Source organism: Chlamydotis macqueenii, chromosome 26 (assembly GCF_036417535.1).
Source record: "Chlamydotis macqueenii isolate bChlMac1 chromosome 26, bChlMac1.mat, whole genome shotgun sequence".
NCBI lineage: Eukaryota > Metazoa > Chordata > Aves > Otidiformes > Otididae > Chlamydotis > Chlamydotis macqueenii.
The window spans coordinates 1574952-1680853 of record NC_141581.1 but is presented as its reverse complement, the minus strand read 5'-3'; the positions used below and the strand labels follow the sequence as shown (position 1 = coordinate 1680853).

The 105902-nt window shown below is 52.9% G+C and overlaps 4 protein-coding genes and 1 long non-coding RNA gene across 10 annotated transcripts; all 5 read left to right on the top strand.

Annotated features, from left to right (window-relative positions):
- The first annotated feature begins 651 nt into the window (after nt 1-651).
- AP3D1 (adaptor related protein complex 3 subunit delta 1) lies at nt 652-42888 on the top strand. 2 transcript variants are annotated; one of them, XM_086767058.1, is made up of 32 exons: nt 652-979; nt 14752-14847; nt 15569-15649; nt 16286-16366; nt 18037-18144; nt 18503-18632; nt 19852-19991; nt 20266-20339; nt 22180-22229; nt 23841-23890; nt 24305-24353; nt 25148-25293; nt 26405-26553; nt 26646-26876; nt 28244-28475; nt 28846-28991; nt 29119-29260; nt 29695-29766; nt 30721-30796; nt 31030-31229; nt 31910-31983; nt 34089-34293; nt 35034-35096; nt 35572-35670; nt 36160-36309; nt 36442-36489; nt 36857-37046; nt 37716-37804; nt 38845-38930; nt 39375-39496; nt 40283-40362; nt 40737-42888. In XM_086767058.1, the coding sequence occupies exons 1-32, from the start codon at nt 884-886 to the stop codon at nt 40830-40832; spliced, it is 3651 nt and encodes a 1216-aa protein (XP_086623184.1). In that variant the 5' UTR covers nt 652-883; the 3' UTR covers nt 40833-42888. The 2 variants fall into 2 exon arrangements, 1 of the variants encoding a protein (XP_086623184.1); XR_015261129.1 differs by lacking the exons at nt 39375-39496; nt 40283-40362; nt 40737-42888 and adding an exon at nt 38025-38257 and having other exon boundaries at nt 796-979.
- Nucleotides 42889-44840: 1952 nt separating this feature from the next.
- Nucleotides 44841-58561, top strand: MOB3A (MOB kinase activator 3A). 4 transcript variants are annotated; one of them, XM_086767292.1, is made up of 4 exons: nt 44841-44960; nt 54654-55199; nt 56875-57077; nt 57414-58561. In XM_086767292.1, exons 2-4 carry the CDS (start codon nt 54782-54784, stop codon nt 57441-57443), a joined length of 651 nt encoding a protein of 216 aa, XP_086623418.1. In that variant the 5' UTR covers nt 44841-44960; nt 54654-54781; the 3' UTR covers nt 57444-58561. The 4 variants fall into 4 exon arrangements, with proteins under 4 accessions (XP_086623418.1, XP_086623420.1, XP_086623419.1 ...); XM_086767294.1 differs by lacking the exon at nt 44841-44960 and adding an exon at nt 45730-45809; XM_086767293.1 differs by lacking the exon at nt 44841-44960 and adding an exon at nt 49899-50243.
- A 6283-nt stretch (nt 58562-64844) lies between these two features.
- On the top strand, nt 64845-72744 carry MKNK2 (MAPK interacting serine/threonine kinase 2). 2 transcript variants are annotated; one of them, XM_086767476.1, is made up of 14 exons: nt 64845-64896; nt 64993-65190; nt 67091-67172; nt 67306-67407; nt 67527-67624; nt 68530-68609; nt 69096-69169; nt 69252-69356; nt 69672-69727; nt 69875-69970; nt 71345-71539; nt 71655-71819; nt 71925-71968; nt 72239-72744. In XM_086767476.1, exons 2-14 carry the CDS (start codon nt 65143-65145, stop codon nt 72504-72506), a joined length of 1413 nt encoding a protein of 470 aa, XP_086623602.1. In that variant the 5' UTR covers nt 64845-64896; nt 64993-65142; the 3' UTR covers nt 72507-72744. The 2 variants fall into 2 exon arrangements, with proteins under 2 accessions (XP_086623602.1, XP_086623603.1); XM_086767477.1 differs by having other exon boundaries at nt 64879-64896; nt 65108-65190.
- A 595-nt stretch (nt 72745-73339) lies between these two features.
- On the top strand, nt 73340-79732 carry LOC147597505 (uncharacterized). Its single transcript, XR_015261163.1, has 2 exons — nt 73340-77717; nt 77917-79732. It is a non-coding gene; the product is annotated as an uncharacterized LOC147597505 (long non-coding RNA).
- A 1481-nt stretch (nt 79733-81213) lies between these two features.
- Nucleotides 81214-104701, top strand: BTBD2 (BTB domain containing 2). The gene is made up of 9 exons (XM_086767060.1): nt 81214-81736; nt 87230-87349; nt 91530-91686; nt 95406-95511; nt 96302-96499; nt 98517-98709; nt 99965-100052; nt 101187-101333; nt 101906-104701. The coding sequence occupies exons 1-9, from the start codon at nt 81303-81305 to the stop codon at nt 102065-102067; spliced, it is 1605 nt and encodes a 534-aa protein (XP_086623186.1). The 5' UTR covers nt 81214-81302; the 3' UTR covers nt 102068-104701.
- The last annotated feature ends 1201 nt before the right edge of the window (nt 104702-105902 follow it).

The following is a 105902-nucleotide window of genomic DNA, read 5'->3' as shown; positions in this document are numbered from 1 at the left end:
GGTGGAGGGCGCCGTGTCCCTGCGCGTGGGGCCACCCGCGGGGTTCCGTGTCCGCCACACCCGGAGCAGCGCTCCCACGCTGGGCGCTTGTCACCCGTGGAAAATGGGCGACTGTATTTCTGCAGCTGCCCGAGTCCCCACGAGTGTTAGGGCCGCGGAGCTCGGCGCTCGCTCCCCGTGGGGTGGCTGTGGAGCTGCGTCCCCACGCGGGTCACTGCCAAAATTTGGTTTTACCGGTTGTGCGGCCGTTAACGACACCCACGGGCAGCGGGGGAGAGGCTGGAACTCCGCGAGCCTCCTGCGCGGAGGTCAGCCCCACGGAGGGACCCCCCCTCCCCGCCCCACGCGTGTCCGTGCCGCCCGGGCCCCGCTCCCCCCCCCGCCACGTGGGAGCTGCGGGAGGGGCGGGGCCAGGCGGTGGGCGGGGCGTCGGGGGCGGGGTTACCGGTAGCAGTGACGCGGCTGTCGCTGGCGGGCGCGGGGCGGGCGGGGGGGTGGGCGTGGCCTTGCCCGGGATGGGCGGGGCTGGGGAGCGGAGAGGCGGGCGGGAGTGGCTGGGGTGGGTGCGGGGGGCGTGGCGAGGCGGGAGGGGGCGGGGCCGAGCTCTCAGCTGACCGGCCGCCATTTTGTCAGGCGCTGGGAGGCCGCCGGGGCCGCCCCTGCCTCCCGCCCGCCCTGTGCCGCGCCGGGGGCGAGCACCGTCCGCGTCCCCGCCGCCTCCCCGCCGCCTCCCCGCCCGGCATGTGAGCGACCCCAGTCCGCTGCTCTCACCCCGCTCGAGCGGCAGCAGGAGCCGCGGCGGCTCCCCCCCGGCTGGGCCCGGCCCCTCAGCCCCGAGCGCAGGCCCCGCGGCCCGGCCCAGCCCGGCCCCTCCGCCGCCGCCATGGCGCTGAAGATGGTGAAGGGCAGCATCGACCGCATGTTTGACAAGAACCTGCAGGACCTGGTGCGCGGGATCCGCAACCACAAGGAGGACGAGGTGAGCGGGCCCGGCCCCCGCCGGCTGCCCCCCGGCGGGTCCCCTTCGCTCCGGCCTCGCCTCGCCCCTCCGCGCTGCCGGGCACCCGCTCCGCGGTCAGGGCCGGCTCCTCCGGGAGGGTCGGGGCGGGTGGGAGCCCGCCCGCTCCCCGCAGGAAGGGCCGCGCCAGGCCCAGAAGCGGGCGGCTGTCCTGGGCAGCCGGGAAAGGGGATGTTGTGTGGGGGAAGGTGGAAGCGGGAATCGGAACGAGGAAGAGGATGCCGGGGTGGAGGCCGGAGGGGAAAGGCTGAGGGGAGCAATGAGCGGAGAAGGAGGATAAGGGAGGATGGTGCTCGGCGCTCGATTTCCCGTTCAGCGTGGTGCTGGGATCCCCAGTACATCCAGCAGGAATCCCTGCCTGTTGCCTACAGCTGCTGTAGTCAGCTCTGCGCTGCTCGTCGCGGAGCCGAGGTGCAGGAAAGCTCGTTCAGTCGTAATTCAGCTTTCACATTATTCGCGGCGTATACCTTCCGGCTGAAATGTTCCTTGTTTCAAAACTTCAGCAGGCAGAAAGCAGTTACGTGTGTTGACCTGTTATTCACCCGTGTATTAGAGTCCTGTGATTAGGAAATTAGTATGGGTGAAATAATTAGTCATCAAGAACATGCTGTGTGAGACTTTCCACTTTGAAGTGTCAGGTATTAATTGGGAAGTAACGGACACAGAGGATATCAGTTATGTGTCTTCGAGCAAGCGTCATGGCCTTGGAAGATTTCTGATGAATGATCAAATAGTTATGCTTTGCTGGGCTATCAATGAGCTGCTGTGGAGTTAGTGACAGATCTAAATATTTGTAGTCCACAGTGTCTCTTTGTAGGAGTACAATATCCAAATGGTATTAATGATAAGAAATATCTGGAAAAGTTGTGACTAAATCCAGTACTGAATTTTAAAAACTGTGGTCTTCGTTACTGGTGCTGTTGGGCTGGAACTCAAAATACAGCTTCCAGAATCGTTTGAGTGTTCAGACAGCTTTAAAGCCTGTTGTGCACAGGACAAGGTGGTATTTGTGAGTGATGATACCTGGGAAATTTGTATTTTTATTTTCACGCACATTGAATTTGTGGATACTGGTTTGGAGACAGAGGAAGACGGTGCTACCGTGAAGTGCACAGTGCCCTGCGAAATACGGGAAACTGCACGGAGAGGTGGGAGCAGCGTGTTTGTGTGGATACTTACTGTGTTACACTCGGAGCTGGAGCAGGTGAAGGGTGTTTCTGTGGAGCACTTCCCCATAGCGTGCTCAGGCCCTGTTTGTATGTTATGCTGCTTTTAGTAAATCTGCTTCCTTCTTTTGCGCATAGGACAGAAAACGTTTCCTCAGCTGTCACACCTCTGAGCATCCTTCCACTGCTGAAGGTCCAGGCCTTTGTGGCACCAGTCCTCTTCGAGGAGGATTGAACGTACTATTCTCATTTCTAAAATAACTTTGTGACGAGCAGCTCCTTGTCCAGGACTTCATAGAGAGCACAAGTGCTGTTCCACCATCAGGCTTAACAAGTTCCTGTGCATCATAAGCCACACCAAGTTTGTTCTTAGTCTGTGACAAGAAATAGTTAAAATGCATTTGCTTTGATCTCCTTTAGAGTTAGGAAAAGTACCCCTTAGACAATTTTGTGGGGCTCTGCGTATTTGAAGGGAGTTGTTACCCAGGTATGGATTCAGCGAGGTCAAAGCAAATGTGTTATCTCTCACTGTAAGAAAGAGACTGGTGCCAATAGTTGGACGGTAGCATGATAGTATTTTAAGTTATGGTAGCTCCTTAATTTGAAATGCAAGCTGTGAGATTTTAAAATAGGTAACTGTAAGGATAGTTTTGTTTTATATTCTCATCTGCAGGGCAAAAAATTAAAACCCAAACTTCAGGTTGTGTTCCTCTGTTTGAGACATTGCACTGATGAAATGGTTGCCTTCTGTAGCATAGCCTGTTTTGGAATCCTTCAAAGATTTTGCTTAATTACATGGAGTGGCTGCAAGCAGCACAGGACTGTTCCTTTTTCTAGCTCAGCTGGCTGAAGAGAGCTGTAAACCCTCTGCTGTTGAGATGCTGGGTGTTGATTCAGTGCTTCCCAGGCAGCGCTCGTGGACGTTTGCTAATTATCAGGTGATGTTACAAAATCCAAATAGAATTTTAGAGGAAGTAGCTGCAAAAATCCTTCCTCCTTTTCCTACAGTGCTTCTGTTGTTTACTGTGTCTATTCAGTGTTGCTCCAACACTGGATGTAGTTGTTCAACCCAAATTCGTGTGTCTCGAGGTAAGTGTCTAAGCTTAAGACACGTGCTCTGTCCTGTTCAGAAGAGCAAAGTTGTTTCAAACAAACAGCGGCGTGCTTTCATGGCAAGGATCTTAGCTGTTGATCTTAGCCCAACGAGAATTACTCTATGAAGAAGATGGCTGTGGAAAGGAGGTGCTGTGGTTGTTAAATAAAATGATGTGGAAAGAATTGAAGGCGTGTTTATTGCTTTGACTTCTGACTTAGTTGCGCTTTTTGCACGAGGTTAACGTCTGGTGTGTGTGTTGGTCCCTGTCTTTGGGAAGTTGATCGTATGGAAATGGTGCCGTCGCTTTTCCCCTCATCTTTCTGGGCGATCTCTCCCAGTAGATAGGAGACAGTGAGATTTGCTCCTTTCCAGTTCTTCCCCAAGTGCTGTCCCAAGCAAGAGCATCTGGTGTTTCACGGAGGCATCAGGAGGTGTTTGTAGCGCAGGACGTGCCAGTAATTGGAGCCCCAGGAACTCTTTACTGATGCATTGTAATCGTCCTCAGCTCACTAGAGGGACCGGGAGGGTACTGGAGGCTGCCTGGTGCTTTAGCTTGCATCCTTGCAGCAGAGCGCTTTATTACCTGTCAGAGGCCATTTTCATTTTAGTTTCTGGTCTGTATCCAAAGCTGACCCATTTACTTTCACTTTAAAACACTGAAACTGAAGTGATAACCTTTTGTAAGGATGAGAGGTAAGGGAGAGGAGTTGGTTACACAGTCACTTTTCTGTGCAGGCATACTCTAAGCATTTTTCTGATCTTCCGGGGAAAACTGGAATCTATCATCCATCTGCGTAAACGCTGGTGTGGAAGGAGTGAGGCAGCATAACAGCGTTAGATCTTTCCTCGTTTGACATGGTGTGTTTCCTTTCCAGCAGTCTGTACAGAAACTTTAATCCCTGCAGTGTTTCCCAGTGCCAGTTCAAAGTGTGAGGGAAAGCCAAACCTGCAAGAAAGACTTCATCCTACCTATTCCGTTCTCCGCTGACCTTCACTCCTAGTATCCCATATCCCGTTCTCTCTCTTTCATTTGGAAGATGTGGTGGTTTTGTACCCTGTGGAATAACTTCTGGCGCTTCGTGCCTACTCTTTATGGACGTGCATGCTCCAGAGGGGAACAGCTTGTACAGGTGGCTGTTGAAAGTATAATGGGTTTTTCTCCAAGATATTCCAAACGGAGAAATTATTTCCATTTACGGATGTTCTCCTGAATGTGGAATAAAGGAAGGGATAATCCTGTGATGCTGTTTGGCACAGGGTTTTTGCATGTGCAGTTAAGAAATTTGTTCCCAACAAGGAAGCTGCTGTCAGATGCCGTGAAGTTCTTCCGTGAAGTTGAAATGATAAAGTATCAGAAACAGAGACGTTAACCGAGTTGTGCTTTGTCCTGTTCAGACCAGAGCCCTCTGTGTTTCAGGTGTCTTTGATTTACTGGAGGACACTTAGAGGGAGAAGGGGTTAAAAAAAGTCCCACACAAAATGTCTGTGCACTTCTCTCATAACTTGAGAAAATTGCCTCCCTCTTATTTCAGTTTGTGTGCCAGGATTAGCACTTCACGGTTTTGGAAATCGATGCTTTCAGGGAAAAGCGCATTAAAAAACTCACATTTCCGTGTGTGCAGTGTTTGATGATCAGTATCTCGGTGCTGGTTTATATTTAAGAAGTTGTTTTGTACAGAAGCAAGCTGGAGGAACGAAAGGAGCAATCAGTGTTCCTGATTGGGAAAAAAAAAAATTTCAGTATCAGTTGATAATATAATGCTAAACAAGAGGCGTGTTGAGTGTCTGTGCTGTGAAATACCTATTTCACGGCTCAGAAAGACCGGGCTTACCAAACTGGCTGCGTGTTCTCACTCCTTAGTGACTGTTACCTAAGGACAGTGGACTTCTTATTGTTAAAAAACCTTTTCCCCTAAATACAGGGCTGCTGCGCTCGACTGCACGCTTCCAGCTACTTCTCTGACATGTTTTCAGACGAAATGATGGTGTGAGGAGTTTTGAGGAATCTTTTAACGTCAGGAAAGTCTTTTGGGCGTAGCCTGTCATCAGTGAGGCTGAAGACCTCACGGTGTGGTCTTCTGACAGCTTGGCCTCTAGCTGCTGCTGTAGTATTCATTTCTGATGGTGAAGGATATGGGATGGAACGTAACAGGGGAGTTTTGAGGAGTGCTAAAAAGCTTGGTGGTGCCCAGGAGTGAAAAAACCAGCCCAGCTGCTAGGCAGCGTGCGGTTCATTGATGACAGACAGCTCTCTCGGTTCCTGATGCTGGCGAAGTCACTGCTTGTCACATGTGTGTTAGTGTCTTTGAAGGGAGCTCATTATTCCACCCACTTTCAAGTGGATCTGGAGTTGCTATTGTTAATTCTCTGAGCGTGTGAATCGCTGGAAAAGACAAAGTCGGGAATAGAAACAATACACAAAGGAGGGCTGGGGAAGGACCTCACACCAGTGGGGTGAAGAAGCAGGCTGGTAGTGGCCTCCAAGGCCCCATGTAACAGTGTCCCTGCCCTACCTGCTCCGTGACGGAAAATCAAGGGCCTGGAGCTGTGGAACGCCGGCCAAAACACGGGCTTTTTCTTGTGTGATTACAGGCAGAGAGCAGCTGAGGCTTTGCATTAGTGCTGCCTTTCATTAGCTTCTTGCTTTCTCCGGTGTTAAATATTTCTTAATTGACTGTGGCATAAGTGGGGCTAATAGCTTTGTTCCCAGTCCAGAGCCTTTTGTAGCCATCTCTTCTGAGGGCTTGAAATGCTCCAGACAGATCGCTTTCTCCTGCGCGCAAGTGAAAATTCTGCCTGGGCAGCTCCAGGGGAGGGGAAGAGCTTGCTGGTACCTCATCCGAAGAGATGGAGTGGCCCGTACGCTGCACCTCTTGCAAGGCCGGTGGAAGAATGGCCAGAAAAATCAGAGTAGACTGAAGATGCTGACCACATTTCTGTACTGTGGGCATCTTCAGAGAGTGGTTGATTGATGCGTTTTGATGCAGCTCTCTTTGTCCCAGTGCTGAGTGTGGAAAATGGGGCCTTTTGTGATTTCCTCTAGTGTCGTCACTGTCCACGAGAGTGACTGAGAACCCTCTTCCTCTGTGATGTGGATTGGTGAACTTACGTGGTGTACAAAGAGTACTTTTAGGTTTTCACTTAAGCATTTTCTGGTAGCGCGTCCCATTTCTGCTGTGACATGAAGAGCAGCAAGGGAAGCATTAAACAACAGGCGTGAGCAGGAGTGAGTCATGGGACCGGTTACAAAGGAGCAGTTGTGTTCCTTAGGTTATGAGGAAAACCTGATCGTTCGTGCTGAAAACCAGGAATGCTCTGTGATCTGAAGGGGAGTCTGCTTAAACCCAGGTGGCAGGAAGCAGAGGGATATTTGAGTAAGGTAGAAGGTGCGGAAAGTAACGTGGGTAGTAGTAGCATTAGAAGCTCGTCAGGGAGTTGGGTGCTTTTTAAAATAATGCATTCGAAAACATAACAGTACTAACGAGTCCTGTTGAGTACTGCCGTGTAACTGGGCATGAAGCAATGTTTGGTTCCTACTGGCTTACCTCCTCAGTCGCTGATCCAACGGCTTGTAGACCACGTAGTTGGGTGCTGGGTTTTGTATTAGCCGCTTCTTTTTGTTATTTATTTTATGACCTAAATGTTCAAACCTGATAGCTTTCGCTGAGAGGTTCATGTGTGGAAAGGTGTATAAAGGGAAGTAGGCGTTGACCCAGGTATGTTGAAACTCTCTTCCAGTGGGCTCAATCTTCATGGCAAATGTGGACCGCAAAATACGTCTCACTTGTAGCTATGGTGGTGTGACTAAGCTTCAGCCTTGAGAAATGTAAGTTTATTTAGAGTGAGTGGTATGATTGTACAGCACAGAGTAGGTGAACAAATTTACCTTAATTACACAAATATTTGTACTGAACTTAAGAAGTCAGTGGTGGCCACAAACCATCTTCATTGTCTTATTTACCCTTCCATAACTGAGAAGTACTCATAGCTACTATTACATCTTTGTAATATTTTCAGTGTTACATTTTTATATAGTATTAATACATCATTAAGCACCTTTTTTTGTGATGTTTCCCTCCGAATTAATTCCGGTTAGCTGAGCCTTGGAAACTATAGATACTTCAGTGCCTTGGAAGGAAGTGTCTGTTTCCTATACGTACAGTCAAACGTGTGCTTGTAACGCAGCCTGAACCTCTGCACAGAAACATCTGCAGCTAGGAAACTGAGAAGTCTGTTATACAAGTACTTGCATAGCTTTTTGCATAGTAATGTGAAAATAAAAGTTTGAGTGCATCTTGTGTTTGCAGGGGTAAGTGCTTTCATCTGACTCATCTCTCTGGTCTGAAAAGTCGTCAGCTCAGGTATGATGTAGACAGCACAGCCCCCTGAGGATTGTTTAATTGCTGTGCAATTAAATTAACAAATACTGTGATCAGACTGGAAACATATTTATTTCAAGGGGCTCATCAGACTGGAGATAATATTAAGGGACATCTCTAGAGCCTTGCTTACCGATTTGTGACAGACTGGTTTGGCTTTTGCTATCCAGTTCTTTGAACAAGCAGCTCCTGTACATCCGTTTCTTTTCTGAAGTGTATTCCTCCTGTGTTACGTACCTGGTCACGTACGATGCAGGTGGTGTGTGTTTCTGCAGTGCCGTATGGTGCTGGGGTGCTGAGCTTGGTTTGGTGTTGTTTAGTATCTGCTGTGGAACTGGAAGGTGTACACTACGATCTCAGCATCCCTCTGAATTTTTCAAAATAAGGTTCAAAGCTTTTTGTGGGTTTATCAATCCGTTTAGGATAGATGGATGCATCACGCCGAATTTCAGCCAGTGTGTATAACTTCACTAAACATTAAGAGCATAAAAAATGGGGAAAAAAAATGGACTTTTTGTGTTCCCCCCTCAGCGTTGTTTGGCCAAGGAGTCTTGCTGTGGTGGCAGTGACAAGGGGGTGGTTGGTAATGCCTCATGGTTCTAATAAATAACAGAGGAGGAGAATGCTGGAAATGAAACGGCAGAGGCTCACCTTCATGGCTGTGGTGCTTATTGCTGGTGAGAACAGTACGTTGGTCTGGGATCTTGGGGCTGCCTACGAGATGAGTGAAGGAATCCCTGGAAAGCTGGGCAGCAAAGGCAAACGAAGACGTGTTAAAACACATCTAGTGATGCTGCTTATCAACAGCCCGGTGAAAGATAAGCTTGGCTTTTTCAAAATGCCTTCCAAGTTGTAATACGTTTTCTGAGCTCGTAGTTGCATGACTACCCTCTGCACCATTGTATTTTGGCTGCTGCAGACTTGCTTAAATGAACAATTTCCCAGTTAGTGCTTATATTCTGTTACACACTTATGGAATTTGCTTTGCTTGTGGTTTTTAGTGACGTTCGGTATGAGGTAGCACCTTGGAATTATCTTCCCATCCAGCCGTGGAGCAGTCTTCACGAAGGATCCTGACACTCATCTCAAATAGCTTTTTCCACAGTATTTAAATAATATGATGTTTTAAGTTACATATGACAGAAGTTAACATCTAACACGCTTATCTCTAGCGCTGTGTCCAAGTGAGTGGAAAGCAGTTTTGTGGTTTTATGCTCTTATCTGTTACCTCAGTTGATTTATTCTGTGCTGCCATGGCACGATGCTCGTGTTTCAGGTGCTGTAGTCAATTATAGGCATATAAATTCTGTTTGACTAGTTCAGTGGTGGTTGTTGACGTGAAGTACTGCTTTGGGGGTTTCTGATAGAAGCCTGGCAAGTGATCCATATTTTTTTTCCAGCCTTCTTCCGAAGTTAGGTGGCAGCTGATCTGCGCGGTGCTTGTAACAGGATCTTGTGCTTCAAACACAAACAAATTCAGAAGTTGCTTCGCCTCCGCAAGGTGTCTGTGGTTTAACTGCCTTTTGTGTTAGGCATCATGAGCTTGTCACATGGCTTGCATCCCACAGGTTGTATTTCTTAAGATTATTTAAAAAAAAAAAGGGAGGGGAGAGGGCAGTTGTTGCTGATTTTCTGAAAGCTGGAGCAGTGGACATGTTATTCTCATGTGAGATCATCATGTGCTTGTGCTCAACGTGATTTCATGGAGCTGATGACAAGCATACATCTCAAAGTGCTACACAAAAGATAAATCCTCCAGTGCTTAAAACAAAAGAAATGTTGTATTTTGTGCTTATTTCAGTTATTTATGTTCTGCTTATTCCAACCTTTTTCTGTTTGAGAATGGTGTAGTTACACATTTATATCGGATCAGATCTCGCTCCTGTTAACATCCTTTCCTGTAAGCGCTGTATTTAACCCTGAAAGGGCAAGAGGAATAGGGCCGAATGTTCACTGGCGTTTTGCTCTTCCATCTGGGTGGAAAGCTCCTCGCTGTTGCCGTAAGTGACAGCTTTGACTCAGATCTGCTGCAGCAGATCCAGTGGATTGAGGCTGGATCCGGACAAGGACTTTGGAAGATTCTGCTGCATTGGGTTTGCTGGACCATAACCTGAAGTGGTAACAATGAGTTTTCCTTCTCTTGGTTTCAGAAGATGCTGTATGGCTGAGATGAGAGTACAGCTTCTTTAAGACTGTTGGAAATGAATAGCTTTCATGATTAAATCTAATGTAAAGGTTCTGCAGTGATATCCGTTCTAATCGTTAGCATCTTCTCATCAACCAATGAAAGCACAGCGTAGAGAGTCACATTTCCTAGGAAGGTAATTGTTGTTCAGCTAGATTAGTGTCTTTCCAACTTTGTGCACTTATTGCTTGAGAAAAAGATTAGTGTCTTGTGAACCTCTCCGAAATTGCCAGTAAACCCCGAGTTCTGTCTTGGCCAAAGCTTGGAATAAAGTTTTAGTGTTTTTCAAATTTAATCAAAAAAAACATGGCTTGGGAAATGAAAAATCCTATAAACTGACATTTTGGCCTCTTACCATGACCCACTTTTCCCTTCCTCCCTCTGTTTCAAAGGGATTGTGGCTTTGGTTCTTTATACCTTCATTCTTATTTTAGCCGCTCGCGCTCATTTAAATGCGCATATTTTCTAGGTGAGATCTTGGAATTCTTGAGGATTTTCGGCTTATTTCAAAAATTAGCCTGCATGTTAATGGATGTAGAATGCTTACTGCATCTGTTTGGCGGAATACATTAAGAAATGGCAGTTACGACTTTGTGCTGTGTTCACAGCTTTGTTGGGTAATTACTGCTGACATCTGCGTGCTGCGCCTGCGTTTGAGCTGCGCCGCTCTGCGTGCGTCTCTGTAATCTTCCTCCTACTCAGGGATACACCAGGGAGAACAATCACCCAAGTGGTTGCTATAGCATTTCGTTAAGGAGCCTTTTCCACTGAGTTGGGAAGGCTCCTTTCCCACTTGGCAGCCTGGCCCGAATAAAAGAGCCCCTCTCAGCTCTTTTCCGCGCGGCATCGTCTGCCCTTTGGCTTTTGACTGTGGCCTTGCGGCTTTGCCTGGGTTGCCGTTGTTCTGAGGGTGTTCTTTTGCTTCATGGCGCTGCTTGTTCTCCGCTACGCCGGCAGTGAAAGGCTTCCTTGGAATCGCTTCGCTCGCTCAGAGCGGGCCGGCTGGGCCTGTCCAAAGGTCTGTAAATATTGTGCCTTAGAAGCGCTCCTCAGTCGGCTGGCCAAAATGGGTGAGCCCTTGGGTGGCATCCTGGGAAGACTTCAAATCAGACTGGCACAGAATTAATAAAGAATTAATAATTAAGGAATATATTGATATTATTATCAATGCTGTGAGCATAAATGAAGTATTTTCCCTTTACATTCCTTTCTTTCAGAAGCGTTTTAGGAAGAACAGAGCCAGTTATATTGCGGGAAGTACTTATTTTTAATTAACACACTAGGAAATTGCTGTAGTGGAAGGATTTATGCGAAAACTATCACTGGATCAATGCTGGGAAAAGTATCCAGATTTTAGCCTGTTGTAGAATGTATATGAGGTTTTTTCCTGCAAACACGTAGGCCTTGCTGAGCGACCGGCCGCTTTCTCTTCCGCTCTCTAGTTTGAATTGAACAGCTTGCAGGCTGCAGAGTGGGGCCCGAGGGTACCGGTCAGCACGAACGTGCTTTGGTGCGGCCTCCTGTCCCGCACTTTGCCGAGGTCACCAATCCCACCAGCCGGAGACCGGGGAAGAGCTTCCATGAAGATCCGCGCTCGCAGCCTTGTTTCCTTCGTGGCTGTGGAGATGTTAAATGTGGGAGGGAATCTGGCTAGGGCGTGGTGGTTGGGTTTCAGATTTAAGGGGGAGACTAAAGAGATCAGTTTTCTTCATATTGCTCGTTCATGACAGCGCTACTCCGCAGAGATTAACGAAAAGTTAATACCTGCTGAGCCTTTAAAGCTTTCTATATATAGGGTTTCGTTCCTTGCAGTCTTTTAGGATTTGAAGTACAGCTAGTTTGGAAGGACTTCTTTCCACTCTTTAAAATCCCTTATTTTAGTTTCAGATCTGATTCCCAGTTCTGTAACATACTTTTCCACCCTCTTTGAACGAAGTTGCTCGTTATTTTAGGTGAACTGGTAGAGAGGGAGTTGCCTGCAGGCTGCTGGGGCCATCGAGTGTGGCTGAGGCCTCGGGGGTCTGTATTTGGCTGTGCCAGGCTCTGCGTTATTGAACTTTTCCATATTCGATTTTTTTTTTCCCCCTCTTGGTCGCGCAGTGGTTTGTGTTCAACTCCCAAGAGGCTTTCAGGAAACTTAAGTTAATGTTTGAATAGCTTTGGGGTAGATGCTGTGGGAAATGACAATAACGCTTTCTGGTGACGGACGTGAAGATGGGGAACCTGTACGTTAGTGTTCTGCATTGAGAACCAGAGCGGACCTTCCTGGCCAAGACGTGGCAATGAGATAGACGCGTGAAGGATTCTGTGACGCTGCTCCAGCGTGCTCTTACGTGTGTGTGAAGTATTCAAGGCTAGGTACAATATATTTGTAGATCGGTTGCATGTTGTGTAAGTAATCCTTTAAGTGTCTCTGATTAAATGTGTGTTTTCTACTGTCAAAAGTTTGTTTTTTGTTTTTTTTTTTAAGTTTAAACTTCCCATGGGAATTGTCTGGACCTGAATTACTCTCAGGCGATGAGTTTACAATGCCAAATCTGCTCCCTGGGAGAAGGCACGTGGAGTTAAGCATTTGGGGGCAATGCCATCTCCAGTTTTGGCAGCTGCAATCCGCTCACCTATATCCAGGAGGACAGATGGGTGTCTCTGTAGAGGAAAGGCTTGTTTGGTGCTTAGCATGCATGAAAATTCTCATGGCAAACATAGTGTTTCTACCCCAAATACAGACATTTAGGAATACCAGTTGGAGAGGGTCCAGAGGAGGCCACGCAGATGCTGAGAGGGCTGGAGCAGCTCTGCTGTGAGGCCAGGCTGAGAGAGCTGGGGCTGTTCAGCCTGGAGAAGAGGAGGCTCCGGGGAGACCCGAGAGCGGCTCCCAGTGCCCAAAGGGGGCTGCAGGGAAGGTGGGGAGAGACTCTTCAGCAGGGCCTGGTGTGACAGGACGAGGGGTGATGGTTTCAAAATAGAGGGAGGCAGATTCAGACTGGATAGAAGGAAAGTATTTTCTACACTGAGGGTGGTGGCACACTGTCCCAGGTTGCCCAGAGAGGCGGTGGATGCCCCATCCCTGGAAACGTTCCAGGCCAGGTTGGCCCAGGCTCTGAGCAACCTGATCTGGTTGGAGATGTCCCTGCTCCTGGCAGGGGGGTTGGGCTTTGAAGGTCCCTTCCAACCCAAACCATTGTATGATTCTATGATCTTTAATTTCTTCAAGTAAATTCATTTGCCAGCTTTCTTTTGTCAGACCTTCTGAGCTAACGTGACGCTGGAGAGCGGGGCTGCTGTTTGAGGGACCTCAGTAGGCTGCAGGAGTGGGCCAGGCTGCGGATCTGTGAAGGTCAACAAAGACTTTTACTAAAAGTCTCAAAATCACAAACATGGTTCCGCCTGAGCTTACCTGTGCCATGAAGGAGCTGGCTTTTATCCTTCTAAGTGCAAGGTTTGAGAGAAAAGCCAAATAATTAGTCTGCTTATAAAGAAGCTGTTAAACCAGTGGAGCCGCTCCTCTTCGGAATTATGCGTATTTTAAGTGCGTCCTGATGGTGGATTCTGATTCTGGTATTGCTGGACTCTGAATGATGGCAGTGTAAATTGTTGTTATATAACTGCTGCCTGGAGTAGGAAGTCTGTGCTTTAAAATTCAGTTGCTACCTTTCCTCACCTGGATCATTGCGGAGTCTCTGCACTACAGGCCTTGTGCAATTTCTTTTTCTTGTCACTCGCCATTTCTTAAAAATAACATTCTCTGCTTCTTGCAGCAAACTTCTGTGACTTGAAGCATGAGTATCGCTCTAGGAAATTTTAAAAGACCAATGAATGGTTGGGTTAATACACAAAATGTAGTGGAAAGGGGAGAAATGTTAATTAAAGGCAGGCCAATAGACTTATATGTTGAAAATATTTTTTGGTGGGAAGTGATGGTATTCAGGCAGGATTTTACTTTGGAACTAGGTAACCTGTTTCTGACCTGGTTCCTCTGGCAGTTGGTTTATTTATATTGAACGTGAAAGGCCCTGATGCATGTGTGGCTTTCTACAGAGAGATTATTTCTCTGCTTTTAAGTTTTCATGATTTCTGTAGCAGATACCTTCAGTACTTAAATCATAATTAATTGTGAACTGAGAGAATCTCCGAGTGAGCTAGGCCTACTTTGAAAGTAAAATCTGTGTAGGTATTTTTAAATCATGCATTTGCCACATCCCTCCCACAAGCACAGATGTGATTGTTTGGAGAGAAATGAAGGACCAATATTTAAATGTAAACATTGTGACACTTGGCTCTCAATTAGTGAGAAATTCTTACAAGTAACCGTTGTCTATCAAAATGTGCCAATGGCAAAGTCGCTCACTTAAGCAGTGAGCCGGGGATGGGGTGGCCTTGCCATGGCTGGGGTGGATGGCAAGGGTTACAGCCAGAGGTACCCACAAGTAGAGGAACTCATGGGGTTTTCATCAGTTACCTTAAATTTGTGGGCTGTTAGTAGTGTTTGACATAGTTTTTTCTAGACACGTAATGAATGGGTGCTCTCTGCCTCCCGCTGAGGGAAGTGACTAGCGTGCGTTTGAGGAATGGTGGAACTCGGGTTTGGTTCGGACCCCGTGGTGCACCATCTCCATTGAACAATTTTTTTTTCCCAAATCTTTGAAATGAGAGCTGTGGGCTGAGCAGTGTAATTGCAGAGGGAGAGAGGGAGAAGGGGAACCGCTGAAGAGACATCTCTGTACTTTTGGTTTTGTGAGAGAGTTGTGATGTTCTTGTTACTGAGGGGTTTCATCAGAACTAAGCGCTTACCCAAAAATGTGCATGTGAGATTTGGTGCTTGCAGAGGATAAGTTCTGCTGCTTCGCTAACGTGCTGGAAATCTGCATACTGGTAAATGAACACTAATTTGTGTTTGTTTTCCTCAGGCAAAATACATCTCCCAGTGCATCGATGAGATCAAGCAGGAGCTGAAGCAGGATAACATTGCAGTGAAAGCAAATGCAGTCTGCAAACTTACATATGTAAGTGCCTTGCTGGGATTTGATGTCATCACATCTTTTTTTTTTTTTTTTCCCGTCCTTTCTTGCTGACTAGGAGCTAGTGTTCAGTCTGAATGCCTGCTTTTCTTAGGCTGCAGTTTCTTAAACCGTTGTTACGTGCAGGCTGCAGATGAAAATGCTCTCACGTGTGTCTGATGTCAGAGGCTGCGTATTCCCATTCTGTTCATTGTGCTGGCGCTGGTACTGTTTTGTTTTATTCAGATAGGTCAGGAAGCTAATCTGATTTAAAACTAATCCAATTTTAAAAGTTGTTTTCAGCTGGATTGTTTCTTGCCACACTGGTTGCTTGTGCACTTGAAACTGGTGTTTGTTTCTTTTTGCGCAGTCCTTTGTCAAGAAAGAGAGGAGGGAAATGCTGTTAAAGTGTTATTTCTGTGGTTCTGTTCTGGCTTTTATTTAAAAGAAAATCCAGGAAAAAAAAAAAACCCTTCAGAATGATGCTTGTATAATTGCATGTGTAGTACCTGGAATTACTGCAAACTGTTTAAAACTTGCTTCTGGCGGAACTTGGAGACCTCTGACTTACTGCGAGTGGCATAGAATGTAACGTTACTCATAAACTAAAGAGTCCAAAAGTAATGCTGTAAGACATCTACGTTACATCTTCAGTTTTGTGAGGTATCTTGACCTATTTTCTGAAGTCTCTTATTTCGGAAGTTTATCTTGGCTCCTCTGCTCACAGTTACAGATGCTGGGCTACGACATCAGTTGGGCTGCTTTCAATATTATTGAAGTCATGAGTGCGTCGAAGTTTACATTCAAAGTGAGTTCTCTGTGTAACTACAGCTGCGCTAGCCAAGCTGCTTCATTATTGTGTTTAATGAATGCGTTGGTTCCTCAGCTTCTGGTTTGCTTTCTTCAATATGGAAAGGAGGCAGACTCTATTTGTTCCTAGTAAATGGATAATACTTGGCCTACTCGTGTAGGCTTTTTCTACCTGATGTTTGGCAACAGCTGTCAGATATCTTTTTGTGAAAAACCAGGGTGTTTTTATGTGAAGACCACCTAATATTCCTAGTAGCACACATATTTTATTTTGTAAGAGCTTGATAATTTTTCTTGAAAGGTTTTCTTCATGCTCTGTGTTGCAGACCTTTTTCACAAACGGGATGGAATGTTACTTTGTAAGGAATAGTTTCCAAATTGGGCTTTAGTACCTGAAAGTCAGGAGTGAACACAGACAGAATAAATGTGTTATCGCTAGAGATGTTACTTGTCTGAGATTATTCTTTCCAGATACAAACCCCCTTTTCCAGAGAGTCCTGTCATGGCTCTTCTTTTATGCAAACCTTCTGCCTAATTGTTCGTCTTTTTAATATTGCTTATGAAGCTACCAGTTGTTGTTCAACTAAACCTTGTCTAAGCTTTATTTTTTTTTTTCCTCCTTGTCTTTTTCCAGAGAATCGGTTACCTAGCTGCCTCTCAGTGCTTTCACGAAGGGACTGATGTAATCATGTTGACTACTAATCAGATCCGAAAGGTAAGCTTTTTACTTCAGTTCTTAATTTTTTTCTTTCACTGTCTCCCTACTTGTATTTTCAAATCTGTACGAAGTATTTATCTTTTAGGAATATAAAGATGTTTAAGTAGAATTCTATTTACTTGGCTTACAGTCTGCTCTCATTCCACAAGCTGAGGGATTAATGAAATACGTAAGAGCTGTCCGTAGGCTTCCCTCATGCTGTCTCACACCAGTTCTCCGTGTTTATTGATCACGGTGCCAACAACCGCCTCTGTTAATATTACTTGTCTCTTAGGCGGCCATGATAAGAATGTAATGAGTAAGAAAAATGTCTCTGTTCTTGAAGTAAAATTAGCAGTCACCTGGCTCCAAAAAATTTCTCTTCATGATGGCTTGTTTCCTTCTGGTAATAACGGATCAGGCTTTTGACTTGTGTGGTATAATTGTTTGTAAAAAAGGTGAAGAGCGTATGTGAAGTTGTGTTCTGTATTAATGTACCAAAGTGTGTTGTATTCATTTGCGTAGAGTTTTATCCCTGGAATTTTCTCAGAGTTACTGGGTTGCAGGATTATTTTCCTGTTCTTCAGGTTACAGATATATTTTTAAAGCTCTTAAGTTTAATTTCTGAAAGTGTCACTGCTTTAAAACTTGACTGACACAGTACAGGGTGTGCCTACATTTTCACCATCTAAGTGGCTAAAATGTCTTTTACCTGCTTAAAAAAGACCAGTGGGATGTTATCCAGTATGTTTCCTGAAGAAGTAGTGCTTTTCCCCTTATCTTTCAAACTATCTGCTCTGACAAGTGCATATTTTTAATAATATTTATCCATTTTCTTTATTACGGATATTTTATTATACTGAATTTCAGTCACTTACTAGGCTATTCCTTCCTTTTTGTGCCTGAGTTTTTACTTGAAGGCATAAAGATGCTTTTTCATGTTTCATTGATCTGGCAACTTTGTATTTGAAGGGGGTTATCAGTTCTCAAAATACTTCAAAGCCAGAATGAATTGCAAAGTTTTGTTGCTCCTTAAGAAGTCGATTTCATCATTCTTCAAGCAGAACCTAATTTCCTGCCACCTGCCAAAGGTTTTCAAATGAGATGCAAGTGGCACAGAACCCCGAAGGCCTGACTCTGTTTAGCTCTCCTAAAGCAGCCTCCGTTTACGCGTGAATCCGGGCAGTTCGTTCCGGTGGTTCGTGTGGGAATGGTCTGTGCGGTTCACTTCGTACTCTTGTTTGGTAGTAACCGCAGTTCAGGATTGCGCCTGTGATGCTCTGTATTCAGGGAGGTCCCAGTGAAGCCGATGACAGGCTTTGACTGAGCAGGGTTAGTATTTAATACCAGCTTTTGAGGATTTTAAACATGTTTGTGATCGTGCAATGAGTTTTTAAAAATTATTTGCCATTCTTAGAATACCACCCAGGTATGATATCTCTAATTGCTTTTATGTTGCAGTCACCCATCTGTTGCTTAATTACGATTTTTCATGCCTGTTATTAAACCGCAAACTAGCTGTATTTTAGCGGGTGCTGGGGGACATTGCTGTTAATAGTTGATACAAGTATTCCCATGGAGTAGAAGCGCTGCTTCATGTCTGTTGAGTAAATAAAATTGGTCTGAGAAAATTGTTTCTCAACATCCTGTGTGATCTTAAATTTTTGAGCCTGTTTTTCCTTTTTTAGGATCTGAGTAGCCCTAACCAGTATGATACTGGAGTTGCACTGACTGGCTTGTCCTGTTTTGTTACTCCAGATCTTGCCAGGGACTTGGCAAATGACATCATGACACTGGTGAGTTGATAAGATTGAAATAACTTTTTCCTGTGATTAAATAATGTTTATACGTGCAAATCTGGTAAAACTCTGTTAATTTTAGAACTGTTAGGTGTGAAAACCAGCGCTTTGTTCCTGTGGGGTTTTGGCAGAGCCTTTACAGACCTTAGTTAGCTCAGGATTATTACCTTGAATATTTCTGTTAGTTTTGATAATAAATAACTTTGATCTCTGCTGAAATCTGGGTTTTCTAAAAGTATTTGAGTCTTCCAGGAAGAAATCTTTAGGTAGCGCTGTGTCCATGTGGACCTTGAGAAGAACTCTGGAAACTCAAATTTACTGTGAGCCTGACTGATTGCAATTGTTTCATTAACAGATGTCTCATACAAAGCCTTATATCAGGAAGAAGGCAGTGTTAATCATGTACAAAGTTTTTTTGAAGTACCCAGAGTCCCTCCGTCCTGCATTTCCTCGCCTTAAGGAGAAACTTGAAGATCCAGATCCTGGTGAGTGGATTTTAGCAAATTACTTCTGTTCCAGAACATCTAGGTATATGTGCTTTTAGAACTTGTGGAGAGAAGAATACCTGAAAAGTGCTGTCGTCGTCTTTTGGGTCTTGATACACCTGTGTAACTGGGTTGATGAGCATCTGAGAGTTCTGACGGATAATATTAAAAATGCATTATTTAAAATGTCCAGTTCTTACATCAAGCCCAAGTAATTGAAACTGTATCCCTGGAAACGTTCCAGGCCAGGTTGGCCGGGGCTCTGAGCAACCTGATCTGGTTGGAGATGTCCCTGCTCCTGGCAGGGGGGTTGGGCTGGGTGGGCTTTGAAGATCCCTTCCAACCCAAACCCTTCTGTGATTCTGTGATTCTACTCAGCCTTCCCAGATGGTGCTGGTCTTCCCTCACTGCACCAAAACGCCACACACTTGTTTCAGTAATTCTGTGTGCGGTGCTGCTCTGTGATCTCGAGTTGATTTGTGCGGCTGTTCAGAGGGTGAAATCCAGTTGCATGTGCTAGCCTAATCTGGTGTGCGCATCTAAGATGCATCTTCCAGGAACAATGATTCTAAAGAAAACAAAACATGCACCCCTCTCTCCTGCAAACAGAGGAAGAAAATCCATATTATGCTTTAATGAAAAAAAAGGAGTGATCTCTACTAAAAAACCCAGGCTAAAAGGTTCCAAATTGAGAAAAATCAATTTAGAGGCTGAGCAATTAGAAAGGAATGAACTTGCCTGATCCAATTGGTTATGGATTAATTATTTTTTTAAGTACATCTGAACAATAAGTTTTAAAGGAACAGGAGTGTTTCAAAACTTTATGGTGGGTGAGATTATTGGTGATTGTGTTGTCTGTGTCCCCCAAACAAGCTGTCCACAGGGAAGGGGGAAGGAGCCTGGCGGTGTCCTGTTCTTTCTAATACTGGACCCTAAGCAGATACTCAGCTTGCTGTTATATTAGAAAATAGAAAAAATTAAAGAAAATCTTTTCTCAGTTGGTTTTGGGGTTTTTAGTTTGGTTGGGGTTTTTTTTGTTGTTTTTTTTTTTTTTTTTTGCATTGTTGTGTTTACCTCATGGTGGGTAATGCAGCTGAACCATTCCTCTTGGACACACAGGTCTGACTCTCCAGCTGCGTTGTTATTGGGGTTCTGCACCAGAAACTGCAATTACAATGAAGGCGTTGATTAGATTTCTGCTTTTCCCGCTTTTTCCCAGGTGTGCAGTCTGCGGCAGTAAATGTTATTTGTGAGCTGGCTCGACGCAATCCCAAAAACTACCTTTCCCTTGCTCCGCTCTTCTTCAAGTTGATGACGTCATCAACAAATAATTGGGTTCTCATTAAAATTATAAAACTGGCAAGTATTCTGGATCTGTGTTTAAAGGATTGGGGTTCTCATGAAATTACCTTGGGTGTGAAAATGGATTTCTTGCTTGGAGGTGTAGTTACCATTAAATCCAAATAAAAAGAAACCAGGAATATCTTCTAATGTTTCTGAACATAACCAAAGAGAGAAAAATATTTTAATATAGCTTGGCTTAAATATAATGAGCTGGAATTTAAATCATGTTCTTGTACTGTTTAGAAGCAGCTATTAAATCGCTTTCTTGTCTGCACTTCTTCTTTAATAGTTTGGTGCTCTTACTCCATTAGAACCTAGGCTGGGAAAGAAACTGATAGAGCCTCTGACCAACCTCATCCATAGGTATGTACGGCAAGCGTTATTTGTTTGTTCAGGACGGGTGAAGTGCCTTGTAGGTAGGGTGGTGTTAGCTCTGTGGATGTGTTTTTTAACTTTTTCTTGAGTGTCAATACATGGGCCTCAAATATCAGAAGATAATCACATCAGGACTATTTCTGAAAAAGCTGAGTGAGATGAAATAGCTTAAAGGAAAGTCTTTGGGTTTCTGACTGTCAGCATGAATTTCTCCAAAGCGTGCATTGGAACAACTTGCTTTCCTTTCATTCATTTTAAGCAAGAGATGACTATGGACTATATAAAAGCTCTTGCTTAAAAAAGGCTGTTGTATATTTATCTCTTCTATTCACCTGCACACATTTGGTTCTTGACTTTTTTGGAGGCGCCTTACCCACCAAAGCAGTGTGACAGGGAGTATCATAAAGTTTTCTTATGCCTTTCTCAGCCCAGGTGTGTTTTGAAGAGGTGCCTTTAATATATATCCTAAATATAGATCAGGTAAATATGAAGATATTCCCTTGTCTCTTGTTAAAGCTGGCTTGTAGTGTTGTTTTGCATCTAATTCTGAGCTGAAATCACAAAGTAGATGTCTTGGAGGGAATACGTGTATTTTCCCAGTGGGGAAAAGGAAATGTGATGGTACGCATGAGTTGTTAGATTAAAAGGTTTGTTTCTCTTCATGTGGCAGAGAAGAAGATAGATGGGAATGAGTGAATTTTAAACAGGTATCTGTGTAGCCGTGGAAGCAGCTCTAGCCAGACAATGTCTGTCCATCCTCCTAGAATAGCTTTAAGGCTGGTTCAGAGCAGACCATCCAGCAGCCTTGTGTCCACGTACCTGACTGCAGCAGTGACAAGCACATACCAATGCACCAGAAACAGTGCTTTGCCAGAAAAAGCAGGAAGATGTACAGTGTGTCTTCAGTCGTGCATCTGCCTCCTCTCTCCAGCTCCCATGTTAGTCATTCGTTTTATTATTTGTGAGAACGGAATCCTGTTTGGTATGGCCTGCATTCATCGTTTTGGATCTTGTACCGCTTACACAGAAGGCAAACCACCCTGCCATCCACCACGAGCTGCATAGGGAGCAAAAATTACTGTCTTGGTTCTGAGTGCGCTGGAGTCATGTATCCAGTGTGCTGAGTGACCTTCACGATGTCACTTCTGACTGCTGCCGGAAGTTTGTCCAGAGTTGTTTGCTCACTAGCTTGGCAGGCATTGCTTCTGGAGTCTGCTCTGTTGTTCCTTCTGAGGTTCACTGTGTTTCCCTCTTGTGTAGATCAGGATTTGTAGGTACCTTTGAAATCCTCAGAATTGCCCTGGATGTGTGTTCAGCTGGCAGAAGTTGTCTTGAATTTAAGTTTTGGGGAAAAATCAGACAGTGGAGATGAGTTGCTCCCTTACAGGGATGAGCAAGTGTGTACCTGCACGCCAGAAGAGTCTGCTGTTTGTGCATGACGCGTTGGAGAGAGCCTTGAGGTTCTCCGCCTGCCTGCCTTATCATGCGTTTTTGACCTTGGGCAGAGGATTTGATTTGATCCTTGGACAAGATTACTGCAGTGCTCTGTAACTGGCACCGAGGTTTTGAGTAAGCACTTCCTTCCTCATTCCTTGTGTCACAGTGCTGTTACTTGCTGCTTCTCTAAGACTTTTTTTTTTTTTTTTAACATTCAGTAGCCCTTCCTCCCACCCAACAGTTCTTAAGTGAGAATCAGTTCATCTAGTTTGAAGGTGTATGGAACAGAGTACTGGCAATTTCTTGTGTAATTAAAGGTGTTAACTAACTCTAAGATACTGCAGATGTGCCGGTTTTATTCCTTGTCTGAAATACTTGATTTCTATTTCAGCACCTCAGCCATGTCTCTCTTGTATGAATGTGTGAACACAGTAATAGCAGGTGAGAACTGAAATTTGTAACCTAGAAAAAACCATGATGTACTTTGTCATCAATTAACACTATCTGTAAACCTTTTTTTTTTTTTTTTTTTTTAATTTAATGTGTTTTATAACTGGAATAAGGCGCTGGCAAACTTTGATTTGTGTTACTGCATAACTGTAACTGAAATCCTTTGTTGTCAGTCTGTAAGGCTGAGTTACTCAGCTAAAGGCTGAAACAAAATATGAACAACAATTATTTGTATGCAGGCTCCTAAGTGTTTCTAGAACTACTAAATATACCAGCAGGAATAGAATTTTAAAAAGACTGATGCTGCAGGGAAACTTTGACAAAGTTGTCTCATGTGATGAAGGAGCAGACTCATTTTTTAATTCTTCAATTTCACGGCTTAAAAGCTTGATGTAATTCCTTAAAGGACGTAATAGGAATCATTATTTGACAGTTTCAATTTCTAGGGAAGGGATGTGAACTCCATAATAGGAACGGAGAGAGAACCAAAGCCAAAAAGGGATCACACAGTATTCCAGTGCAGGCTTGGCACTTTTCCTATCGTAGTGCGGAAGCAGAGGGCTATTGACATCCGCGGTTTGGCCATAAGCCTTCTCTCGGAGGGGGTTTGGATAATGATGCGGGAACTTGCTGTTCTGAGTCAGTTCAAGGAGGAAAGGGAGATCTGTCACTCGCTTTGTTCATTCCTTCAGGGAAATGTGAGATGATGTTATGATGGGGGGAAAAAATAGCACCGAGGTTAATTCTGTTGTGGATGAGAGTGCTTCCCTGAGATACACTAGGGTAATTCTGTGGGTCAGTGGGAAATCCACACCCTCAGGACGCCTCAGGGACCATAATGTAAAACTCAAATTCAGAAAATGGGATGTGAGGCTGCGTTAGAGCAGCACCTTGCATTTGCCATGACCTGAAGTGATAGCATCCAACACGCCTTCTCTGAAATGTAGCTCTGTGGCATTATGGAGAGGAAAACGCCACCGTGCTCTACTAGTCGCTGAGGCCGGCATGTGTAACGTGCTCGGTAAGAGTTGGTGTTGGCGTTGACGTGCTATATGGCAGCAGCAGCTAACAAGACAATGCCACCTTTTCTGCCGTGGGGTTGTGTGCTGCCACAGCTTTATGAATGTCCAGCCTAATCCACAGTGGGGCCTGATCTGTGCCTCAGGCCTCTTGCTGGCTCGATTAAAGCTCTGATCTAATTACATTAAACTCTAGGATCCGTTGCTGCATCTCATGACGTTAGGGAAGTGCACACTGAAATTTAGCTGATGACGTATTTACAGTCTTGACTGCCACGCGATATCGGTAAAGGGAACCTTAATGAGAGCAAAGCATAATGAAAAGCAGCTTTGATTTGGCTGGGTACACTTTTTTTTCCCCTGCCCTGCTATTATTACTCTTAAGGTGTGTGAAATTTATAGTTTGTGTCACAACAGTCTCTCCTCCCCCCAGAGCCCTCAAAAGTCCAAGCAAACAGACAAACAACAGAGTAAACTGCCATCTTCCCCTGGGAGCTGAGCTGGCTGTTCACCTTGAGGTGATTTGTGTGGTTGCGTTCGTTCAGAACACAGAAATACTGAACCTTGTGCTTGTGTGTTTCAGTTTTGATCTCTCTGTCCTCCGGGATGCCTAATCACAGCGCTAGCATCCAGGTACAACGCTGGGTTTTGGGGGGGTTATTTGTTCTGCTCTACTGTGTAATGCCACGTGCCGTGGAGAAAATGGATTGTGTTCCTCTGCCAAAAGTTAAAGCTCCCTGAAGTGCTCTCACTCAGGTGGAATCCTACAGACTGAAGCATTTCCTATTTGAATTATCTTATTTCTTTCGCTTTAAAATGCAGTTCTTTAATTTAGAGTTTCCCTAACTCTATTATACAGCTGCTACCATCAATACAATCATACAGAGGTTCCTTTTGTTTTGAAACCTCTTAACACAGCAAGACCCTCTTACCTAGAGGCTCCAGCTCAGAATGCTTCCTTGTGTGTTGAGTAAACTTCATGAAGAGTAATTTTAATTAAGACTTCTACAGCTTGTAATAAGCATGACGTGGTCTTTTTTTTTCCAGCTTTGTGTTCAGAAGTTAAGGATATTGATAGAAGATTCTGACCAGAACTGTAAGTATGTTGGTTGCCTTCATGGAAGCTTTTAGGGGAGAAATGGCAGCAGTCCTGGAGCGACGAGCTGTTTTCTCCACACAGCTTGTTCACTATTGCGGTGCCTGGTATGTTGTAAACAATTGCTGGGATTTTTAATGTGGAAATAATTTTTGATAGTGAATTCTTCTTCATAATGAGCTTTTGAAAACAAACGAGATGAATTATTACTGCTCTTTGTGGACTTGTAAATGTAAAACAATTCTTTCCATGCTCTGAGTTTTCCCTTTTTATAAACTTGCTGCTTGGAAAGTAGCAAGCGGTATTCGTCAGTGTAAGCGTAACAGTAAAATGCAAGAATGCTTACTAATTTTAGTGACTACAGAGAACACTGGGAAATGCTTTTTTGTGCAAATCTTTTTCCTGCCATCTGAATTTTTTCCATTGAGAACAGGGCTCCTATTTGATACACCAGTCTGGAGTGCTTTTTAAAGCTGTGTTCAGCCTAGGATGCCTGTTGTCAAACCCCATAGTTTCTGTATATTAATAGGTATTTTAAAATCAATGATAAAACTTGAAGTGCAAGAAGGCTGTAATGAAGATTATATATATAATTACGTGCCTGTATATGGGATTATGAATTAAAGACTGTAATCTGTGATGCACTGTTACTAAAAAATGCTTTTCCTCGTCGTAGATTTTTATTCAGGTGTATTCAAGTTGGTTTCAGTAGAAGCACTCGGTATTAAGATTTCATGCTCAACACAAAGCAGTGTTTCTATATTTGGAAAGAAGTTTTATTTTGTCTTTCACAGTGAAATACCTGGGACTGTTAGCTATGTCCAAAATCCTGAAGACGCATCCTAAGTCAGTTCAGTCGCACAAGGATCTCATTCTCCAATGTCTGGATGACAAAGATGAGTCTATCCGACTCAGAGCTTTAGATCTCCTGTATGGCATGGTATGTTTCTACCTGTGTTTCCTTTCCTCTCCAGCCCCTGGGACCCTTTAGGAGGCTGATGGTTAAGAAAAACATGCAACTTTCTCTTCCCCTCTCCCAAGTAGCCTTGTGATAATAACTCCTGTATCTTTCCTGGTGTTGACAAGTGAAAATCTGGCACAGCATGAAAGCAATATTTGATGTCCAAAAGGGCTGTGGTTATGATTTATATAGTGAAGTGCCTTTCGCTCGAGAGTCTGTGCCCACCAGCATATGCACAAAGGGATTGTGATAGGTCTCATAGCTTCCTGTTTTAAAAGAGAAATGGAAAATAAGGAAGACACCTTTTCTGTGGCGGTACTTGTGAGATGAGAATAACTTCGTTAACGTTTGACTAGACAGTGGTTTTGATGTTGCAAACAGGACTGGAGTTCGTTCCTGGAGGTTGAATTCTACTTGTTATATCTTTAATCAAAAGATAACCTGAGAGAGTCTACCGTTTTGCTCAACTCTACCTCTTAGAAGAGTGCTGTGTAATGAGTGATTGTAGAAATACTATTACACATTATTTTTTGTTAGTGAGGCCTTTTAACACGTGCATATGGAGAGATCCTAGCTGGAAGCAGTGAGCCACAACAAGTGGTGATATTTACTGAGTACTTTGGTCACTTTAATTAGAGAAGTTTCCAGAGCAGGTTAATGTTTTGAAATGCTAGGTTTCTGTTGGATGTTAATGACTCTTAAATTTATTTTGTGTAGAAGCAAAAATTTGTTTTGTATAGAAGCAAAAATATTTTAAACTATTAAATTTGTTACTGTGGCGGAAGTACAAGATTCATTTTCTCCTGGGCTTCTGTATTGCTGCTAGTAGTTCTGATTCTCAGCTCTCTCCCACAGCATGCTCTCGTATGCTTGTGCTGACTCCGCTTTAGTAACAACTTTCAAAAGAAAAGAATGGATTCATTTTTCAATCGTGACTGAAGCTGGGGCCTAGAGAGGTGGTTCTGACTTGTTGTTAACATATGACACAGGTCCATCAAAGAGCTAGCAGCTGCTTTAGTGGAATTAAGAGGACTTGACAGTATGGGAAGTGGCTTCGTTTTGGTTCAACCCTTCAATAACTCTTTAACAGGTATCGAAGAAGAACTTGATGGAGATAGTGAAGAAACTGATGATTCACGTGGATAAAGCAGAAGGGACGACATACCGGGATGAGCTGCTGACCAAAATCATAGACATTTGTAGTCAGTCCAATTATCAATATATCACAAACTTTGAATGGTCAGTGTTTTTATGAGTCAGCTTTGAGATGATCAACAATGGTAACGCATGATTGTCTGTTGATAAAATCGCATCCCTTTCACTTTTTGTAGGTACATAAGCATCTTGGTGGAGCTGACCCGGTTGGAAGGCACACGACACGGGCATCTGATAGCGGCTCAGATGTTAGATGTAGCTATCAGAGTTAAAGCAATTCGTAAATTTGCAGTGTCTCAAATGGCCATGCTTCTGGACAACGCTCACCTCATAGCCAGCAACACCCAGAGAAACGGGATCTGTGAGGTGCTTTATGCTGCCGCTTGGATATGCGGGGAGTTCTCCGAGTAAGTGCAAACAGAAAGGCTGACACGGTTTGAGCGGCTTCTTTCGGACAAAGATTCAGGTCACTGAAAAGTATTTTTGAGAAAAGGAATATGCACCCTAAAGCTAACAAAATGATTGCTTCTTTCCCGCTCCCTCACCCCATAAGACTCCTCAGCTGTCTCTAGCCAAGATGGATACTTCATTTTGAACATCTGGTCTTTTTTTCTTACCTCTGTAATGCTGCCCACTCACGCAGGAAGGTATAACTGTCAGTGGAAGCAATAAAATCTTAAGCCATCGAAGGAACTCCTTAACCATTAAGTTCTAACCCACTTACAGCTGAGGGGAAAATGTCCCGTCACCATGTTTGAACTAGTTTTCACTCTGCTCCCTGTTTTGCCCTTGTTGAAAGGCTTTTGGAGAACCTGATCTTTCTGAGGATTAGAAGTCATCTTTTTTTGATCAAAACTTATCTGTGCCCACAGAAGCACAATTTTCCGTGTCCTCATGCCTGCGTTCTTTTAGCCGAAATAGATGGGTTTGTTTCTTGGTTGCATGTATGTGTGCTTACTTACATGCCTCTGTTTTGGTAAGCTGGACAGACCGTGATACTGTAGTCTCCTTTTGTCATCTGGTTTGGTGTCTCTTCTTGTAATTGCCACTCTGAACACTAGTTCCAGTTTAAACTCACGCAGTCAGTGTGGTATTTTTCAGGAACACTGACACAAGTCAGATCTTCATCTAATTAAAAAAGTTCTGCAAAGAAAACTGTAGATTAAGAAGCAAGAGAACATACTCTCCTTTTTCATTTTGATCACATTTTTGAAAGAACTTCAGCTTTCCGTTCGTAATGGACCAGTAACTTTTTTTTGTGCATCTTTCATTTACTCCTGAGCAGACAATTTTAAATAAGAGCATGAGATTTATTAAAACAATTGCTGTGATCTGCATTATTTGCTGTTTATTAAGTGTTGCCTACTAGATTTTATTTTTGTTCAGTAAATGACTGGAAATACAACCTCGTTGGTGCCAGTGGTGGAGTACAGAATGGCAGGAAGGTCGCTGGGCTCCTTGATCCAGACTACGATGGAATTGCACTTAAAAGTGCGAGGCTTAGTTAGTGGAGAGGATACTAAACTTGTAAAGGGGGAAATAGAGGTGTCCCTCCCCTTCTGTAAAAGGAGAAAGCCATAAATTCTTCTGTGTCGTATTACTTCTGTAATTTGGAAGGGGAAAACAGGCAGAGAGCAAATGATTATGTATTTGTAGTCTGTCCTGTCTTTCTGCAGTGCACCATACTGCAGCTGAGCTTTTTGAAAAATTGTCCGTGAAAACTGATGAAATGTTGAGATTTCTCAGTTGTTGTCTTTCACTCTGTCTTTTACAGACACCTTGAGGAAGCAAACCAAACTTTAGAAGCAATGTTGAGGCCTAAAGTTACAACTCTACCGGGCCACATCCAGGCGGTTTATGTCCAGAACATGGTGAAGCTCTACGCATCCATCCTCCAGCAGAAAGAGCAATCTGGGGAGAAGGAAGCAGCTCAGGAAATTACACAGCTGATGATTGAGCGTTTGCCTCAGTTTGTACAGAGTGCAGATCTAGAAGTTCAGGAGAGGGTAAGAGAACAAAATTACTTTGGAATTTATCATACAGAGTCTCTCATTTGTCTTGGAGTATATAGGTAATTTTCTGTGGACGTGCACGTTTTATCTAAGCTGTTGTTACGTGTTTGTTCTGTACTTTGTGTAACTCGGTGAAAGAGAAGCTCTAGAACTGGAGTGGGAAGAGTGACGTTTCATCTCAGAGCCCAGATCTTATTCCAGTTTGATACCATCTCTAAAGACTGCTTGCAAGAATTTCACTTGAAGCTATTTGATTTTTAAATTTATGCAGGCACGTAGGGACACAAGAAACTTTCATTGCAGTTGATATTTTGGTTCAGTTTGTTAATATTAATTCTGAAATTACTCCTGTGTTTGTCTTTAGGCTTCTTGCATCTTGCAACTAATAAAATATATTCAGAAGCTACAAATAAAAGAAGTACCTGTAGCTGAGGAAGTAATAGCCCTGTTTGCTGGTGAGCTGAACCCTGTGGCTCCTAAAGCACAGAAGAAAGTCCCGGTTCCAGAGGGGTAAGGTTCCTTCTCTCTCTCAGCGTCTTATTTAAACTCTTAAATAGTAAAGCTAAGTGTATCGTGAGAAATACTGAAATACCCAGGGATACTGAGTCGAACTGTTTGCCTACTGCAATTCTTACAGGTTGGACCTTGATGCCTGGATCAATGAACCTCCATCAGACAGTGAATCTGAAGATGAAAAGCCCAAAACAATTTTTCATGACGAGGAACAAAGGCATTCCAGACATAGACAGCCAGAAATAGATGAAGAGGAGCTGGCCAGAGTGAGTGAATGTTAAGATGCTTTTCCCTACGTAATTCAGTAGTAATGTTGTAAGTGCTGCTAGGGCAGTTGGAGCTGCTGTGGGGTCTCTGTGTAGCTGGGGAGCCGTTCTGCTCTCTGCAGCTCAGGAAACCTGATGATTTGCTGTGAACAAAAGAGATGTATTTGAATACAGGTATTTTTTAGGCGTTGTGGAGTACGTCCAATATAAAGTTCTCTTGGAAGTCTAGCTTGCCTATCTTCTCCAAAAGGGAACAAGATGTTATAAAAACATGGCTCTGGTTTATCATATGCAAGCTACTGTGCTGTGTCTTTTTGCAAGTAGTTGATGTATTGTTCCAAAAATTCTGGTAAAAGGCATCAGCACTTTGGTGCCTTTTATCTCTCTTTGCCTATAAACCAACTTTCTAACTACCAATACTCTTTTGCTTTTAGCGTCGAGAAGCCCGGAAACAGGAACAGGCAAACAACCCATTTTATATTAAAAGCTCTCCCTCCCCACAGAAGGTGAGTGAGTCTGAATTAAAATCTCTTGCTGGCCTCTCACATAGTTGTGTGAAGGCTTGCTGGATGTCAGAGCTGCCGCTTCCCTCTGGGACATTCGGATTATTTTCGCTGCAGTTCTGATCTCTTAACAGTGTGCCAATTCAAGTGGCTACCTACAATTATTTTTATAGGTCTTGTTTGTGTTGCAAAAAATCATAAATTACCTTGTATCACAAGAGCAGCCAGCTTATTGTGGCTCTTTGGACCTCCAGTTTAGAAATAAGGGAGTTGTGACAGCTACCACTCCCATTACAGAGCAATTTGGAATCATCTGGATTAACTTGTTGTGGAAAGCACAGTCCTTTCAGCAAGGACTCTCTGAAAGCTGTAGAGAAGCATGCGTCTCTGCCTCTGTGTCACAAATTCCTGTGCAGGTGGTTTGTTCCTGTTCTGTGTGAGGGAAGGGTTCAGGTTGACAGGCACTTTCATTAACAGCAGTGAAGAGGGAGTGAACCTGGAACATGCTTCTCTTGAACGTACAGTGTGGTTTATGGACCAAAATGTCGTTGTGGTCTCATCTTAACACCTTTTTCAGGGAAAGAACTGCTTTATTCCCTGTATATCCTAAGGACTGCCCCATTTTCCTCAACCTAAATCTCAAAATTTACCTTTTGAAGTGCCAAGTCACTGGCAATAAAACACCAACCGAAAATTCTTCAGAGAGTTGCAACAAGCATTTTTCAGGGCAGCAGCAGGGTTAAAAAAACTGTAGCTAGAGGTAGTCTTGCATAACAGTTATCAGCTGGCTTTAAAATACACCCTGCTGCCACATCGCATTTAGTACTGAGCTATTCCATTCCTATCCTTTAAAATGTTAACTTAAAGGATCAAATTGCTTGATATTTTGAAATGCATCTATTTATATAGATGTGTATCTGGCAGTTCTCAGAATATAACAAATTTTCATTCTCCCAGCGATACCAGGACACTCCAGGTGTGGAACATATACCTGTGGTCCAGATTGACCTTTCTGTCCCTCTGAAAGTTCCAGGTAAGCGCAGCTCATCTTCAGAAATCAGAAATCATTACAGAAATTGAGTTGAGGAAAAGTAATAATTCCTTCTTTGGAATTCCTCCTTAGGTTTTCAAAGGGCAAGGAGCATTCTTTCATTAGACTCTAAAATATATTTCCTTAACTTTTGTTTGAAAATAGTACTTTGCAGTGTAAGTGCAGTTCCTCTCTGTGTGGACTGTAGCCTGAAAGCAGTTTGGCTTTCTCCGCAGGAATGCCCATGTCTGATCAGTATGTGAAGTTGGAAGAAGAGCGAAGACATAAACAGAAACTGGAGAAAGACAAGAAAAAGAAAAAACAGAAAAAGGAGAAGAAAGGTAAACATCATCGCCATAACTCTCTGCACACGGAGAGTGAGGAGGATATTGCTCCAGCTCACCATGTCGATATCATAACGGAAGAGATGCCAGAGGTCAGTTGCTTTGTTTGGTGGTCTGAGTTTGGTGGTCTGAGCATGGGTTTATCTCCGTGCTCTTCTGGAAAGATTTTTCTCCAAGATTTGCCAGCCAGTCTGTATTGTTGCAGTTCAAGAGCTCTGATTTCTTGCAAAGCTATTTAAGAGATGACTGACTGAGATGGTCTTGGGCTGTTCTTTGCAGGGGAGAAATTATTGTCTGTGCACAAAAAGACAAAAATTGCCACTGAAGCTATTAAAAAAACCCCAACAAAACAATCAATGTACATCTCTGCTATAAAAGTAACGCTGTCCAAATAGTCGCTTCATTTATTATGCTCTGCTGCTTCCCTTTGACATTAACTTGCTGTCTAGTCAGCAGGTTTGCAGCTGATTATAATTAATTGCGCATGCTGATGATGTAATCTGTATTTGTTCCTAAAACTTCCTTTAATCAAAACCGAACAGCAGCAATTCAGATCCTGCCGTTTATGAAGAATGGCTTTCTGTTCTGAATCAGTCTTGTAACTGGATACTGCGTTAAAGTGCATTGTTCGTGGAGCTGACTGTGCCTGACTGCGAGCTGGCCTGCTCCGGGGTTAAGCATCTTCAAAACCGGGTTTGGTAGATGCAGAGCTTCAGTTTTGAACTTGCCTGTGACTCCCTTCTTCAGTGGCTGGTCTTTATCTCTCCTGCAGAATGCTTTGCCCAGCGATGAAGATGACAAAGATCCCAACGATCCATATAAGGCACTTGATATAGATCTAGATAAGTAAGTGACGGTTTCGTATGTGAATTTACCTAATTGCTAACCAGAATGCACAAGGGCAGGTCTGGGGCTGAACAGACAAAGGCACTATCTACAGTCTATTAAGATGAAAGACTGTCTTTTGCTATGTCTTGGATGTAACCTTAGATGACCATCCAAGGTTGGGTTCCCATGGCAGCACAGATGATCAGAGCTAAGCTGCTGAAGTAGCAGGGGGTTTTGGGAGGGGCAGGGGAATCATTTTGTGTGACAGAATGAAGCCTGAAAGCACAGGCAGCGTAGCTGTGATCAGATGTGAGTGAGTTAGTCTGAGCTTTGGGGTGTACCGGTATCTCTGATCTAACCTGTGTTGGCACCGAGCGTGACCTGCGTTCACCTGTGTCCATCTCAGAACCGCTGTACCCATGGCAAGGCTGTATGTTCTACATTGTGATCGTTTGACCAGTAGCAAACAGTTTGTAGCATCCCCATTGCCCTGTGGACACTCAGTGTGGTTCCATTGTAGACAAATATTATTCTAATGTGTTTGAGTGAGCTGCATATCATAACTTTGACCAGGCTCTGGTTCCCGTTCAGCCACTGGAGTCCTTTACAGCACTGGCACCCCAGACTGCAGCGCAGCAGACCCTGGACCCCTGCATGCTGTGTGATAACGAGCAGTGGGCTGTTAAATATTGCACATGGAGATGGTTTTTTTAGTTGCTGTTTTACAAAATCACCACGCTAAAGATAATTGCTGATTTGTGGTCTGTGGATGCCTCCTGTAAAGTTTTGAAGAATGAAGGGCACATGTGTGCATGTGTAGTATCTCTCTCTCTGATACTTAACTGTAAAGTCCGTGCTGTTCTCTGCGATTCTCAAACCTGTAGGGGCTTGGCCCCTTGGTAACTTGCAAAAAAAAAAGTGAAAGAACCTTTTTTTTTTTTTAAAGTGAAAGAGGAGTTCCTAAAAACTTCATTTTTTCATGAGCTGATCACATTGCCCTGAGTCTGCAGGGGACAAATGTATAAAAGGAAATTAATTTCTGGCTGTAAACCTTGTATTTGATGACAAGCCTCAACAGCATGGAAAACACTCAGCAGAGCAGGTTCTGAATGCTGTGCTCCAGGAGGCATCTTTGGACTGTTGTGTTGTTTCCATCCATTCTCTTCCTTTCATATGAGTCAGTGTGCTCTCCTGTCACGTTTTCTCATGTCTCTGTCCTCTCTCTTTCTCTCTGTGCTTGCACTGCTATGTCTGTGTCACGCTCACATGCAGTCTGGTTTCAGGGAAGCCTTCCAGGTAAGAATATATTGCTCAGTGCTTGACCTTCTTTGTCAGGTTGGTTGATTTCAGTGGACAGCGTAAATACTTGAAGGGTGGTGAAACTATTGAAATCATTGACCCTCAGATTTGTATGAGTCCATTTCATCCTTGACTGCCAGCACCAATCCCTGTTCCTGTACGGGTGCATGTGAAATAGCTTAAAGATGAGATCAGTTCACTGTTCAAACGGATAGGGGGTCCATCTTGCCCTTGCAGCATCTGCTTCAAAGTAAAAAATTAGTTGGATCTGGTTCTTCATGCAATATGAGCAAAAAAATCAAGGCGGCTGAGACCATTAGAAGTCTTCCTGAACTGGTGTTTACTGCTCAGACCTGAAAATTAGTGTTAAGTAAAAGCTGTAGGAACAGAAAAAGAGGGAATCTGTGAACCTCTCACTGATTTCTGGGCAGTGTTTGACGAGAATGGAGAAATTTCTGTGGTCTTTTCCCCAGGTGATGGATTTGGGATACAGTGTAGATCTGAAGTACTCATACTTTTCAAAACAGATCTCTGAAATTAAACACAACTTCTAAAATGTAATGGTGGCGTAGAGATTCATAGCGTACACTTTCAAAATGATACAATTTATTGCTTAAAATCATTTTCAATTTGAGTAATCTATTCATGAATAACAACAAAAACCAGGCCCTTCAAGGGCTGTTTGAGCCATGCCATCATTGCTCTGCTTGAATTTCCGCACTGTTGCAGATGCTTCCTACTGTTTCACATCTTTGGATGTGCGGTAGATACTGTGGGTGAAGGGAGGCTGTTTGCAGAAGGGTGATGGTCTCTTTGTTTTTAAGACCCTTAGCAGACAGTGAGAAGTTGCCTGTGCAGAGACACAGAAATGTTGAGACCCTGAAGTCACCAGACCCAGAAGCTCCCGTAGAAGAGAAGAAGAGCAAGAAACCCAAAAAGAAGGAAAAGAAACACAAAGAAAAAGAGAGGGAGAAAGGAAAGAAGAAAGAGAAAGACAAAAAGGTAGTAGAGGAGGAAGAAGAAAAAAAGGTAATTCTCCAGGACGTGCATTGCTTTAGAAACTGCTGTTATGGGCCATCTTGCTGTGTTTTGTTTGTTGCTTAGGAGCAATATGACAATTTAAACAGCTGAATGTTTTCAACTTTTATTTTCTTAATTTTTATGACCGTAAAAGCAGGTATTTAAAGATTTCTGTTAATAAAAATAACATATGTTTAGCCTTGTAAGTTAGCAGAATTCAGCTTATTGCAGCGTACACAGCAGATCTTCCATATCTCCACAGAGACCTGAGAGCGGCCTTCCAGTGCCTAAAGGGGACCTACAGGAAAGATGGGGAGTGACTCTTCAGCAGGGCCTGGTGTGACAGGATGAGGGGTGATGGTTTCAAAATAGAGGGAGGCAGATTTAGATCAGATATTAGGAAAAATTTTTTACGCTGCGGGTGGTGGAGCACTGCCCCAGGTTGCCCAGAGAGGCGGTGGATGCCCCATCCCTGGAAACGTTCCAGGCCAGGTTGGCCGGGGCTCTGAGCAACCTGATCTGGTTGGAGATGTCCCTGCTCCTGGCAGGGGGGTTGGGCTGGGTGGCCTTTGAAGGTCCCTTCCCTCCCAAACCGCTCTGTGATTCTATGCTGTCCCCCGTATACTTCAGAACCGTTCCGTTATAAAACCTGCCGTTAGTTGTCAGTTCCTCTGAAGACTTGAAGTATCCTTGTTAACCACTCTGCAGAGACGCAGACCATAATGGTTTTATTTTCTCTTGAAATTCAGGGAGAAGACTTGGATTTCTGGCTCTCCACTGCTCCACCGCCTGCTTCCACTGCCCAGCCACAGGTAGACATCTTACCACACCGCAGGAAACTTTTCCTTACGATTGTATCTTAGCTGTGATCCAAGTGCTTTGTCATGCTGCAGGAGGGAAGGAAAAGACAGGCTTCATCTCCTCAGCTCGTTGCTGTGAAGCTATGACATTTTATCTCCCCGGTTTACAGACACTAACGGGAGACAGTCTGAAAGAAAACAGTTTCATGAATTTTAATGGGAGATTTTAGAGGAAAAGACAGGAATGCAAGGGGATGGATTCCTTGGCAGAAATCTTTTGTATCTTGTCCTAAAGTGATCATATTTGCTGGGTTTCAGAGGCATAAAATGAAAGGTTTGATACCATGTTAGTCTGATGTAATTTTTGAAATAACGGTTGATGAGGGGAGGGCAGGGGAGTGTCACTGTTTAGATTTCTTTTGGTGTGGGATTCAGTTGTTTCAACTGTGTTCTGTTGGTGTCCTAATCCTTCTACTAATCTCCTCAGAGAGAACCTGAAGTGGGTGCTGCCATTGTGGCTGAACCTCAAGAAGTAAAAAAGGAAGAAAGGGAAGAGCAAGATGAGGAGGAGGACGATGAAGGAAAGGTAAGTGGTTCAGGTTGCTAACACCCTGAGCCATATTCTGCTATCATCTTGTATTTTTTAAAAAGAAGCACCTGGAAATTAAACAGCATGGTATTCGGTGTAGTGACCACCTGCAATAGGCAGCCATGGGTTGTTACGCCCTTGAGGAGCTCTGAACATTTCAGAGTAAGAGATTTGGCTGTTCCTTGAGCCGAGAGTCAGGTAGCAGTTTTAAAACTGGAGCTTCCAGACAGCTGAAGAGATTTGGCCTTCTGCTGATCCCAGTCCTTGTCATCTGAGTGAGGAGCAAGGGTCTACTGGGACTCGGCACAGAATGACTGTTGGGGTTTGAGGAGTGGGAGCCCTGTTTCGGGTTTTTGCTGTAGTAGGAAACTGTTCAGGCACCCAGAAGGCTGCGCAGAGTGACATTTGTAGGACTGGTAGAGGGGTCATGGTGTAAATACAGGGTTTCTGTAAAGATTTGTTGTAGCTTCTTGTTGTTCTTGGTAGAAATCCTCCAAGCATAAGAAGAAAAAGCACAAGAAAGAGAAAGAGGAGAAATCAAAGGATAAAAAGAAATCCAAAAAGAAGAGCCATCACAGCGAGGAGGAGACGGCAGAGTCAGTGCAGAACGGAACACTAGATGATGAACCACTACCAGTGAGTAGCTGTGCGCTGGCAGCGCTTGCCTTGGGGCAGAGGCAGGAGCTAAACGGGTTTGGAAGGAAGGATGACAGCTCTTTGCAGGTCAATTAGTTTTATTGTGATGGTGATTTCTCTCTTGTTTTTCAGCCTATGTCCAGTTACCGCCTTCTTGCTGAAAATCCATACATTAAAATGGTGAGTTTTCTGGCATTCAGATGTTTTCTCTTTCTGTGTTTTTCAAGGGAAGAGGGGATACCCTGAGGATAGTACAGCGACTTTGTGTAGACAACGTTTAACTGAAGAACTGTGTAGAAACATAACAAAGCTCCATTTCCGTTCCTTTGGATGTCTCACTTAACAAGTTTTTAAGTTTATCATTTTCCCACTGCTTAGCAGTACTGTGGAGCTGATCACTTGTGTGCTTTTCCTTATCCCATAGCTATACCAAATTACCTTCTGTTTGAAGCTTACTTTATCCTGATGCTGTGTTCTGCTCTGGTGCTCTGCTGTTTGAAGTTTCTGAGTCTTTCCTGTGATTTTTTTTTTTTCCCTTCATTTGCAGACCTACGATATTCAAGGAAACCTCCAGAATGATAGTCAAGTTACTGTCTCTGTTATCTTTGAAAACAAAAGCACTAGCTTCCTTAAGAGCATGGAACTAAATGTCCTGGACTCTCTCAACACTAAAATGCTCCGACCAGAAGGATCATCAGTACACGACGGGATACCTGTGCCCTTCCAGCTACCCCCTGGTACGGCAGCTTTGCGCAGGGCTCTTGGAGTGTGTCTGGTCCTGCACTGCCCTCCTGTGGAAGGAATTGTTTGAACGTCTTGCTACTTGCTGTTTTCCAGACAGACATGTCCCTCTGCCTGAGTGTTCACTGGGCTTTCACACAATTCCCTGGAGAGGATAAGTCTTTTGACAGTATGGCTATAAATGCAGGTAGTTCTGTACAGCCTGTTATGTAGGGCTGGAGTCCAAACATCTGGGCTCCTTTTTCAGGTGGCTGCAGGCTGACGCACCTTTGAACGTGCCAGCATCACCAACTACAGGAATCCCAAATTCATGAGGAGTTTGCTATGAGCTTTAAAATGAAACAAAGCTGTATGTCTTGAACCCTTAGAATCCACTCTGGATTTATTCCTGAGCTGTTGCCCCACCGTTTTAATGGCAGAGGCTGTGTGCAGTGGAAGTTTGGGATACCAAATGCCAGCTATCACTGCTGCTTCTCCGCGACCCAAGAACTAAGTTCTGTAACACTGTTAATTCACAGCAGGAATTGTGCATACAACTCTCTTCCAGCTACACAGAAAATTTTGGTCTTGGTTCAGAAATAGCCAGTACATAAAGCTTAGCTGCTACTGACGATTACAGAAACCATTTTCTGACCTGACTTGTCCTTCTCCTCTCTTCGTGCTAGGAATCTCTAACGAAGCCCAGTTTGTGTTTACACTTCAGAGTATTGTTATGGCCCAGAAGTTAAAAGGAACCCTGTCCTTTATAGTCAAAGTAAGTGCAGCTTGAAACTCTGTGCTTCTGCTTCCTTTGGAACTGCGTAAGGGAGCTTGATTTGGGTGGGAAGCACTGCTTTAGAGCTTTTCTTAGGCATCATTTCATCTCTGCTGCACCCACCCCATTCTGTGATGTGAGAAGTATTTTTACATGACATCTTGTGCAAAGAGTGTCCCCAATACTGCGTAAGCATGTCCTAAATTGTCCTTCCTGGCAGTGTGTGAGCAATGCAGCCTGAAACATATGCCACGTTGTCGGCTAGAAAAATCACTGCAGTGGTGCATCTGCTGGGGAGAGGAGGTTGACCTGCTAGCGAGAGATGCAACCCCCAAGTCTGTTTCTTCTGATCTCAGTTATCCAGAGATCGGTTGGACGCTGCTACCTGGTACAAGGCTGGAAAAACAGTAATAAGAATTAGATACAGGATGGAAACCCAGAACAAAGAGTGAGGTTAGCTGAAGGCATTCTTTGATGAGTATCGATCTGTATAAGACCGTGTGGGTTTCTGATCTTACTTCAGTAAAATTATTGATCAAGGAGCTGCACGAGCAGCTCGAAGGAAGTGAATGGAGACAGTTGTGGCTACTTCTGAGTCAGCCGTTATCTCTATTTTAAGGGTTTCTTAAAAATAGTATACTAGTCCTATTTTTCAGTACCTAAGAATCTAGGAAATACTAATTTATTATTTTCCTTGGGAAATAGTGAACTGCGGAACCACATCTCTGAGCATTAGTTTAAATTCAGTCTGCTCAATATGTTCCAGCAGAGGGCAATAAAACACGCAGCCAGATCCCTCCGGTTGTGTCCCTTACCTGCTCTAGGTGTATGTATCAACCTAGCTGCTCAGATCCTTTCTGAGTGGCCTGATCCTGTAGTGTGATGGTCGTTCTCGGACTGATCCTTCAGGCCCAGCCAGGGTGTATCAAAGGGAACTGAGCCCTAAAGTCTTCCTTGGTGCCTGTTTGGTAGGTGGGGGTGGTGCCTCCTCTTGCTGCCTCGGGGCTCCCATTCATCTCCTTTCCTTTGACCTGTTGCAGAATGATGAAGGTTCAACCCATGAAAAACTAGATTTCAAATTGCACTTCAGTTGCGCTTCATACTTGATCACGACGCCTTGCTATAGGTAAGTGCCATTTAGGGAGCACAACATCGGTGCTTTTGCCGCCCATATGAAGCTGAGCTTTGGCTGCAGGCCACGTCTGCAAGATACGCAGCATGTGTTTGACTTTGGCTGCTTGTGATTGCTTTGGTTACAGTTCAGTTATCTTTGTGTAATGTTTGACTGTTAAAATATGTCCGGCGACTTACTTCCAAGTGATTCTGAAGAAGGAGCCATACGCCCTGTAGGCTGTCAGAGGTTGTGTAGAAGTAGCTCTGGTTGAGGTCACAAGGTGCTCTAGTGGAGTCTGGAGTGCAGTTCCCATATTTGCTGTGAACTCGTTTTCCTAGAGCTCAGTAGTACTTAGATTTCTGCATCCTGAGATGTCTCAAGGTCTGCATGGGGCTAACGTGGCAGATTTCACTTGAATTTCTAGTACAAGTGTTTACTTTCCTTCCTGTTTTGCAGCGATGCTTTTGCCAAGCTCCTAGAGTCTGGAGATCTGCACATGAGTTCTATTAAAGTAGATGGAATTAGCATTTCTTTCCAACATCTACTGGCAAAGATCTGTTTTCATCATCATTTTTCAGGTAAGTCTTCCGTGATGCAGAGCCTTCTGCAAAATTCCATGTTCTAAAATTTCTGCTGTGCTTGGCAAGTGCAATACTCCGTGGCCTCAGCAATGACAGAAGCAGGTGATGCCAGATTAAATAAATTTGGGAGAGGAGTTTTGTAACACATTGGTAACACATTTGTCCAGTTTTGTAATACACTGGTATCCTCAGAGCAGGTAAAGTTCTTCCAAATGAACTCTCCCTCTGTCCCTGGGGCTCCCCCCTAGTCCAGCAAGGCACGTGGCAGGTATCACAGGAGCAGCTTGCGTGTGGTTAGGGCTGTGACTGTTCTCTGGAGGCTGTATTTGATCTCCAGCGCTTCAGCCTTCCCCTTTCCCCAGTGCTTACTCTCAGTAAGGCCTGGCACAAGCTGTTAAAGTTTGGACTTACTAATTACAACACGAATACTGGATGAAGCAAAACAAAGGGCTGTTTCATCATGCTCTGGTGTATGCATTAGGTGTTGCCTCACTGAAAGTATTTTTGGGGAAGAGCTCTTCCATTCTGATCAGCGTTTTGTGCCACAAAACATTTGCAGCTTACTTAAAAGACAAATGACGAACCTCGTTATTGCGAAATATCCCAGATAGGAGCTGGGAGGAGCCAGGCACGTACACCATCCTAACCCGGACTTCTTCCTCACCTCGCTCAGTAGAAGCTTCTGTTTCTTGAGGCCAGGCAAAGCAGTAGTTTCTCCTCTCAGGAAGCAAACCTTGTATTAAAAGTTGTCCCACTAAATGAAAACTCCTGCTTGCTTTACAGTTGTGGAACGCGTTGATTCGTGTGCGTCAATGTACAGTCGTTCTATCCAAGGCCATCACGTCTGCCTACTGGTAAAAAAGGTGAGAGCACTGGAACGCTCTGAAACAGACCCGAGAGAAGCTAGATCTGCAGCCTCTCCTGCCTTTACTGAAAGAGGGGAATATTCCTGTTTGAATCCTCCAGGGACACCATGGGTGGTTTAATTAATCTGGCCCATCTAGCAGTTTTCACTCTGCTACTGCCAAACTCGTACCTCGCCGTGGGCCTTCTGCTGCCCGGCGCGTACCTGGTGGGTAGCAGCACTGGTGGCTTCCCCAGACTTCTCCCAGCTAAGCCTGCTTCGTTCCAGGCGGGCTCCACCAGCTGTTTCCATCCCTGGGTTTGGCTGGGAATACAATTGTCCTCACTAAGAAGAGGAGCTAACAGATTTCTTTTTTCTTTTTTTCTTTCCAAGGGAGAGAACTCTGTATCCATAGATGGGAAATGTAGTGATTCCACCCTGCTTAGCAACTTGTTGGATGAGATGAAAGAGACATTGTCCAAGTGCTGAATATTCCTTATAAAATACTCCAACTACGAGAAACACACCTAATGTGTAAAGATGAGCAGACCCAAGTGTTAAGTTTCTCCCTCGTACGCATGTACTATCCTGGGGCACGTGCTTTTCAGTTAACTCCACCATTGTTTGCAGTTTAGACATTTTAAGGCTGTATGTTACCTTTTTATTTCAAAACTTTTTACAAACTGTGGTGTTAACCCTTTCTAGCCCAAAGAGATCCTGGTGACGCGACTGGAGGAGGGAGGGAGGGGCGCCATTTATTCAGCAGCTCACGGTGATCCCATAAACCTTGCCGTCTGCGTGGGATGGTGGACGAAGCGGAATTTTATCAACAGTAGCACAGAGTCTGTCGCTTGTGCTTATTGCCGGGGAAAGCTGACTTGGTCCTTAGCCGTGGAATGTGTCTTCAGGGCTGCTGTAGTTGATGTATATTTCTAGCAGAGGCTGGTGCTGAACCTGAAGGCCTCTTTTTTCTTTTTTTTTTTAATATGATTTATTATTATAATTATTATTTCAAGATCTATTGTGATCGCATCTGAACATCCTCCGTCTCCTTGAGCTAATCCGAAGGAGCCCTGTGAGAACGAGGATGTTTGCGTTTCTGTTTATAGTAGTTGCCTTGAGCCTTAACCTTCTCCTTTTAGTGACAGCTGAAACAGTAGAGCGTGAACGCGTGAAACAGGCTGGAAGTGTTACTGTTTGGTTCTCTGCTGCTGTTGGCCGCCCCCGCAGATGGAGTCTCTCATGCCTCTCCCCTTCGAGCCGTCTCTGCTGGTGTGTTTTACGAGTCCACTTCAATTTCACATTCCTGAAAAGTCAAGAGTGTAGCAAGAAACTGGAAATCCAAAGGGGTCTGTTCCTGCTTTTTTATCATTTTGCTCACCAGCTGAGGTTGACCACTACCAGGTTAGAGAAACGCCCACACGTGTAATCCCTTGTGCTCTGGAAAGTTTGCAGGTACAGCCCTGTTGCATCCCTCTCTTGTGAAATCGGAGATGGTGTGCTGTCTCGGTTGTCGTCCCGCAGTGGGACACATTGAGCGGCACACGCGGAACTGGGTCCCCGCAGCGGAACTCTCCCTGCCAGGCGGCAGGAGGGAGGGCTTGGGGAGGAGCTGCAGGTTAGAGGGAAGAAGGGGAGGATCCACACAGTGAAGCCCGCTCTGCACTATCGAAATGTTGTGGAATCACTGACTGGAAGAGGATGTCACTGCGTCCTTTACAGAGATGCTTATTTGATGTCCTCCAAAATCTCTTGCTTTTGATTTTTTTTTTTCTTTCTTTTTTCCCTACCCCCTCAGGTTTTTTTACTTGCTGTTCCATACCCAGCAAGCTGAGAACACACCGGAACGGTTTTAATTTGAGGCACGGGTCCGGAGCTGTTGGTTGCTCTTACGAAAAGGGTCCCCAAGGGGAGGGGTTGGGTTGGTCTGCACTTCCCCAGCACCGCCACCACTCCACGAGGTGTCAGCCCGGCAGAGCTGAACTAAGACCCTATGCAGGGAACAGGATCAAGCGTTGATCTCCTCCTTTGGGTGAACGTCCTGTATTTTAAGTGTGTCTTGTGCTCTTCACACTCTTCCCGTGTTAGGGTATTTTTGTGAAGGCTCTGCTGTGGTTTCATTGCTAGGACCACCTCTGTCCTCTGACCGCACTTGTGCGCCGCAGGAGTGCGTTTGCAGCAGGCTTCTCTGCTGGTGCAGTGGTAGTTTTTGGTATTGGTCAGCCTCCCTTGGTTAGCCAGTTTGTGTATTAGAACCTGAACATATTAAAATTGTCTTAAAGGATAATGTTCCTCGATTAGTGTTTTTTTTTAATTCATGGATGAAAACTGTCACTTTAGCATGTAGAGTCTTCTCTTACGGAATCCTGTGCAGTGATTCTAGAATTTTGAAACTGTATGATGTGTTACATTCACAAATTTATTTGCTATCAACATTCCCTTACAAAAAAAAAAAAAAAAAAGAAAAAAGAAAACCAACATACCACAAGCTGCTGTAATGATTTTGTGTCAAGATGATCCAATAAACTTTCAAAACAAAGTTAAATTTTTGGCTTTGTAGATAGTCTTTTTATAAGACCCTTCCGGTTTGTATGGACCCAAAAACGCGTTGGCAGGGGTTTACCCCAGCTCTGAACGCTCCCGTCGCTGAGGGAGGGGAGAGGAATCTCACTGCAGAAGCTCTGGCGGAGGTAAGAAGTCATTTCTGCCGCCGCTGGGCGGGGCGGTGGGGTTTTGCCGGCTGGGGGCTGGCGTGCCTCAGCCAGTCCTGTACCCCCGCCGTGCCTGTCGGGGGCTGACGCGCTCCCGCTCCCTCAGCGGCAGCAGCTCGAGGGCGCGCGGTACGTGAGCAGGAAAGGAGTCTGGAGTGATGCTGTTCTTTGTCTCTTGGACTTAAACTGACCTGATTACGGGCACCGAAGCTGTGTTCCTACACGCTTTGAATAACGAACTACAACCGTGGCATTGCCAGGAACGGAGGCGTTGGTTTTGCTCACGCTCAGTGGTTGCCGTTAAACCGGAACCTGTGAAAACCGGCTCTCAGGACAGGCAATACCTGGAGCTGCGTGGTCAGGAGCTGCCAGCTCTGCTGAGGAAAAACCCGCGAGCTCCTTGGCCCCGTTATGGGTAAATACGCTCCTGCAGCGGAAGGAGGGACCAGGTCCTTTGTTTTCTGCCCGGTGCTGGCCTGCAGGGAGCCGCCTGCTTGCTCTGCCGCGTTGTGGGCCTGCACGAACGGGATGGAACGGGGAGAAAACACCACCACACGCCGATCTTGTTACAATCGATGGGAAAAAAAAAAACCCAGCGCAGGAAGCGCTTGGGGCGAATGTTGCGTATTTAATGAGCCGCCGGACAGCAGGAACAGCGGGAAGCGCCATCCAGGAGCCGACGCTTTCACCCTTGGGTGCTGCCGCGCGTCAGGCCGCGAGCACCGCGGGAGGAGAGGAGATGAGCTGGGGCTGCCGAAATCCCTACCACCGCCATGCCCCGGTGATGTAGTGAAGTGGCGGGGATGAAGGAAAAGCGCTTGGAGCGCAGGACCCGAGGGAGACGGGTGTGGGAAAGGGCCGTGCTGTCGTCACGCCTTGGTTTTGGGCCTGGCAGGGACTTGCCGCCCGCGTTTGACTTCCCTCCTGCCGTTGGTGAAAATTTCCCTCTGCACCAGCAGCTGCCTTTCCTGCCACTTCTCCTTTTTATGACTGCACGCTTCGAGCAGTCGCAGATCCCTTCGGCCGCCCCCGTCCCGCCAACCGCCCCCCGGTCAAACCAAGGCACCGCCACCCCTCCGGACGGGGTCAGAGCCCGAGCCGCCCGCGCGGCCCCGGCTTCTCCCGGGGCAGGACCGCAGCTGCATCTGGCTCCCCGTGGTGCCCGGACCACCCTCCGCAAATTAATAAATTAATAGATTAATAAATTAATTGTGCTAGGCTGCCCCGCAGCCCCCTGAGCAGCCCCGGGCTGCGGTACCGCCACGGCGCCGTGGGCTGCCCCTTCTCCCCAGCTCCAGAAAAATAAAAATAATAAATAAAGTAGGATAGAAGAAGATAAAGAAAAGGAGATAAAGAAAATGAATAAAATAGAATTAAAAGGAAAATAAAATTAACAAAAGAAAATTTGGAAGATGAATAAAAGAAATAAAATAGGATAAAAATAGAATAAAGTAAAATAAGAATAAAAGAGTAAAATAAAATAATAATAGAAGAAAAGAATAAAAGAAAATTAGAAGAAAAGAGTAAAACAAAGTAGAATTAAGTAAAACGAGTAAAAAGAGTAGAAGAAAATAGAGTAAAAGATAATAAAATAGAGAAAATGAAAATAATAGAAAAAATTAAGATAAAATAGGATCGAATAGACTAGAAACCAAACGCGCGCAGCCCGACCCCCGCTCCCCGCCCCCGTTCTCGTTCCCGCCCACGGGAGGGCCGGCGGCGGCGAGGCGCGGGCTGGCGCGCGGCCCCTTTAAGAGGAAGTAGGGCCGGCAGCCGGCGGCCGCGCGCCGAGAGGGGCCGGGCGGGCTCCCGGCGAGTTCCGCTGGGGCGGGCGGGGGGCGGGGTGCTGCGGCCGCACGAGGGGAGCCGCTTCCGCGCCGCCACGGATCAGCCGCCAGCGGGCCAGGTGCGGGGGGCGCGGGGGTGATCGGGGGGGTCTGGAGGGGAGCGGGAGGGGCCTGGGGGCGAGCGGGGCCCTGTGGAAGGGGGGGACGTGGGGCCCGGCGGGAGGGCCGGGGTGTCCCTGGGGCGGGGCGGGTTCCCAGCCCGGCCCGGGGGTCCCCGTGCCCCCCAGCCCCCCCCGTGCTGCACAGGCGGGGCCGGGCCTCGGGGTGGGGGGGTCACAGAGCCGTAACGAGTCCCTGTGGGACTGGGGCTCCTAAACCCGCTCTCTTTTGTAAACCACCCGTGTTTTTCCCTCGGGTGGAAGGTAACAGCGAGCCATTCTCGTGGCTTTGGGGCCGGCGGAGCCGCGGCCCGCACCCAAACCGGGGGAGGGGGCCCCTGACGCCCCCCCCCGGGGCCACACCGTCCGGCCCGGGGGTGTTCGGAGCCGGCGGTGCGAGGGGGGGCGGGTTCTGCCGGCCTTGGCCTGCCCGGTGGGAGAAGCGGCTTCAAGGGGATGTTGCAGCGCAGCGGGGGCTTCCCTGAGCGGAGACCTGGCTGGGGGGGTCACCTCCCCTTGGACGGGGGTCCCGTCACGTATCGGGGTGCCGCTGCCTGCTGCGGGCCTCGCTAGCAACTCAAAAATCTCATCACAAGGAAGAAAAACAGCACAGAGAGTAAGGATTTTGCCAGCGTGGAGTTACAGTGATGGATCCTCTTGTCTTTTATTCTGCCTCTTTCCCCCCGTCCTTCTCTAGCTGTGCTAATAAATGTTTCTCTTGTAGGTCAAGGCATAGTCCTGAAGTTCAGACCCCTCAATCTGTTAAATGCTTGGGGAGAAAGGGGAATTCTCCGCTTTTTTCTAATCGTGGTGAGCTGCGACTCGGCTGTCGTGAGGGAGAGCTTGTGACGCTTGAAAGCAAACTCTTGCTCCGCTTCTGTCTCTTGCGATGAGCAGGGGAATGCTAATCTTAGAGCAGCTGCCTCCGCTGTGATCTGCGGTATGACAGTCTCGGCTCCTTCAAAGAAAACTCTGCCTGTGTGTGAGACGGACAGACAAAAAGGAAAGGGCAGGAAATCCTCTGGAGAGAGAGGAAAGAGAGATTTGAAGTTTGTCCAAAGTGCAGCACAGATGCTTGGAAAAAGCATCTCTGCTGTGGGCTCTGGTGCTTGGAGCTGAAGAGCGGCCACACTTTCTCCATTTCCATCCCTTCTTTGTTTAAAACCCCTTTCTGGTCTAGAAGTCTTCTGCCAAGTTGCAGGACAGGGGGATTTTTGCGAGGAGATGTGAAATTTCCCCAGCCACCTGTTTATCACCGTCCCCAGGGCTCTGGCCTTGCACTCTGCTTCCTTTCCAAGCTTTAGGCTGGCGTCCAGCCCTGTGTTTATCTGCTGTCGTTTCTTGGACAGTATTTTCCAGATCTTAGATTCACTTTCTGTCTTAGACACGTACCGGTGAAGTTAACGTGGGTGAGAGGGTGAGCTTGTAACCTTTTAAAATCCCCAGAAAGGGAGGAGAGGAGCGCCGGGAGTTCATGCTGGCTCGGTGGTGTGGTAGCAAGAACCGGTGCTTTCGGTTTACGCCGAGGGGCTGAGTCCAGGTGCTGAGCAAGAAGCTGGTTCCCTGTGCCAGGCTCGCCGTTCGGGACCTGGGATGCTCTTTTGGCCACGTTACTCGGGGTTGCGCAGTCGATTGTGCCGTTGTTCGAAACGGGAACGGGCTCTCCTGACCGCTTGGCAGAGGCTTAGGGAGCTTGAAGTGTTCTCGGCATCATGAGCAAGGTCCTTGCTCAGCTGTCCTTGCCCGCGCTGGGCTCTAACGCGGCTCGTTGATGTGATGTCAAGTACCGCCCGAACTGAAACGACGCGGTTTAGTCCCGTTTGTGGAGGTTGGACTGCCGTGGGCTGTGTTCTGTGCCTCGTGCTTCTCTGTAACTGGGCCAGGAATCTCTATGGCCACGGTACACAAAGGAAAAATGTTTCCCTTGTCAGCAGCGAAAGCGCGTGGGCTCAGAGATTGCAAAACTGAACCAGTCCTGCGTGCAGACCTAGGAAAGGAATCGCCTTCGACCTCTTTCTTGTGAGACAGGAGGGCTTTTTGTGATAGTTGAGCCGTAAGTGCTGCTGTAAGTGGATCCACGACCAGCTTTGCTGGAGGTTTAGGAGCTTGTCTTTGGAAACAGGTAATATCCAGCTAATGCTTTCCCCAAAGAGCGCACCTTGGGCTGCGTCCTGATCCTCCCTTTTCCAGATGCCCCGGCAGGCAGAGTTATCTGTGACTCCTGCTTCGGTCTGCTGCTTGCTTCCCTCTGGAGCTGATGTTGTACTGGAAGTTTCTGCTCCTGATGGAATGATAGAGGGCAAATTATTGCTCCGACTCCGTGCAGAGCCTGGGGAGCAGAGGGGAGGAATGGGGGCAGCGAAGGCCAGAAAAAAACCACTTTGCAAGTGTGCAAGCCTGCGCAAAAAGATCCGTGACACTGCAACGGCTTTGACTTCTTCCAGAAGAGTCTGGAAGTCCCTGGGTGCTTGGCTTTGTTGTTGTCGAGTGGATTTGAGAAGAGGCAAAAGCGGTGACGCTGCGGACGTTCCCGTGCGCTGCCAGGGCAGGGCCGTGCTGTGGTGGGATCGTCCTGCTGCGACCGTGCTCGGTGCTTGCGCTCGCCCGCTCGGGGACGGCGGGCTGTGTTTCACCGGGGTTTGGGTGATGGCGGCTGCGGCTGCTGCCTCTGCGCCGGCTCCGAGGGGGCCCCTGGAACAGAGAGTGAGCTAGAGCCATCCAAAACCTGTTTGGGTTCGGAGCAGGAGCTGAGTCAGGCCATAGCTGCGCTGAAAGGCACTGTCATTTTTTTCTTCGTCTTAACTGCAGGCTTCTCTTGGGCCTGCTGTCTGGGGCCTTTTTTTAATTATTTTTTCTGTCTCCTTTTTCCTCTCACTGCATGGCGGGAGGTCTTATGATGTGGTTAGTCTTGAGGTGATCTCTAGCTCCACATCAGTGGGTTTATTCCTTGCCTGGAGACATGCTAACGTGCTGGATCCCTGCCATATCTCCTCGTGGAGGGGAAGAGGAAGCCTCGTGGGCATCTGCTTTCAGCAAGAAACAATACGGCTTTTATTCCGAAAGCCTGATATTAATGTGGGGAGAAGAGGTATTTGCCGGTGGGATTAGCCCTGCCACGGGAAAGCTTGGCCGTGTGGCCAGCTCGTGCTCCGGCTCAGTCGCTGGGTGAAGGAGCTCGTAGCCCTGGCACCTCCTGTGATCTCCAACCCGTAGCCACGCTGCTGTCGTCGTGTTATCGGCCGAAGGCAAAATTCGTGCTCCAAACCGGCGTTACCTTTCATTGGAGCGGGGGCAGATCCCAAAGTTGGAGTAGCTGAAACTGCTGCATGTTCAAAAATATCCCTGCCCGGTGAGGACAATGCCGTGGAGCTGCAAAAGCAAGAGGAAACGTGTAGCTCACAGCTTGGGCTTGGTAAATATCACATGGCCCTGTACGAGTCCTGCGCCGGGGGACGGAGCCAGGCTGGAGGTCTTCCCGAAGGAGCGGGCTGCAAAGTACGGCCCCTCAGACCCCGAAAAGAGCGAGCCGCTCTTCGCGTGCCGCCGTTTACCCTAGAAATACGCGTCGGTGCAGTTAACCTGTCTCCTGGAGTCGTGACCCAGCTTGTCAGCTTAGGGCCGCGTCCGCAGAGCCTGCGGCGGATTAGCTCTGCCTCCACACGCGGCCCTCGTCCCGGCGCGGCCGCGTCTGCGCGAGGGGGAAGGCTCCCGAAGCAGCGGCGGCTCTGACATTGCAGTAGACGCAGATGTCACGTAAGAGGCAAGAAAATCGGCCCTCAATCGGGAACGCTCCGGGCTCCCATAGCTGTTTCTGTGCGCTGCAGGCCTTCCTAGGCTTTCAGCTTTTTAAACCGCAGCATCTGCTGCCCGGCCTTCCCCTTTTGGGGAAGGGAAAGTAGGAGGGGTGACCTTTTACAAAAAGTTACTTTCTCGTGTGGCTTTTCCACCCTCCGTGGCTTTGGGAGGATGCCTGGAGGGCCGGGCGAGACAACCCACGCTGGAAATTCCGTCTTCTCCTGTGTAAAGTTTGAAGGCGGTTCAGCCTTCCCTCTCTCCTGCCAGAAGGGTTCTCCGGCCCCGTCGGTGCTCGTTCCCGTGCCTGCCTCCCCTCAGCACCCGCTTCTGGCGCAAGCTCCGTCACACCAAACCCGTAACCTCCCTCCTGTCGTCGCCACGTGGTCCGGGTCAAAATCCTGCGCTCGGGGTCGAGCGGTGAACGGCCTGCTCCTCCGTCCTGCTGGTGATGGTTGAAAAATGCCCCTTGCCGCGCCGTGACCTGGGCGTTCCGCTCGCTGCGGCGGCATTTCCACCTGGCGCGGGCTCTGCGGCGGTTGAGTCTTCTGCTAACCCAGAATTTAACAGGGATTTCCCCTTTTTGTGCAAACTGACTGGACTTTAACACTGCTGTGAACGCATGGCCTTTCAGGGGAAAAAGAATATCCCAGTTAAAGCCCAGTATAACCATTTTGGGTCTTTTATTATGCTGGTTCCTGCTGGAGATAGGCTGTGCGTTTGCACGGCTCTGAGGCACGTGAAGAGTCCTGCTCCGAAGCAGGGCTCTTTCCAGGAAGCGCCAGGAGATGAGGTGTCTGTCCGGTTTCTTACTTGGGAATTTCCAAACTGTGCGGCAGATTTAACTTGCGGGGCGTGGGGGGCGGCTGGCGACCAGCGGGGCTTCCTTAAAACTGACTTTGTGGTGAAACATAAAGGGCTCTTTGTTTGCCAAAACCCTGGGAATTCCACATTCCGAATGCGCGTTTCTGAGCGGCTCTGTTAAGTTTGTTGGGAAGCCTGCCACTAAAGCAGTTTCCAAAATAAAAACGTGGACGTTGTCCTGCGGAGCAGCAGAACGGGCTCGCTGCGCGCGCCGCGGCCAGCCTGAGGCTGTGGGTGCAGCTGGGCCGGCTCTGCTCCCGCTCCTTGAGCTTCGGAGCAGCTTCTGCTGCCAGGGGCCAGCGCGGAGGGAAAACAAGGCAAGCTGACGCTGGGCAGCTGCTCGGCTCTTCTTGCAGGATTAAACCCCGAAACGCCGCGACAGAGCTCGTAGAGGGGAATAATTAGCTTTTGGGCAAACGCTGGCAGCTCCCCGGGCCGGGAGGCCGGACTCGGTGCCAGACAGGAAGCCGGCTGACGTGGAAGTGCCGTCTCGCCGGGATTATGAATGGTCAGGCACGCCTGCCGCCGCCGCGCTCAGCCCTCCTCTTCTGCCCCACGCGCTCCTCGCCGTGCCCTGCCCTGCCTGAGGTAAGCCTGGGGACAAGCCTCCGGCTCTGCTGTCGTAAACCGGCTCAAAACCTCATCCCGTGAGGGTGAGCTGCCTCCTGGGTTGCCAGGCTGGCTCCGGAGGCGCAGAAAGGCTGTCGGTAGGGCCGGTGCAGTCCTGCGTGCTTTAATCGGTCTGCTCCGCGCTCTCCGTGTTAAAATCTCTCCTGTGATCGTAGAAAAGCAGGATCGTCTCATACCGGGAAACCAAGCTAGCGCAGAGCGGCCGTGGGAAGGTATTTGTGAGAGGAGCGGGGGTAGTTATGGAAAAAATGTGCGTGTGTGGCCATCATTGCTTTTTTTTTCTTTCACTTGTCTGTTTTGAAGCTGCTTTGCTTCTCAAAGTCACGCTCTGTGCGTTCAGTTTGCACTCGGAGCGTTCTCTGCGGCTGATCTGTCGTGGCCGCAGCTGGTTGTGTGTCCCGCTTTGGAAACCGGCCTGAGCGGTGGCGTGAGCGGTGAGTAAGGACACAGGACGGCGCCGGGGGAAGGCGGGCGTTCCTTCTTCCCCTCTGCCTTCCGGGGAGCCGTGGGGACGGGGCGACTGGCACGGACTCCTCACCCAAGGGCTGCAGTTACGAGCAGCCGCAGCAGGAGCTGGGCTCGGCGTGAGCGCGGAGCAGCAGTGCCGTGTTGCTGTCATCTCGCAGGACAGCAGCGTGGCTTCCCTGAAAGGAAACGGGAGAAATCCGTTACAGGGAGAAACGCGTTGCGCGCTGGGGTTTGCTCAAGGGCTCTCTTACCAGCGCGGCAGCAGGATGTGACCGCCCCGGCACGGGGGTCACTGGGAGGGAAGTGGCCGCGTGGCTGCGGGAGCCTTCGCATTGCAGCCACGCAAGAAACAGGACTTTTTTTTTTCTTTTTTTTTTCTTTTTTTTCTTTTTTTTTTTTCCCCCTCCTCCTTTTGAAAAAGGAAGCTCTCTGCCTCAGTGCCTACGAGCACGTGTAGAAGTTGCAGAGACGGGCTGAGCAATTGCCGAGGCTGGGAACGCAGGTAGGGGCTTGCTGATGTGCTGGCTTGCTTTTTTTTTTTTTTTGGTTTTTTTTTTTGTTTGTTTTTTCCCCTGGCTATGGTAAACCCCTGCACAGCGTTAGCGACGGAGGGGAGCGCTGGGTGTTGCTGGGGGCAGGCGCTGACGGAGCAGTCGTGGGACTCCTGGAAGGGCGTTTTGGGCCGTCCTGCCTCTGCGGGGAGGGCAGGGTCCAGCAGGAACGCTGCTCGCTCCTGGAAAACCTCGGCACGGCCGTGGCAGGTTGCGAGGGGACGCAGTTTCCAGGGGTTTTGGAGAAGGTGTCTGTGTTTCCTTGTGTCATACTGTGTCTGAGTCGCGTGTAAAAGTAACGAAGAGGCTGGGAAGTGACGGCCTGGGCTCTTCTGTCCAGAGCCTGCTTTGAAAGCAAGGCAGCACCGCGTGATCCACCGTTCCCGGCGAGGGGAGAGGAGCAGCAGAGCGTTAGCACTGGAGCTGTGAGAGCAGGGAGCGAGGGGAGAAAAGAAGCTTTTGGGAAGGGAAGGGAGGCCGGGCCTCGACCCCGCTCGTCGAGGCAAGTCCCCTCCTTAGCAGCATAATAGCGAGCCGCTCCTCCTGTCCTTGGGAACAGCGGAGGAGCTGGAAGTGTGTTTGTGCTGCAGCCACCTCCCTCGGCGCGGGGCTCTCTGCGGCCGTTGGGTGATCTCGGAGGGGCGGCCAAGGTCCTCGCAGCGCCGCTGACGTGTGCCGTGATCGTGGCTGCCTGGAAGGGAGGCGTAAACAAAGCCTGCTGCAGGTTGGTTTGTAGGAGACTTGATTTTATTTTTTTCCCTCATCTTTGAAGCTTGCAGATCCCCTTCAGGTGCTTCGCCTGTCCCGTATCCTAGTTGTTCCTACCCTTTCCTTTCCCTTCTGTGCGAAGGCGGCGGCCTGGAGCTGCCCGCGCTGTGACTCCTGCCTGTGGAAGGAGGTGTTGTCCGCGTGATATCATCTTCCAGCAATGTCAGAGATGCTTTTGGTCTCTGCGCCTTTTTTTTTTTTTTTCCTTTCCTAGAGCTAAGCGTTTCTTTTAGCTTAGTTGCAGTCAAAGACCGTAATTAAATCAGCTGCGTCTGCCTGAAGCCGTAGCTACTCATTTTGCTAACGCCGACAGACAGATGCTGAATCGGCTGCGAGACGATCACTGCTGTGTCGAGCTCCCCGGTTCTCATGAGTGACATCTCCCTAGGAAGAGGAAGTTGGTTGTAGGACGAATGCTGCCTCGATGCTAAATAAGCCGCATTAAAAGCCTCTTCGCCCTGCTTATGTGACAACTTCTTCTGGAAAACGGTCGGTGTTTGCTTCTTGATGTGCGTGGCCGAGCCCTGCAGCCGCGGCCCGACCCCTGCTTGGGAAACACATCTGTGTCCCGCGGAAGGGACGGCGCCCGGCTGCGGTCTCAGGCCGGCACGGACACAAGCGGATTCCCTGGAATCGGGCAGATCACACAGAAAATAAGCAGGAACCGCGCCGTACCGCGCTGGGGACGCCCCGGTCCTCCGGGGAACTGCGTGGAGGGCGGTGCTGGTGCTTACGGCGTGTTTGTTTTAAAGGACACTTCTTTCTCCGTCTCCAGTGTAAGGAAATCCTTGCGTGCACGTCCTTCTCCGGGGCTGATTTCCTGCTGGAGCGAGCGGCGGGCTCGGCACCTGCTGTCCACATTGTTCGCTGCCTGCAGCCCGATCCTGCCTTGGCTCCGGATGTGGCACCGCGGCGGGGTGGGCGCAGTCCCCCGGCGCTTCCGCACGGCCGGCCGCCCTCGGCACTTCGTCGCAGGATGTGGTCAGGCTGTGACGCGGCTCCGGGTAACCAAAGCTGCTGCCTCGTGCTCAGGTGTCCCTCCGCGCTGCCGCTGCTTCCTCTAACCACGTCTGTAAGGACACATTTGCTGGGGGTTTTATTTTATTTTTTTTCTTTTTTTTTTGACTCTCACATGGTACTTTTCAGAGTCACAACAGCTTTTTAGCAGTGCTGCGTGCAGCAAAAGCATGCGTGTGCTGAATTCGCCTTGCAGCCCAGGGCGAATCTCGCCAAACCACATTAAAATATTTTTTTTTGGTTTCTCCTGACGCGTGTCGTGGCCCACGTCGCAGCAGGAGTTTGGAGATCTCTGCTCCTGCATGGAAGGAGCCCGTTCCCGGAGAAAAAGCAGCACTAGGAAGCGTTGAGCCTGTTCTTAGTGGGACAAGCTGAAGTGATTTGGGTTTTCTTCCTTGCTGTCATTAAATAAGAAAACAAAGAGGCCTTGGTTGAAATCTTTTTAATCTTTCTCCGGAGAAGACGCGCTGATTAGCGCTAGGCAGCGTCTGTCGGAGATGGGCTGAATCGCGGCGAAGGTAGTCTCGACCTTGAATTTGGGATTTTCTTGCCGACCTTTGAGAACGGCATTCACCTATTTGAACGACACTGTGGCTTCGTACAAATCTTGAGCAGATTTCTGCGTGGTGAAAGGGATGTGTTTGCTTGCTTTCGCACAATATTCTGGCAACTCTTATTTGCCAGCCCTGGTAAGGCATCAGCTGTAGTGAATTTCTGTTACTGTATTTATTTCTCTGTCCCGCACGTGTTAAATAATGGTTTTGGTACACACAGCTTTCTGCCTTGAGCCCCCATCAAAGAGCAGCTTGACACAAACTGCGCGAGGGGATGGCTGTGGGAACAAAGGAGGTATAATTAGCTGCAGATAAACGGAGCTGTGTTTCTCATCAGCGTCCCTTCAGATCTCAACTTGTGCTCACCCTCTTGGAGCTGTTTTTTTTTTTTCCACGGGCTGGAAGAGGAAGATGAGCTTTCCCTGATCTTCCAGCTTTCAACCAGCCTGAAGTGAGCTAAACTGAAGTGAGAAATGTGTTGACGTTCTGCCTGCACCTGCAGAGGAGGCTGCGGCTGCTCGTAGAGCTGGTGTTATTTCAGGATATTCTCTTTCTGGGTGTCTGAGCTGCAACAACTTCTTCTTCTTGTTCCCCTCCACCCTTTCGTGGCCCGTCTTCAGCGCTACGCCAGCGCGCGCAGCTCCTGCTCACGCGGCTGTTGAGTAGGCGGTGGAGTTTCTCCTCGGTTCCGTGGGGTTTGGGGCTCTTGGGGCGCTCCTTCCCGTCGCGTCTCCTCCCCGCGGGGCTGCTTCCCTCGTCCCCACGCTGAGCGCCTCGCGGGGTGACGCTTCATTCAGCCCAGGTCACCTCTGGCAGCCGAGCCGCTGCTCTGCCGCAAGCTGGGCTGTGAGGAGAAGGGGGAGGGAAGAAAGCTGGCGTTGGCTTCCCCCCCTTCTCAGATCTGGGGCGAGGGCCCAGATGGTATCCCAGATCTCTTCCTATGGGATTTAGGCAAGGTTTCCTGTTGAGAGAGCTGCTCCTAATCGCCGCCCTTCTGTGCTGCCTTGCAGATCAGGACCAGATGAGCGGAGGGAGGTTTCTGTGAAGATCAGAGCCGCCCCAGCCCTGCCCCGGGACAGCGCTGCGTCTCCGGCTGTTGTCTTGGAAAACAACCTGGAAAAGAAAGAAGAGAAGAAAAATGTCCCATGCTCTAAAGCAAGTGTTCAATAAAGACAAAACCTTCCGGCCCAAGCGCAAGTTTGAGCCGGGGACTCAGCGGTTTGAGCTGCACAAGAAGGCTCAAGCCTCGCTCAATGCTGGCCTGGACTTGAAAGTCGCCGTCCAGCTGCCGCCGGGAGAGGAGCAGAACGACTGGGTGGCCGTGCACGTGGTCGACTTCTTCAACCGCATCAACCTGATCTACGGCACCATCAGTGACTATTGCACGGAGCAGTCCTGCCCCGTCATGTCGGGGGGACCCAAGTACGAGTACCGATGGCAGGATGAGCACAAGTACCGCAAACCCACGGCCCTGTCTGCTCCCCAGTACATGAACCTCCTGATGGACTGGATTGAGGTACAGATCAACAACGAAGACATCTTTCCCACTAACGTCGGTGAGTTCGGTCCCGGTTGCGGCTGGGGGACGGGAGGCTGGTGCAGAGCGTGCTGGTTTGAGCCCGCAGGTCCCGTTTCTGTTCCTGGAGATGCTGTGGCACAGGTCACACTTGCAGCAGAGCTATTTCCCTTTGTGCTGCTCTGAGGCTGAGGGTGCAGTAAGCTCTTCCAAGCACCTGCGAAACTTCACAGCTCTTCTGGAGTGCTAAAACACCCAGAGCTGTACCAGATCCCTTTGGAGCCATGGGTACCTCGAGGAAAGCCAAGCAGGCAGCAAAACCAAGAGGCTGTTGATCGAAAAGTCAGTCTCTGCCGTGACTCCCGAGTCGTTCCTGCTGGACGTGGTCCCCTGACGGGCAGCAGCTCTTCTAGAGCTGATTGCTAGCTGGGGTGCAAGGCGCGTGCGCCGCCTCGGCCTGCTGATGGTGGCCGCTTTTCCGTAATTAGCCTCTTTGTTATGACAGGCTGGCGTTAGCTGACGCTGCCTTTTCCAGCTCCGTGCTCCCTGGCGTGCCCTCGGGTGTTGGCTGCAGCGGGGTGGGATGCTGACATGTGCGTGGAGGGAGCGGCGGCGTTTTATCTATTGCCAGGGTGATGGAAATGGGAATTTGGCCTAAGACACCGAAATCTGCGTACCCAAACGCGGCTTGGAGTACTGGCTTTGGAACAAAGATCCTTGGGGTTTTTTTGTTTGTTTTGTGTTGAATAAGATGTGAGGATTCATTAAGGCGTTAGGTAAATCTGATCGATCCCGTTCGGCGCTCCCATTTTCCGGGACGCAGAAGACAAGACGCAGCAGAGCTCCCTCCCTCCTGCCCTGGCATTATCCCGTCGAAGCTCTGCTGGGACGCGGTTGGCCACCGTCCGGGACGCGTCTGCCCCCTCTGCCACACGAGCATCCCCAGGGCTCCTCCGCTCGTGCCAAAACGCTGCTGAAACCCCGTGTGAGCGGGCAGAGGGGGGAGCAGGGCCGAAAACAGCCTCTTCAGACAGTTGAAAGGCTGTTTGGGGAGGCAAGACAAGTTTCTGACAGCAGGAGGGTCGTGAGGGGGTTTTTTCCTACTGTTATTGCTGTTTTCAGCTCAGCTTTTACCAGATTCGTTGCCCTTAACGCTGACTGAAGTGCTGCAGCTCTTGCAGAGCGCCGGAAGGGTTTAACTGATCCTCGTCCCTCCAGAAACGACGTGTGTGAACTTTAAACTGTCATGTTCTACTGAGATGGCCCGTTGGCCGGAGCGCTGCGCTGCAGGGCCGCGGCTGAGCGGGTCCCGAGGAACCGACGCCTAAAGCGAGGACCTTACCGTCTGTAATTTTTAACCAAAGAGCTAAAGACACAGCAGAAGAGGAGATAACCGTGGGGAGTTAACGGCACCAGCTCTTTCTTTTGGGAAGCTGCTCGGTCGTATCTGGTGTTCTGCACTGTTTTTCTAAACATGGCAAACGGGAGTAGAAGAAAACGCGATCAGACTGAAGCAGCTGCTGCTCTGCCACTTGAGAAATCTGTACTTCGAAAAATCCAATCCAAACGGAAAGGAAGAAGGAGGGGGGAACTGGAAATTACCAGGGACAGAAGCCCTTTTTTCCCAGTCTTTCCATTTTATCCGTTTATTTCAGCCCCAAGGAACCAGTTTTAACTTCACTGAAAGTCTCTCGTGGTCGTGTCTCCCCTCCCAGGTACGCCCTTCCCCAAGAACTTCCTCCCGGTGGTGAAGAAGATTCTCTCCAGGCTCTTCCGGGTCTTCGTCCACGTCTACATCCACCATTTCGACAGGATCACCCACATGGGGTCGGAAGCCCACGTGAACACCTGCTACAAGCACTTTTACTACTTTGTGAAAGAGTTCAATCTCATCGACACCAAGGAGCTGGAACCACTGGTGAGCGGCCGGGTGGGCTCAGGGTCCGCGCTGGTCGGTCCGGGTCCGCGGGAGGGGTGGGCTGGGGGTGGGCACTGAGACCCGGGAGGCGCTGGTGGTGTTTCTAAAGCCGAAAGCAGCAGAGCCCTTGGGCAGCAGAAGGGTGTCCGGCGGTGCTGGGAATGGGAGCGGTGTGGGGAGCGGGGACCTGCGCGAAGCGGAGCTCTGAGGACCAGTGTTGCCGAGCCTGAGGAGGGTATTTCTGACTCAACAGAGGGGAGGGTTTTTCATCCGCGCCCTCACCCGGCAATCTGGAGCGTCGTTCACGGTCCCTTGTCCTCTCTCTCCCTGTGACAGAAGGAAATGACCTCCCGGATGTGCCACTGAGACCTTCCCGCTCCCGCCTCGGCGTCTCTTCCGAGGACTCCCAGTCCCACCCCCACGTTGGAGGCGCGATCCGAGGGGAGAACAGAGACGTTTTGTTAAAGAAATCTCTATATTTTTAAGGAGTTTCAATGTAAAACTGTGATATTGCAGGAATATTTTTTTAAAGATGCTCTAGATAAACTAGTTTTTTATAGTAATTTCTATAAAAAAAAAAAAAGGAAAATATTTTGGGCCACTTGATGGAAATGCTCGCTCTTTGAGGAGGGAAGAGCCGCCCTGTGCTGCCTCTTCCCTGTCCCCTCGCTGCAGCGGCACCGAGGGAGCCGAGCCAGAGGCTTCAGGTCGAGCCGTGTCGCGCAGCTGACGCTGCGATGGAAGCGGTACTTCCCTCCGGATGCCCGCTGCCGCCCGCCGAGGGAGGTTGTGTGGGGATTGGGGACTGGTGTACGCGGGTCCCCGGGGTGCTGTTTGGTTCCAGCACCTCTCCCACAGGCTGTGAGTCCGGTTTTTGGACGGAGCTGCTTTTGTGCTCGCCCTCCGCTTGGCACCCTGTCCCCAAGGCTTGGCCCTCCTTGCTTTCCCTCTGCCAGAAGTTGGATTTGAAGTCTTCTCGAACGCCCACGCTTCCCCGTGTTGTGGTACGCTGGCCCTGCTGGGAAGGAACTGGGCTGCTTGCCCTCCGGCCCCGCTTGCCGGCTGCGTGCGGACCATTTTCTGCCTCCCGTTAGGGTACGGAGCCTTCTCCCCCTTCCCGAGCCGCACGTCCCCGCTCGGCTGCGCGTGTCTCGTGACCTCTGGTGCGCGGCCGCAGAGCGCTGGCCTCGCCTGCCGCTTGCACGAGCAGCTCCGCTGCGTGGCGGGAGCTTTGCGGTGCCCCCAGGTAGGTAGGGAGCTCTACCTAGGATTTGGGGGCAGCAAGGGAGCAGCGTTTACAGGAAAATTTTCTGTGAACAGCGACCAAACGACCACTAACCACTTATTCCTTACAAAGTTTTCCTGTGTCCTGGAATCTCTGTACGTAGCTGACTCTCCTTTCTTGTGCTGTTGGTAGGACACTCGTACAAATACCACTATCGTTCTCTGAAATGGAACCAATAAATTATATCGTATTTACCCAGTACGCTCCGATTGCTGGACGTCTCGTGATTCCGCCTCCGGCAGCAAAACAAACACGGTGTGTTTGGACTCCTCGGGAAGCGCGCCGAGAGCTCTTTCCTACGCTTGCTACAGGCTCCTGGGTGTGTGCTCCTGCCTCTGCCGCCCTCGCGTTCCATTTCTCCTGCTCGAGGTGCTGGGTCCGGGCCGCTCCGAGCCCTGCGCTTGTTCCCAGGGCCGTGGGGCAGAGCGGGCGGGTGCTGGAGCTCCACCAGAGCGCGGGGATTGTCCTGACTTGTCTGCGACGTCCCTGGAGCCGAGGGCTGATTCTGCCAGCTCCGAAACTTGCGTGGACGTGGGCAGGAGGGGAGAATTCAAGCTTAGCGGCTTGCTGGTGGGCCGTGCCCTGCCTGCTCCCCATGCACGGTGGAGGTGTGAGCCTTCCCGAGCCCCCTCCAGCCCCTCTCCCGGATTTTTGTGGGTGCAGCTCAGCTGGAACCGGGCCTTGCCCCAGTGCAGTGCCGTAGCCGGAGACCCCGTGGAGCTGAGACCGCCGCTGCCTGGGAGAGGCGGCAGCAGCCCCCCAGCCTCCGGTGCGCCCCAGGAGCGAAGCCGGGTCCTGCGCACCAGGGCACAAACCCACGGGGGCTGGAGCGGCGGGTTGTGACGGGGCTGCGAGCAGGCGCTGAGCGGTGCCGGGGCTGCTCGCCTTGCTTTTCGCCTTTTTCCCTTTCACACCGACTTCAGATGCCGTGAGCGCCGCGTCCGGGAGCGCGCGGCACCCGTCGGCTGTCACCCATCGGGCTGCCTTCCGTTTTTTGGGGGAAAAATCTGGCTGCGTCCGAGCGAGACCGGCTCAGCCGAGGGAGGAGGAGGAGGAAAAGCCCCTTTAGGGTAGAAAAGCCACGGGGGCCCGGAGGCCCGGAGCTTCCCGTCCTCCGCAGCGTGCGGCGGCGCAGGATGTTGCCCAGACAAGTTTGCAGAGCCGGCGCTCGGCCTTTCCCTGCGCCTGCCTCCCCCTTTTCACCTCCGCCGCCCCGGCAGCGCCCTGCTTTCATCTCCCCGGTGCGGGGGCCTCGTGTTTACGCACCCGCCAGCCGCAGCTGCCTGGTCGCGAGGGCGTCGAAGTCTGCGGGCGAGCGGGCTGCGGCGAGCGCCTGGAGCCCAGCCCGGCCCGGCGGAGCGGGTTCGGCTGTCACCTGGACCCGTCGCTGGCTTGCTCGCTTGTCTCCCCTGGAGTACGCAGACTTTTGTGTCACGATGGCTTTGGTGAGAGCCCCAGGAGATGTGCAGATCTGCGTCGAGCGGGGAAGGGGTCCAGGGCTCCAGCAGCCTCCCCTCTGCGGGGCTGACCCCTTCCCAAAAATCGCAGATGGCATCTGCCCCGGAGCTGGAGCAGGCACGGGCTGCGGGGCCGCGGGTGCTCGGCCGCGGCCGTATGTTCGACGGGAAACAATTCGGGATGTCGCCCGCTGCTCCCAAGGAAATGATCATTCGCCCCACGTCCTCTCCTCTGGCCCCAAAAACTGAGGAGCTCAGGAGCTTTAGGAGCTTGGTTCCCGTTAGGCTCTGCTTAAAATTGGCCGTTGGTTTCTGCAGCTGGGGAGTAGGGGCAGCGGTTGCGCAGGCCCTCGGCAAGCAGCCGCAGGGGAGCAGGGTTTGGGGGTCCCCATGGCACCTGCAGCCGCTCGGCTTCGGCCAGGAAATGTCCCCGGGCTCCGTGCGGGAGCCGCATCCCCGCAGGGTGAGGGCAGGGGTGTCCCCGGCTGCCGCTGCCTCCCCGAGCATGGGGCCGTGGGTTTGTCCCCCTCTGGTTTTGGGCTCGGGGCTCCCCAGAGGAGGTGACATTTTTAGGACATGGCCGGGCCGGCAGAGCAGCTCTCCGGCTCCCGTTGACCCCATCCACGCACTGGGAACGCAGACGGGACGCGGTGACCCTTCCGGAAAATCATGGGAGCAGCGCTCGTGTCCCCTCCCTGCATCTCACAGGGGTGATTTTTTGGGGTGGTTTGGGACTTTTTCTGCTCCTTCTAGGAAACCGTGCGGTGTGCCAGCCTGTGCCTCCCCTCCCACCATGTCCCCTGGCGCCCGGGTCACCGCAGCCGGTGGGGGTTTCCTGCGGGTTTCACCCCTTCCCGGGGAATTTGGAGGATGGAGAGGAGCGAAAAGAGCCTGGGGTGTCCAAAAGCCTCTTGGAGATTCTTCTCCCGTCTGCTGCCGCTGACTGAGGCGAGACCTCCACTGCGGTGCGGCGCAAGCCCCCTCCCCAAACACCCCAAAACCGCAGCTCCCGCAGCTCCTGCCCCTCAGTTTCGGGGGCCACAGGGATTTCCCTCCCCACAGTGACTCGGTCCCATCTTCCCCATGGACACCTGCGCCGAGCCCTGGCCTATCCCTGCCGTCTCCATCTCCCCGTCCCCTGCGTTTCGGTGGCGGGGACGGGGCTGGCCATGTCCCCGCGGGGCTGCTGGGGGTTCAGGGAACCGGCGTCTCCTCTCAAAGGCTTTTTTTTGGGGTGAAACCACCCTTGTGCATGCTTGTGCCCTCCCTCGGGGTGCACGGCCTGGCCGCTTCGGCTGTGGGTTACGGCTGCTCCCTCCTCTGGCTGAGGAAACTGAGGCACGGCACCACCTTCTCCGCTCCGTGTGCAGCCACCCCTCCTCGGTCTGTGGCCATGTCCCACCGCCGTCCCCGAGCCGGGCAGCTCTGCCACAGAGGCCCCTGGACACGGTGGGGTGGGGCAGCCCCAAAATGTGGGTGCCAAGCAGGAACCGGGAAACCCAAGCAGGGTTTGCCCGGCCCTCCCTTCCCCACCGCAGCCGGGGAGTGAGGAACCAGGGCCACGTCCCTCGGGAAAACCCCGAAGCGGTGGTGGAGGGCGAGCGCCGGGGTTTGGGGGTGCGCTGGAGCCCCAGCATCCTGTCCCCGGAATGGGGGGCTGCCCAAACCCCCCCGGCCACGGCAGGGCGAGGAGGGAAGCTGGGGAAGGCGCCGGCGCGTAAGCCAGCACGGCCGTATGCCCGCACGTGCTGTGGGCCTGCGTGTCCCCTGTGTCCCGTGTCCCTCCCGCCCCGTCCTGCCCCGACCGCAGAACCAGTGCTGGGAGAGTCAAACCTCTGCCTGGCAGGAAATTCCAGGTTTTCTGTGAGATTTTTCGGTTGAAACGGAGCCAGGGCTCCAAATCGTCCTGCTTCCAGGGGAGGCAGGCTGGGCCCTCCTCGTGCCGAGGAAACAACGCAGGGAAAAGGGATTTTTATTGGGTTTTCCCTCCCAAACCGGAGCAGCGGGGCAGGGGAGGTGGAACCCCTGCACGCCCAGTGAGCGGCCGCCCTCCTGCTGCCCCTGCCTGCGCCGTGCCGGACCCCCGGCCCGTGGCCACCATGGCCTCCGGCCTGCCTCACGCTCGCTCCGCTCCTCACGCCAACAATAGCGGCCTTCCGGCGCGGCCCCACGCGCTTTCCTGTTTTCCCTCGGCCGGTCCCAGTGCGCGGGGCTCCGCCGACCCACGGGGACCCCCATCCCGGCGGCAGCGAGGGGTGCGGGGACAGGCGACGGCGCGCGGGGCACAGTCACTTCGGGGGTGTTTCGCCGCTCACGGGGGCCAGCGAAAAACGGGACCCGGTGGGTTTGCAGCCCCTGGGATGCTGGGTGCGAACATCGGGCACTAAATGCCTCAAAATTCGGGTTTTCCTGGAGAAAAAATTCAGGCCGGTGAGCTGCCAAGGCCTCCCCTCGCCGGGCGATGTCCACAGAGCTGTGCGGGAGAGGGGAGACCCCTCAGCCCCCCCGGGGAACACGGGCGATGCACCACGCTAAACACGTGTGCAGGCGACAAACCAACACGTGATCACGTGTGCGTGTGCACGTGTGTGCATGTCCATGTACGTGTGCACGTTCATGTGCGAGCCGGCCCTTGGACGACCGCACGGCTCCACAGCTGCGCCTGCAGACGTGTGTCTGTGCACGCGTGTGCCAGCCGCACACGCGTGTGTGTGTGTGCAAACGCCCCGTGGGGCGACACTGTGCCGCCTCCTGCTTCACCCTTGTGCACATGTGCGTGGGCTCCTGTGCACGCCTGGCTGCCGCGCAGTGACCGGCCCCACGCGAGTGCCTGTCCCCAGCAGGGAAGGGGCGCGCAGGGAAGGGGATCGCGTCCCAGCACCCCGCGCCCACGGGAACCCCCCAGCCGAGCGGCACCGGCGCTCGCTCTCTGGCCCCCGCAGCCTGAGACCCGACGCTCTCGTCACGCCTGGCTGCAAACCTCGCCCGCAGCTGGAGGAAGCCGCCCCTCGCGCCCCGCTGCCTCTCGCCGCCCCCAGCCCCGGTTTCAACGGCGCCGGCATCGCCCCGACACCTTTCGCGGGCGGGATACGGTGTGGGAGGCAGCGCGCCAGGAGCGTGGAGCACGAGCAGCGAGCGTGCAGACACGGAATGAACGTGCACGGCAAGCACAGGCGTGCAGAAAACACGCAGACGTCACGCAAGGCCCACATGGCAAGCGCGCAGTGGGCAGCCAGCGTGCACCAGACACCCAGAGGGGGTGCAGTGACCACGTGTAGGACACGCAGGTGACATGACACAACACGCAACCAACACACGGTGAGTATGCACCACACATGCAGCGAGCACGCAGCCAGCACCCCACGTGATGATGGGGACCCCCGCGGGCTGGACAAGCTCCCGGCCGGCCCTGGGTGTCCCCACCGCGCCAAGCACCCATGGGTGCCCTCCCCACCCCGGGGCCGTGGGTGCCGGCGCTGCCGCCCTGTCATGACCGGCTCGGTGACCTACATGGCAGCGTGCGCAATTTTGGAGGCATGCGGCTCCTCCGCCAGAGCCGGAGCCGCCCGACGGGTGCCAGCGGCCTGTGCGCCCCGCGGCACCGTCCTCATCCCCGTCCCCCGTCCCTCCCCTAACCCCGGGAGCCAAAACCCCACAAACCCCCCTTCCCTGTCCCGCAGCACCACGTCTGCCCCCCACGCAGCCCGGGCTGATTGGGGAGCCCTCGTTAGCGGCGCTGATGAAGGAAGGTGTGGGGTGCCTGGTTTTCCCCAGCTGCTCTGCTTCCAAGCGGGATGTGGGACGGGGGGTCAGGGCCTGGCAAAAGCAGGAATTTTGGTGGATTTGGAGGGGCCTGGGCCCGCGGTGGGGTCAGCGGGGGCAGCTGGGACCCCACCGCCGTGGCCTCATGCCGGGACGGCAGCGGTGGCTTTCGGGGGGCTGCAAATCCCTCGGGGGGCTGCGTCGCTGGGGCGAGGGGAGGCTGAGGCCCCGGGGGAAGCGGCTGCGGCGAAACGGGGGGCCCGCTGGGCGCGTAATGGCGGCAGCGGGGCGAGCAGCCAATGCGCGGCGCGGCCGGTGAAGTCATGCACCGCGGTGCGGCAGCCATTGGCCCCGGCGCTGCTGCTCGGCGCAACGAGCGCGTCTGTTCTCAGCCCGGTTTGGCGTCACACGAGACGGGGGGGTTGGGACGGGCGGGTGATGGCCTCCCACAGCGCCACCGAGCCCGGAGTGGGGGTCCCGCTCCCGAGTGTGTCCCCCCCACCACCGCTGGCCGCATCAAGCAGGGCCTTGGTGGCCGGAGGGCCGGGGGGCCGTGACCCCGTGCCCCGCTCCCCCCTCGGCACAGGCCTGGCTGCGGGGCTGAGCACTGCCCTGCTCGTGGCATGAGTGGGTCCCCCGCACCCCCCCACCCCGAGCCTCGGGGCTGCAGAACACGAACAGGAAGCCGAGTGTCCCCGTCCCCTGGGTGCGGGGGGGACACACGACACCCCAAAGCCGTGTCCCTGTCCCTGTCCCTGGCTGCAGCACAGGGTGGGGGCCCGGGAGTCGGGGGTGCAGGGAGCCCCCCCGGGGGGGTGTCCCCAAACCTCACTGCGGTGCAGGAGGGTGCCTGGGGTGGGTGCCCGGGGTGGGGGGTGTGTCACGGTCCCCGGTGGGTGGCGGTGTCGCCAGTGGGTGCCCAGGGGGGAGGTGCGGGTCCCCGGTGGGTGATTTTGTCCCCGAGGGGGGGGTCCGAGGGGGTGCCCGTGGGGGGGGGTGTTTGTGACCCCAGTGGGTTCCCGGGAGGGGGGGTCAGGGTCCCGGGTGGGTGCGCCGGGCGGGTATTTGTGTCCCCCGTGGGTGCCCGGGGGGTGTTTCTGTGCCCGGGGGGGTGCCGGGGGCGGTGCGGGGCGGTGCGGGGTGCCGGGGGCGGTGCGGGGTGGCGCGGGGCGGTGCGGGGCGGGCCGGCACGGCCGCTATAAAGGCGGCGGGGGCGGGGGCGGGCGCGTCCCCTCCCGGCGGCGCGGAGCGGAGCGGAGCGGGCGGTGCGGGGCTGCGGTACCATCGGCAGCGGCGGCTCTGCGGGGCCGCGCCGGTGAGCGCCGCCGGGCCGGGGGGGGCCCGGGGGCTCCGTGCGGGGCCGCAGCCGGCTGACTACCCCCCCCGCACCCCCCCGCTGCTCTCCCCGCAGGTCTCGGCCACCCCCCGGACTCCCCTCCGGCTCTGCCCGTCCCTCCGCCCCCCCCCCCACCCCCCCGTTTTGTTTGTTTTGGGTTTTTTTTACGCCCCCTCCCCATTTCTCCCAGCAACGCCGCCCCCCGCCGCCCCCCCCCGCAGCAAGATGGTGCAGAAGAAATCCGAGATCCCGGGTTTCCACCGCTCCTTCAAGGTAAGGGGGTGCTGCGGGGTGGGGCGAGGGTGCGGGGTTGGGGTGCGGGAAGGGGCCGGTTGTGGGCTCGCGGCGACCGGATCCTGCGCTCCGCAGCGCCCTGCGCCGCATCCCCTGCGTGGGGAATGGGGGGGGGCGGGAATCGAGCCGCCTCCTGCCCCCCCGCCACACCCCCTGAAGGAGGGAAGTGCTGGGGGTGCTGCCCCCCCCCAAACCGGACAGCAGCACCCCCCTGTCCTCCCGCCCCGGGGGTCGGGGTGCTCCTGGGGGTCGGGTCTGCAGCCCCCCCCGGCCCCGGGTGGGTGGTGGGATGCTGCAGCAAAGGCCTTGCCCTGCGGCTCCCACGGGGGTCCCCCGTGGGGTTGGGGGGCGGGCTGCACCCATTCCCCCCTCTGATCTGCGAGAGGGGTGCAGGGGGGCTGCGGGGGACCCTGTTGTGCGAGGGCCCGATCCTGGCAGCACGGGGCTGTGGCTGCACCCAAGGGGTGGCCAGGGCCCCGTCACCCCCGTGTCCCGTCCCAGCCGCTGTCCCGCTCGGGGTGTGCGGGAGGGGACCCGCATCCCGCCCCGGCCCGCGGCCCACTGAGCGGCTTCGTGGGGTCTTTGTCTGGTTCGGCTCCGGGGGATGCTGGGGGGGGCACCGGAACCCTGCTTCCCCCTGACCCCTCATCTCGCTTTTAGGACTTTTTGGCTGGAGTTTGGCTCCCTCCCCACCCCCCCCACCCTTGGGTGCCCGGGGACAGGGGGGCCCCCTCGGATGTGCTGAACGCAGCCGGTGCGCAGCGTCCGCCCCGCACCCCTCATCCCCAGAGCTTTTGTGTGGCGGTGCTGCGGCAGCTGGCAGGGCCCTGGCCCCCCATGTGCCCCCCCCATGTGTCCCCCACCCCCACCCAAGAGGCCTTATCCTGCCCTGCTCGTCCCAGCGGGGCGACCACCCTCTCGCGGGGGCCGTGGCCGGCACTTGGGGGGGGCTGGCAACCGCAGGGCGATGCTACACTCTGCAAATTCCGATTATTATTATTATTATTTTTTAATTGTTATTGGGGGAAAGGTGGCGAAACGCTGGGCAGGAGCGTTTCGGCCCTGGGGATCTGGCGGGGGGGTGCACACCCCTGCACCACACTGGGGACCACCCCGGCCCCCCCAGAGCCGTCCCAGCAGTAAACAGGCGCTTTCTGGCTCTTTCTGGCGGCGGCGGCCGGGGTTCGCTTGTTCCTGTGACGCGCTGGGGGCTGGCAAGCGGCCCGGGCACCGGGGCACCGGGGCGGGTTTGGGAACGCTGCCGAGAGCCGCCACCTCCACCCAAACAGATTTCGTAACCCCGCCGAGGATGGGGCCCTTTCGCCTCCCCGGCCGGGCGCCCCAACGCTGCCCCGTCCCGCCATGGGGTTGCTGCGGGGGGCGGGGGGTCTCAGTGTCCCGTTTGGGGTGCTGGGGCTGGAGCTGCTGGGATTTGGGGTAGGGGATCCATCCTGGCCCGATCCCGCCGGGTCGCAGGCGTCCCGCAGCCTGGAGTGGGGCTGAGCGGGCCCTGGACCTCCCTCACCTTGCACTGGGGTTTTCCTTCCTCCCCCCTCGCTGTGGCTCAGGTCTGGGTGGAGATTTGGGGTTGGGTGGGTGCGGGTGCCCCCAGCCCCTCTCATCGTCCCCTGCGTGCTGGCCTGGGGCCGCTGGCGTGGAGGCCTGACCCCGCAGCCCTGTTCCCGTCAGGAGATGTGGGCAAACCCTTCCTCCTCTTCCTCGTCCTCCCATGGCTCTGCCTGGGGCTCCGGTGTCCCGCACCGGCGGGGCAGGTGAGCAGAACGCTGCCGGGCTCCATGTCCGGGCCGGGCTCAGTGCGGGCAGCCGGTGGCGGCTGTTCCGGGGCCTTCCGTCTCACTCTGGTTCTCGGCCCCCGCAGGGACAAAACCCCTTCGACCTGGAGTTCGACCAGTCCACCCACCTGGAATCCGTCTTCAACTTCGAGTGCCCGCCCCGTCCCGGTGAGCCGTGGGCCCCGTCCCGGGGGGGCTCCTCCCGTCCTGGACCCCCTTTGCGCTGCCCCGATGGCTCTGGGGGGTGGCGGTGCGGGGGGCGCGGGGGGCCGCTCACACCGGTGGCTTTGCTCGGGCGCAGACATGCCTTCCAGCCAGCCCATCGACATCCCCGACGCCAAGAAAAGGAACAAGAAGAAGAAGCGCTGCAGAGCCACCGACAGCTTCTCGGGGAGGTTCGAAGGTGAGCGGGGCTGCCCGCCGGCCCTGGGGGTCCCCTAGGGCCTGGGGGGGGGTCCCCCCGGCGTCCCCGGGCTCCCGTGCTGCGGCAGGGCCGGGGCTCAGGTCACCTCTCCCTGCCAGATGTTTACCAGCTGCAGGAGGAGGTGCTGGGAGAAGGCGCCCACGCCAGAGTCCAGTCCTGCGTTAACCTCATCACCAACAAGGAGTACGCGGTGAAGGTAACGCTCCGCCGCGTGGCGCCGCAGCCCGGGCTCCCTCCCGCTCCCTGCCTCAGTTTCCCTTTCTGCCCTCCGCGTTTCGGGCTCTCCCGTAGCCGGCCGGTGCCGGCCGATGGTTTTGTGGGCTGGGGTGGGAAGGAGAGGGGCCGGAGCACAGCGGGGGTGGGACCCCGTCCTCTGCCACCGCCCGGCTGTGCGGCCTCGGCCACCCGCCCAGCCACGCTCCCCTCCCTGTCAATTATGGCGGACGGGAGATTAAATTAACGCTGTGACGCGTCTGGGGACTCGGGGCACGCGGGCGTGTGGTGCCCGCAGCGTGGCTGCCTCCCGCTCGCCCTGTGGAGGTCTCCGTGCCCCTGCCAGCATGTGGGTGCTGGAGGGGGTCGGGGTGAGCCGGCCGCGTTCAGGGTCGGGGATGGTGGTCCTGTGGCTCGCAGCCGCGGTGCGAGGGGGCTGGGACGGGCCCCGTGCCAAAATGCAGCCGAAAGCAAAAGGGGGATTTGGTTCCCCCCTGTCGCCCCGGGCGGGCTTTTGCTTGCTCGTGGGGAAACTGAGGCAGCAGGGAGGGCTGCACGGCGGTCGGGAGCACCCCGCTCTCCCTGCGCGGGGCCGTGGGTCGGGACCCCCTGCCCACCCCGTGGCACGTCCGCCAGGCCCCCGTGGTGCCAGCGCCAGCGGGGCGAAGAGCCCATTGCCACCGGGGCTCGGCGGCATCACGTGGGCCTCGCCTTGGCCGAAGCCCCGGGGAGGGAGCGGCTTGGCAGCGCTGCCGGGAACAGCCTGTTCTGCTGCCTTAACCCCTTCGGGCCCCCCTCCGGCCCCCGGTACGGCTGGGCGGGGGGGCAGAGGCTGCCGGCCCCCCCGCTGCGGCAGTGGTGCTGAGTCTCCCCCTCCTTGCGTTTCAGATCATCGAGAAGCGCCTGGGACACATCCGCAGCAGGGTCTTCCGGGAGGTGGAGATGCTGTATCAGTGCCAGGGACACAGGTACCGCGGGGCAGCCACCGTCCCCCCGCTGCGGGGAGGCTGAGACCGGGCTGACGCTCGTGACGCCCATGGGCTGCAACCGGGGAGCCCTCCTGCAGCCTTCCCTCCTCTCGGCCGCGCCGGGAGCATGTCGAGGCGCCGTTCAGCGGTTTGCCGTGACAACGGGGGCCGGGGCGGCCGAGTTGGAGCGGCGCCGAGGGGCGAACCGAGCCGGCGTGACGGCGTTTGCCGCCCCGCGCCGTTTCTGGAGAGGGGCGAGCGAGCCAGGAGGGTCTGCGAGCAATTAGGGAGCGGAGCCGGGGGCCGAAAGCCCCTCTCCCCCCTGGAACGCAACCGGGGGGCCCCACCGTGTGGTTTCAATCGCTGGAAACCCAATTTTTCTTTCCTACGTTCCCCCTGCCAGACGCGTGTTGGGGGGGCCGTGAGGAGGGGGGAGCCCCGGGAGGTTTTTGGGGGGCTGCTGGGCTGACGCTGCTGTCCCCGCAGAAACGTCCTGGAGCTGATCGAGTTCTTTGAGGAGGAGGAGAGGTTTTACCTGGTGTTCGAGAAGATGAGAGGAGGTGAGCGCGGTGGCACGGCGGGGGGATTTGGGGCGGTGGGAGCCCCCCACCCCCCCCCAACTCCGCTCTCGCGCGGCCGCAGGCTCCATCCTGACCCACATCCACCGGCGACGCCACTTCAACGAGCTGGAGGCCAGCGTGGTGGTGCGGGATATCGCCAGCGCCCTGCACTTTTTGCACAATAAAGGTGAGAGCCGGGCTGGCCCGGGGCGCGGGCTGCCGTGCCCCCCAGCACCCCCCTGCCTCGGGCACGCGGGATCCGGCCCGGCCGCGTCACGAGGCTTTTTGGGGTGCGGAGCCCGTTCCTCCGGTTTGGCCGGGCCTCAGGGCCAGCAGCATTTTTTTTTTTTTTTTTTTTTCCCTTCCCTTTGCCAGGACGCAGGCAGTGATTTGGGGTGGGGAGGGAGGGGTCCTTGTGCCACCCCTAAACCATTCACCACGGCGGGGGGGATTTTTGCCTTCATAATATTTTTATTTTTTTTATTTTTATTTCCACCCCCAGGAATCGCACACAGGGATCTAAAACCAGAAAATATTCTGTGCGAGAGCCCGGACCAGGTGAGTGGGGAGCAGCTGGGGGTGGGGGGGTGATGCTGCCGGGGGGCCCGGGTGTCCCCATGGGGTGCGGAGGAGGAGAAGCAGGGGCGCAAAAGCGGGGCTGTGGTGGTGGGGGGGTCACCGGCCGCTCCCTCTCCCCCCTCCCAGGTCTCCCCGGTGAAGATCTGCGACTTCGACCTGGGGAGCGGCATCAAACTCAACGGCGACTGCTCCCCGATTTCCACCCCGGAGCTGCTCACCCCCGTAAGCTGGCCCTGCCCGCCCCCCCCCCAGCTGCACCCCCAGGCTGTGGGGACGGGGCTGCGTGCGGTCAGCCCCCCTCCCGCCCCGTTCATCGCTCCCCGCGCTGACGCCGCGCGGCCCCCCCGTCCCCGCGGCGGCGGGCGCGATGCGGTTACATAACGCGCCGGGGGGGGGGTCCGGCCGGGGGGGCTGGCGCGCAGCCCGGGCTGCCGCGAGCCTTAGCAACAGCCAGCCCCGCGCAGGCGGCTGCGCAGGCCCGCGCTCGCGGGGAGAAGTGGGTCACGCGAGAGGCTGGGGGGGCCACCGCCATTCCCCCCCAAACCCCGCATCGCTGCGGGGCGCAGCTGGGGTGCAACGCGGATCCTGCGGGGTGGGCACCCCGAAAGCTTGAGGGGTGACCCCCATGTTGCCGTCCTGCTCTCCGAGGGGGGGGACGTTGCTGAGCCCACCCCGCTCCCCTTATCGCCTCTCCCCCCACCCCCGGCCCCATGCAGGGTGTTGCTCTGCGCCCCCGGTGTTTTTGGGGTGCTCACGTGCTGATGTGGGGAACACCTTGTCCCCCTCCTCCCTCCACGTTCACCCTCCTCCCGCCTGCCTTCCTGAGGTGTCCCGAGTTTCCCCGTTCTCAGCAACGGGGGCGGAGGGGGCGGCCGCCTTGGTCCCTGCAGGGTTAAAGCCTCGCTGCAGGGCGCTGGGGGTTGGGGTTTTGTGGGTTTTTTCGTTGTGTTTTTTTTTTTTTTATGGGTTGTTGTTTTTTTTTTTTTTTTGTTTCCTCTTGCGATGGCATCAGCTGCTAGGGCTGGCAAGGCCTCTCGTTAGGAGGCCTCTCGTTACAGGGTGATTATCTGCTGGCTGCAGCTTTTTTTTTTTTAATTTTTTTATTTTTTTTTTCCTCCCTTGGTCACGAGGCCTGGTGCGGGCTGCAGGTCACGTGTGATGGAAAACCCCAGAGTCCTGGGAGAACTGGGAGCAGGGCTCTGGCCCTGCCTCGCGTTAACTCCTGCGGCACCGGATCCAGCGGCTCTGCTGGCGTCCGGCGGGCCAGGCTCGCCCTTGTTTTTTCTTTTTTTCTTATATTTTTTTTTTTTTTTGCCTGGGCCATGGGACAGACGCTGGCCCGCTGAGCCGGTTGAGTGGCGGCGGTGGCACCGCAGGGCGTGGGTCCGGCCTCCGCTGTGGTGTTGCACACCTTTAGGCTTTTTTTATTTTATTTTTGGGGAGCCAGGTAGGAAACCCATGGCGGGGTGATCTCCCGTGGAAGCAGCCACGTCTGCGCCCTCATTTCGGGGCGTGCAGCCCCGTATTCCCAGCAGGCCCCACCACGAGTCCCCCATCTCTCGGGACCCCCGCGCTCACCCCCGCCTCTCCCCGCAGTGCGGCTCGGCCGAGTACATGGCCCCGGAGGTGGTGGAAGCCTTCAACGAGGAGGCCTCCATCTACGACAAGCGCTGCGACCTGTGGAGCCTGGGCGTCATCCTGTACATCATGCTGAGCGGCTACCCCCCCTTCGTGGGCCACTGCGGCTCCGACTGCGGCTGGGACCGCGGCGAGGCCTGCCACACCTGCCAGGTGCGCGGGGGCAACGCGCCAGCGCCCCACCCCACGCCGGTTCGGCCGCTGCCAGCTCAGCCCTGTTTTTGATTTATTTTATTTATTTTTTTTTTATTCCTCCCGCCGCCCCCAGAACATGCTGTTTGAGAGCATCCAGGAGGGGAAGTACGAGTTTCCAGACAAGGACTGGGCGCACATCTCCTTCGGAGCCAAAGATCTCATCTCCAAGCTGCTGGTGCGAGACGCCAAGAAGCGGCTCAGCGCGGCCCAGGTCCTGGAGCACCCATGGGTGCAGGGGGTGAGTGCTGTCATCCCCCCCTCCCCGCCGTCCATGCCCACCAAAGGCTGGGGTGTGGGACACTTACGGGGTGCCCAGGTCTGACCCGGCCGTGTTTCGTTGCAGTGCGCCCCGGATAACACCCTGCCGACCCCCATCATCCTACAGAGGTGAGCGTGGGGGGGATGCACACGCAGCCCCCCTCCCCAAATCCTGGCTCCTCTTCCTCCCCCCCACCCCCCCACGTTTCACATGATTTGGGTTCGAGCCGTGGTTTCAGTGCCTGACTGGTTCGGTGTGGCGTACAGGCAAGGGGCAGAGGGGGGAGGATGACACCCCAATATTTGGGGCAGAGGGGGGAGGATGACACCCCAGTATTTGACCCCAATCCACCTGCAGCCCCCCCACGTCCCACCCTGAGCCCCTGCCCTGCCCTGCAGGAACAGCAGTGCCAAAGAGCTCACCTCCTTCGCCGCCGAGGCCATCGCCGTCAACCGCCAGCTGACGCGGCGCGATGAGGACGAGGAGGAGGAGGCGGAGGAGGAAGCACGACCCATCATCATCAAAGCTACCTCACGGGCCATGCAGCTCTCTCCCCCCTCCGAGTCCAAGCTGGCCAAGCGGCGGCAGAGGAGCAGCCTGGCCAAGGCGGTGGCCGCCGGGCAGCACCTGGTGGCCCCGCTGGTCCTGGTGGCCGACCAGGCCTGAGCGGTGGCGGCCGCCGGACCCTCCGCGCCCCGCGTCCCCCATCCTCCTCCTCCTTTCTTTCTTTCTCTCTCCCCCCCGTTTCTGGCTGGCGACAAGATCAGGACTCGTCCCTGTGGCTGGTTTCCAAGGTTTTGCTGATCTTGTAGGTCTGGGGTGGGAGGGTTTGGTTAGGATTTTTTTTTTTTTTTAAGGTATTAAATCAAGCGTGAGGTTGCTTCACCCAGGGCACACTCAAGGACATCTGAGACACACAGACTTTTGTTTTCCCAGCTCTTGGTTTCTCCTCTTGACATTTTCCCCCCTCCGTCCCTGACGCCAAAGGACTCGTTGTACCCGCGCCCGCTGGGGCGATGTCAGCTCCGTTTCGTGCTGTGAACAGAAGGACGCGGCCGCGCTTTCAGCAGTGGCAGTCGCGTTTTCCCCTCGTCCCTCCCCTGGGAGCTGCAGGTCTCTCTCCGATCGCACGGAACGGGGGCGCAGACCCCTCCGGCCCGTGTGCGGGGCGTCCCGGCTGCGCTCGGGGGGACGCGGTGGGCGTTGGGCAGGGAATTGCTTGGCCCCGGGAGAGTCGGTGCCAGCGAGGGAGCAGCGCCTGATCCCACCGAGCCGCCCTCTCGGCTCGGCAGCCTGCTTCCACAATAAGCTATTCACCCCTTTTTTTATTTTTTCTTTTTCCTTTTTTTTAGTTTTTCCTTTTCTTTTTGCCTTTTCTATTTTCCTTTTTAATTTTTCCTTTTTTCCTTTTCTTTTTAAATTTTTCCTTTTCAGTTTTCCTTTTTTCTTTTTTAATAAATTTTTCCTTTTTTCCTTTTTTCTTTTTTTAATACATTTTTCCTTTTCTTTTTTCCTTTTTTTCTTAATAAATTTTTCCTCTTCTTTATTTCTTTTTTTTTTTTTTTTCCTAATTCCTGTTGGTTTTAACCTGCTAGCTGTGCTTCTCTGCAGGGCACGGAGAAATGTCTTCCTTCCCTCGCGTGCTCCGGCCGGCGGCTCCCCGCAGTAAGGTCAGGACCAGGGCGACGCTGAGGCATCTGGAGCCATGCTCTTGCGCCGGGTCGGGTCTTGCACCCCTGTTTTTGTAGGGGGGTGCCTTACTGGTGGCTGTGCCCTCGCGGAGCTGCGAGGTGGGGTGAGAGCAGGCGAAAAAACATAGTGCCCGTGTTGGGAAGAGTGGGGTGTCTGTGGGAAGTGAAGGACCCCCCCCCCCCCGTCGCAGGGCGCTGCGCCTCGATGCAAGTCGCTGCGCCCCGGCGTGGCTTCGGGCTGGCCCCGGGGTGGCGGGGAGCGCCAGCGGGCGAGCGGCACAGCGGGAGGGCTGGGGTGCGGGGCGAAGGTTTGGGGTCAGGGCAGCAGCAGCGTGGTCTGACGGGCGGCCGGGGAGAGCTGGATGTACGTGTTCATGCGTGTGCATCCATGCTCAGGTGTGTTCATGCGTGTGCCTGCACGGTGTTGCCATTTCCTCGGAGCTTGCTCTGGGGAAAAACTTGGGATGCTGTGTTGGGACGAGGCCCTTGGCGGGTTTCTGCCGTGCGGGGCTGGATCCGTCCCAGCAAGCGGCACCTGTGCCCTCGGAACACCCCCTGCCCCAAACCGGAGCGGCGAATCCCCGCTCCTTGCTGCGCGTCGTGCCACAGCGCTGCGCCCGCCGCCGTCCCCGCGGCCCGCCGGGAGGGAGGGTCCCCCCTTCGTTAGCGATCTCCTCTCCCTTCCAACTCGACGCTCCGAGCTCTGGGTTCGGAACGAGCCACCTCGGCCCGTCGCGTGCGCGGGGGAAAGCTTCGGGAGCCGGGGAGGAGACTTCCGGGGGTCTCCAGCTGAGGACAGTCACTGTCCTGGGAGAGGGGAAAAAAAAAAGGTCTCCTTTTTGTTTTGAGACTGCTGACAGCAATACTATGCAATATTTGTTGGTTTTGTTTCAGGGAGGTGTGTGTGAGTTACCTTGGGAGACGCCGATCGCGGCTGTTGAGGGAATTTGGGGCAGGGACTGTTTTTCTTCCTCGCCCTTCCCGGCCCTTCTGACCCATGTGGGTCGGGGAGGGCGGCTCCCCCCCAAAACCGCCTCACGCTTGCGATCTGCCCTCTCCCCCGGGTGCCCCCGCTCCCACCACGGTGGGGAGGAGCGGGGCGGCAGCGAGGGGAGACCTCCCCCACCCCACGCAGGCACCGCGACGCCTCCTTTAAAGGAAAAAAGAAAAAAAATCCATCCTGATTGTACATTGTTACTTTTTATAGCTTATTTTGTTTTATCAGTTGTAGGTAATTCCTTGTTGTCTTATATTAAGAAATACTTGAATGATGTACAGTACGCGATGCCTTGAGCTGGTATTGTGAACGCTGTTGTTAATGCTGCGCGCCGCAGCCTTTTTTTTTTCTTTTTTTTTTCTTTTTTAAATTAATCGTGGGAAGGGGATGGCGGGGGAATGTCTCTGAAATTTTTTTTTACCCCCTGTGCTTTTGTTGACAAACTGATGTTTCCCCCCCCCCGCCCTCTTCCCACGTGTAAGACCTGGCTCTTTTTATATAAAACACGCGCTCTCCCGCCGACGCGTGGGCATCCTCGGCTGGGGATGGCGGTGGGTGCTGGAGGGGATGGACGTGGCGGGGGGCAGCCCAGCTCGGGGGTTTTGGCTCGGGGGGGGGGGTCGGTTTGGCTGTGGACCCCGGCGTGGCGCTCGGGATGGCGAGCGCCCGGCAGCTCCCCCGCGCGTGGCGGGGTCCGTGCGTTGTAGAGGGTCCTTGCACGCCTCGAGCCGGAGCTTTGGCTCCGAAATGCCTCTTCTAGCCCCGACGTGCGGCGGTGTTGGGACCGTGGGCGCCTCGGCGGCGGGGCGATGCTTGTGCCGGGGCGGAATTCCCTCGCCTCTCCCGGGGTGCTTCCCAGACAGATGCTCCCTGCCCGTGGTCCAGCACCAGCCAGCCCCTCTCGCTGCTGCCCTTCTTCCTCTTTCACCCTCAGAGCATCTGTCTTGGAAACCAACTTCAAAAAGATTATTATTATTTTTTTTTTTTAAGCTGGAAATTTTAAGTGTTTTGGCTTCCTCTCCTTCCCCCCCACCCTTCCTTCAGCCGACTAACTCGACTTAGAACTGGTTAGAAACGTTTACTGTGAAGCTAACTTTTTTAAAAATCAAACCAGGAGAGCCTTTCTCCGCTCTACAACTGATGAAGACTGCCAAAGCTGGTTCCACAGGAGTCCTGTTAACGCACTGTTGGTTTGTACTGCGGCGGCCCCCGCGCGGTGGCTGGCTGGCAAATAAAAATGAAAAAAAAAAAAACAAAACAAAACCCAAACAAACAAAAAAAAAAACAAAAAAGGAAAAAAAAAATCACAAAAACAAGCACTTTACTGTATGTACCAGGTGACCTGATACAGCTGAATTGAAGTTTTCCTTTATAACAATTGTTGATGCCAGAATTTTGTATTCTGTTTTGTAAGAATTTAATAAAAATGCATTGAGACCTACGCGGTCGGCCTGTGGCTGTGGATTGCTGCCGGGGCGAGGGGGTGGGATTTGGGCACTGGTGTCCTTCCCAGTCTCCACCAGCTCCTTCCCAGCCCGCTGCTGGTCCGCAAGGGCCGGAGCCGCGGGGTGATGGGTTGGGGTGCCAGGAACGGGGACTGGCAGCTGCTCAGGAGGGTCACGGTGCAGCTCTGCCAGCTGCTCTGTCCCTGCAGACCCCCGTACGGGGCACCCCCAGGTTTGGGGATGGCCAGGGCAGCTCTGAGCAGACAAAGCCCCGCCGTAACTCGCCTGCCGAGAAATCCACACTCGCTGCTCGGAAAATGGTGCAGCTGCTTCCCGCAGCATCCCGATCCAGACAGGGTGGATCCAGGGGTCTCCCATCGCAGGCTGCTCCAGGATGGCCTGAGGTTCCTGGGGCTGGAGAAGAGGAGAAGGAGCGTGTCCCGTCCCGCTGCACTGTCCTACCTCTGCTGAGCAAAGCTCTTGCTTCCTCCTGCGCCTGGGACCACAGGGCGTATCGCGACCCTGAATATTTTAGCAGCCAGCTCTTGGCTCTCCTCATGTGTCCTCTTCTCCTTCCCGCCTTCCACGTTGTCTCCTCCTCTCCTGCCCTTCCTCATGGCCTGTCCTGCAGACCGTCTGTCCTCCAAGATGCTGAGTGGATCCCAGCAGGTCATGTCAAAGACAGCTTAGCTGCAGAGGCTGCTTTAGGTTTTAATCTCTAAAATTTCTTCACCTGGTCCCTCTTTCCCATCCCCCCGGCTTCACCACCCACAAAAAGCACCTGGTAGCTGGAAACCATCTCAGAGCACGTGCGGAGAAGGGCAGCTCTGAAAATAACCCAATGCCGGGTTAAAATAACCTGCGCTGCTCCGGCGCCGGAGCATCGGCCCGAAATAGGTGTTCCTGCTGGGATAAGGCCGCTATAAATAAGTCTGCGGTGATTCGCACGGGAGAAAAGCCCCGTAGCAGGCGCAGCAGCGATGCCACCACGAGAGCGAAGGGGCCGCCGCGGAGCTGCTGGGGTGGCCCAGGTGACGCAGCGGGGTCAGGCGATGCGGCGGTTTTCGGGATTTAATCGAGCCGTCGGGTCAGGATCGGAGGCGAGCGGCCACGGCGCGTGGGCAGGCGGTGGGGTTGGCTTTGGCACAGGGCGCACGAGGATACGTGGGCAGACAAAGCGTTTTTGGGTCTGAGCCTGGCTATGCTGGTGGCCGGAGACACCCCAGACGGTGAACGTTTCCATCTATCTCTCGGAAAAGTGAGGAACGGGCATTCCCCCAGCCCGGTCTCAGCAGCCAGTGAGCCCCAAAACCGCGCCGGCATGTGGAGAGAAAAGCACGAAGGGCTGGTTTGGATCAAAAAAAGGTTTCATTTTCCTTTGTGTGCTTTGGAAATGTTTTACGGGATGGGGCAGAGAAGGAAAGAAGCACTGTGCATTTTGCTCCTGTCCAGGCAATCAAACCAAACCAATTCAGGGTTTGTTTTTTTGGTGGGGTATTGTTTTTGGTAGAATTAGCCATTTGGATGTTATTTTGTGGCCGGTGCGTAGGCTCTCCCTCAGGGAGTGACGCACGCCCCGGCAGACCACAGCGCGTGGGTTGCGGGCCTTGTGATTCACCTTCCCACCCGGCTGAAGGTTTAAATAAAGACTGACACCCGAGATGTCTCTGTCTTTGCCGTGCCGTTCTCCTCAGAGCTTCGTTTCGTCTTAACGTAACGCCTTTGAGACGAGCTGCTTGGCCAGGTAAGAGTGACCGCCGCATTCCATTTCCTTGGAGTACATATTCCAAATGTAATTTTATTTTATTTTATTTTATTTTATTTTTTGCTTCTACAAGGTAAAGCAAGTCCTCTGCCACCAAACTCTGAGCACTCCGGTCCCACCGGTTTCGTTCCAGCTGCTCGCAGCTTGCCCTTGTGCAACCGAGACCATTTATTTCCAGCCCTATATTTGCTCGGCCTTCACCTACGGCCACCCGAACCACGCCGATTCCCCCGCCCGGCGTTACTGCCGCCGTTAGGCTTTTTATCGCCTCGCCATTACCCCACCTAAAATAGCCCTGCCGTTTGCCGAGCGCCTCACTCGTGAAGAAATCTGTCGGCTCGCAGATCCAGAAATAACAGCAGCGTGCCGTTCTTAGGCGCGTTTGTTCTCAGCTTTATTTTGGGGGCTGTTAAATTCTATTCTTCGCCTGTATTTCTTTTGTCTAATACATGGCCGAGCGCTGCTGCCCGCTCCGGGGCCGCTGTAGCGAACACCTCGCCCCATCCCACAGAGCCCAGGCGACAGCGTCCCTCGCCGATTTCTGCGCTATCCGTATTATCCGTTCCTATTTTTCCAGTTTCTGTAGCTGGGTTTCTTTAGGCTGGCCCTGAGTTGAGCGTCCAGCTCCTGCCACAACATGAATCATCCTTCTTCGTTCTCATCACGTGCCGGATAAATGGGATCCGTCTAACGAGCCACGGCAGGGCCGGTACAGCGAGTAAGGCGCAGGGAAGGGTGGCGATGCCAGGGAGATCAGCATCAAACCGGGAAGGCTCGGCCGCGCTGTATGGCTCTGGTGGGTGTCAAATCCCCACCCTGCGTGACGGAGACGCACACGTGCTCCCTGGCAGGCACACCAAGCCCTGGGAGACATCGCTGCTTCTCAAGGATGGCCCAGATGTGGATTTGGTGGGATTTGGGAGCAGGGAACGCTATGGTGGAGAGGCTTCAGCCTCCACCACCTCCATCCCCACCAGCATGGGCTGGGCTGGACGTTCCTGCGTGTCCCAGGCAGCGCAGGGGCCTCTCGGTGACCCTGCCGGAGCCGAAGGGCTGCGGGACCAACCAGCCGGTGCCCACCTGCCCTGGGACGAAGCTCCAGGCCACCCCTGCCAGAAACCTTCTGATTTCCAGTCAGATCGTGTCCTGTCGCCCACTCGGGTGCACGCAGCAGTCTTTAGCTCCCTCTAATGTTTATGGCCCGAAGGAAGCATCCGAAAGGCGAGGAGGGCTGAGCAGGCATAGGCAGGCGTCCAGATAATCACATTTGTGAGTACAAAAAAAAAAAAAAAAAAAGGGAGGCTGAAACGCATGGAATCAGCTTGGCCAGCAAGAGGGGGGTGTGACTGAGCGATGTGCTGAGTAAACGGCATGAAAGACAAAAGGATGCAGTGTTTTAAATAAAATACGTCCCTATTTATTGCTCAGTTATTATTAATGTAAGAAAGATATTAAAAAGAATCGTTGCTGTAGAGGCGTCGACTCATTCCTGCACGCACGGACCAGATGCCAGCAGGGACGGCCAGCTCTGAATTCCACACGGCTGTGGCTACAGGGGTTTCCCAAATCCGTTCACATGAAGCATAACACGGCTTTAAAAAACGCAGCAGAAAACTGCCAGCACACAAGGCAGCAGAAATGGGTATTTGATAACACGATACAAAAGCAAGTTGTAAGCTCTTGATCAAAATTAGTGGGGTAACAACTAATTAATTGGTGAGATCCCTGAGCTATACAAGGGTCAGGAAAGTCTGAATGAATAAAACCAGAACATCTTTGTGTTATAGAAACTGTGAGGCAAAGGTGCAGAAAAGAGAAGGGGCAGACAGGACATTTCCTCGCTGAACAAGCCGAATCAAGGACCTCACGTCTGCTCCCGAAGGCGCGTGCGTGCACCTCCAAGGGCTGAACGCAGAGCAGGGGACGGGTAACACAGACAGGGGGACTGGAATTATCCCATGAAGAATAAATCACTTTAACAGTTCAGTTCCTGAGATCACAGCAAGGCAGCTTCTTCATTAATCTGCTTTTCAGCCTCCTCCTGCCCCCCCTGTACCATTTTCCACCTCACGCTGCCTGGCAAGGAGATGGCCGTCGGTGGGGACGCACTGGCCAGCGCGCCGTTGCGCTGCGCTGAGCAGATCTCGCAGGAGCTGGGTGGCCGCGCAGCGCGAGCTGGTGAGGGACCAGGCCGCTGCGGATCAGCCTGTCCTCGAGGAGAGCTGCGGCTCCCTGCTACGCACAGCGTAACACCGACGGTGCTCCAGGCCCGGCAGCAGCGGCAGCCTGTCGCTCCAGGCCAATTATCCTGCACAAAGCGGGGTGTCCTGGGGACCGCGGAGGCTTGGGTCTCTGCTTTAGAGGAAAGGCCGGTTTGTGAGAACGGGAAGGGGGTGTCCTTGCTCCCTCCGCGTGCCCCTCTCCCCCTTCGCCTCACCCCCCACTGCCCCTCTCCACGGCCCAAACCTCCCTCATTCCTCGCCCCCCAGCACCCACCCCCTTCATCCCCATAGCTCCCGACCTCCCCTCCAAGAATTGCCCCCTCCATGTTCCTCATCCCACCACAAACTGCTCTCTGGGCTCCCCACCACCCCCATCTTCCCCAGAATGACCCCCCCCCCCCTTGCGGGGTGGCACCCTCATCCCCCAAAACTGCCCCTCAGGGATTGTTCTCCCGCTCCCATTGCTCTTCAGGGGATTGCCCCCGCATCCCCCAAAACTGCCCCTCAGGGATTGTTCCCCCCCCCCAAATTGCTCTTCAGGGGATTGCCCCCGCATCCCCCAAAACTGCCCCTCAGGGATTGTTCCCCCCCTCAAATTGCTCTTCAGGGGATTGCCCCCGCATCCCCCAAAACTGCCCCTCAGGGATTGTTCCCCCCCCCCAAATTGCTCTTCAGGGGATTGCCCCCGCATCCCCCAAAACTGCCCCTCAGGGATTGTTCCCCCCCCCCAAATTGCTCTTCAGGGGATTGCCCCCGCATCCCCCAAAACTGCCCCTCAGGGATTGCTCCCCTTGCCCCCCACCCCCGCCATTGCCCCCTCATCCCCCAAACTTCCCCTCAGGGATCGCCCCCTCATCCCCCAAACTTCTCCTCAGGGATCGCCCCCTCGGGATCGCCTCCTCCAGGGATCGCCCCTCACCCCCCTCAGGGATCGCTCCCTCGGGATCACCCCCTCAGCGATCGCCCCCTTATCCCCCAAACTTCCCCTGAGGGACTCCCCGCTCCCCGCAAGGGCCCGCACCCCGGGCCTGCCCTGCCCGCCGCGGCCCCGCCCGCCGCCCCACGCCCTCTCCCCGCCCCGCCGCCGCCGCCGCCGCTCCCCCCCCCCGCCCCCGTTCCCCCGCTCGGGTCCGGTCCGGCCGGCGGCGGCGGCGCCGCGCTGTGCCCCATGCGCCGCTGCTGCCCCGCTCTCTGCATCAGCCCCGGCACCGCCCGCCCCGCCGCCGCCATCGCCGCCCCGCTCCCGCCCGCCGCCGCCGCCGTGTCCCGCCCGCCGCTGCTGGTGCTGGTGCTGCTGCAGCGCCGCCCCGCGCCGCCCGCTGCTGCGCCTCCGCCGCACAAGATGGCGGCCGGTGGGAGCGGCGGGGGCCCCGGGGGCCTCTCCTCCTCCTGCCCGCAGCCGCCGCCGCCGCCGCCGCCGGGGAACGGTGCCGCCGCCTCCGCCGCCGCCGCCAGCACCAACGGCGCCCCCGCGTCGCCTCCCGGCCTCACCTACAACCAGTGCGGCGCTGCCAACCCGGCGGCGAGCGGCGGCGGGGCGGGGGGCCCGGTAACGGCGGCGGTTGCGGGAGGGGCGGCGGCGGCGGCGGCGGCGGGGGCCGGCGGGGGGGCGGGCGGCCCCGGCGGGGCGCTGCAGCGGGAGCCGGTGTATAACTGGCAGGCGACGAAGCCGACGGTGCAGGAGCGTTTCGCCTTCCTCTTCAACAACGAGGTGCTCAGCGACGTCCACTTCCTGGTGGGGAAGGGCCGCGGCTCGCAGCGCATCCCGGCGCACAGGTGGGCCCTGCGTGGGGCACCCCACGCGTGGGGGGGGTGCGGGGCGGGGGGGCACGACACGCGGGCGTGGCGGCCTGGACGGGCCGTGATGGCCGGTGGCGGGGGGGGGGAGTTGGCGGCCCGTAGGCCAGCGAGGGAATCGGGGGGTCGTGGGCCTCGGGACGGGCCGGGCCGTGGGGTGCCCGCGGGTCCCCAGCGCGGCTGGGGGGTGGTGCGGGTACAGGGTTTGGGGTTTTGTGCCTCCGTCGTGGAAGGAGAACGGGGGGTCGGGTGGCCGCGCCCCGAGGCCCGGCTCCGGCGGGACGGGTTGGGGGGAGCCGGGCGGCTGCGGGGCCCGGAGCGTGGGTCCCCGCGGTTTGGCCTCTGAGGCCTCGGGGGCGACTGTGCCGGTGGCCGTGCCCCCAAATGTCTCCCAGCCCTCGGATGGATGTCGCGGTGGTTCTTACGGTCCCCAGCCCCGGTGACGGGGCCCAGCTTTCGGCTACAGGGTCGGGGTAGGAGCCGGGGGGGGAGCGCCGCGGGGGAAAGCCCCGCACCCCCGGGTCTCGCTGGGGAGCCATCCTCGGGTTTGTGGGTAGTGGGGAGAGGAGGAATAATTTCGGAGAGCGCCTCATTGCTTCCGACAGATACAGGGCTCGGAGAGAGCCTCGAGGACGGAAAGGGAAGGGGAATGATTTAAAAAAACGAATTTCTGCCGCAACAATCTTTTTTTTTTTAAAAAAAATATAACCTTTTTTCAATCTGTTGTGATGCCGTGTATTTGGGGGGGAGTCCATCACTATGAAACAAACCCCGCAATTCTGGAAGAGCTGTGCTGAGAATGACATCGGGGTTTGGGGGAACCGGTCGAGGTTAACGTTCGAGACCGAGCTGCCATTTAAGAGTTTGCAGCTCCCAGCTGCTCGCTGGCTGAGGAGCTGGGAATTGCCTCCACCTGGATAACGCAAAATCCGATCTGGCCGATTGAGGTTCGGCTGGCTCCGTGAGGCGGCTCCCGCGAATTGATGCGCGCCGCTCGCAACCCGCCGCTCCGTGAGGTGCCTCCTGGGCTGGACCGCCAGCAAACGCGCGAGCCTCTCGCTCGAAGATGGGACCTGCTTTAATTCTGGGTGGGGAAAGGCTTCTGGGCGTCCTGAGATACAGTGTTTGGCGAAGGGAGCCTCGCTCCAAACTCTTTCCAACTGTCACTTGTATATCCTTGTGCTCCTGGAAGTTTCCCCCTCAGACTTCCCCTTTTTCTCCCACTTTCAGAACGAAATGCACGTGTTCTAGGCCGCTTTGAGCGTTCAGGGTGTCAGTTCTGTTCTTTTAGCATTTGAAGCTTAATTGGTGTTTGAATAAGCTTGCTGCTGTCCTGAGAACTAGGCTGGTGAGGTGGGGAGGGGCAATGTTCAGCCCAGAAATAGATGAAGCTTTAAAAATTAAAAAAAAAAAAAAAAAAAAAAAAATAGCCCCAGAGTGAAATGCTGCTTAATTGCTCTGGGTGGTAAAGATAGAATAGAGTGTGTCATGGCACGACATCCCGCTTGCAGATTATCTAGATTTTAGTAAAACTTGCCTGTGTGATATTACAGTTGGGATATCCTGGTGAGTCACGAGGTACCGTGATTGTTTCAGAAACAGAGAGCTTAAAATAAAACCGCCCAGACCCCTTCTGTGCTCGGTTCCCCCCAGCAGCCTGACAGCAGAAGGTATTTTGCGCTGGCACTGAGTCGCAAAGCAACGAGAAATTGAATTGGAGAGGCACCGGAGTGCCTCGGCGACCAAAGGCTGGTACTTCGGCGCTAGGTGTCTGAAGTAGCGCGCGGTTCACCGGTGAGTATCGCTGCGGTCTGGTTTTATCGGGTTAATTTTCAGACCAGGCCAGGTATAAAGCGTGGCCGCCGTAGGAGCAGATCCTAAATGGGGTTCTTGGACGGCGGCTGGCGGTACCTTGAGGAGAGGTCTGCAAAATCTTTACTCGTCGCCTTCGATACGGCTGCGTGGCGCGTTAGAAATCACCAGCTTCGGCAGCGAACGCAAATAATCTGAGAGTCGCGGGGCTGTGGGACCTGGAGAGGCGATGGTGCGTGTTGGTAGGTCGAGGCAGTTAAACGGCGCGTACGCCGAGGGGTTGCAAGGTGATGGCGGTGCAGGGAGAAGGTTTCTGCGGGACATAGCTGTAGGCTCAGCGTTTCGAAGAGACTCCCAGCCGTTCCCGCAAAGGCGTAGAAGCAGACGATAGACACCTCGCGTAGCAACTGAGAGCAAACGCTCATTTTGCGTGCGAAGGCCATGTTTGTGGATAAATGGCGCAAGCGGCTGTGCTGGGTTCCACTGAAGGCGCGTCTGTCCTGAGAAGCACCTACGGCCCTGAGAAGATCAGCCGTTCCCACCTTCAGAAGGCTCCAGACCCTGCAGGAGTTCCTTGCGTGCCCTGGAGCAAGCTTGATCCCTGTGTTGTGAGCTTGTTCCCTCTTGCTGCTGAGGCCAAGAAGATGGAATTGGCCTTACGTTTTTTGTTGTTATTTTTTGTGTCAAGGCTAACGAATGCCAGACGGAGCAGGCTGCCTTGAATCTTCACCACGCTAACATGGCCAAGGTCAACGCCTTGATTAGACCCAGCAGCAAGAGAGAAGGGTTGGGTTTTTGTTTTTTTTTTTTTTTTTTTCCCTCTCTTTTTCCAGCTCTGCTTCATTGAGCACAACTTCAATGAGATTAGAAACATCTCAACCTCATCAGCCAGGAGCTGCATGGGTGTGATAATTGAGCTTGTTAATTGGCCAGAAAACGTGACCCGAGAGGGAGCAGGGCAGGCATGTGGTGATGCACCCCTGTGTAGGAGATCTGCAGCCTGGGGACAGTCTGAGTCGCTTTTTGGCTGCTGTTTCCAGGTGTCTCTCTTCTCTTCTGAGCTCATTCTGTCGTCTTGGGTGCGTATTAACTTGTGGTACCTGCAGCGTCGCGTGCCAAAGCGTCCCACCGCTCAGCTTCTGGGGCTGCCTGTTCTCCTGGGGGTTTTGGAACCTGCCTCCTGCTCGTTTCGCCCGGCGCCTCTGGTCCTTGCGCTGGAAGGATGCAGCCAGCAAACCGTCGTTGTTCGTTAGCTTCTCATCACCTACGGTTTCACCGAGCTCCAGCACGTCACGTGTTGTTCTGTTCCTGTGCCAGCTCCTCTGGAATAGATATTTTAAGATTTCTCCGCAGCGGAACGGATGGAGGAGGGAGGTGGCGTGCAGCGGTGTGACAGCCGTGCTTCTCGAGTGGTTTATTTTCTTATTGGCGTTGCTGTAGCGCCTGGAAAGGGAGCAGGACTGCTGGCTGTACAGATCGAACCGGCTGAGAGGTGGAGGTGCAGATCCCCTTTTTGGAGCCACACGTTTGCGTCCGGCACTGCTCCTTGGGGCTGGGAGAGGGGCTTGCCCTGCGCCGGTCACAAAACAGGAGGGGAATACAAAAGAAAGCCCAGTTGCGCTGTGGCTGGGGAAAACTCTTGGGCTGTGTAGGAGAAGCGACACACATCCCTGCTTCTCCTGGGGTGTCTTCAGAATAGCTTTCAGTGTTCCTTTTAGCAAGAGTAAGAAGACACCGTGAAGAGAGAGGGGTTTTCTTAGCTCAGTTGTGTTCCCGTAATGTTTTAAGGGAACTTAAAATTCAGAGCCCTGAGTATCTCTCTACTGGGATCCCTTCAGGGCTCAGCGGTTTAAAAAAATCTGGCTGACTTGTCCATGAGTGAAATGGAGGCAAAAATTTGTTTGGTGTTTTTTTTTTTTTTTTTTTTTAATTAATGCCCTCTTCAAATTGCTTTCTGCTCACTGCTGGCTGTGAGAATGAAAATTTTAGAGTGTATTTAATTATGTTAATTTTTAGTGGCAAATAATGCCTGCGATTGTCTCGCCGCCGTCGCTGCTTTTGTAGGAATGAGGATTTTTGTTCCCTCTGGCAATTCTAGTATTGTGAACAAGATTTTTTTTTTTATTTGTTCTCGACATTTTTCCTCAGAATTGTTTGCTAGAAATATGCATGCGTGTACTTTTTATCCCTTAACTGCTGTGGTTTGTCCCTAGCTCTCTTAACCGATCAGAAACAATACAACCCGGCTTGTCAGCCAAACAGGCCGTCACCGGCGGCGCTTCGCTCTATTGTGAAAAGTGAGAAAATGAAGAATTTGGTTTAAAAGGAAAAAAAACCCACAACCTTCTGTGTCATTTCCGACTGCAGGGAAATCGAACTGAAGTTCTTTGGTGGTGGGCTTACCCTGGGGTCTGAGTACGGGACGTTTCCATCCCGTACGGTTTTCTCCCTGCAGTTCTTGATGCTTCTCTCTGTCAAAGCATGCGTCGAACTCCGCTGCAGCGAGAGCCCCTGAATTTTCCAGCATTTTTCTTTTTACAGTTGGCTGGAGAAGTGGTTGCAGTAATTGCGGCTGCGGCCTGGGCGCTGCTTCCCCGCGCTGCTGGGCCGTGACCTTCGTGGCCCGTGCCGTATTTAACTTCAGCGAGCTGCTGGATTGCAGACACCAGTTTTTCCCTGCTTTACTGGGGAAAACTCTCCCATCTCTGCATTTCCAAACGATGAAAGTTCTCAAAATGGCTTTCCTAAGGCAAAAAAAAGCACACAGGCCTCTCCACAGCCCAGTCTGTGCCTCCTCCTAAAATAGTTGGTGGTGTTATCAGCGAGGGAAATCGCCTTGTTTACAGGGGAAGGCTGGGATATTATTTTCGGTCTCAAACCTGGTTTGTGGGAATTCTTGCTTCCTACTTCTTCAGGGCCGTTAACGTGCCTCTCGCCGTTAATTACCACTAAGCTCCCAGCGGTGCGAGAGGGTTTGTGTGCACCTAGGAGCGCTGGCTTGCTTCGAGCGAGGTGTTCTCCGCCTTCTGGGCGAGGTTTTGCGTGGAAGGAGACAGCAGCCTGCCCGGGGAAGGCAGCTCTGGGTGCTGCGGGAGGCGCTGGTGTGCGCAGCTCCCGGTGACGCTGCTGGTGCGATTTGTGTGTTTGGAGAGCTTGACCAAGGATGTCTTCCTGGCGTCTGGGGAGGAGGGAGGAGGATGGGTAGTGCTCAGTGACAAGTTTTCCATGTTTTCAGTGTGGCACTGAAAGCAGGAATTGCACCAAGACTTGGGCTGGGTTCACTGGAAGAACTTGAATTCCTTCGCTTCCGTGTTTCTTAGCTTCCCAACCTCACGGATGGGCTCTAGCCTCCTACGAGGACTTTGCAAAGCGGCCGTGCGCGTTCTGGTCCATGAATCATAAAATCCTGTCTTTGGGGAACCGCGACGATGTTGTGTGCTGGGACAGGGCTCAAAATGATGTTCCTTGCGACTTCGGCGTTTTAGCAGCGGAGGAACCGAACGCCTGACACTCCCTTCTATTGCAAAACACTCGCTGTAGCGCTCGGAACAATTTGCTTTCCCTGGGGGTGGCCTGGAAACAGCGACGAGGGCTTTTTTTGGAAAGAGAACATGGTTGAACTTAAAGTTTTTTTTCACTTGTTTGTTTTTTTGCTGTTAGGTTTGTGCTGGCTGTGGGCAGCGCGGTCTTCGATGCGATGTTTAATGGTGGAATGGCCACAACTTCTACAGAGATCGAACTGCCGGATGTGGAGCCTGCTGCCTTCCTCGCTCTGCTGAAGTAAGCCACTTCTACCGTACAGCGTAACTGGAACGAGCAGATCTGCTGTGGAGAGGGGCGTTTTTAACGAAAGCAGCGCACCGTTTTGTAGAATGGAGATTGTTAGGTTTCTAAATAAAATGCCTCTGTTGATCTGTTTGAGGGCATTTAAGCGCTGGCGTTAAATTCCTTTTTTCCTGGGTAAAAGTCTGGTGTAGCCACTGCACAAAAATGTTTTGGTTCAGCAGTAGTTAGAGGAATAGCCCTCCTGCTGCTGCTCTGCAGTATGGGCAGAACTAACCTGCGCAGTTTATAATTTTGTAAATCCGTGGTTATATATTGTTACACCAGGCAAATCCAGCGCGGGGAGGCGTTCTGGTTAGCAGCTGGAATACGTGCGTGCGCTGGCCCTCGCAGTTCAGCTGGTGCTGGCTTGTTCAGACACTGTCTCATAAATGCTCCTTCATGAATTGGTTTGGTTTGATCCAAACGCTGTTTGAGAGACGCAGTAATCCTCTTAAAGCTCTCTAAGTTACAAATACCTGGAGCTCGTTTAGGTTACGAGTTGTAACAGGTAAGCGAGGGTGCGGGATCGGCGTCAGCTGTCCGGTGTGGGATCTCCCCTTGCGCATGTTTTATCCTTCTGTCGGAGAGCTGGTTTTGAATTTACGCTTACAGCACGCGTCGTAAGGCTGCACGCCGGGGGGAGGAGGAGGGGCTGTAACATCCTATTCACCCATGTCTTTGAGCTTGGCTGGTGCTGTACAACACCCAGCACCGATCCTGAAAAGTCATTGTCCCGTTTCTATAGGATTTCAGTAACCTACTTCCAGGGGTTTCCAGCCCTGTGCTCCTGACACGTTCCCTGCTTGCTTCCCCTTGGGAACGGTGACTGTAGATAGCTTTGTCACACTTGCAGCTTTACCTTCAAAAAAGTGGTGTGGTCATGACTGTGCTGTCTTAGGAGATGTAAAAGTTGATCTTCACGAGAATGAAAGACCAGAAATAATGACGGATGGACCACTGGAACTGGCTGGATGGCCGAACCCAGAGAGTGGTGGTCAATGTCCAAGTGGAGACCGGTGATGAGTGGTGTCCCTCAGGGGTCTGTGTTGGGCCTGGCCCTGTTCAGCATTTTTGTCAGTGACATGGGCAGTGGGATAGAGTGCACCCTCAGCAAGTTCACCAACAGCACCAGGCTGTGTGGTGCCGTCGACACACTGGAGGGGAGGGATGCCATCCAGAGGGACCTGGACAGGCTGGAGAGGTGGGCCCGTGCCAACCTCATGAAGTTCAACCAGGCCAAGTGCAAGGTCCTGCACGTGGGTCAGGGCAATCCCAGGCACAAATCCAGGCTGGGCGGGGAATGGATTGAGAGCAGCCCTGAGGAGAAGGACTTTAGGGTGCTGGTGGATGAGAAGCTCAACGTGAGCCGGCAATGTGCGCTTGCGGCCCAGAAAGCCAACCGCATCCTGGGCTGCACCCCCAGCAGCGTGGGCAGCAGGTCGAGGGAGGGGATTCTGCCCCTCTGCTCTGGTGAGACCCCACCTGGAGTACTGTGTCCAGTTCTGGAGCCCCCAACATCAGAAGGACGTGGAGCTGTTGGAGAGGGTCCAGAGGAGGCCATGCAGATGCTGAGAGGGCTGGAGCAGCTCTGCTGTGAGGCCAGGCTGAGAGAGCTGGGGCTGTTCAGCCTGGGGAAGAGGAGGCTCCGGGGAGACCTGAGAGCGGCTCCCAGTGCCCAAAGGGGGCTGCAGGGAAGGTGGGGAGAGACTCTTCAGCAGGGCCTGGTGTGACAGGACGAGGGGTGATGGTTTCAAAATAGAGGGAGGCAGATTCAGATTAGATATTAGGAAAATTTTTTTTATGCTGAGGGTGGTGGAGCACTGTCCCAGGTTGCCCAGAGAGGCGGTGGATGCCCCATCCCTGGAAACATTCCAGGCCAGGTTGGCCGGGGCTCTGAGCAACCTGATCTGGTTGGAGATGTCCCTGCTCCTGGCAGGGGGGTTGGGCTGGGTGGGCTTTGAAGGTCCCTTCCAGCCCAAACCCTTCTGTGATTCTATGATTCTAACAGGGAGCCCCTCGGCCCCTCCCCTGCGGCTCGTTTTAAACCAGTCCCAGCGCCCAGGGAATCTCTCTCGTTGGCGTTTGACTCTGTCAGGCAGGTGGATCTCTCTGGAGTGCAGAGTATCTATCTTTAAATCTTAGAGAGGCCAAAATATGAGTGAATTAGAGGCAAAGTCCTGTTGTTTCCCGGCCAGGACTGAGGTTTCAGCCCTTCTATAAACAGTGTGACCATCTGAAAAGACTAAGGTGATGAGTTTGGTTGGATTTCCACAGAAATGTTTGTATTTTGCATGGGAGAACTTGTGTGTGGGTTATCACACTGCCTCGAGCTTGCAGTTGTGCTACAGTGGCTGTGCACGTGCTCCGGGGACATCTTAGGTGCCTAAATCTGGAATCAAACTGTTGCTTTTGAGACGCTCAGAGCTTGCATGTGCCAAAGGAAATTTCAGCGCTCCTTCAGTAGAACCAGTCCCTCCAAACACTGATCTGAAATGGCAGCTGATCCTTCCGTACGGCTCCGGACCTGATCCGAGCCCTGACCGAACGCTGTAAGATCAGCTTAGCAAGGGACAGAGTGCCCGTCCTGAATGGCCCTTCTGCACACTGGGTTGTGATTGTGTTTGTGGGCTGGGGGCCTTTTCAGGCCGGCTGTAATTGCAGATGAGATCCTTTATTATTATTATTTTACTAGTAACCCAAAGGACATTTTTGATTGTCTGGGGCTCTAATCGAAATCTTTTAAATTGATGCTACGCTTTTTCACAGTTTGGGCCTCTCTTGTTGTCCCTTTTAGCACACACTGTGCGGACTATTGTAAAAATAAATACTAACAAAGCCATTGCGGTAGATGGACCTCGTTGTTTTTAGAGCAACTGCGTTCTTTTAATCTTGCAATAAAAAGGATTGCTTAGTGAAGACAGGCCTGGTGAAGGGATGTGTCCGAAACACATCCGTGAGCCTGTGTCTTGCTGCTGTCATTAGCAGATGCTCTAGAGCGGCACAAAAGCCTGCTTTCAGCAGCAGTGAGAGCGCTTCCCTTCCTGGGAATCCCCCTGTTTGTGCTCTTATCCCTGAACTGCAGCCTGGCCCTCTCCAGCCAGAGGACCAGGAGCTCCGCTGCTGCTCTGCAGCACGTCCCTCCGGACGGGGACTCTGCCTGGTGTCCCCCCTTGAAGCCCCCCGCTGCTGCGTGAAGCCTCCAGGAACGTGCGACGCGTTGCTGTGCCCCCCGTCAGAGAAATGCAGGAGGAGGAATTGCCGAGATTTCCCAAATATCCTGTGGCATGGGAATGCCAGGCACACTTAACACACTTAATGCTACGCCTCGGTGCTTCGTGCCTTCGGATCCTGATTGGCAAATGCTCAGCTGGTGAAAGGAAAAACAGCAAACAGCAGCTCTGCCTGGGATTAGGACTGACGTCGAGCGTGTAGCTGGTTTTACTGAACTCAGCCTGTCAGTTCCTGTTCCCTCTGATCAGCGTGCCCGCGTACGCGGAGGCTTGGGCAGGCGTCCTTTGTTTTTCCTTAGATGTGAATGGACTTCCTTGTTTTGGCCCAGCAGTGAAGGCCGATGCTTTGCTAGCAGCGTGGCAGTCCTTGTTTTTCGTTGCAATTAACTCCTGCTTGACGCTGAAGTTGTGTTTTGTATTGTACTTCAGCGTCTGCGTAACGAAATGAAAGAGTTTAGGATATAACGGGAAGAGACGAGGGGAAAGCGGGGTGTGGATAAAAACACCTCATCTGTGGCGGATGGATGTGTTTGAGCTCTTCTGATCGCTTTTGAATTAATATGGAGCTTCTCTTCTGAAGAAGGCAGGCGGGATTTAATTTTTGTCCTTCTTTAGTCTAACCGAACAGCCAAAGATGTTGTTTTTAAGGGGTGCGCTTGGCCAGAGGCTGTTCTAGCCTAGCGGAAGCATCAGGCTGAACAGCTCCCTGGTTGCGGGGTGCTGGGCACTTCGAGGAGCTTCAGCAGGTATCTCAGCTGCTTCGTTCATTTAAAGTTCCCTCAAGTGTGGGAAAGGGGGCCAGGATGATGGGCAGAAGCACAAACATGGTTTTTATTAATTGCGAGGGTTTTTACCCTGTTACCTTAATGCCTTCACCAAAGCGCTGTTTGTTTGCGTGTTTTCAGGTTTCTCTATTCGGACGAAGTTCAGATTGGACCAGAGACTGTTATGACAACGCTTTACACAGCTAAAAAGTATGCAGTTCCAGCCCTTGAGGCTCACTGTGTGGAGTTTCTTAAAAAAAACCTCCGAGCAGACAACGCGTTCATGCTCTTAACACAGGTGAGTTTGCAATCGTTCGCACTGAGCCCCTTGAGCAGGGTCCGTCACAACAGAACAGAAGATTTCCGAGTGTTTCGGAGTTGATTATCTGAAATGGAGCAGTTCTGTGTCGCTCTAAATTCTTCCTTACAGGAATCTAGCGTTGATGAGCGGGTTAATAAATTACAGCAAATGTTGCTGCTGTTTCAGATCTGTTTTCTGTTTCGGTGTGGCAGGCGGTTCCTTCCACAGTGTGTGAGCTGGGGAAGAGATGAACAGGCTGAAAAACTTCATCTGCCAAGAAGAAAAGTGAAGTGAGAGGATTTTTGTGTGTTCAGGTTCAGGACTAGTGTCGTAAACTTCCTCTGTGCAACACTTGCTGCATCTAGCTGGTCAGGCATTCTTCGAAGGGCTTTTTTGCACCCCTGAAATGGGGTGAAAGAAAATGCGACTTTGTTATGAGTGCTTGGGTTTATTTTCCTAGGAGAGGGACACAGCGATCTCTTCCTTGGCCTGTTCCAGCTCACCCTCCCGCTGCGCTGAAGGCACGCGAACCTGCAGTTTCAGTGCAGCTGTTTCTTGACTCCGTGAGGTTGGCTGGGCATCCTTGTGCCCCTCTGTCCCACCCCATCTATGAGGGCTGGACTCCTCCATTTTCCATTTGACTCTCTGAGCAGCAAATTAGAAGACAGTGTTTACAACTTCTGCTTGTTTTGGAGAAGGTCAGACTTTGCCTGCGGGCTGATTAAATTAACATCGCTACCCTTCCCATTTCCCAGCCCCGTCTTTTCTGTCTGGTCCCTGCCACGCTCTCTGCTGCCAGCCGAGAGTCACACCGGTGACTTCCACAGCGCCGTCACCTGTGCGTCGCAGCGTCTGTAGCACTGCCAGGGACACTCTGTTCTGGGTGGCGGAGGAACAAGAAACAAACAGGCGTTGTGTGTGTGCGAGTTTCTTTTCTTTAGGGAACAGGCGTGCTTCTGACTAGCTCTGGAGGAGTATTTCTGATCAGGCAGCTCAGGAAAGCTGCTGTGATTAAACAGCTGCTGGTGTTAAACAAACAGCTACCCTGGCTGGGGAACCAGCACACTAAAGGCTCTGAGGGGTTGTCCTGTCTTGCCCAGCGTACCTGTCTGCTGGCTTTTTTCCTCCTCCTCAGGAATACAAGCGTCTTTCAGGCTCTGACTGTAGCTGCCACATCAGTGGCAGTGTCTACACCGGGAGTTTTCGCAGAAATTGAAGCAATGTGGCGTAAAGCAGTCGCTACTGAGCTCTTTGCTGTGATTAGGCTGGGATTTTATTTGAGTTTAAAGATTTGGATCAAGTTCTCAAAGTAGTTCCACGTCACGTTGCTGTTGTAGACACTCATCACTGCTAGGATTCAGCTATTGCTGCAAATACCACATCCCTCTTTCCACATCCTCTTTCTAACTTGGCCCTTTTCCACGTGCCGCGAACGGGCGAGGCAGCCTGAGACGTGGAGGGAACCGCGCTGCGCTTCCCTGGGGAAGATTCAGGACTTGGGTTCTTGCTTGAGTGATGCTAGCCAAATCTGCGCTCCCGTCTGGTGTGCGGTAGGACAATCGTAACTCTTTGGCTGCGCCTCTTCTGTTCTTTGGATTCAGCAGCCTGCAGTCTGAGCGACCAGGAGCTGTTACCCAAGTGCTGAGAAGAGATCTTTCCTGTAGGCTGCGGTTTGAAGAGGCATCTTATGCTAGCCGTCACCTTGTGAGGATTAGAGGCGTCAGCTTTTTTGGTGGTATTCTCTGTGCAGGGGTTTTTGTGGGATGCTAAGTCTCTGCAACCTGACTTGGCAGCTTTGGCAAGGTAACATTTAGGTTCCTGGTGACTTCCTTACAAGTCACGAAGGTCTTTCTCTGTCAAGAGCGGAAGGTGTCCTAGTTGTTCAGGTATCAAAACCAAGATTCTGCCTAGCGCTCTTGTCAGCTGCAGCTGAAATGCCAGATGGAGACAGGCTTTCCTGGTTCCTTTGTGGCTTACTCATTATGATTAATTATCAGTGGTGATCGTGTCTAGTTTGTGTTCACTATTGCAGTGTATCAAGTCTCTAAAATGTTCGAGGCTGGTGTCCTTCGAGAAACATATCTGTATCTCGGTGGCTGGCTGCACGAGGCACCTCACTTAGTGGATCTGTTCTGAAAATGCTCTTGGTTCTGGTCCTTCAGTGTGAAAATCAGCCTGTTCTCTGCTTTTGCTGTAGCAGATTGACAACTTGTACAGCCAGTTGCAGACCGGAGGCGTATCTCATACAAAATATTTTCTAACAGGCTTAAGACTGCGCACCTAGGATTGCAGAGCCCCCGACCTCCTTTGCGTGGATCATTGCTGGGTCCTGCTGGTCCAGCAACTGTCATTGGCAGCGTTTGAAGCAACTGCTCATCTCTGGCAGAAATATCCATGGCAAATAGCTCTCCTAATTGATTGTGCCTCATAGCGAACCGTGACCCTTTTCCGTGCCAGACGTACGTGCAAACGTCACTTTGATCAGCAAGGAAGCAGTAGCTTGCCTAAAGCCACTGTGAGGGAGAACTCGGAGTGTCACTCGGAGTAGCTTACTCGGAGTGTAAGTCCTTCACGTGTCAGAGAGCCACCACAGCAGTAAGGTCTGAGTCAGTCACCGCTCTTGGATGCCAGGAGCGCAAGGCGCTGGCAGTCCTCCAGCCCCGGGAGCAGGTGACGACTGCTGGAGCTTCCCTGGTCCCTGAGACAACGGAGAGTCGTTTCAGCCCTCTGTGAGGTCGCGGTGTTGAGGGCTGGCCTCGCTGAGCTCTGCAGCCCGTGAGCAAGGTGATGCAGAAGATAATAGTGCTCGCCTCGCGGAGTGACTGAAATCCAAGCCCGAACCACAATTTTTTAACCTTCCCTCTAGCAGCGAGTACAGGTCCCTGTGCACTCTGGCTCTGATGTTAAGCGTGACGTTAAGGCAGCTCCTTCCTAAATAGCCAAACCAAAGCACTGGAAAAAACAGGTGATCTTAGTGACTTCTGTGTGTTCTCACCTCATTTCCGCTTCTGCGCGGCGCAGGGGGATCTGAACTGGCAGTGAAATTGTTATAAGGCTGCACTTAAGTTGGGCAGAAAGATTCTGAGCAGCTTCCCAGGCTGTGTGCAGGCTTCGTTTGGAACAGTAACCTATTTTGGGGAGAATTCTTCAAAGTAACTGGATTAGAGTCGCTGTTTCTGTGCAGAACGTGCAAATGCACGAAGCAGGCTGCATACCCTGTGGGATTTCGCGCGTCTCCCTGGAACGCAAGCGGTGTGCCTGCTAAGGAGTTTTTGCTAATGTGTAAGATCGTTGTGACCGTGTTCTTGCAGAAGAAGCTGTTTCTGCGTGTTCCTAGAGTGAGCAGGCCTGGGGCCGTTGGGCAAAGCTTTCTTCTAAATATAAAAATGGTGTGGTAAAAATGACCTGTGCTCAGCTGACGCCGTCAGTATGGCGCTAGAAAGTACTATAGCGCGTTAACTGATGTGCTGTTAAAACAAAGATGTGCCCGAAGACATGCACAGCTAAACCAGAACCGGTGCCAAACACAGATTTTTTTCAGTGTTTGCCTTGCCACGCTTAACCACTTGTGAAAGACCGCTGCAGCCCAGTGAATTTGTGACGCGGTCAGGCGTAGTATTGCTAACGAAGATGGACTCTGGGAGAGAAGGAGGGCTCCTTGCTTCGGGTAAACGTCAAAATACCTTTTGTGTTAACGACTGCTTCTTCATTACTAGGCCAGACTTTTTGATGAGCCTCAGCTGGCCAGCCTTTGCCTGGAGAACATAGACAAGAACACGTCAGACGCCATCAATGCGGAGGGGTTTACAGACATTGATCTGGGTGAGCTTTATCCCCCTCCTCCCTCTAGGGGCTTTCACAGCACGCTGGCCTCTGAAGCGGCTGCAGGTTGGTACCTAGCGCTTGTCTCCCGTGGCTCTGCTGTTCTGGAGCAACCTGCGGAACGAACAGTTTCTGGCGCTCTGGAGACAATGCGCTTGCAAAGAGCGTGCTTGCAGAAATGTCCTGGAATCTGCTTGCTTTGGTGCAGCTCGAGTTCTCTGGGCACGATCCACAGCCCCGTTCCTCTGTTGATGTTGGCAGGTTTTGGGTGGGTGTAACTTGCCTTCTTTTGTGGAGCTGGCGCTGTTCCCCGAGTCTTTGTCAGGTTTTGGAGCTAAAAAGGTGTTGTGTTTTTGGAAGCCAGAACTGGCTATTTTAATTATCATATGCAGTTTCCAAACTCGCTGGGCAGAGCTAATAAACGTTAAAATTCAGACTTCAGCCTTCTTCTAACGAGACGGACGATGGAGGTAAGGCACGGGTAGCCGCCTGGCTTTCGTGCTGCTTGCTCTGTCCAAATTTGATGTCAAGTAGGTTGCAGTCAATTCTCCTGCACTTCCATTAACCTGCCCCTGAAATGGGCGCTGTTTGCCGCTCCAGTGAGTGACTTGCTTACGGAACACGCGGGTACATCCTTCTCAGAGGCTGCAGGCAGCACCTTTGGGAGATGCTGGTTTTTCAGTCGCGTCTCTTTCACTTCCTTTGGCTGCACGTAGCGTGCTCCTGGCCAGGTGAAACCGGGTGATTGGGGTTAGTCCCTAAAGCCGTCGCTATCTCTCCTGCCTTGCAGACACCCTGGTTGCGGTGCTGGAGAGGGATACCCTGGGGATCCGGGAGGTTCGCTTGTTCAACGCCGTGGTTCGCTGGTCGGAGGCTGAGTGTCAACGGCAGCAACTTCAGGTGATTCCAGAGAACAAGCGGAAAGTTCTGGGCAAGGCGCTTTCCCTTATCCGCTTCCCGCTGATGACTATTGAGGAGTTTGCAGCAGGTAACTGAACAAAGGCGTTTCTGGTGTTGTCTGACCTCCAGAGGATCAAGTGCATGAAAATGGATTATGTGTATGCTGTAGTGATTTAAATGTGGAATTATCCCCCATTCCCACTGAATCCGCTACGTAAATGCTGTTTGCATCCGTCCTGTTTTAAAGACTGCGATGCTCCGCCAGGTAGGAGCAGGTTGGGTCATAGCTGACTGTGCTCACAGTGTGTCCTGATGCTTGCTTTCTCATTCAGCTGAGAGCAAAGATCCAACCAGGGGCTCACACCCTTTCCCTTCTAACGATTCCAAGCCTTTAAACGACACAAAGCTACTGGAGCTGCAAATAATTGGTGTTGACTGTAGCCTGCTCCCAAGGAGAAATGAGGATGTTTCTCCCCATCCCCTGTTTGCCGCTGCCGGTAATCAGCGGTGGTGTTGGCCGTGTCTTGCTGATGCTGTTCACAGCAGAGCCCCCTTACAGAAAAAACTTCCAAAATGTTCTTTGAGCTAAAGAGCTGGTGGTGTTTAGTCTGTGTTTCAAAGCGTTTTTCAAGTTTATGTTACAATCTTGATCTATAAAGATGTCTAAATCATTTAACAGTTTGGACTAAAGATTTTTTTTGTTGCTGTTGTTTTGTTTTCGTTGCTTTTTGTCTTTGACTTCGTACCCTGGTGATCCTCCAGGAATTGAAAACTGGCAGTCAACTTAAATAGTTTTCATGCTAAAAGGCACTGTGGGGCCATTCTCAAAACTGAAACTTGTTTTAGGCTGCAGTTACGTGTAGAAAGAAGCAAAAAGGGTCACTGACACCATTTCCTTTGCAAATCACTTCTCAGGGCAGAGATTTCAAGATGATGAGGGAAATCTGTGCTTAAAACTTGGTACCTGCTTTCAGTTCTGCCTGTGACGGCTGCGCTGTGGCCTTAGGGACGTGAATCTCTTCCGAAACAGCTCGGTCAGCGAGGCAGAGGTCTGTTCATCGCAGCTGGGTAACTCTCCTTTGCGAGAGAGCATCCTCCTTCTGGACAGCCGGCAGAACAGTTCCCGTGTACCAAACCTCGCATTTTCTGTAGATCCTGTTTCTTTCAACCCTTCCTTCAGGTCCTGGATCATGCTGTCTCGCTGGGAGGAATGTCCCTAAATAAGGGACTGCTTTGGAATTGCTTCAGCTTTGTCCTTTCTCTGAGTGACTCAGATTTGTTTTGGTGATCGTAGCAGAGGTAGGAGAGGAAACTGCTCCCCTCTGCGCCCCTCTCCCAAAAAGAAAAAATAAAGGATTTTTACAGGCAGTGGTTTCACCGGTTTATTGTATAATCTGGTACTGAGCATGGAGTTTTGCATGAAGATGTTTTAACTGGCAGACGTGTCACTCCCTTCCCTTAGAGCAAGTAATTTGAAACATTTGAGAATTGAGTTGCAGCAACACAGGATAAGTTTAGACACGACTGGTGACGTCTCATTTTTGCTGAGCACAGTATCCATAAGCTCATTTATCTGTTAGCAGTCAGCTTCCTTAAATTCTTTCATCTCTACAAGTAGAGGTGCAGAGCAGCTTTTAACTCTTAGCTAAAAGACTGATACTTACCTGGTTCCACTTTGGAAAGTGTTCAAAGTGGCTCCAAAGCTTGAGCTTAGCATTGCTTTGGAAAAAACATCTCGTTGCTGGAGAAAAGACGACAACATGTTTCAGCTCCTGCTAAAATCGCTAGCGTTTTTCCCTAGGTTCTACAAAAAAGGTATTAAAAAAACCCACGCAAACCCAAAGCAGAGATTAAATGCCCCAGGGAAGGAGGGAGTCCAAGCAGGGCACGAGCTGAGCCGCCTGGTTTGGACGCCTGGCGTGGAAATAAAAGGCAGGCAGCATGTTTCTGCCTGGGGTTCAACATCTTGACGCACCAGCGAGATCCCCTGCGTGGCGCGGGCTTGGCCCGCTCTTCGTCGCAAGTCGAGTCCTCCTCCCCGTGTAAATCCCAGAAGGATCCCTTCTGGTTTCTGACACTGTCACTGCTTTCGTGCTCCTCTGCAGGGCCTGCCCAGTCGGGAATCCTGACGGACCGGGAAGTGGTGAGCCTGTTCCTCCACTTCACAGTGAACCCCAAGCCGCGGGTGGAATTCATCGACAGACCACGCTGCTGCCTGCGAGGGAAGGAGTGCAGCATCAGCCGTTTCCAGCAGGTGGAGAGCCGCTGGGGGTACAGTGGGACTAGTGACAGGATAAGGTCAGCTTCTCTGCTAATTCTGCTGCTGATAGATTCGTGTTTACTCAGCTTTCAGCCTACTCTAGGCCTAGACCCGCTCTGCCGTGTAAACCCTGGTGCAAGCTCTGAGGGGAAAGCGTTTCGCTGAGCAAAAGCATCGCCTGATGCGTTAACCTGCCTGTACAGCTGCAGGCTGCCACTCTGCTGCTGTGTTGGCAAAGGTTTCCCTCCAGCACAGGCTTCTTGGGGGATGATTTCTCTCCTTTCCAAGTGGCTTCCTGCAGCTGTACGGGCAGGGAGCGGCTGGAGTCACCGGGCAGCTCGTGGCCTGGGTGTGCCGGCGAACCAGCGCAGCATCGGGTTGGTCCCCTGCTCTGTTAAGTGTAAACGTGGCTCGTTGAAGCCCCTTCACCCTTCCTGTGTGAGGGAAGGAGTAGGATAAAATGCTTACTGTGCCTGCTTCTCTGCGAATACCGACTTTGTTTAGACCTAAGCTTGTAGAGAAACGGCAAAGCCCGGTCGTGGCGACAGAGACGCGGAGGTGTGGCGTGGCAGACGGTGGTGTGCAAGCCCTGTGTGGCCAAGCAATGAGAGCCAGGCGGGAGGGAATCGGAAAGCCTTGGTTATTTCCCGAAGAAATGACGTTGGCAGTTTGGCAGGCACTGAGGCTTTCTGCTCCCCAAGAAGGTGGAGATGTAGAGGGGCAGAGGGGTGAATATCCTTCCCCTCGCTGCCGCAGGCAGCAGGGATTTCTGCGCTCAGGAGCTGTTGGATCTTATTTTCTACTCTTGGGTAAATCTTGAGCGCAGCCACCCTGCGGCAATATCCAGCAGATACCGAGGAGCACGTTAACGATTCTTTGTGGTCTTTGCTGTTACCTTGCTGGAAAGCTTGCCGCTGCCGTGAGGGCGGGCACTATTCCATGCTCCTGCCTTCGCCGGGCAGGCGTTTTTGGGTGCGGACCCTGTACCGCAACCTGGAAACGCTTTCTGAGCCTGGCCGCTGAAGTTCGGTGACGGGGTTGCGCAGCTTTTTGCTTTACGTGAGCGAACAAAATTATTACCGGCCCATCAGGAGAGTCAAAGGTGTGAGCTCACAAATCACGGTTTCTGTGAAGGATTGCGGTTATTAGGAAGAGCTGCGCTTAAAAGCGTAGCATGTTTGGTGAAATCAGAGGTGTAAAATGAAAGCGAGTGAGGATGTCTGTGTATCCTCCTTGTACTGAAACCGTATGGGAGTGGCAAGCTGGTCTGACTTTCCCGATCCGTTCCTGCAGGTTCTCGGTAAACAAAAGGATATTTGTCGTTGGGTTTGGATTGTACGGATCCATACACGGGCCAACGGATTACCAAGTAAACATACAGGTAACTCTCCGTACTGCGTTCACAGTATTTGCTGTGGAGGGACTGGGTTACGCATTTCGGTGAACACGCGACCGAAGCTGAAGTCAGAAGGGGCTGCGTTTGTTCCTGGAGAGGGTGGCTGGCAGCTGTAGCGAGGGCCAGATGGGGCACTGGGGATAAGAGGGATTACTGCTCTCAATTCTACGCAGCCTCCCGTTGCATGCGTCACCGCAGTATCTCCCCGAGTCCGCTCGCAGCCTTTGCAAGCAGAGCTGTGACGCAGCTTGGGAAGAAGCCGTGCGTGTGCCGCGGAGCGGGCTGGCCGGTGCTGCCCTGCCGGTGCTGCTGCAGTAGTCCTGGGACTTCTCTTTTGCTCCGAGCCGTACAAACGCAGCGGAGCAGCCGTGGTTCAACAAGGGAAGAAAAGACAGCAATTGCTGGGCCTGCGCAGCTCGTGTTGCCAGTGTCCTGTTCGAGATGAGGAGTGGGACTGAGGGAGGCTCGGGTGTCTCAAGGGACCTTTGAAGGCCCCTTCCAACCCATTCTGTGATTCTGTAGGGTGGTGGAGCACTGTCCCGGGTTGCCCAGAGAGGCGGTGGATGCCCCATCCCTGGAAACGTTCCAGGCCAGGTTGGCCGGGGCTGTGAGCAACCTGATCTGGTTGGAGATGTCCCTGCTCCTGGCAGGGGGGTTGGGCTGGGTGGGCTTTACAGGGCCCTCCCCACCCAAAGCGTTCTAAGTCCTTAGTCATCTCACTTAAAGACCGAGGTGGCTTACGGAAATCTCGGGGATGTGTGTGTGTGAGAAGCACCGTCCCCCAGGAAGGTCACCCAGCACGGCTGTTGTGGTGAGCGGGGTCAGCGCTTCCTCACTGCCAGGGTCTCCTGGTGCCCCTGAGCTCTGGGAGGGGAAAGGCAAGCGAAGATCTGAGCCCAGAACGTTGGCCTGCAGTCCTCTGCCAGGCTTTGGGGCAGGGAGGGATTGTCTTGGGCTGTGCAGGACGCGCGCCCGCAGCTGTTCGGTGCCGCCGCAGCCCCGCAGCCACGAGGAACGGGATGGCGCAGCGGGAGAGGAGCCGGTCAAACTGTGAGTCCCTCAGATGCAGCCCGGTTCAGGGAGGACTGCGCAGCTGACGAGTTAATGCGTGTCTTGCAGATCATCCACACCGACAGTAACACGGTCCTGGGGCAGAACGACACGGGCTTCAGCTGCGACGGCTCATCGAACACTTTCCGCGTCATGTTCAAGGAGCCCGTGGAGATTTTACCCAACGTCAACTACACCGCGTGCGCTACTCTGAAGGTACCGGCCCGGGGCGGCACGGGTGGAAGAGGGGCTTAGAAAAGAGGAGAAAGCAGGCTGCTTTAGTCCCTTCCGTGCAGCGTGGTTCTGGCTCTGCGTTTTTCAAGGCCTGCGGTGTGATCTCGAAGGTTTGCTCTGTAGTCCTTCACCTGGTGGTGCCATGTGCGTTCGGAGCTGGGTTTTAACTTCTCTTGCAAGCGTGCGCTCATTCCCAGGCTCCGTTGGTGATGGGATTTAATTTTTTTGGTATATACAGATACGCTGTCGGTTCTGCGGGCATGTAATACAGAGCCTGCCTGCTTTGGCTCTAAAAAGTTGATCTTTAACTGTTGAGACCTGGTTCAATGTAGCGTTAAGTTCTTCTAGAGACAAGAACTTGGCTCAAAATACCCGAGGTGCAAGAACCAGAGAGAAAAGGGAGGTGCTGAGATCTCGAAAGCTCATTGCTTCAGGCCAGGCTGTGAGGCCAAACCTCCCGGAGCGTAAACCTCCCGGAGCGAGGCTGGGCAGCGGGGCTCTGCGGAGCTGCAGTCTCTCTCTTGATCGGTTCTTGTCTTCTGTGACCATCGCAGGGTCCGGATTCCCACTACGGCACCAAAGGACTGCGCAAAGTGATCCACGAATCGCCGACGACGGGAGCCAAAACCTGCTTCACATTCTGTTACGCGGCGGGGAATAACAACGGCACTTCGGTGGAGGATGGACAAATCCCAGAGATCATCTTCTACACATAGTGCAGCGGCAGAGCTGGCGCCGGACTTCCGTTCTCTTCCCCGTCACCTTCCAAATGAAACTTCTGGCTGAGTTCGACCACGCCGAGTGGAGCCACACTAGCCAAAGGTCTCAGTAAAACCATTTCAAAGCTCGTGTTCTGCCTTGTGCTAGTGATTCTGCTGCTATCACGTTCCAGACTAACTGGTGTACCAGTATCATGTGTAGGTTGTCTGTGGCTCGTCGTTTTTCACTTTCCTGATTAATCCTATCTAACAACACGCGATTTTTTTGGACTGTAATGAATGTAGATGCTCTTCCACCAGCCGGAAGCGTGGAAACGAGTGGCTCTGGTTGTGGTTACGCTCGCTGTGAGGAGATCGTCCTGCAAAAAGACACCGTCGAGGGCGCCGCGGCCAGTCCTCTTCTGCTCCAGCTCGGCAGGCGAGGCGCGATGGCTCACCACGCCGCGATGGCGGGGCTCGGCCAGCCTGCGCCTGCCACCTTCCCGCGCACCGGCCGCAGCGCGCGCAGCCGCTTCGGAAGATTTCGGAAAGTGGCCTTTTCCCTGAGGCTCTGCTGTTTCAGCACTACACGGTCTCTAGGGAGACCTCCAAACCAGCGCGCCTCCGGAGAGCCCGCGGCGTTTTCCTGCTCTTCTCGCCCATCTGTGACAATCCTTTCCGTCGGGCGGGCGGTGACGGCGAACCGAGCTCTCCCGTGGGCGGCCCGTGGCCCTGCGGAGTCGGGAAGGGGCTGCGGCTGGGCAGGCTCTTCGTGCCGGCTGCGCTGGGGCCCGCTGCTGCTGCTTCCCGGCGCCGTAGCGCGTTTCAGACGGTGGGTGATCTCGGATAAACCCCGAGTGGCGCTCGGCAGCCCAGTACCCGCGCTCGTCCCTGCGCTAACCAAACCCTCCGCGGATGTGCCGGGGCTCATTGGCTGAGGTGAGCGCGGGGTCTTGCCTCGCCTGCCCCCCGTTCCTGCGCGTCGCTGCCCTTCTCACGCACGCTGTGATGCATTTGGTTTCTGCGCGTTGCTACCCCACCCCCAGGCCGCTGCAGAGCCCGCTGCCCCGCGACGAAATCGAAAGAGAGGCTCGATGTGCAACTGCCTGTTACCTAACGACGCCGCCGATGGACGAGGATTTATGGAGCCGTTCAGGAAAACTTTGAAGATTTTCTCTCTGCCTGCGCGTGCACGGCCTGCCTGTTCGGCCAGGCGCGGGAGGAAGGTGCCGTATTTACAAACATCGCCTGGCTTGGGGCCGTTGGGCTCCGTCATCTTGAAGACGCCCCGTTCTCACCCGTTCGGGGCCGGCGTTTCCCTGCCAGCAGGTACGACTTCAGCCGAGCAGCGGCGGCGTGTCCGGCCGGGGAGGTGGTGGGTGGCTGCCCACCGGCAAAGACCACGAGGCTGTTTTTTCCTCCTCCTCCTCCTCTGCAGAGGAAGCTGTGATTCAAGCAGCGCTTGGCAGCGGCGCCGGAGCCTCCCGAAGTCTGCGTGCGACTCGCTGGCAGGGGTGGCGCTGCCTTTGCCAACCTCCCGCTCTGCTCCAGGCGCGTGAAGCCATCGTAACTCTCCGAGCAGCGGCTGTCGCCGTATTTACCCGCTAGAAGTGAAAATCTGGTCGTCCTTCGCTGGAGCGGGCGGCTCGGTGCCTGCTCACGCGCTGGGGAAATGACTTCTCCTCCTCTGGCTCCCTCCGCTCGCGGCTGTGCCTGGCCGGCTGTCTCCTCATCCACTGTGCGGCAGCAATTCCGCCGGGAACGCCCCGCGCTCCTAACCCGTAGCTGTTAGCGATGTCAGTAGTGTGTTCCGTTCCCTAGGAAGGCGTCGTGAGATGTGTGTCTTGTCAGCCTGCTTCGGGGTAGGGTGTTCTTAACGTGGCCAGTACTACAAAGAAAAGAAAAGGAAAAAAAAAAAAAAAAGATGGGTCCATGAGTTACTGAACCAGACTCCGTGCGCTGCAGCGAGGTGCGGTGGGTTCAGAGCCGCAGGCTCTGCTCGGGATGAACGCAGCTGCGCTCGCCTCCCACCTCTGCCCCTCTTCCCAGCGGCTGCGAGAACTTCGCTCCCGGCGCCCGAGAAGCACCTGTGCCCTCCCTGGGGCGTGCTGGCCGCTGCGGGTGCGGCATCTCGGGCATTTCTGTGGGAACGGCGGAAATAACCGGGATTTGGAAGAGGCGAAGCTGTGGGCTTGGCTGTGGAAGGAGCAGGCCTGGCTCAGCTGTGGTGGGCGCCTCCTCGCTGGCTCTTCCCCGGAAGCATCTGCTTTCATTTCTGTTCCGTTTCACGGATTCTTGCCCCAAATCCACCCTTCGGCCGTGCCCGCGAGGTGAGGGGGGGTCTGGCAGCCGCTCCTCTCAGGGAGGGGGGGGGGGTCAAACTGAGCTGCACCTGAGCAACTTCTGTCCCGACAGCTTTGGCGCAGTTTTGGCTTTTGGAGCTAGACGAATGCAATTCATCGTCGGAGCCCCTGTGCCCAGGAGCACGAGATGTCCTGCACCGTGTCACCTTCCGCGCGGAGCTGGGGTGCCCCGCTCTGGCGCGCTGCCGGTGAATGTATCCGCTGCGCTCCCTCGGTGTTCGCGCTCTGCTTTCGGCCGCCTGTGTCCTTTGTAAATAAGAAATCAATAAAGACACGCGCGTTGTCTTTACGGGAGTTTCTTCGTGGTTATCCTGGGGGATTACCCTGGGGGTTTATGACTGAATTTCTTCAGCCATGCTGGAAGGGTTTTGACAGCGTCCCTGGCCCGGGCTGGAGCACCGGGGACCCCAGAGGCCCAGGAGCAGCGGGGACCTTGGCCTTGCCCCCCTGCTCTCGCCCCCTCGGACGCATCAGCCCTTGAGGCTGTGCAGGCTGCTCATCCTGTCCTTCCTCCTCCTCAGCAGCGAGGCCGAGGGCTCCCCCACCTTGAGCTGCCCTCCTGCCCCGCTCCCCAGCAGCCCTGGGGCAAGGAGACACCGGGTGCCGTGAGCCTGGCTGCCCTGGCCTCCCCCAGCCCTTCCTCCTGCTCCTTCACATGGAAAAGAAATTTGGGGAACGGATTTCTGGCTCCGTAGAACTGAGCAGCCGGAAAGGCCAGCGTGCAGCGCACGGCTCGGGCCGGGGACCTGGCTGCTCAGAGGAAAAAGCGGGTGCTGCCCAGCGTCCCCACCTCCGGGCCCTGCAGTCAGGCGCAGAAGACAGCGTAGGGTTTTGAAGATTTTTATTATTTTTATTTTTTTGTTTTATTAAAAAAAAAAAAAGCCCCTAAATTCTATGGCTTCCAGGAAGCATCAGAGAAATGGAAACGCCGGTCGCTCCGCGCTGTGTTTAAAGCAGTGACTGAACTCGCCGTGGACGCCGCCCTCACCTACGGTCCCGGGCTTTGGGCTCCTCGGGGGAAGGACGGCCGGGCCCGGGGCCTGGCTCCCCCCGCGGCCCCGCTGGCGGCAGAGGACGGGGACAGAGCGGGGCAAACGCTCCCTGCCCCTCTGCGGCCTCCGCTTGGGTCGGTCTGAGCCGCTGCTCCGAGCCGGGGCCGCTTCCAGTGGAAATTTAAGGCGATTTTTGTTTTTTTGTTTGTTTTTGTTTGCCTCGTTGGGGAAACAAAGTCAAACCTTGCATGTCCCCCTGCCCCCCCCGCCGCGGCCAGGGCACGCAGCAGCTGCGCCTGCCCCGGCCCCTCCTGCCCCGCTGCAGCGCAGGAGGCGCCAAAGCCGGGGTCAAGCCCCAATTTAGGAAGCGGCGAGGCCACGGCGCAGGGCCCCCACGTGGAGCCCATGGGTGCCCAGGTGGGGCAGGGTGACACCCCCCGACCCCCCCATCCCGTGATTCGGGGCCTCCAGTGATGTCAGGCTGGCCAAATGGTTCAA

Excerpts from the sequence above, each read along its gene's own strand:
- AP3D1 (XM_086767058.1), top strand. The coding sequence starts at position 884 with ATGGCGCTGAAGATGGTGAAGGGCAGCATCGACCGCATGTTTGACAAG. Across the intron at positions 18,633-19,851 it reads ACTTGAAGATCCAGATCCTG|GTGTGCAGTCTGCGGCAGTA; the intron begins GTGAGTGGATTT and ends GCTTTTTCCCAG. Across the intron at positions 40,363-40,736 it reads TCTGCCTACTGGTAAAAAAG|GGAGAGAACTCTGTATCCAT; the intron begins GTGAGAGCACTG and ends TTTCTTTCCAAG.
- MOB3A (XM_086767292.1), top strand. The coding sequence starts at position 54,782 with ATGTCCCATGCTCTAAAGCAAGTGTTCAATAAAGACAAAACCTTCCGG. Across the intron at positions 55,200-56,874 it reads CATCTTTCCCACTAACGTCG|GTACGCCCTTCCCCAAGAAC; the intron begins GTGAGTTCGGTC and ends CTCCCCTCCCAG. Across the intron at positions 57,078-57,413 it reads CCAAGGAGCTGGAACCACTG|AAGGAAATGACCTCCCGGAT; the intron begins GTGAGCGGCCGG and ends TCCCTGTGACAG.
- MKNK2 (XM_086767476.1), top strand. The coding sequence starts at position 65,143 with ATGGTGCAGAAGAAATCCGAGATCCCGGGTTTCCACCGCTCCTTCAAG. Across the intron at positions 67,173-67,305 it reads CGAGTGCCCGCCCCGTCCCG|ACATGCCTTCCAGCCAGCCC; the intron begins GTGAGCCGTGGG and ends GCTCGGGCGCAG. Across the intron at positions 69,728-69,874 it reads TGTGCGAGAGCCCGGACCAG|GTCTCCCCGGTGAAGATCTG; the intron begins GTGAGTGGGGAG and ends CCCCCCTCCCAG.
- BTBD2 (XM_086767060.1), top strand. The coding sequence starts at position 81,303 with ATGGCGGCCGGTGGGAGCGGCGGGGGCCCCGGGGGCCTCTCCTCCTCC. Across the intron at positions 91,687-95,405 it reads CGTTCATGCTCTTAACACAG|GCCAGACTTTTTGATGAGCC; the intron begins GTGAGTTTGCAA and ends CTTCATTACTAG. Across the intron at positions 95,512-96,301 it reads GTTTACAGACATTGATCTGG|ACACCCTGGTTGCGGTGCTG; the intron begins GTGAGCTTTATC and ends CCTGCCTTGCAG.